General features: G+C 38.3%; 4 protein-coding genes across 15 annotated transcripts; all 4 read right to left on the reverse strand.

Annotated features, from left to right (window-relative positions):
* Positions 1 to 5,396: 5,396 nt before the first annotated feature.
* On the reverse strand, positions 5,397 to 8,492 carry LOC141551664 (protein ZNF767-like). The gene is made up of 5 exons (XM_074283556.1): positions 8,016 to 8,492; positions 7,481 to 7,601; positions 7,024 to 7,273; positions 6,458 to 6,799; positions 5,397 to 5,679 (listed from the first exon to the last, which is right to left on the reverse strand). Exons 3-5 carry the CDS (start codon positions 7,045 to 7,047, stop codon positions 5,653 to 5,655), a joined length of 393 nt encoding a protein of 130 aa, XP_074139657.1. The 5' UTR covers positions 7,048 to 7,273; positions 7,481 to 7,601; positions 8,016 to 8,492; the 3' UTR covers positions 5,397 to 5,652.
* Positions 8,493 to 14,400: 5,908 nt separating this feature from the next.
* On the reverse strand, positions 14,401 to 36,434 carry LOC141551665 (uncharacterized). Of its 12 annotated transcripts, none has more exons than XM_074283565.1 (8): positions 35,185 to 36,434; positions 32,868 to 33,070; positions 30,684 to 30,810; positions 28,665 to 28,823; positions 23,173 to 26,513; positions 21,570 to 21,696; positions 18,092 to 18,250; positions 14,401 to 16,546 (listed from the first exon to the last, which is right to left on the reverse strand). In XM_074283565.1, exons 2-5 carry the CDS (start codon positions 32,970 to 32,972, stop codon positions 25,813 to 25,815), a joined length of 1,092 nt encoding a protein of 363 aa, XP_074139666.1. In that variant the 5' UTR covers positions 32,973 to 33,070; positions 35,185 to 36,434; the 3' UTR covers positions 14,401 to 16,546; positions 18,092 to 18,250; positions 21,570 to 21,696; positions 23,173 to 25,812. The 12 variants fall into 12 exon arrangements, with proteins under 12 accessions (XP_074139666.1, XP_074139665.1, XP_074139664.1 ...); XM_074283564.1 differs by lacking the exon at positions 35,185 to 36,434 and adding an exon at positions 34,716 to 35,173; XM_074283563.1 differs by lacking the exon at positions 35,185 to 36,434 and adding an exon at positions 33,763 to 35,173.
* Positions 36,435 to 43,603: 7,169 nt separating this feature from the next.
* Positions 43,604 to 63,374, reverse strand: LOC141551258 (uncharacterized). The gene is made up of 11 exons (XM_074282704.1): positions 63,277 to 63,374; positions 62,040 to 62,093; positions 61,606 to 61,969; positions 59,361 to 59,487; positions 57,478 to 57,636; positions 55,262 to 55,420; positions 51,393 to 51,745; positions 50,408 to 50,534; positions 47,914 to 48,072; positions 45,399 to 45,557; positions 43,604 to 44,617 (listed from the first exon to the last, which is right to left on the reverse strand). The coding sequence occupies exons 1-11, from the start codon at positions 63,372 to 63,374 to the stop codon at positions 43,908 to 43,910; spliced, it is 2,469 nt and encodes an 822-aa protein (XP_074138805.1). The 3' UTR covers positions 43,604 to 43,907.
* A 404-nt stretch (positions 63,375 to 63,778) lies between these two features.
* Positions 63,779 to 74,240, reverse strand: LOC141551666 (uncharacterized). Its single transcript, XM_074283569.1, has 4 exons — positions 74,111 to 74,240; positions 73,450 to 73,576; positions 68,495 to 68,653; positions 63,779 to 65,963 (listed from the first exon to the last, which is right to left on the reverse strand). Exons 1-4 carry the CDS (start codon positions 74,132 to 74,134, stop codon positions 65,263 to 65,265), a joined length of 1,011 nt encoding a protein of 336 aa, XP_074139670.1. The 5' UTR covers positions 74,135 to 74,240; the 3' UTR covers positions 63,779 to 65,262.
* Positions 74,241 to 144,179: the final 69,939 nt, after the last annotated feature.

Below are 144,179 nucleotides of genomic sequence, written 5' to 3' on the forward strand. Positions count from 1 at the left end.
GTCTTCTGCTGCTTCTCAAACATGACACCTTCTCTCCTTAGGGGCTTTTAATAGGTACCTCCCCTGCTTGGGACTCTTGAAGGAAGCTCTCCCTCCTTCCCTTTCCCTAGGGCTGCCTTCAAAATTGAGATCACATCCTACCTTCTGCAGGACTTTCCAGGTTCTTACCTCCCCACCAACTATCCATTCTCCGGGCTATAATTTATCACCTATGTGCCTAATTGTTTGCTGTTGTCTCCTCCATTAGAGGATGGTATCTTGAGGCAGGGAGCATCTTTAGCTTTTCTTTGTTTCCTTAGTGCTAAGCTCAGAGCATGACACATAGTAAGCACTAAAAGTTTGGAATCAAACTTGTTCTATTCTCTATACACCATCCAATCAATTCATCCCCTTATGGGGCAGCCTGGTTTAATGCAAAGCCTAAAGTTGCTTCCTGGACCTGGTTAATTACCTTGTCATAAACTGCATCAGAGCTAAGATTCAAAAACTCTCAGAACTTTAGTCCATAATAGGTCACTTGCTGTATGATGAATGCATTTAGTAAAGCTTTTTTAGAAACATTTATTAATTGCTTATATGTGCTAGGCTCTGCTAAATGCTAGAGATATAATAAGAATGGGAGAGTCCCTGATTTAGGAGCTCACACTGGAAGAGGACATATACAGCAGTTCCCTTGTAGGGATGGAAGGGTCTCCTGGGAGTCCCTAGGGAAGAGATGAAAATTCAATCTCAAAAAAACAATCTAGTACTGTTTCTCAATCCTGAGATGTCAGAGCACTGTTAACAGAAGCCATCCCCGCTTTCCCCTTCAGAACAAAAGAGGCTCAGATTGTGTTACTTACCTCTGTTCAGGTCCGCACTAGGGACCTTTCCCCTTATGCTTTTCTGATCCCTGGGCCCTTGATCTTCTTGCTTAGCGCATGGTTGTACGATATTAGTAGAAAATGGAGGTCCTGTCCCTGGGAAGGGAGATCATATTCCATGTTTCTGGCAGGTAGTGACCACTCCATTACAGATCTCTCAATGGAGAGCAGGAGATTGGAAAGAAAAAAATCTGAAACCTGGCTCAGCTGAGAAGATAGTAGGGATTATTAAGGGAGCACATCAGTGATAAGGAGCTCCCAGAGAGAATGGAAAAATCAGCCCCCAAACCTAGAGAATCCAGTTCATTAAGTGAAGCTTTGGCCTTGAAAGTTCAGTAAGACTCACCAAGGTCAAGGTTTGCTGCTATTTCTGTCTTTTTGGAGTCCAAATGATTCTGGATACATGGTTCTTCCTCTTGTTCAATTTGGGTCAAAAATTCAGGTTTGGAAAGAGCATAGTCTGTTTGATGTAGGAAGAGAGAGGAGAGGCTCCGTTACATTCTTGTCACAAGGAAGGGCTTCAGCTTCTGCCATGTTGTCAGGGACACCATCCAACATGAAATGCCCAAGGGGCGGGCAGCACCCATGGCTCCTGCAGTTCACCGACTCTGCAGACAGCCTGACCGAGATGTCATCTCCAAAGGCTGGGGCTGCTGCTAAGCGCCACTACCTCCCCTCTCGAGGTGGGGCTCCTACAGTTCTGACTGTCATAGAGCTCGTGCCTCTGGTTCCTCTTCTGTCAAAGGGGATAATAGTGCCTAAGTCATAGGGTTGCTGTGAGGATCAGATGCATTTAAGATATGTAAAGTGCTTTGTAAACCTTACTTATAAATGCTATGATCATTGTGATCCTCACCATTCTAGTGTAAGCCTGGATAAACTGAATTAAACTCAATAGGTCATTTTTTGGACAAGTCTCAGCCTGGAAAGCTCCCACTGGGCAAGAAGGGCCTGCCAGACCAGTGTCCCCTCCCCTGACTCTGCCCTGGAAGCTCAGGGGGGCTTCTAGAAGGAAGGTTTTTTTTTTTTTGAGGGAGAATCACTGAAACTTTATTTTATTTTATTTTTTCAATTTTTTTTTTATTAATTTTTATAATTATAACATTTTTTGACAGTACATATGCATAGGTATTTTTTTTACAACATTATTCCTTATACTCCTAGAAGGAAGGTATTAATGTAGAACTGAGAGATGAGGGGAAGAGGGAGTTCATCCAGATGACTTTTCAGTTTTGAGAGGTCTCTTCTGGCTGTAGGTACTATTTCACTCTCCTGCATCTACCTCTTGCTCTTTCCCCCCACTCCCACTCCCTTTCACTTAGGGAATGCCCAGTTTCAGTTCTTGGCCCTTTTCCCTTTTCTCATTCAGTCCTCCAAGAATCCCATCTCCCTCGATGAAGATTCCCCCCCCCCCATTCATTTTTCCAATGCTGTCCACGGGACAGGGATGGGAAATGATGAGTTGTTGCATTGATTAGGGAGCTCCCTAGACAGAAGTTGTAGAACTGGCTGGACCACACATGACACTCAAGTGGCAAACCACATTAAATACAACTGGGAAATTATAAGCAAAATAAGTAAAAATACAACAAAGACTCCAGGATCAAACCACCAAGCATGTTTCAGAGTCAGAACATAAAGCTCCATCTTCTTGGCTTTGAGGCCCCCTCCCTAGCCATCACCCCACACTGCCTCTTTATTTATATTGTTGCATTTTGGAGATTTGGTAAATTTTTGTGACTTTTTTGTAAATAACTTTATTTTTGACCAGTCAAAATGTAATGGACACCAAGCCCATGTAAAGTCCCTGAGTAAATTGTGTCAGACTTGGAGGCTCTTGGTTTACAAGTTCTCACCAGCTTCCCCATCCTTGCCTCTACCCCCACCAGTAGCAAGTTCTGTCAATCCCTAAACTCTTGACATGATTATCTGATGAAGGGATCGATTCATTCAGTTTGTCCTGAACTTTCGAGATTTGCTTGCAACACAAAATTTTCCATTGTCTCCCTGCCCACCAGGTCTGTGGCCACTCCTGTGTCAGAATTAATAAGAAGTCTTTCTTTTGCTGTGACTTGTGAAGTGACCAACGACTGCCTCTTATTAAACTGTTGGTGACAAAATAGCACGATGCCACAAGATAAACCTGCCTGAAAAGGATATATGAGCTCACAGGTCCAGCTGAATAAGTATAAAACATAAGGTAATCCTGTTAGGGAAGAAACTAGACTTCTATCTGAACCATAATTTACTCAAATTTTAGTGATAACACTGCAAGTCTAAAGCCTAATGTAAGAGACAGTTTATGAAATCAAGCTTTTTTAATTAAGACAAACTTTTTGGAACTTAGTTTGGTTTCCCCAGTGGACCTCCTGTTGAGCTGCCTATGAGGACTAAGAGGATGGAAGAAACCTGCTCCATCTCCCCTGCACAGATTGCAGATTTGAGAGTCCCTGATCTACAGAGGAAAAGAGGGGAAAAGGAGCACCTGGCTCTAAGGTTTTCCTCTCCTACATTTTGAATTCAATGTGATCTAAACTCTACCATGGAAAAGCCTGAGCTGCAAACACTCCAAGAGTCCATATTTCCATATTGCAGGAATGCCTGGCACTGGCACCCACCCCAACCAATGCAGCCTAGGATTCATCTATGAGGCGTGAGACATAAATCCTAAGGAGTATCCAGCTTGAGCTATACCAGTTTAAAACTCTTGAGTCACACTAGTAATTGCTGGGGACAGTTCCAGGTCTTCCTGAAGTTGGCACTCTACATCTAACCCCCAGCACACTGCTTCTCCAATTTTCTAACAAAAGATTAAAAAGGAAACCCATACCCAAGGAGACAAGCAACTCATAGTTGCCTGTCATCACGTGCTTGTAAAGCTCTTTCTGCCACTTGTCCAGGTTCCCCCACTCTTCTCTGAGAAATACACAGCCATGCCATCAAACGTCACAGGCACCTGAAACCAAATACCCCACGTATTATCTATCTCTTCTGCCCCGTCCATGCTTTTCCTACCTCCTTCCATCTAAAATTCTCACCTTCTACATCTTCTGTCCACCAGCTTCTCCCTACTTAAGGAGTTCTTAACCTGGGTTAATGGACCTCTGGATAGAATCAAGAGGTCTGTGAATTTGCTTTATTAATTATTTTGAAACTATTTCAGTTTAACCAGCTCTCTTTGTAATCCTATAGATTTTATTTTATGCATTTAAAAATATCAATTGGAGAAGGGTCTATGATGCCAAAAAGATAAAAACCCCCTCTACACTCACCTCTTCTGCCATGCCATTCCATCCGGATCCAATCACTTCATTCTCTTCAGTTAAGATCGCTAATAACCAAGTTAATTTCCAGTAGCTCTCTTATCATTCTGTATTATGCCCTTGTCAAGGACATACAGCCTTCTCTATCAAAACCTAAGTTCCTCACAAAAGGAACTATACTCCCTAAATTCATTTGTTTAATGAACATTCATTAAGCACTAGTGCTTGTGGTAAGTGCTCTACCTTCTGGCTATCCCTTTTAATCTCATCCACAGCAGCAGTGCTCAATGTGTTTTCCTCCTGCTACCTGGGCTATTCCAACCAGTGATTTTATTAAGGAATAAAATTGTTGCATCTCCTGTCAAGAAACACTCTTTTGAAAATACTTATCTCCATCACTTATTTCTCCTAAAAGCTTGTTATCTATTCTCCAAATCCCTAGTAAGAAAAATGTGAATTTACAAAGCTCTATCATGTTTAACATATATTGGACTCCTTGCCAACTGGGGGAGGACGTGGGGAAAAGGAGGGAAAATTGGAACACAAGGTTTTGCAAGGGCTAATGTTAAAGAATTGTTCATGGATATGTTTTGAAAAACAAAAACTTTTGGCTGTGTGACTCTGGGCAAATCACTTAACCTCAATTGCTTCAGCCAAAAAAAAAAAAAAAAAAAAAAAAAAAAAAAAAAAAAAAAAAAAAAAGCTTTAATAAAAAAAGTAACAGCTTTAAAACAGCTATTACTATCATATATCAAATAACAAATTTCACAGTAAGGAGCATATTTTTTTCCCTCTCTCTCACCTTTCTATCCATGTATTCCAGCTGCAGTCAAGGAAGAAGAAAGAGATTGTCTTTCCACGATGCACTATCCTCCTCCTCCTTCTGGGGAGCCCAGGTGTGGTAATCTTTATTTAGTTAAATTTGCTTCCAAATTACTTTATAAGCACTCATACAAATCATTTATCTCCACACTGGTGTTATATGTTCGTCACATCTAAAAACCCATGATCAACTATGAAGTAATTATAGCCAATAAAAGTTAGCATTCACGTAACATTTGATTTAAAAAACAAACAAAAAAAAGCTCTGAAGGTTCACTTCACACTGACCAAATTAGCAGAGAGATTAATAAGGAGGTGGAAATCACCAACACTAGAGGATCTCTGGGAAGGCGAAGCACCAATACATTATTGGAGGAGTTCTGAATTGGTCCAGCCATTCTGGAAAACAATGTGTAATTACATGAAAGAAGTTACTCAACTCTTTCTATCCTTTAAAAAAATTATTGCTTTATTATTTTTTTGGTTATACATGTACATTCATTTTTAAGAACACATTTCTTCATGAATCATGTTGGGAGAGAAAAATCAGAATAAAAGGGAAAAACCACAAGAGGGAAAAAAAAAAAAAAAACAGAAAAAGAAAAAGTGAACGTAGCTTGTAGCTTGCGTTGCTTTACATTCAGCCTCCATATTTCTCTCTCGATGCAGATGGCGTTTTCCATCCAGAGTTTACTGGGATCTTCCTAGCCTTTGATTCTTGGATCACAAATCTAGGGTTGGAAAGGATCTCAGATTACTTTTTCAAACCCCCTCATTGTACAGATAAAACGAAGACATTGAGAAACGCCACATATATAACAAAATATAGCAGCACTTGTGGGAGCAAAATACTGTAACAAAGTGTGTGATGGGTGCCTGTTGACTGGGGAATAGCTACACATACACAAACAAATGGAATAAAATTGTAAGGAATGGGGGAAGCAGGAAATTTTATATAAAGCCTGCATTTCTCTGATTCTTTGAAGTTTCCAAAGTTCTTTATAAAGAATTTATTTTATCTTCACAATAGCCCTGAGAGGTAGGTGCTAATATCATTCCCATTTGCCAGTGAGGGCAGACTGAAGGGGACCTGAATTCAGGTCTTCCAAGCTCCAGATTCAGGGCTCCATTCCCAGAGTTTCCCTAGCTGCTCACCTAGGACACAGTGAAGAAAGGGGCCCCAGAATAGATGTATACAAAACTCCACGTGTGTGTGTGTGTGTGCGCGCGCGCGCGCGCGCATTTCTGTCTCTCTGGCTAAGGCTCTCTCTGGATGTTTGTCTCTATTTCCTATTTCTCTCTTTCCATCTCTCCTTCCTTCCTCTCTCTGCTTCTCACCGTCCTTCCCTTTCCTTCTTCCCTCCCTCCTCCTCTCCCTCCCCTCCCTCCTCCTCTCCCTTCCCTCCCTCCTCCTCTCCCCCCCCCTCTCCTTGACTCCCTTCATCTCTCCCTGCCCCCCTCCCTCTGGCTGGGGCAGCGGGTGCTGAGGGGGCCCCCCGGACTGCTTACCCGGGGGGCTTCCCCCCGGCGGCCGGGTGGCAGGCGCAGGAGCCAGAAGTTGCGGTTGCGCAGCAGGTTCTCCATGTTCTCCAGCCGCCTCTGGAGCTGCCCGTACTCTTGGACCACGGACTCGAGCGCGGCCCGCTTGCTGTCCAGCCGGCTCCCGAACTCCGCGGCGGACCTCTCGCAGTCGCTCAGCTTCTTCTCCACGGCCCCGGCCCGCCCCTCCAGGGACTTCAGGCGGCTGGCTTGGCTGCAGAGGGTCTTCTCCATGGCCTTCATGGCCGTCGCCAGGGGCCACGGGGAGCGCTTCGAGGCCTGCAAGGGGGCGTCCGCCTTCCGCTCCGGAGCCTGGAGGGGAGAGAGGGGCTGGCAGCGGGCTCCCACAGAACCGCTCGTCCCTCAGCGCTCCCTCAGGCACTTCCCCGGCCCGGAGGCGCAGGCTTATATCTGAGGCGGGCGGGACTTGCCGGGCCACCAGCCTTTACGGAGGGAGAGGCGGGGCCCGGGGGCGGAGATAACGGATGCAGCACGTGCTCCTTCCACGCCCCCCGTCGGGACCGGGAGGCGCTTACCTGAGAGGGACCGGTCTCGGCCATGGTCCGCCCGCTTCCTTCCCCGGCAGCTCCGCCGGTCTCGGTTCGGTTCGGCTCGGCGGCGGCCCCCAGGCAGGGAGGGGGCAAGGGCTGGGGAGCTCGGGCCGCGCTCCGCTATGAAGGAAGCCGAGCGGGTCCGAGTGCGCTTCAGGCTGCCGGCTCGGAGGTGGGGCTGCCTCGGTGCAGCCGCAGTGTTTGTTTCCTGTAACTTCCCGGAAGACAGCCGCTCCTGCTGATTGGTGGAACAAAGATGGCGGGGGCGTTTTCCTCCGAGACCGCCTCGCCCCCGGACCCTGCCCCGCCCCCCACCTCTGGAGAGTGGTCCCCCGCTCCCCAATGCGGGCCTTTCCCCTCCTTCTTGGACCCTGTGGGCAGCGTGTGAGGCGGCCGGGCCGGACCCCGGGGACTTGGCCGGGAAGTTGAGAGCAAACTTTGCCTAAGTCATCCCAGCGCTCGCTGTGTCTCGTGCGTGCTTTCCCTCCACTCTTCCTCATGTTCTACAATTCCGCTTCTGGTACTTTCTGGAAGCCCTCCTCTGCAAGGTGATTACGGATCTCCTAGTGGTAAAATAAAACGCGTCTCACTGCAGTGCTTCCCGACCTCCGCAGTCCTGGACACTGTTCGCGCCTCTTCTTGAGGCTCTTTCCCTTCGAGTTTCCACGACCTTGAGGCGGCCTCCGGGGCCTCCTCCCAACTCTCAGAACCGATGCTTTTTCGGGACCTTCCTCCTCCGCACCCCAGCCACCTCTACTGCCCCTCGGGCGCTTCCTCTCTTCCCTCTGTCTTTAATCTTGCTGATCTCCTCTGCTTCCGCGGAGTCACTTATTTTCTCTCAAACCGGCTTCTGCAGCCCAGATCTCCCCGCTCCTCTCCAGGCTCCCCTCTTCTGCCACCGTTAGTCCTCTGGAGGCATACAGTCGGCGCACCCAAACCGAACCCATCTTTCCTCCCAGCCCCCTCCTCTTCCTAGCTTCCATCACTCAGGCTCCCCAGCTGCGCGCCATCTTTGAAATCCCATTTGTCGCCAGGGATATCCCTCACAGATCTTCCCTTCTCCCGGGTGATATTCCCACTGTCCCGGTAGTCACCTCACACTAGACCATCGCCACAGTTGCCGTTGGGGCTACCACTAGTCTCTCCCCCTCCGGTCCATCTACTCCAGCTGCCAGCGAGTTTCCCAAAGTGAAGGTCTGACCGTGACGTCACTTACAGAATAAACTCCAGTGGCGTCTTTAGGATCAAATATCAAACCTCTGTTTGGGGCCCTCACTTTTCCAGTCTTTTTACACTTTCCATAACTATCCCCCATCCCCAATGTACTTTGCAATCCAGAAACACAGACGTTATTCTATTCCCTGGCCAAGAAATAGGGATTTTCACTGACTCTCTTCATGCTGGGGATGCTCTTTTTCACTTCTGCTTCCTTCAAGTTCCAACTGAAATCCTGCCTTCTAAGGGAGCCTTTTTTAGTCTTGCCTCGTTCTCTCGCCTTCTCTCTGTCGACACTGCCCAATTTATTACGCAGATTGCTTGTGTGCACACAGCGATTGGGTATTATCCCAGGGCAGGGGATGTCTTTAATCTTTCTATTCCTAACGCTTATCAGGGTGCCTGTGGAACCGGTAAGTGCTTAATACATGTTTATTGGTTGATTGTGGATGACTGGGTCCTTCTGGACATTTTGTCTTCCCATGTCCCCCATCAAGGACATGGTCCTGATTATACAACTAGATCTGTCTCCTTTACTAACTCCATTCTCTCCTTTACTTGTTAAAAAGGATTTCAGCCCTTTGCTTTCTTCTCACCAGTTCTCTATTCCCTCCCAAAGGTCAAACACACCCACCTTTAAATCTTGCACTATCGGTTCTCTGCAGATGACTCCAGTCTACCGCTCCAGTCCTGCATCCTATCTGCACTTAGGCTCTCCTATTTCTCAATGTCTGATGGGCTCTCTTCTCCTGCATCCCATCAGCTCAAATTAATCAATTCAAATTTTCCTCCAAATTTCCTCCAAATGTGGTAATTTTGCCACATTTTAAAGTAGTATTAGAGGCAGTAGTTGAATGGAATGGAAGTTAGGAGGACCTACAATAGAATTCTGGTTCTAATACTTACTAAGTAACTATAAGCAAGAGTGCCTTTAGGACAGCTAGTTGGTGTAGTGGATAGAGCACCAGCTCTGAAGTCAGGAGGACCTGAGTTCAAATCTGACCTTAGACACTTAGCCTATTCTAGCTGTGTGACCCTGGGCAAGTCACTTAACCCCAGTTGTCTCAACCAAAAAAAAACAAAACCAAAAACCAAAATACTTACCTTCAGTGTTTAGGTAGAAAGAACATTGGACAAAAAGAATATTTGACTTTCAATTCTGATGACTTTACTAGTCATTTGTCTTTGGACAAGTCAGTCTCACTTTCCTTTCCTTATCTATCATAAGTGGGCTGCCCTACCTATTTTATGGGTTGCGTTAATCAAAACAGATATTGTATGTGAAAGTAGATTATATAATACTATACAAATGTAAAGCATCATTCCTTCAACATTTTGCTAATACCTAAAATTTTACTTTTATCACATAATTCTGTCTCTTGCTCAAAAACATTAATGGCTCTCATTACTCAATAAGCCAAAATTTAAATTCAAATCTACAGTCAGAGTATTCATATCTACAATTTGGCCTTGACCCCAATCTTTTCTCTTCAGCTTTATTTTCTCCTTTTCCTCCTCCTGACATGAATTCTTGTTTGCATGTTATGTAACCTCTTGATTTGTTTCCTTCTACAGCTATAAAACAAGCTATCAACCATTTGACTGTACAAAAGATAATTCTAGAGCTTCCATTATATCTTCAAGGACACCATGAATTACTGTATTCAGTCACAGACTGTATGTACCCTGGTAGATCTTGGGCTGTGCAGATTTATCTTGTGTATATATGTTAAAGGAATTTAAGCCTTTGCTATTGTATTCCAGGCTAACTGCTACCAGGCTCTCAGCTTTGTCCTTTCCTCTTCAGCTATTTTTAGTGCTTTCTTGGAGCTATTCAGAACAGTGAGTTCTTGACTCAAAATATATATTTGTGATGTGGATTTGGAGCTTATTCTCTTTCATTACAGGGAAGAAGCCCATCTAGTTATTATCAGGTATAACCCAAGACCTAGACTATTCTATTTATATAGAGTGATTATTAAGATGGAACTCTTTATTAGCTTCCATCATCTATCCCTCCAACATCTGGACATCTTTAAACAACTTTTGAGATATTGATTAGGGATCTTTAGACAGGTCTGGGACATGGTCTGGCAGGTGGAATCCACCTGACTCCTGGTCGATCCCTCCCTCTGTCCTGGTATATTTCCCCCATAAATAATCCTTTTCAAGATTAAACCTGCTAAAAGGTACTCTTTCCCTCCTCATAGTCTTCCCTTTAATGACATCTTTTTTTCCTTACTATATCTAATTCTGGTTAGTCTGCTAACCTACTCTATGCATTTAGCCTGCCAGTTGATGGGCCTCTCACCCCTCATGGCATATTACTTTACTGAATTCTTCCAAATTCCTTTCCTTTGGCAACTCTATTGCTCGCCCAAATCTATTTAATATTTACCACATCTGGTGCATAATTTATCTCTTCACTTTGTCTATAACTTCTTCTCCTAAATAGATGTCTCTTTTGGCAAAGAGAATGGCCATTGTGAATTTGTCACATTAATATGTCAAACTAGGAATTGTTACCATAATTTCATCACTTTAATCACAAAGGGAGCTAATGAAGCCTAGTCATAAAGTGAAGCTGTAAAGCTAGACGTTCCTCCTTCACTGGTACCCATGTGTTCACATCTTGGGGAATGATATCCAACTTTTTAACCACCCAAAATCTATATCCATTTTGGGGAAGGAGAACTCTATATAATCAATACAAGGGAGTACACTTGATTTGAAAAGACTACCTAAATCCCTGGAGAAAATGGGGTTCACTTGATGATTCGGTTGCTTGAATCCCTAGAAACCTTAAATTTTTTTCTCATCTGGTAAGAGTGTAGGACTAAGCTCTAGGGTTGTAGTGTAAGTCAGGTCCCTGGGAAAGTGAAGCCGTCCAGATGACACTTTAAAAAAAATTATATTTGAACTTGATTTGAGTGCTTTTTTGCATTATTTGTGGCATGAAACCCCATATTTCTAGTCGAGGCTGTTGAGAGCTACAAAAAGGGTGTGGACGGTAGACTTATGCCACTGATGGGAGCTGACAGCAAGGGCACTGCAATCCTCATTAACAGAATTTTGGGCAGTTGGTAACCTTATCTGGCTCACATATCTGCTTAAGGACTAATCTATGTGGACAGAACTTGCTGTTTTCTGGCTGTGCTTGTCTGGATGCTAGGAGACTGTCCACTTTCCAATTCCTTCCTCTCCCTCAGCTTCCTTGCTTCAGGGTGAATGTGCATTAGTTCTTATTTTTTGGAACTTCAGACTTTTGTTTCCTATATGTATTTTATAATGGGTTTTATCTCCAGATGAAGGGAGTTTGACTTTCACTGTATTCTGAATAAGCTATGGAAGGGATGCAAAGTATGGAAGCATATTTTAAAAAGCCTCCTTTTTAGTTTTTCTAGAATTATTAAAAAATATTTTTTCTCCAGCCTAAAACCCCTTCTAGACTTTTCCCTTTAGGAAAGAATAACAAAGGCTAGAGCCTTCCTTTGAAATGGAGTAAGGGTAATAACCAAGTTGATCTCATCTAAGTAAAATATTTCCTTCTTACTCCCTGGGAGTGATTAGTGCTCAGACTGACAGATCACTTTTTACTTTAATTTGAAATCAAAATTTAAGATACTAATGACAGAAACTTTTTTTTTTTTTTTTTTTTTTTTTGGCTGAGGCAATTGGGGTTAAGTGACTTACCCAGGGTCACACAGCTAGAAGTGTTAAGTGTCTGAGGTCACATTTGAACTCAGATCCACCTATCTTCAGGGCTGGTGCTTTAACCATTTCACCACCTAGCTACCCCATTAGTAATGCTTTTCAATCAATCAATCTTATCTATCTATGAATAATCCAGGAAGGAACTCAGTTCTGGAATATTAACTTTAGTATTTAAATAACTTTCATGTTTGCAAACAGCATCTTGGTTTATCCTCACTACAATTTAGAGAAGTAAATGCAATTATTCCCATTTTATAGATGAGAAAACTGAGGTTAGGTGACTTGCTCTACGTTACATAGCTATTGTATCTTGAGGCTTGATTTGAACTCAGGTCTTCCTGACTCCACATCCAAGAATGTTAACCCCAAACTGTATTTTAATATATTATGATTATTTCTTATTCAAGATTCCTATAAATATTACCTGAAATTATCTTGGGGCAGGCATGACCACAACAGTTTGAACATCTCTCTCGCCAATGTAGTAATTATTTGAATATTTATTCAATTGTTTCTAGCATACATGTGCCCAAATCACAGACTACATTAATGTAATTTTTTAGTGGGACACTTTAGTAGTGCTCTTTTTTCTGGAGGAGGCAATTGGGTTAAGGGTCACATAAATAGTGTCAAATGTCTAAGGCCACATTTGAATTCGTGCTCTCGATTCCAGCTGTTCTATCCACTGTCATCTAGCTGTCCTTAACAGGGCTCTTTTGCTCAGATTATTGATACCTGATAGAAAGGCAACATTGGACACAGGGCCACTTCTCTCTGAAAGACTTCTTTGGCCAACTAAATAAAGGTGAGCGACCTTTTAAATCCCATAGGAAGCTTTTCCTGAAGAGGACAATTCTAGCCTGGCTGACTTCCAAGGAGGAATGCAGGTTCCGACCATTTGAGAAAGAACCCAAGTCCTCAGACGGTCTGAGGGATGTCTGCGTATCTCTTCCCATCTGTGTTGGCTATCTTCCCTTGTACAGTGGGTTCTAAGTGAAAAGCCTTCCTTGAGCAGCTTAAAATCACCTCCTGCTCTGGGCCTAAACCAGTTTCAGACAGCAGAGACTGGGCCTAAGCTGGCAAGCAGGGAGGTTGTCTACTCTTTTCTTTGTTGGGGCAAGCCAGTGAGTTCACATAACTCTCCACTGCACTTAGCTGCTGTCACATGGTGGCAGTGACTGGTTAAGTTCTTTTTTAGTACTCTCATCTATGAAATTACTAATAATTCGGTCTCTTTTCCAGGCTGTTGGCATGATCAAGTGCTTGATCAAACACTTGGCAAAGTAGCAAATCAGACTAACTATTAAGACAAGGAATAGAAGGCACAGGTCGGATTTTTGTTTGTTTTTACTATCCAAATGACTAACTGCTGTAGTGACAGACATAATATTGTAAAGATTTTTTTAAATGATAAAAAACATTCTTAAAGTATATTCCAAAGTGGGAAGGGAAATTGCTGAAAGCCACATTCTTCTCTACTGGTTTCCATAATTCACCATCAATGAGTCTCCACTTCTCTAGAGCTGGAGACAAAGGCTAGGTTGACTGGGTTTGTGACAACTCCTCTGGCCCAAGAGGAAAAGCTGTGTCACTACAGAGCAAGGAGAGTCTATGTAGTGAGAGAATGTACAGATCTTCAGGAATAAACATGGTATAATTAACTCCTGATGAATGTCTTTCTGGAAAGAGCTATCAAAGATTTAATTTGGTAATTCAGGACATCATATTCCTCTGACTAAAGTAGGAATGGTCTCTTTTTTATTGCTGTTTGCTTGCATTTTATTTCCTTCATTTTCTTTTCTGGTTTGATCTGATTTTTCTTGTATAGCAAGATAATTATATAAATATGTATGCATATATTGGATTTAACATTTGCCATTTAGGGGAGAGAGGTGGGAGAAGGGGGGAAACAGGAACTCAAGGTTTTGAAAGGGTTAATATTGCAGAAATATATATGCATATGTTTTGAAAAATAAAAAGTTTTAATTTAAAAAAGATCCCCCCCCAAAAATAAAAGTAGGAATGGTAGATGCAGCATACATTGTCATCTCTGCCCAGAGGAAGCACTCAGGAAATATGGGTCATACTGAATGAAAAAGACCAGCTTGCCCATGAGAAGTCTGATCAGCTTCAGTTCCAAGCAGTAGTGTCTTCTGGTCCTGGCCCTGAATATTTCTTATAAAAGGCTGCTGATGGGTCTACTAAGAATTTATACTAACTGCAACAGGGTCCTGACTATAGGGAAACAACCTTTTGTTAATTTCTTATTGACAGTTGTTACTAAGGCTCTAATCCCCTTCCCCATTCCCTTACCCAACCAGGAACAATCAAGGATTTACAGGTTTTATGAACTATTGAAATCATTAGAGGCTTAGTATATTTGGGATCCAGCCAATGGCAGCGTTGCTGTCTGGTGAAACTACACAGTGAACATTGGGTCAGTTGAGTCTTTATTATTCACTATGCACATCAGCCTAGTTTCCAGAGTCACTCCATTTATTATTGCTATTGTTGACAAAATACTAAAGAAACAGACTTGCCAATTGTGCTCATGCCTGCAAAGACTTTCAAAAGGATTAAGAAATAAAATTGGGACCACATTCTGTTGGGCCAACAGAAGAGGTAAACAGCTGCTCACTCCATCCTTTTAAACTTGGGATTAGCAGGGGAAAATCTCCGATCCCATATCCATGGACCCTGTTCTTCATTCAGGCTCGGATTGGTCCTTAGTATCTGAGGGTCAACATCTCAAATCTTTAAACAATATAATAGGAAGAAAGAAGCAGGAAAGAGAAGGGGGTCAGCATTTAGATAATGCCAAAAATATAGAAGTTTGGGAAGTCCTGTGCTAAACACTATAGAACTGTTATCTCACTTGATTTTCACAATGACCCTTTGAGGAAGGAGGTTGTTGTCCTCATTTTTACATCTGAGGAAACTGAAGCAATCAAAGTTAAATGATTTGTCCAGGGATTCACAGTAAGGGTCTGAGGCCAAATTTGAACTCAGATCTTGCTGATTCCAAGTGCAGGACTCTTATCAGTGCTGTACCTGGCTGCCTTTTTGGCACAAACTTCTAGAGCTGAAGCATGACTGACCCTTCTAACAGAACTGGTCTGTCTGCTATGAGAGCAGCTCAGCTGGTCATGGCAGGAGCTAAGATTCTAATTCCATCTCTGTTTCTTACTAGATGTGTGATGCTTGGGCAGCATCCCATCTCAGTTGATGGCTACATGATTTCTAAGGTCCTCACATCCTAGGAGCTATGAGCTCCAGTCTTCCTCTATTAGCCTAAAGAGCTGGCCTGGCTTGACTTTGCCAGGGTCACTCAGGTTGCCATTGGGCTTTCCCCTGGTGTGCACTCTGATGTGGGTAGAGAGCCTCGACTGGTGAATAAAGCCCTTGCCACACTCACTGCAGGAGAATGGCCTCTCCTTATGGTGTAAGCGCTGGTGGTAATTCAGGCCACTCTTCAGGCGGAAGCTCTTACCACACTCAGGGCACTGAAAGGGCTTCTCACCACTGTGGACTCGGAAGTGCTCAGTCAGTTTATACTGGTGAGTGAAGCCTTTGCCACATTCCCCACAAGAGAAGGGCCGATCCAGGCTGTGCACACGTTGATGGATCTTGAGGGTGCCCTTTAGGCGGAAGCTCTTGTCACAGTGGGAGCACTGGAAGGGCTTCTCCCCCGTGTGCATTCTGAGGTGCTGTGTGAGGTGGAATTGCCTTGTGAAGCCTTTGCCACATTCATTGCAAGAGAAAGGCCACTCCCCGCTGTGTGTGTGCTGGTGGGCTTTTAGAACAGCTTTCAGACAGAAGCTCCCATCACACTCCGGGCACCGGAAGGGCCTCTCCCCGCTGTGCACTCTCCTGTGTTCACTGAGCTTAGATTTCTGAGTGAAGGCCTTGCCACACTCAAGGCAGAAGAAGGGCCTTTCCCTGCCATGCAGACGCTGGTGTGCCTTTAGGAAGGCTTTCCTGGGGAAGCTCCTGCTGCATTTGGGGCAATAGAAGAACATCTTGCCTTTGTACAATCTAGTGTGTTCCATGAAGTGGGTGAGGACCTGGACAAATGCCCCCTCTGTTTTGTATGAGCCCTCTTCTGCCTTTGTGTGACTCTTTAAGCAGCAGTCCTTTTCATTGTTCTCCATCTGTAGCAAGTGCCTTGGCTGTCCATGGATGCTCTGGTGTCGCTGGAGAGCAGATTGCTGCCTAAACAGCTTCTTGCCCATCAGGCACTGGCCCTGTTGGTCTCTGGAGTAGCTTTGGTGTTTGCTTAGATGGCCCTTTAGGCAGAAGGCTTTCCTGCATTCAGGACAGGGGCAGATCCTCTGCCTTGTGGGAATTTTCTGGAAGGAAGGGGCTCCCCCAGTTTTATGGTTCAAGTGGACGCTATGAATGTTTGGAGCTAAAGATTGTGAATTTTGCTTACATGGGTTCCTTAAGGAAGAGCCTCGTTGACCATACATAGAGGAATCTTCTCTTTTTTCTCTTGATAATAGTAAATCAGATAAGTCCTGGTTTTGAAGATCACAAAAATATTGCTTTTCCTTTTGTAAACTCAAAGATTTCTGGTCCTCTGGAATGAAAAAAAAACAAAAATATAATCATTATACATTCTAGGTGATTTATTATACATTCTAGACACTTTCATTTTAGACTCTGATCAGGCTAATTGAAGAATCCAGTTCTCCTTGATCTCATTTTTAGGGCAGCTATCACTCTCAAAAAGTCTGATTTTACTGATGATTTTACATATTTCTTTCTCTCTCAATACAAAGTAACTCCTTCACTATCTAATGGACAGTGTCATTAGTTGCTGAAAACTACATTATCATCTAGCAGTCGACCTCTGGAGCAAAGTCTTGAAATTAGCTAGGTGGCTCTCAAGTCAATTGTATGTCACTAAATCAGTATAACACTCAAGGCCTTTCTAGGTTGGTAGAATATGTGCTCAGCTAACCTAACCTTTGTAAGGTCAACCATATACTACAATGAGGTATTTTTCAAAGTGGGACTTTAGTGTTCATTAGCATAATCAAAAATTACTAGACTGCAGAGACTCAGGGAAATGATAGAGAACAATAAGGTCATAAAAGTATATATATCTATATCTATATATAGATATAGATATATGCTGTTAAGAGAACAATAAGGTCATAAAAGTATATATATATATGTATATGCTGTTAAGAAAACCTGACTCTGAATAGAGGTTCTCCCAGAGGACTCAAGGAAGAGCAGGAATTAGACTGCATGGTAGGCAGAGTATTTACTGTCTAATGCAGGGGACAGATAAATCACTTAATAAATACTTGTAGAATTGAAGTGTTGAATCCCTATTACATTTTTTTAGTCTAATAAGTCTGAGGAGAGACAAAGGATTTTGAGAACTATGTTCATCTACTATTTCCAAACATCAAAATGGGTATGAATCTTCAAAGGGGAAATATTAGCTTAAGAAATAAATTCAAGGACTCCCCAAGGAATAACACAGTTGAACTTTTTAAGGTATACTTATAACTTAAGGAAAGTGCTGTTCCTAAATTAAGGACATGGAGAGAAGGAAAAATATATAGAAGCAGGGAATGAATAGTCATATCTTCCCTACCTTTTCAAATTCTGAGCTCTCTTAATTTAATCATACCCTAGGGTACTTGCTGTTTCCCTCAATTTCTAACCAGAACACAAGGTTCTGTGTCTAGCTTAATCTTGGAAAAAAATATGAACTGCTAGGTTTCCACCTCATCTGTAAAGTGACCATGTCTGTTCTAACATTTAGGACTGTTATGAGAATCAAATAATTCTTGTAATAATCACTAGCATAACATAGGCAAAAGTGTTCTGGAAACTATAGAGTTCTTATATTGAGAACTATTATGATAAGGTAAAATATGAGGTTCCAATCTTGGATGAGAGCTCATCTATGGGTTCAGTGGGAGAAGACATTCCCCAGTATGACAGTGAAGTTGTTTGAGGTATGCGTCCTCTTGAAGTCCATTTAGTGTCTCTCAAGATTCCAAACCACAACTCAGCCCAACATGAGGGGAACAGTTAAGTCTCAGAATTATGAGGATAACAAAATACATATTCAGTTTCATTGTCTTCATTATTTCTCACTCACCCCAAAACAGTTGCCCTTCTGTGTTCTTCAAATCAAGATGCTCACCAGCTCTGGTGCTGACTGCCAGGTCTCTTCTCTCCAACTTTTCCAGATCTCTGATGAATGGCTCTTGTCCCTGTTCAATCCAGGTGATCAAGTCTGGCTTGGGAATAGCACAGCCTGCACAAAGCCCACAAAAAAGGAATTACATTTACTTAAATTGAATGTCCTTAAACTGAAAAGCATGTTGATGGTGATTCAATTGCACCTGATTTCCTAGGAGAATAAGAGAAGTATGAAACAATATAGGGAAGATTTTTAAAACTAGGTTGCCGAGGTATCTCATCCCAATGCTCTATTGAACCTATTTGAATATCCTACTTGACTTCTCATGCTCTTAACTTCTTGAAATGTGCTACATGGTATATTTTCTTTTGATCCCAGATAAAGGATTTCATTGAAATGAGGGAATTACTAGTGTGGAAACTCGCTTCACTGATGCAAATCAACATCCCTTCTGTAACTTAGTCTTAGAGGGTTTCCTAGGGCCCAGGAGAAAGCCACTTGTTTACAGTCACAGCTAATATATGGAAAATTCAGGATGATTTAAGTTTTTTGACACTAAACATGATCTTTCATTCCATAGACCATGCTGCCCTCTATTGGTATATGGTAGTTTTAAAAGAAAATTAAAATTGCTTTTGTAATTCTGGCATCTACATTTTCTCAGTTTCCTGGATTAAAGAGGCATGTGTTATTTAATTTCTCTTCCTTTATCCCTGGAATCCAACCAGTCAGAGTCTTCTTTAAAAAAAAAACAAACAAAAAAACTTAAACACCAAACAAAATTATTATTTCCATATACAAAATAGTACAGAAAAAGACAATTATATATGAAACTGTCAATCTATTATATATAGATTGCTCTTCCATTTAAGTAAGTGATAAATTTAATACATAACTTTTTGTTTGCTTTTTCTTCTGACCACTAAAACAATCTTTTATTGATTTTCTTAATTTCTTTTGGGGGGGGGGAAAGGGAATTCTATTGCTACCTGAACTTTTCAAACCTTCCAACTCTTCCTCAAAGCTGGGAATGGGGGAAAGAAGAAAAAACATAATCTTTGTAATAAATAAGCATAGTTGAAAAAAGAAACTCCCATATTGGCCCTAACCAAAAACATATCCTTTTAAGTCCATCATTTCTTTGTCAGAAGCATTCTTTATTATTGGTCATCTGGAATTGTGACTAGGCCTTGCATTGACCAAAAATCTAATGCCTTTCAAAGTTGTCTGTCTTTATAAAAAGAAATCACAAAAATTGTTCTCCTGGTCCTTCTCACTTCAATCTGGATCAGTTCATGTAAATTTTCCGAAGTTCTTAGAAACAGTCCCAGGTGGTATTCATGATTATTCTTTCAGAATGTTTCTTTGGTTTCTTTTTCTCTGTATTCTTTTATCATTTCATGCTTCAAGTATAAATTGACTTTGCTTCCTTCAAAGCCCCCTTGAAATCCATTTCTTCTCTCTGAACTCTCCCTGATCAGTTCAGCTCACATTATTATAGATTATGCTTCCTTTTTTGAATTCTTGTAAGACTTTTAATATCTACCACCAAAATTTAACATTGCATAATTTACTATCTAGTACTGTAAGTCTTTTTGTAAATTACTCTGGACAGACTCATTCAATGATCATATATGGTAAAGAAAACAACCATGAAAAAGAAGAGCTATGGTCAATGCAATGATCAATCATGACTTTAGAAGACTGATGATGTATCATGCCTCCCCTCCTTTGGCAAGATCAGTGATAGAATAACAGGTGCAGAATAAAAAAAAAGATTTTCAGATACTGCTAAACAGAAACTAAAAATGAAGAAAACAAGGAAGTCAATGGCTCATCAAAAGAAAATAAACAGAAGAAAGCAGAAGGAAATTCAGAATAGGTCATAGCCAAGAAAGGCAATATTGAAACTATCATGTTAAATTTTAAGTAAGCAATAAAAAAGCCTCAAGTTGAATGATGAAGTAGAAAAAATCAAAACTAACAGTTAACAGTTCTTACATGATCCTCTTTTTGTTTTTTCTTTGTATACGGAAGTGTTCGGATATTGATGTTTATTAAGATGCTAGTATGAAAGAAAATGAAAAAAATTACAAAGATGATAAATTACTTAATGGCAGAGACTTATAATTCTCTATCTCCTAGCTAGACAGTAGGGTAGTGAATAAGTATCTATTGACTTGGCTAAAAGTTCCTCATTTTTGTATTTTCATTCATTATTGTTCTTTTTTATTAAATTTGTTCTTTTTTATTTTATTTACATCTACTTTATTTTTGTTTATTGTATCTTGTTTATTCATTTTTCCTTTCATTTCAAATATCTGTGTGCTGAAGAGACCAAGATGGGAGAAGAGAGAAAGGGAATGTTACTATATCAAATGGCAACAACAACAACATGTTTTTAGTTCCCTAGCACTTCTCAGCAAATCTCTCTTTGGTTCCATTTACACTCTCAAAGTGATATAATGTTATGTATACTATGAACTACTTATTATAGATATTATGAATGATATACAAGTAACGCCTACCTGGGGCAACTAGGAAATGAAGTGGATAGAGTGCCAGGCCTAGAGTCAGAAGACATCTTCCTGAGTTCAAATTCAACCCTGGACACGTTATGTGATCCTGAGCAAGTTACTTAACCCAGTTTGCCTCAGTTTCCTCATCTGTAAAATGAGCTGGAGAAGCAAATGGTAAACCACTCTAGTATTTCTGCAAAGAAAGCCCCAAATGGGACCAGATAGTATTGAAAAGTAACCAAATAACAAAAAAAGTATGTATCCACTAAAATAAAATATACACATAATGTGTATAAGGGGATATACACATTATATGAATATTATATGTAATGTGTGTATGCATACCCAATGGTAATAGAATTTTATATAACATTTAACATATATAACATGTGTATGTATACATGAGTGGAAAGAAAAATGTTAAACATGTATGATGCATTTATGCACACACAAGTGAATAGACACCATGTATAATAAGCAAGTACTATGTCTCTCCATTTATATGTTACACATACATTTGGGATAGGATGCACACTTCACACACACACAGTTTCTTCCCTGAGAGCAGGAATTGTTTTATTTTGTCTTTGTATCCTATCCCTTAGCCCAGTGCCCTGGCACTTAAAGCTGAATAGATGCTTGGTGCATGATGGAACCCTTGTGAAATGGACATGCCTTCCTTTACATTAGACCAGATGATAACCCTGAGGGTGTTTGGTGAACACCCAGATACCACATTACATATCGGAAAATCAGTTTCAGTCTCTCACTAATGGAGACCCAAGCAAAGGTGCAAATATTAAAAACCGTCTTCCCAATTTTCTTACTGAAAAAGCCAAGCATCGAATGAGTGTATAAAAGCTCGTTTCTGCATCCATGAGACACCCAGAAAGTTCCTCCCTGAAGCCCCTTACCCAGGAAGATCAAAGTCTCATAATTGGATTGCATCATGTTCTTATAAAGGTCCTTCTGCCAGTCCTCCAGGTTCCTCCACTCTTGCTCTGAGAAATACATGGCGATGTCATCGAATGTCACAGGCATCTGGAACCACAAACAGGAAACACGTCACTACTACTTCAGTTCAACGCTTCCAACCCCGTTCAGTTCACTTGATGTGCTACCAATTGGTTCCCACGAGGACTATTTGCAGCATTTTTAGGTGACCTAATAGCTACGCAAGAGAAAGCCACATGCGTCTTGTCAGGAAGGGGCCTGTTTTCCCATTCAGACACGACATCTGGTGGCCAATGCTCAGCAAAGCAGATTTTCGTTAGGTAAAAACTCGCGGGAAGCTCCAGGTCATTCAGGATCTTGTCCTTTTACTAGATACTGGGACTTTGGGGTGCCAAGGCTCCGCCCAGAGAAAGGAAGAGCAGGCTGGTAACAGGGGAAATTTCGTTGGGAGATGCTCGGGCACCTGGGGATCAGAGAACCGAGCTTGTCTACCTGCAGGGTCCCGGGCCAGGAACTTTGACAACATTCATGTGTTACCGAGTATCTGGCATAGGGCTCCCTCTCCTGGCGCCCCAGTCCCAAGGCCTCAGTCTGCTGTTCCTACGAGCCCCTGGGGGGCCCCCTACCCGCAGCAGCAGCGGTAGCACAAGGCCCCCTCCGGAGACCGATGGCACCAGCGCAGAACGAGCTTGCTGGGGGCCGCGGGAGACAAGCCCGACACCGAGGACGGGGTAATCCCGCACAGGGGCTTAACCCTCATCCATGACACGGGAGCATTAGTCACTGGGACCCCTATAACGCAGTTAGGGATGACGGGTAGAGGACAAATTGGACAAACTTTAAATCTCGGGGTAAATGATTTACTGTGGACACGACTCTCGCCCCAACCCCTTGTCCCCGGCCACCGGCCCAGCTTTCGGGAAGCCTGGGTCCCGGGTGGGGGCCGCTCTTACCCGAGCAGGCGCCCCCGGGGCCATGACCTCCCAGTCTCCTCAGGCGGGTAGCACCTAGTACTGAGTCGGATATCGTGGCTTGGGGCCTCGGAGGTAAGGGCCGCGACCTGCATCCGGGGCCCCCGCCCTAACGGAGGGTACGCCCCATCTCCCGCGCTCCGCCCCCACAGCGCCGCCTGCGGGCGGGAGGGGGAACGCCTTTCTGCTCCGCCCCTCCGACCCGGCTTTCTCTCGGTCCCGTCCACTTCTGCCGGCTTATGTTTCTTTAGGCCCCGCCTCGCCCCTCTTGCCCTCCTCTTCTATGCCCCTCCTATCCAGGGGTTGCTCTTCGCCCCGCCCACCCCCTCCTGCTTCTCTAGGCCCTGTCCCATCCCCTTCTGTACGGTCCCTCCCTTCCCCTCTAGCCACTCCCTCACTTCCTCCTGCCCGGGCGGAGCGGCTCTCGCTCAGAGACAGGCTGGCCGCTGTCAGTCAGACATGTTTATTTGCACACGCTCCAAGATCGCGACCCTTCTGGTTTTCTTCCAGCCTCCAAGGGGCGCCCCTCTCCCCAGTTTGCTATACTGCCTTTGAATTCTTGTGCCACAGCTGGCCCGAACCCAATACTTACATCTTTTACTTCCTTTCACTCCACGCATTCCTTTGTACCTTAAATTCCATCCAGCTTTATTATTCCGAACTCTTGCAGAACGCCCCACCTTTGCCTCCCCAAGGGCAGGCCGCGTTCCTTTCCTCTGTTAACACTAAGTCGCTGAGCTCTGGTCGCACTCAAGTACTGTGTACTGACAACGGACTGACCCAGGGCGGCAGACCCCGAACTTGCGGGGCTAAGACAGACCTTAAAGAAGAGGAACACTGGACTAGAGGTGGAAGAGATTGATTGCTTCTAGTACTCAGTGGATGTCAGTGAGGGGTAAACTTAAGATGTGTTATCAGTGTAGAGAACAAATGAGGCTGCTTGAATGGGTCACAACGATCGTAGATTCTTAAACTGTGCTTTGTGAACCCATATGGGGTCTCATAACTGAATATGGGGGTCGTTTCATTTATGCATATTTTATGAACGTATATAATCAGGTTCAAGTAAAAATTTCTTGGGTGAAATGGGAAAAAAATTAAGAAGCCCTGATAAATCATTCTGGACATAAATTAGGAGAAAACATAACTATTTTGAAGTAAGGCCTCATACTAGATGGTATGAATTTGTACAGTATAAAACCAGTTCAGCTGCCTTGGATGGTTTGAGACCAGACAGCTTCATCCCCTATAACTACCCACCAGGACCCAGCTATCCCGGGAATCTTGCTCTGTGCCCTACCATTACACAAATACTTTTCTGCTTTCACTTACTGCTGAGGACACAAAAATCCAAGGATTGCTCCTTGGAATGGTGTGACATACAAGCTTTCTGAGGGTGAGCACTATCTCGGGCTTTTGTCTCCCCTCTGCTGAGCAGACACATATGAAAATAAATGTTTGCTGATGGATGAACATAATATAGGGAATTGAAGAACATCCGGAAGTTTGAAACAAGTGCTCTGAGAAATAAAACATAATTTTTTCTAAAAACTTATTGTCCCAGAAGCAGGGAGAACAAAATGGACCATTAAGACTTGGGATGGTGGAAGAAGACAGGACGTGGCAAATTGGCCATGAGGACAGCAGGGAACCACTGATGTATCCAGAAGAGGGGAAAGATGTGATAAAAATGCCTGAGAAAAATTAATCCTGCAACTTTATTCCAAAGGGCTAGTACAAGAAGAGATTTAAGGCAGAGATGAGATCAGAGCTTGTGGACAGCTATCATTCTGAGCCTGTGCCTGTAGTAAGTTCATCAAAGGCCCAGGCTCACAAGGGGTACTTCATAAATATGAAAAGAATGAATTATAAATGAAATATTTATTTTCACAGTTGCTTGATCAATCATGTCTACAAACTGGTAAGGTAGGTATGCAGGTGTTATTTGCCTTGTAGGTGAGGCAATTGAAGTTCTGCAGTTCAATGCCTTTCCTTTAGTTGCAGAGCTAACAAAGTAAAATAAATGATTCACTCATGCCTCTCACACTTCAAATCCAGTGTCTTCTGCTAGTCTTCCTAACTTGTTCTTCCAATCTCCCTGTAAAAACCTAGTATTCTCAACAGTACCCTTGTGGAAATTTTTGTATTTTTTTCTCCAGACACATTGGTGAACTTTGATAAATTTTCCCAGCCAGTATTTCTGCCCGAAATGTCTCCTATCTTCCTTTTCAATGTAGCTCAAGAGTACTCCAGTACTTACCCCACACTTACCTCTCACCTTATTGGGTGTCTTCTGGGCTATTTATGTCCATGATTAACAGCTGAAGGGGAGTAAGCTATGTTCATTTGTGATTGTTTTTTAATCTTGATCCTGTTGGGAAATGAGAGACTAGCTCCTATTTCCATTATTTCCTTGCTTATTGTAGTAGTTTTTCTTCAGTTGAGGAGACTATGGAAACTTCCCCAACTCTTCATATATATCAATTTAAATTCAGAGATGTTTTACTGTTGTGTCTAATAAATTACAGCCCCAAATCCAATAAAATAAAAAAACCAAAACAACTTCAGCAACCAAGATTATATATTATACGAGCTCTAAATTCCCATGTGACTCAGTCTTCACTGTTCAGGTCTGAGGAGGGCAGGAGGATGATCCTTATCCCTGTCTAACTATTCTATGTTCAGGGTTCTCTCTCACTCTTTCAAAGGGAAACTCTGGTTTTTAGGGAGCAGACAGTGAAAAGGGATTTGCCAATGGCTGGGTACTGTGTCATTTGAAAAGGTGACAACCTTTTCAGAGCTAGCTTATGAGGCACATGAGAACACCAATCTCATTCTTAGTTATATCTTGTTTTTGAACAAAAAATAGCATCATAGTGTGATCACAATTTTACTGGCCAGGCTTTACTTAACAGCTGAAGAGTTGCCTTATGAATAAGGTACTTATTTAACTTCTGCTTGGCTCTAGAAAGAACTGTGAAAAGTGGGTGGAAGTTATGGGGAGCCTGGCTATAGTGCAATCTAAATAAGAACTTCCCAACAATCAAAGCTATTCCAGAATGGAATATGACCTGCCTCATGAGGTACTAGGTTTCCTATTACTAGAGATGTTCCAGCAGAGGTCTAAAGACTACTGGTCCAAAATTGGATTAGATAATATCTGAAATCCTTTCTCACTGAATTGCTCTGGTGTACACTTGACATCTATCCCTTGTGTGCTTGAGGTCTGCTTTTAATTCCAGTCCAGGTCCATCAGTCCATGGAGCAGGCCCTTGTATTGCTGTTTCTTGGTATGTACCTTAACATGGGCTGTGAGTTTGGACTGCTTGGAGAAGGACTTATCGCACTCGCTGCAGCAGAATGATGTGGCCTTGTGAGTACGCAAGTGACCCTTCATGTCTGCTTTCAGGCGAAAACTCTTGTCACACTCAGGGCAATGGAAGGGCTTCTCCCCGGTGTGCAGTCTGATGTGCTCGGTAAGATGGCAGTGTTTGGTGAAGCCCTTACCACATTCCGGACACAAGAACGGCCTTTCCCCGCTGTGCCGGCGCTGGTGGGCCTTCATGTCGGCTTTTACTCGGAAGCTCTTGTCACACTCGGGGCATTGAAAGGGTCTCTCCCCTGTGTGCAGGGACAGGTGCCTGAGCAGATGGCCCTTCTGATGGAAGCTCTTGTCACACTCAGGGCATTGGAAGGGCCTCTCCCCCGTGTGCAGGCGCTGATGCCGGAGCAGTCGGTCCTTCCTGCCATAGTTCTTATTGCACTTGGTGCAGAAGAAGGGGTTCTTCTCTCTGTGTATCCTGATGTGATTGGCTAGTTGAGATTTGTGGGCGAAAACCTTATTACACTCATTACAGCGGAATGGTAAAAGCCAAGAAGAATTCTGGTTTTGAAGGTTTTCTGGCTCTTTTGAACTTGAAAATGTAGAATTCCCTGGAATTAAAAACAAAAAATACTGTTAATTTTCATGGCTGTGCCATGTCAAAGCTATGAAACTTTCATTATAAACACATGTTTTGTATGTGTATATACACACACACACACTCCTGATTTCAAGGGGCTACTATGTGAATCAAAAAGTAGACCACACAATTCTTTATAACCTATAAAGCACTATATAAGTATATGGCATTAATATTTTTTGAACCAAATTAACTTCTTTTTGTCTTCAGCAAAGTTTGATACTGACTCTGAGCTGTTCTAAAATTCCAAATTCTTTTGGCCACAAAACAAAATGTCACTACCAAAGATGCTCTTGCTTTGCCCCTAAATTCATCTTTTTTGGGGCAGCTAGGTGGTGCAGTGGGTAGAGCACCAGCCCTGAAGATGGGAGGACCTGAGTTCAAATCTGGTATCAGACACTTAACACTTCTTAGCTATGTGACCCCAAATGCCTCAACAACACAATTTATCTTTTTTATTTCATTATCATGACCAAATACAGATAGATTATGGAGACCCCTTTTTCTACTTCCTATCCCTCATTACACATGACAAAGTCAAGAAATCTACCAAATTCATAACATTAAGCTCTAAATCTGAGTCCAAAGATTCTCCTCTTTAAGATAGTCAGACATAGGAATTAAAATATTCTGCAAGGATACATCTTCCCCCATAATGTCCAGGCTAGGTCTCTGGAGGGCCTCAGGATCAGTCAGGATCAGTCAAAGTCCTTGGTCTTTAGAAGAAGTGAAGGAGGTAGCCACAGGACTGATGAATCCTGATTCTGGAGTCTGAAGCCCAAAGTCTTCTCTCCTCATCGTGCTGTGTCCGAGAGAGTCTGATCTCTCTCCCTCAGCCCTCCCATCTTTGCCTACAATTATCTTTCCACCACACATTCAGCAAGCATCAATCATGAGGAGAGCCATAACATCACCATCTCATCTAAATATATGCTTATAAAACCAATATCTCACATTGAGTAGGTAATTAACTTAAGTGCTCTGCTGTCTTAGATTCAGGTACCTTTTCAGAGTTCCAGCCCTCTACATTCACCTTTTTCAGGGTTCCAGACATTCCAGTCTCTGATGTGACTCATGGAGATTAGACAGGGAAACTCCAGGACAATGTTAATTTCAAAAACGCTCTCACAAAGTTTGCTGGAAGAATGGTGAGTCTTTGGGACTTTACATATACTACTACATGCTATTCTTATAGTAGTTCTGTGAAATACCTTGCATGTTGTGCAAACATTGCTATCCCCATTTCACCTATGAGGAAATTACAGCTCAAAAAGATTAAATGGATTGTAGTAGTTGGTACAGGTGGGAGTGTAACAAGTTCTACTGAGCACAGTAAGCTCCTTCCATAACACTGTGTTGCTTCTCTTAGGGACATTAAAGGGAAAAAAAGGGATCAGGAAGAACCACCTAGTTATATTCTCCTTCCTTTGCAGATTCATAGCTGAAAATTCAATTATCTGTTGAGAATGAATTTTTCCCAAATTCTTACTGATCTGGAACAAATGTTTCTTGTAGAACACTATGGCTACTAAAGGAAGTGGAACTACTCTTTGGGAAAGGAAATTGGATGCTTAAGAATTTTTTTTCTCTTGTATCTTGTCTTTTGTCTCAGTCATATCATAGGCCTTTCTAATTTTGTTACAGGAATTCAGTTATCTTAGTCAACTAAAAGCAGAGCATCAAAATTCCACTGACAGGTTATGTGTACGTGCTGTTTTCCTTGCCTTGTGGAGCTAACTAGGAACTCAATGCTTTCTCATTCTGGAGCAGTCTTCTGTTCTAGTATTCTAGTTCCTGATTTACTTAGCCACTGGAAAGCAACAGCCAAAAAAAAAAAAAGCAAGATATTTTCCATCATATTACAAATTTGACTCCCCAACTTACAACAGATTTCTTTTTCAGAAGCTAAAATTTCAGGTTTTTGAAATAAGAATGAGACAGAGTTCCTATCTGTTCATGACACACATAACAGTATGGTGGTCTAGGGCCTGGAACTCTGGGTACTGATCTACCTGCTCTCGTGAAGCCCAGGCCAGCCCTGACATCAAACCCCAGCTCAGGTAGACAGGAAAATTTGAACATGGCCTCTTAAGTTTCACTCCTTTCACTTCTTCTCACTCACCAGAAGACAGTTGATCCCATGTGCTCTTCAAGTCAAGAGGTTCATCAGTCCTGGAACCAACAGTCAGTTCCCTTGTGCCCAAGTGTCCCTGATCTCTGATGAATGGCTTTTCTCCTTGTTCAGTCTGGGTTATCAAGTCTGGTTTGGGAATGTCATAGCCTGGACAAGAAGCCACAAGACAGCAAATAAGCTTATTTGCCTTAAGATACCTAGAAGCACAAGTTTTGGGAACACCTGTAACAAATGGAGATGTCCATATCCTAATACTGGGATCCTGGAGTGATACCCTATATCTCTCTGGCTCTAAGTTGTGTGTAAACTAATTTCTTCTCTCTTAAAGTTCAGTACTATGTATGGTGATTAAATTATAATTATTTTTGGTTTTTGAGTTCCTTGATAGCTATTTGAGTTGACTCAAGATGTGGAAACTGTCATAAAATCAATCTTTGAATGAATGTGCCTTGAAAAAAATTGGCTCTACGTAAAGTGTTCCCCAGTGTTCTTGGTAATAAGTTTTCATTACCATCTGGCTCAAATGGATGGACTGTCCTCCTTAGAGTTAAGGAGTTGCCTCACATCAAGTGACATTTATATAGTGCTTTAAAGTCTACAAAAACCTTATGAGATAGATCAAGTATTACTATTGCCATTTTAAACATAATTTAGAAAAAAGTGTGGCAGATTGGTCAGTGCTAGGTACGAAAGTCCCAAGAGTCAGAGCATACCACCGACATTATCTGAGGAGCTAATCTGAGTTTTACATATTACTCCCAGACTAGAGGTTCAGGTATCAGAGGGAATGGAATGAGCAGAAGGCTGGATTTGGAAGTGTAAGTGACAGTAGGGAACATGGTCAATTCTCTAAAGTGTATCTACTAGAACACAACCATGTGTAGGGAATTCTCTTGCCATGCATTTCCCCATCTTCAAAAAAACTCAACTCTTTACTATTATTTGCACATGTATGTTTATATCCAATGCTGTTTGCAAAAAGACAACTAGTTCCTGGAGAGAGCTTGTTTGTTTTATACTGATAAGAAAAGCAGAGTGACTGAGAGTAGGGGTGTTGAAACTCAAATAGAAACAGATCCCAGCTGGCAGAATACTACCATAGAAAACCATAAATCAACATCTATGTTGCAACCTATTTTTATTTTGTCAAACATTTCACAATTCCATTTTAACCTGCTCCCTAGTGGCAGTGGGTTTGAGGCCTATTGACAGTAGAGATAGCTAGGTCTAGAGTCAGGAAGTCCTGGGTTACATTTCTCCCTTCCTCCCTCCCTATCACATACACAAATGCACTTATGTGTACATACACCGATTTCTATATTTCCCACAAAACTGAATTTAGCATTCTTCACACAATAGGGACATATTTTTCAGCTATACAAAGCAGAACAGGAAGCCTGTATAAAATTTTAGTTCTGTTTTTGACAAAAAGGGTTCTAAAATTTAGAATAAAGCTGTTAAAAGGAAAGAATGAGGAGATGCATTTCAGGACAGAAAACTTCCAAGTTGTCAATTTGTTCTTGTGGATATTCATGAGATATTTGTAGAACTGAAAAGAGATGATGACTCCAAACGAGAGAAAGGAGACAACTAAGACTGGCCTGAGATGATATCTTGAGGGTCAATGCTATCAACCAACAAAAACCCCAGACACCAGCAAAAATCCAGAAAAATGCTGTAGAGCAGCTATATTCCTTGAGATGTTAGAACTGGCATTGAGACAAGTAGAATCAGTGTGATAGTCTGAATATTCACAGTAGCCAAATCCTCCAATTTTGAGGTGATCGTTGTCAATATTGATGGCAATTGTCACCAGTTATGGTTTCATGGTTGTCTTTGTTCTCCTAGTCCCTACTATCTCAGTAAATGCAATGAATTGAACAGAACAATTACCCATTTGAAGCTACACTGTAAGGTCTAAGCATTCAAGCTAGATGACTTTTGGAGGTCTCTTTCAGTATCTGATTCTGTAAGACATCCTCAATATTCCTCACGAAAACATCTTACCAAGTGAGACTAAGGTTCTATAATTGGTCTTCATCACATCTTTGTAAAGTTCTTTCTGCCACTCCTCTAAGATATTCCACTCTTGCTCTGTGAAATATATGGTCACATCCTCAAATGTCACAGGCACCTGGAACCACAAATGTGAAACATTACCTTCACTCTTCACTGCACTTCAGAAACTTTTAAAATTCCATTTCTGGTGTGACCCTGGGCAAGTCACTTAACCCCAGCCTCAGGGGAAAAAAAAATTCCATTTCTGTCTTTCATTTTTCTACTACTGTTTCTGAATCTTCCTTTCCCTTACTCAGAAAACCATACAGTAACAAAGAATATTTTTAAAAAATCATTTAAAATTTGACTTTGCAGCCCACAAGAAGGCAGGAAGGTAAATATATCTTCCAAGACACAAGGACTCTTTTTTTCAAATGCAATAACAACACTGATGGCAGATGCATAGTGTTTTACATTGTGAAAAACCGGAGAACTATTATTCTAAAACTAATCTGAGAGTCTTGGGAAAATCTCTTCATAACTATTTGTTCATCTATAAAATGAGGCAGTTGTTTTATACAATCGTTAAAGCTTTTTTTTTGGCTCTAAATTAAAAAATCCTGCTCTGACTTCTTCATCTGCTCCTCTACCAAGCCCAACCCAGGTCCAGGGCCCAGACGCTAATCCTCTGGTCATCTGACCTCTAGCTTGAAACCACTGAGATCATTTATCCCTATTTCAGTCTACATCCTACATATTAAAGTCTCCATAATATGGCACCTGCCCCATCCTCCAACTTTCTAGTCCTAGCCTGCTAAGTAAGAATGTTTATATCCCATTCAGATTTTAAGAACCTTCCTTTGACCCTACCATCTCCTCAGGCTAAGTCCTTCCTCTCTCTTATCTTATACAACCAATTCTTAGAATCTTCTGATACTCATGGCCTGGCCTTTACCACCTTAACTCTCACCTATTTCTCCATCTTAACACTAGACTCATTCAGTTTTCAATTCCCATCCTCTTGGCTTATCTGCAGTCAGAACCTGATAACATGCCCCCCTCCTTTGGGGTACTTGCCCTTTTCAGGTTGTCATGACCCTGCTTTTCTGGTTAGCTTCCTCTATGCCTAATCACTTGTCTTTTTGTAGGATTGTTATCCGAGTCCTTCCACATAAGTGCAAGAGTATTCTAAATTTTAGTTCTGAGTATTTCTTGTTCTATACTCTTACTGATCTTATCACCTTGCATGTCAGCTCTTTTTTTATAGGTAATTTCCCAATTTACATATACAATCCTTTTGTATTTACTGACCTCTCATTCCATATCATCTGCTTGCAGGAGAGCTCCACTTGAACAGTTCATAGTTATCTCAAACTCAGCATGCTTAAAACAGAATTAGTTATCCCCTCCATTCCTCAAATCTATTCTATTTCTTTCAAGGATATGACCTTTCTTCCAGAAAACCTAGGTCTGCAATGTTGTAGTCAATCCTGATTCTTCAAACTTTCTTATTCCCCAAATATCTAATGTTCTCTGGTGAGAACAGAATAGTCCTCTTCCCTTATTCAGCATCAATCAAATCTAACATGCTGATGACAGATACTAAAATAAAAACCATTTACAATTTTAGAATAGTCCATTAGGAAGCCAGCTATAATTTAAATATTCTGAAAAACTGATCTATACAAGTAAGAAAATTGGATAAATAAATTTTTTGGCAAGGAAATGAAATCCTGAGCAAATTCAGTATGAAAAACAATACCACAAATTTAAAAAGTGGATTTATAATTTTCAACCACAAAAATTGTAGGAGACAATTCATATTTTTTTTTCTAAAGGGGGGGGAAGGTTTCTGAAAAAAGATCTGAGTACTTTCCAATAGCCTTTGGCAAGTAATTTATTTAGATTGCTTCTCCTAAAATCCCAAATCACGATTCATTAAAGCCTAAAATGTGGTTCTGCTCTAATAGGAAATCTATTTTCTTTGCTGTGTATACACTGATTCACTGTTCAGAGCCCAGTAATATTTATCTAAGGAACGAATGATTTTTGTGTTCAATGTTTAATAAATTATTAAATTTGCGCCCACTACCTAAAAAAACTCCGGTGGTGCCCTCTTATCTTCAAAAGGAAGCATTTAGTTATCTCTGCTCTTCACTAGAACCCTTCCTATTATCTTAATGATACACTTACCTCCGGGCACCCAGAAAGGCTGTTCTTCACAAAGGAGGCTCCAGGGCTTATCTCCTTGTCTTTGTACATGGCTGTGCGCTTGCCTGGAACGCCCTTCTTCCTCATTTCTGCCTCTGAATCCCTGGCTTCCTTTGAATCCCTGGCTTCCTTTAAGATTCGGCTGGAGCATGTATCTTCTGGGAGAGCCCTTTTCTATTTCTACCCTGAAACCCAAAATCCCAGTTGCGAATGATTCTCCTTAAAGTTACCGAGTATTTTATCTATCTCGTCTATATGTCTCTTCCATTAGAAGACAAGCTCTTTGAGGTCTGGGGCTGTTTCACTTTGTAACCCTGGTGCTTAGCAGAGTGCCTGGCACTTGAAAAGCAAAAAATAAAATACCTGATTCATTTGAAAGTCAGTCTGTATAGGGAGCACAAGATAGGGACAGACAGGGAGAGACCATAGCGTGCCCGGCCAGGCTTCCTGAAGAGCTGGATCTGGAGCTGGAGCCCTGCAGAGGGGTGTGTGTACACTGGAGGATGCTCAACTGGAGAATAGCCTTGTGAGTGCCTGGTGCCAGAACTCTGGGATTGACAAGCATCAATCACACTCTGGTGTGAACCACTTGCATAAGGTTTGGGCCACCCGTCTCAGAACCTCCCACTGCCCGAGGCACCTGGATGTGATCTGGAATGCTCCTTTGGTTTTTTTTTTTTTTTTGGGGGGGGGGGTAGCATGAGTTTAGGGACCTGGATTCCTGCCCTGAGTAGCCAAGGAGTTTAATCTAGAAGTAGTACTCCAACTCCCACCTCAACCAAGCTCCCCTCAGACTGGCCGGCTCTTGTTCCCTGCATGTGTTCTTTTACCACTGGCCTCCACATTAGGCCAGTTCCATGCGTGGAACATCCCTTACCCTTCAACTCATCCACATCTTTGCTATACCGGGTCTTGTTTTTATCAAGAATGCCAGAACCCATAGAGCCTAGTTCCTCCAAGCAGCTTGCTGGTGTGTAGAAAAGAATCTCCTCATAAAAGTACCAGCTCCGTTAACTCGTAATTCACAAAGACGGAGATTTTTAGCTCCTTCCGCCCCTGTGGTATTTTGGGCTGGATAAAATCAGGAGAGCATCTGCCCCGCCCCCTGGGCCGGCTCTTCCTTAACAGAGGGCAGCGCCCCGGCTAAGACCGGCTAGTTTCTCTCAGTTGAGGGCAGCCTGGGGAAGGTTTTTGCCCCCGCTGATACCTGAGGAGCTTCCCTAAACACACCCTCCCCGGGCTGACCCGAGTGTGAACGTGAGACGGACACACGGGCCGGCACTGCTGGAGGGAGCTTTCTGGGGGATACACTCCTTGTATAGTCCACAGCTGGAGGAGCCCGGGCCAGCTTCTGCGCCCCCTGAAGGTAGACTGGGTGCTCCACAGAGCCACTCACAAGCCCTGCGGCTCTAGGGCGGATTGCACCCCTCCCCCCGGGCTACAGGCCGCAGGCCATTTAATTTTGTTTCATTCCTCGCTTCAGCCTCGTGCCCGTGGCCGCCAGGCCCGGCCCTCCCCAGGCCCTCGTGACCGCTGCGTGTCTCGCTTCTCCCCGTCCTCCCCCGCTTCCGCCAGTCCACTCCCAAGCACTGGGGCAGGGCACGGGCCACGGGTCCCGAAGACCTGGGCTCCGATGCCAGGTCACTTTCGCGACGTCAGCTCGGACTCTGGGGGATGGAGCCTCGACGGGTTCTCCAGGAGCCTCCCAGCTCTGCACCTGGGGCCTCGGGGGCGGGGCCCGGAGGCGGGGAGGAGTCCCTCCCGCAGAGCGCGGCACCTCCCCGAGAGCTTCGTCTCCTTCCCGTATCTGGTCCCGGGGCTCCTGCCCACCTCCGGCTTCTGCAGCCCAGCCGGGGAGGCGGGCTCCGCTTTTACCGGAGCAGGAGACCCGGGGCTATGGCCCGTTCGTCTCCTCCGCTGGGTATCCGGCGGGTCCAGAGCCGCCCCGCGGTCTGTCCACGCCGCCAGCCCGAGCGCCAAGCCCCGCGCAAGCAAGGGCCACGAGCCTCGCAACCCGAGGGGAGGGGCCGTCCTTCCTCTCCCAGGCCCTTCACCCTCCGCTGAAACAGCGCCCCCTGCGGCTGGAGGGGACACGCCGCTGGGAAGGATCCTGCCCCGCCCCTCCTGCCCGGGCTCCTCGCGGCCCCGCCCCTCCTGCCCGGGCTCCTCGCGGCCCCGCCCCTCCAGCTTCGGCTTCTCTCGGGGGCACGGACCTTTCTTTTCCTTTCACTTCTGACTCGCGGCTGAGCTGCGTACGCTACTTTTTCTATCGAAAAAATTAAGTTTGTAAAATACCTACTATATGCAAAATACACAGTGCTGTGCACAGAAGAAAAAACTGACTGCGCCTGCTCGTCCTTTGTCTGGAAGGGGGCCATGACGTCAGGGAGGTGGTGCCGGGCGTGCCTCGTTAGATGGAAGGAGTCCTGCTGTGCAAGGGCACCTGCCTCACTCTCTCCTCCGGAGCCGCCGGGGTCCAGTGGCCAACATGCATCTGGAGATGGCCCGGATGTAGTGGGAGACCTCGGCCTTTTAAAGCCAGCCTTCAACAGGTCTCAGTTTGGCCCAAGTAAGCACCCGTTCCGTGATTGAGGCTGGGCAGCAATTGGGGCAAATAATCTTTTTTATCAAGTCCCCCCCCAAAAAAATACCCAAACTCTAAATCCGGGAGGGAAGACCCTTAATAAGAATTCAGGCCAGTAACCTCAAATCTCTCGGGAGGGTTCAGAGGAGGTAAGGCTGTGAGGTCCTGTGTGGGCAGGAGGAGGAAAAGGGGGCGGGAAGGAAGCCACCGTTTGAGGAGCTGACGTTCTACTGGGGAGGGACAATGAAATATGTATCCGATTGTGCAGCATATATAAAGACAAACATACCGTTATGCGTTATTTTACACATCAACTTGAAGAGCCTCCTGTGTGCCAGGAACTGTGCCAAGGGCTTGGGGCACAAATAAAAGTACAAAACAAAACAGGCAGTTCTCTGCCCTCAAGGAGCTTTACAATCTAGTGAGCGGAGAGAAAGGGACAGAAAAGGTGCGAGTTAAACACCACCGTCTGGCAACGAATTGGACGCGAGCGAGGTCAAGAAGGAAAAGAATCTGCTAAGTTTCCAAGGTCGGGAGCCTGGGAGAGGGATCGGCCGGTGGCTCTTTTAACAGACATAGGGACGCGTGACGGAAGGAGAGTCAGAAGGGTAATGGTTTTCACTGTGAGCGTGCTGAATTTGAGATACATCCAGATGAAGATTTGGAGTCAAAGCCCAAGTCCACGTGACCTTTTTTGGCCGCCGTGTCACAATCACATAAGTTCCCATTTCTCTTTTGGGTAAATGTCCATCCCGTCAGGCTTTCCTTACCCTGTTTTTATGAAGCTAATTTTTCAAATCCAAGTGCAAGACTTTACATGTATCTTTATTACAGTTTATATTACTTTCTCCAGATCTTTGGGATCCTGATGCCATTCAGTCTATCTGTATTTGTATATAGAACTATTTATCTATCTTATCTATCTCTTCCCGCTTTACATCATCTGTAACTATAAATGTAAGAGGTATGCAGTGTTTTGTCCATGTGGGTTATTTACCTGGGTCTCTCTGGATGTCATTCATAGAGAGGCAAGAGTAGACTAGAGTCTCCTTCTCTGATTCTTTCTTTTTTCTTTTTTTTTTTTTTAATTTTTTTTTATTATATATATATATATATTTTATAATATTATCCCTTGTATTCATTTTTCCAAATTACCCCCCCTCCTTTATTCCCTCCCCCCGACGACAGGCAATACCATACATTTTACATGTGTTACAATATAGTCTAAGTACAATACATGTGTGTGAATATCATTTTCTTGTTGCACAATAAACATTAGAATCCGAAGGTACATGCAACCTGGGCAGACAGATATTAGTGCTAACAATTTACATTCCCCTCCCAGTGTTTCTTCTCTGGGTGTAGCTACCTCTGTCCATCATTGATCAACTGGAAGTGAGTTGGATCTTCTTTATGTTGAAGATTTCCACTTCCATCAGAATACATCCTCATACAGTATTGTTGTTGAAGTGTACAGTGATCTTCTGGTTCTGCTCATTTCACTCAGCATCAGTTGATTTAAGTCTCTCCAACCCTCTCTGTATTCCTCCTGCTGGTCATTTCTTACAGAACAATAATATTCCATAACTTTCATATACCACAATTTACCCAACCATTCTCCAACTGATGGACATCCATTCATCTTCCAGTTTCTAGCTACAACAAAAAGAGCTGCCACAAACATTTTGGCACATATATGTCTCTTTCCGCTCTTTAGTATTTCTTTGGGATATAATCCCAGTAGTAGCGCTGCTGGGTCAAAGGGTATGCACAGTTTGATAACTTTTTGGGCATAATTCCAGATTGCTCTCCAGAATGGCTGGATTCTTTCACAACTCCACCAGCAATGTATTAGTGTCCCAATTTCCCCACATCCCCTCCAACATTTGTCATTATTTGTTCCTGTCATCTTAGCCAATCTGACAGGTGTGTAGTGGTATCTCAGAGTGGTCTTAATTTGCATTTCTCTGATCAATAGTGATTTGGAACACTCTTTCATGTGAGTGGATATAGTTTCAATTTCTTCCTCTGAGAATTGTCTGTTCATATCCTTTGACCATTTATCAATTGGAGAATGGTTTGGTTTCTTATAAATTATGGTCAGTTCTCTATATATTTTGGAAATGAGACCTTTGTCAGAACCTTTGTTTTTAAAAATATTTTCCCAATTTGTTACTTCCCTTCTAATCTTGTTTGCATTAGTATTATTTGTACAGAAACTTTTTAGTTTGATGTAATCAAAATCTTCTATTTTGTGATCAATAATGATCTCTAGTTCTCCTCTGGTCATAAATTCCTTCCTCCTCCACAAGTCTGAGAGGTAGATTATCCTCTGTTCCTCTAATCTATTTATTATCTCCCTCTTTATGCCTAAATCATGGACCCATTTTGATCTTATCTTGGTATATGGTGTTAAGTGTGGATCCATATCTAATTTCTGCCATACTAATTTCCAGTTTTCCCAACAGTTTTTTCCGAATAATGAATTTTTATCCCTAATGTTGGAATCTTTGGGTTTGTCAAAGATTAGATTGCTATAGATGTACCCTTTTTTGTCCTTTGTATCTAATCTGTTCCACTGATCTACCGTTCTATTTCTTAGCCAGTACCAAATGGTTTTGGTGACTGCTGCTATATAATATAGCTTTAGATCAGGTACACTTAGACCACCTTCCTCTGAGTTTTTTTTCATTAGTTCCCTTGCAATTCTTGACCTTTTATTCTTCCATATGAATTTTGTTGTTATTTTTTCTAGGTCATTAAAATAGTTTCTTGGGAGTCTGATTGGTATAGCACTAAATAAATAGATTAGTTTGGGGAGTATTGTCATCTTTATCTCTGATTCTTTCTTAAGGGAGATTTTGATTCTTGCCCGGAAGCGGGGGATTGGGACCAGAGATTGACCACCATGGTCTTCTCAAACAGGGGCTACCAAGATAGGGTTTTAACTATCTGCCTTAAGTATTGTTAGTCTAGGGATAATTTTTTTTTTTTTTTGGTTCAAGTTGTGCTTTGAGCACTATCCTTTAATGGAGAAGGAGTGTCCCAAACTGTGTATACAAGTCACAAATTCCCTTTTGCCACCAAATGAGTTTCACAATGAATATACAAAGCAAATAAACCCCTGTATCCAAATAGAAATAAAATAGAAATCTAGAAAAAGTAACGATTTGAAAATATAGGCCAGATAAGACATGGAGTGAAGGATCCCTCTCACTGAGAGTGAAATGATTCAGCTAAACCAAGAGAGACTTAGATTTCAAGTTTCTAGTGTATCAAGCTGGGATCAGGAACATGATCAAGTCTGGATCCTCTACATCTTGGCTTCTACCCAGAGTTTTTCTGTCCCTCCAGGATCTTGAAGAAAGTCTGGAGAAGCATGTCTTTTCTCTACAAGCTGGAAGCCTGAAGATTTCTCCAACTTCAAGCTTCCTCCCTTCATTAAGGCAAGACCTTGAGTTTTTGTCTTTCAAACTGCTTTTGAGTGATTTCAATTAATGTAATCACGCCTTGCCTTTCTAGCGCCCCATAACAGATAATTTTATTCAACTCTCTTTTCCTTCTCTTCCTAGCATTTTTCTCTTATAATTTTTTTCCTTACTTTTTTTTTTTTTTTCCTTATCAACTCCTCTCTCCTTTGAGTCTTTCTTATGGCTCTGATGGGGTTCTAGTGGCAGGCAGAGAGTTGTGGGAATCCCCTTTTGAAAAATTTGAAAGAATTCACAAACCTGAAGAGTTTTAGGTGGCAAAAAGTTTGTTGTTGGATAAGAAGTCAGCTTTACTAGGAAGACTCTTCAGTGGCAAAATCCTGGCAGAGAAATTTAAAAACAGGTTTTTCGCTGAGAAGAGAATGTCTTCTCAGTGGACAGGAGTGCTGGCAGGCAGCTATGCCCTACTCCAGACTTCTGCAAAGATCAGGAGTTTAGAAATATCCTTTAATAGGAAAATCTGAGGCTCAGGGTTCAGGTTGAAAAGAAAGCCAAAGACCCCAGGCCTAAATGGAAATTACTTCTAAAGCTTCCTGAATGAGGATCCAGCTACCAATGGGAGAGGGAGGGGGATTAGCCTTAGAAAAGACCCAGTTAGACAACCACTTAATTTGTCTGGGAAGATATGCTTCCCAGGAGGACCTGAGATTTGTATCTCCCTTCTTTACAGATCAAAGAGGGGACAGTTTTTTACAGAGTTTACCTGCATCATCTCTTACTCTCAAGTGTACTTTTCCAGAATGTGCTCCTTATGCTCAAATTGTTTTCTAGCTTTAAAGCTTTCTCAAATTTCACCTCCTTAATCCCTAGCCCCCACAATTCCAAAACCCTTCAAGTCACCTTAATCATTATCAAGAAAAACAACTTTGAAAGACTTAAGAATTCTTATTAACTATCCCTGAGAACTGATAATAAGCATGCTACTTAATTCCTAAACGAGGTGATAGATTCAAGGTATAGTGTTAAGCATATATTTTGGACATGATAAATAATTGGATTTGTTTTGCTTTATGATGCTTATTTGTTGCAAGAAATGTGAACGTTTTTATTTAGTAAGGAATTTGGGGGGGCAGAAGGAAAATGTAAGCTACTGATAGTATTATCCTCCAAAAGAAAATCAAGTCATTGAAACATTTTAAGAAATATCAAAAGAGAACAAAGTTAAAAAAGAAACACAAATTAGGACAGTTTTGGAAAAATGTTGAATTTATTATATATATATATATCCTTAAAAAGTAAGTTATACATAATAGCTTCACAATTTTGCATACAACCATCTCTGTTTAACTTGTTCAACATGGTAATATTTCTTTTTCATATTACTTAAACTCATATTTTTAAAAGTTCAAAAAGAATGTAAATATGTTTAATCAATTGATCAATCAACAAATACATATTAATCACCTATTGTGAGTTAGGAATTGTGCTAAGTAAGCACTAGGGATACAAAAGAGGCAGGGAGCTTACAGTGGAATGGAGAAGACAACATGCAAAACAATATAAACAGAATAAACGATATACTGCACAAATAGGAAATAACTAATAGATGGAAGGCACTAGAATTAAGAAGGGATAGGGAAGGCTTCCAGTAAAAGGAACTTGGGACTTATAGGCAGTTAAGGGTGTCAGTAATTGAAGAGGAAATAAAGTTCCAGGCATAGAGGACAGCCACAGAAAATGTCCAAGCTAAAGGATAATGTCTTGTTAATGGAATAGCTAGGAGGGCAGCATCATCAACTGAAGAGTACATGTTGGGGAGTAAGAAGACTGGAAAGATAGGAAGCAGCTAAATTATGAAGGGCTTTAAAGCTAGGGACTTTTCCATTCTTTGTCTTTGGATCCCCAGAATTTAATTAAATGCCTGGCAGAAAGTAAGTGCTTAATAGGTGCTTGTTAATTGAACCAAATCCTAAAAATCCATTAAGAAGGAAAGTTACCTAGAAGTAGGTAACAGAAAAATTATGTAGCTTAAGTGAATGTCATCTAAAAGTTATAAAGGGAATTGGGAATAACAATTGTTGATAAGTGGATGTAATCAGAGTGCAAAAAATAGGGCATTGTCTTCTCCTGGTCCTGTAAGTAGTGGGAATGGAATATATTCATCCTACTGACTCAGAATGTAAGAGAGAAATTGTCCTCATGAGGTTAGATGTCTCTTACATCAAGGATGTAGGAGTGAGGAGCCTTTAAAAGGAAGAGGGTTACTTCTTCTACTGAGGTATTTAGTACACACTTATGAACCAGGGTACAGCTATTTTAGGGTGGAGAGGAAGGTATAGAAATGTTTTGAAATGAGTGTTTCGTTTTGGAACAAATGTTAGAAGCAATATAGTATAATAGGGAACAAAAATAAGTCAGTTTAAATGAATACTGAACATTAGTTAGGATCCAGTTGAAGTTAGCATTAGTTTGTGTTGTCTAGTTAATTTGATTTTGATATTTCCTTCAAATACTTTTACTAGATGCAGGAGTGGGCAAAGTGGGCATAGGAGGTGATGATCCAGAATGAGGGATTAATAAGAGTTTTAGGAGGATGCAAGAATCCAGGTCATGGCAAACTCAGTGGCTTGACTAATGGAGCCCCAAAACTCTAAAATTCCTTGAAGGATAAATCCTCCTTGAATCCTGCTACTGTAAAACCATGCCTGAGGACAAACATTCATTCAGTTATCTAGGTGGGGCTGATTGAGTTCTAAACTGGAGAATTCCAACCCTATTCAGTTCAAGATTTTCTATTCAATTCCAGCTCAAGCTGAAACTCAGCTTGTAGATAAAAAGAGCCAACTTGGAACTCACTCCTTGCAGAGGAGCTAATATGCCATGCCAAGGAAACTCTCTTCCTGACATATTAGAAAACTCTGCCCACTGGAAAGCTATTCTCTCTCAGTGTTACCCTCTTTATCTCCCTCACCTATTTCCCTAATGAGACTTATCTCTGTCAGGATTTCTCTAGTAGAAACTTTACTTTTCTGTCAGACCTTGCTACCAAGGAATTTAGCCTTTCTATTCATGCGTAGCAAAGCCTGACTTCCTAATACCTATAATAAACTTTTTATCAGTCTAGCTTTTGGGGTTCATAAATTCCTTTATAAAGGACCTCTGTGCTGCCAGAAGGGGGTTCCCCAAAACTCCCTACCCATGTGCTGAATTCCAAGGGGGTGTAGGGGAGCCAAACCTCTTCATTTGGTTCCCTGAACCTCAAATCTGCCACTAACCTCATTGTTTAACTCTCTGACTACCAGGAACCCTAATCTCATTTTTCGGTTCCCTGAATCTAATCTCATCAGGCTGAGCCCATATTTTATGAGAAGGGAAATGGGATAACATGAAATTTCTAGCTAAGGGAATAAGGCAATAATAGTACGTAAGAAACCATAATCTTGCAGGTGAATTTTAAGAGGACTGCAGCGTGGAAAGATATCGGGCAGAGATAGCCTTAGAGATCTCGACTGTGTAAAGTCTTGTCCATAACTGTTAATGTGGGAAGTGCACTGACTACACTGTGGTTCCTAATACACAAAGGATGCTTAGTAAACATTTTCTCAATTTATTACAATAGCTTTGAAGGCATTATCTAGTTGAAGCCCAACAATAATTCAGGGAAATAGGTCCATAGGTGTTATCTCCAGAGTTAAATTGAGGAAGTAGAAGTTAAGAGTGGCTAAATGGTATGCTGGAGGGCAGAAAGCTGATAGATTTTCCAGGAGTAATCCAGCTTTATGTCTTTTCTATTTAAAATACTGGTTGTTATTTTTCTCCCCATCACATCCCAATGCCTCTCTCAAACCTAAGCCCCTAAACTTGAGTTTCTGTGTCTTCTTGCCACTGCAACAATCTCACTTCTCAATAATATCCATAGAATTACTTTTTCTCCAGACAAACAAATTTGGTCCTACTCGATTCCCCAGGATACTTTCCTTCCAGAAATATTTCCTAATTTCAAGCTCAGCTCAAATGAAGCTCAGAATGCTTCATGAAGCCTTTCCAGGTATATTTCAACAAGGGGCTACTGTTTTACAGGGTGTTGTCAAAGCCTTTAGGAAAACAGTAATTGCCAAGCTTCTCCTGTGATTTCTTTGTTCCTATGCATATCATACACGAGAAATCTTTCTCAGAATGAATAACACCACTTTTTCTATTTCAATCACATCTTTCCTCATTGTCTGTTTAATACAGACACTGCCTCAAATTGGGGGAGATATTATACATGGTGGCTGAATCTTCACTTTGAAACTTCTTCCTATATTCAGAGATGCTCTTTTTATTGTCAGTAATAAACCACTGCAGAAGAGCCATCCCATTGCGCAGGGCCTTGGATTTTTTCAGGACCACATTGTACAGGGCTTTCAGATCCTCCAGGTGACCACCAGCATCACCTGTTCAGGATTTGGACTAGCAGGAGAAAAATTTCCATTATGTTAGCTTGACAATTTCATATTTAAATTTATTAAGAGATGAGTCTTAGGCTTTCAAAAATAAATTCTTTGGCTTCTGGAAAGTAATGAAAGAATGATAAGGTGTTTCAGCAATGGATAGATAAATATCTGTGATATCTTGGTATCCTCTTTAGAGCTTGCTTATGAGATATATAAGACAAACATCATTACTTTGTTTATGGAAAAAACAAACAAACAAGAAACACAGCATTAGCCAGTTTCATCACTCACTTTATTGGCCAGATTATATTTCAGAATTGTAATGTGAATGGGGTACTAACCTTCTGCTGGGTCAAAGAGGAGATCCATGACCAAGATTATAGGGAGTCTGATTCTGATGCTCCCCAACAATGAGCACTCTGCCAGATTGGAATGGCCTGCCTCAAGAGGTAGTGAGGTCCCTGTTACTAGGGATATTCCAGCACAAGCTGAATGACCAGTGATGTAGTAGAATTGGGACTAGATAATGTTCCTTGACTTTCACAGTCCAACTCTATACAGCATGGGTTCTGCCTCAGCCCCAGTCCAGGTCCATCAGTCCATAGAGCAGGCCCTTGTAGTGCTGTTTCTTGGTGTGCACCTTGCTGTGGTCTGTGAGTTCAGACTGCTTGGGGAAGGCCTTATCGCACTCGCTGCAGCAGAATGACCTGGCCTTGCTGTGTCTGCGCTGATGGACTCTCATGTCCGCTTTCATGCGGAAGCTCTTGCCACACTCGGGGCACTGGAAGGGCTTTTCCCCAGTGTGTATTCTGATGTGATCGGTGAGGTAATGATGCGTGGTGAAGCCCTTCCCACATTCGCTGCAGGAGAACGGCTTTTCCTCCCTGTGCCGGCGCTGGTGGGCCTTCAGGTCCCCCTTTGTTCGGAAGCTCTTGTCACACTCGGGGCACTGGAAGGGCCTCTCTCCCGTGTGCAGGGGTAGGTGCTTGAGCAGATGGCCCTTCTGGTGGAAGCTCTTATCACACTCAGGGCATTGGAAGGGCCTCTCCCCTGTGTGCAGGTGCTGGTGCCGGAGTAGTCGGGACTTTTGGGCAAAGTTCTTTTTGCACTCAGTGCACTGAAAGTGTTTTTTTGGCCTGTGAACTCTAATGTGATTGGCTAGTTGAGACTTGTGGGTGAAGCCCTTGCTGCACACACTGCAGTGGAATGGCAAGGGCCCAGACCAGTTCTGGTTTTGAAGATCATGTTCGTGGCTTTCCTCTTGTCTTGAAGATCCAGAATCCCCTGGAATGAAAAACAAAGACCTGGTCAGCAACTCATGGCTGCCCAATAGAAGGTTCAAGAGACTTTGAGGGCCTTGGGACCAGGGACTATGTCTTGGCTCTGATGATTACTCCCTGTGTGACCATAAGTGCTCATGATAGAACAAATGTTTTCAGGAGAAAACTTTGGTTACTGGAAGTGGTGAACCTACTCTTGGGAAAGAAAATCAGAGAAGCACAATCTTTTTGTCCTGGAATGGATACAACCATCCCTCTCTTAGGGCTTTTATTTTATTTTTTATTTCAAGTATGGTTATTTTTGATAACTAAAAAATTGGTAATTTCATTAGCTCAATAGGTGAAAAAACCTTTATCTTCTTCCTAACTTGCAGATTTAACAGGGAAGCTAACCCTTCTTCATGGGGGGCAATATCTTAAATTTTAACCCCTATAGAGTCCTTGACTTCTTTATCTATTGGCAAGCAACAGCAAAAAATGAGGTAATGTCTTTCCTACCCATGCTGAACACTGGCCTCCTCAATCAATGACAAGTTTCATTTTACCTCTTGGAATTCAGGAGTTCCGATTTCCCAATCATGATAGGAAAAATAAAACAGAACTCATCTCTGAGTGTTTAAGTAAAGATGCCTTGTAGCCTTCCCTGAATGGTTTCTTTATGGGATCTCTTGAAGCTCAGTCTTGCCCTGATATCAATTTCTAGCTCAAGAAAGGAAGACCTATCAGGGAACAAGAATCAGAATGTGCCACCTTCAGTTTCACTCTTTCCCCTCCTCCTAACTCACCCCCAAATGGCTGCACCTCTATGCTCTTCACATCAAGATGCTCATTATCACTGAAGAAGACTGCATAACCTCCTGCTTCTGAGTTCCCCTGATGATTGATGACTGGCTTTTCTCCTTGTTCAATCTGGGTTATTGAGTCTGGCTTGGAGATGGCACAGCCTGGAGAGAGGCCATACAGAAGCAGTTTTGTTTCTTTTAATTCAGATTACAAGTACAATACAGGAACACACACACACATACGCACACATATGTATAGAAATCCAGGATTTGGGTGCTGCTCCCACTGTAGCAGAATGCTGTCTCCTTCATTTGGCTCTTAGCTACCAATGAGTTGTTTGATTTCCCCACATGGCCTGCACTTCTAAAAGGACTGTGAAGTTTGTATTGATTTAATAAAGTTGAGCTAAAATTGCTTTTGTTTTGAAAATTCCTAAAGGTTGGCTCAAGGGGATTCAATATGTGCTGGTCTGTCACAAAACAAATCTGCAAATCGCTATGGTTTGAAAGTAACTGACCTCAACAGAAATGTTCCCAATAATGTTCTTGGTGGCAGTTTCTATTGCTCATTGACTCAGTGGGATGGGGCTATGCTGTTTGGAACTAAACTGCATCAACTTCCTCAAATTCATATTATATGATGCTTTAAGGTTTTTAAAACATTCTGATTAACACAACCTTGTGAAATTGGCAGTCCAAGTATATTATCCCTATTTCATTCATTTATTTTTTTCTGAGGGAATTGGGGTTAAGTAACTTGCCCAGGGTTACACAGACAGCAAGTATTAAGTGTCTGAGGCCAGATTTGAACTCAGGTCCTCCTGACTTCAGGGCTACTGCTCTATCCACTGCACCACTTAGTTGCCCCTCCCCATTTTAAAAATAGGGAAACTGAGGCTCATAGACATGATATAATTATGACTTGTTCACGGTCCATACTATATATAATTTGAGCTATCAGTTAAATCTAGGTTTCTTAATTCTTTCTAGGCTATGTTCTTCCCAGTTTCTACTAAACTAAGTTGTTCCTAGACAGTATATGAGTGTAAATTGTAAAGTATAGACTATAGGTCGAAAAAATTTCTTGGGCCAAGTAATTGGGCCAACTTGGGCCAAACTTGGGCCAACACGGAAGTTGTACTGGAGATGGGGAATCTGATAAGCAGAGATTGCCCTGGTTCAATTTAATCCCTTCCAATCTAGTTTTTATCCTAATCAATAATCAATAAGTTATTAAATGCCTACTATATGTCAGATATATACATACAAATGCAATGAATAAAATAATGTCCTCACACAAAAAACTTATATTTTCTCAAAACTCATGATGAAGATCATCAGAAAATTTCTGGCTGTTATCAGCTATTATTTATTTCACATCCTGTTTGAACTTTTTGCAACTATTAAAGTAAAATCTTGCTTTTAAAAACTTCCTGATTCTTTTGTGAATCCTTTTTGGAATCCACTATGGACAACAGTGTTCCTTTATATCAACTGCACATTTATAGCATTTCTTGCTGGATAGATGTGTTTGGCAAGAAATGATTGCATTGCCTTCTGATTTCTCTTATACTGAGGTAGTGCATTATTATTTGCATTGACAAATATTTATGTCCTGCTTGTTTACATTTTAGGTATACCTAAATAGACAAGTTCTTGGAAAAGTACAATGTAATTTATGGTGATAAATACTTCTGGCGATGTGCACTTCTATATATCTTTAGAATTTAGCTTGTCTTTCACAAAGTAGGAATGATTATCAAATATCAGTCATTTATTATAAGTAGGTAGGAAAGATATATGATATTCCTGTTTGGTATGGTAGATAAAGGTGAAACAGAGAGAGACAGTGTGTGTGTGTGTGTGTGTGTGTGTGTGTGTGTGTGTATGTGTGTGTGTGTGTGTGTGTGTGTGTGTGTGTGTGTACATCAATATTTTTGTGGTAGCAAAAAACTGAAAATAAAGTGGCTACCAATCAATTGGGAAATGGCTAAAAAACTACCCTATGGTAAATGAATGTAGTAGAATTGTACAGAATTTGGGAAAGGCTGATTATGAGGAAGTCAGGAAAAAGAAAAGATTTTTGTCTATTGATGCAGAATTAAATGAGTGGAACTAAAAGAATAAATACAGACAATATAAATGAAAAGATCATTAAAAATAAGTTGAACTCTAAGTATGGAAAATCAATAATGAAGCTAACAGTATATGATAGAACCTACCCTCATGAGGCTAACATTTGACTGTCATATTTAGGTTTGCTTTTCCTTTTCCAACTTCAGAATCTTGGGTTTCTTGATCAGAAGAAGAACAGGATAGAGCTCCTGTTTGTACATGACACATATGATAGTGAAGTTGTTTGGGGTCTGGAGCTCTGGTAGCTGATCTCTTGAAGCTAAGGCCAATCCTAAAATCAAACCCCAAAGCAGTTGGACATGACAAGAAAATTTAAGTCCCAGAAGGAGGAGCACCTGAAGATGGCCTCTTAGTTTCACTCCTTTCACTTTTTCATACTCACCAGAAAACAGCTGCCTCTGTGTCCTCTTTAAGTCACAAAGGTCATCAGACTTGGAACCAATGGCCAGTTCCCTTGTACTCAAGTGTCTCTGATCTCTGATGAATGGTTCTTCACCTTGTTCAATCTGGGTTATCAAGTTTGGTTTGGAAATGGCATAGCCTGGACAATAGGTCACAAAATGGCAAATGAGTTTGTTTATCTTCAGGTCACTAAAAGCACAAGTTTTGGGAACACCTATAATAAATGGAGATTTTATGGAGCTATAAAATGACTCTGCATCTTGGCATTAGGTTCCTAGAGATATGCTTAACCTATTTGGCTTTAAGTTGCCCATTAAATTGTCCACAACTTTTGTGAACAGTGATTAAACAATACCAATTATAATTACTTTTATTTTTTGAGTTCCTTCAAAGCCAGTAACTTAGTTGCCAGGAAATAAATACCTTTTGGTTCAAATTATTGGGCACTATCATTTTATATCCTCTTTGGATTTTTTGCCATTTTTGCTCACCAAATTTATATATATATATATATATATATATATATTTTTTTTTTTTTTTTAAACCTAACTATCCTCCTCTGTGTATTCTTTCTAGCATACTCAAGACAATTATTTTTTTTCTTTCTCTGTACATTTGTTGTGCTTATATATTTGACAATTAATAAGGTACTGCTTCCTCACATGTATTTTATTGTGAAGTGAACTGTTATTGATCTCTTGTATTGTTATGTCTTTATATGTTTATATACTGTTAATGATCTCCCCAAACAGAATACAAGCTCCATGAGGACAAATAGCTTATGCTTCTGTTTTCTCTACAGAATTTAATAAAGTGCCCTTCACAGTAAGAGTGAAACAAGCATTCATCAATCAATTGACTAGTGGAGCTAATGTTCTTCGGTAATGTTCTCTTCTCTAAAATATAATTGTTCTCTGGGAGCAGGTTTCTTGGGGAGCTTATGGAGTCAGCCTTAGTTTCAGTTCAGTTCAATAACCTCAAATACAGCCAGGAATTAAAGTCCAGATCCTTTATTATGTCCTTCAAAGTCTTGTCTCTTTTCCTGGGGCCCAGTTTTAGCAGAGGCCTCTCTCTCTCCTTGGTTCCAAGAACTTCCTCAGAATGTCTCTGAATGCAAAGGTTTGTCCTTTAGCCTCCATCCAGCACAAAAGTGGAAGTTGGAATGAACTTCGCCTCCTAGAGAGTGGGCCTGTGGGCTTCTGACTTGTGAATCTCCTGTAAGTCCAAAAGCAGGCTTTTCCTCTAGTGAGCTTGTCAGCTCCTCCTTATATATGCTCTCTTAAATGTGTGAATCTTGTAGAATTCTAGCAAGTACATTACTGAACTAGAGAACTGTTAAGTACTATGCTAAATTAGGTAATTATTGTCTCTATCAATTCCAGTGACTCAGCACTTTGTAAGAATTCTAACATTCTTACAAGCTGCTGCATAGGAAGACATAATGAAATTGTTGGACATGCTGGGAAAAATTTGTTTCTGAGTTATCATACATTAAAGCTGCTAAAAGGAAAAACTGAAAGATACATGGCAAGCTAAAATTTTGAGTTGCCATGAGATGAGATGCAGTGAGACAGATGATTTTTTGTAATAGCACCTGAGGCCTCATGGCAGAGATTAATATTAGCCGGGCTCAGGAAACACCATTGGAAAAAAATGCTATAGGGATAAATGACACTTTATAGACCTGAAATGGTAAGGGGGCCAAGTTAGACTAGCATGACAGCCTTAGTAGGGACACTAAACAAACTTTTCCAATTCCTGGTGATAATTTCAACTAAATAATGTTGGTTGCTATTAAAATTTACTCTTTCCTTTTTGCATTGTATCTTGTACTTCTGAAATTTATTGAGTTCAATAATATTGCTACTTATCCAGCTAGTCATTAAGGTCCAAAGAATTTCACAAAAGCTATATAAACTATCTGTAGCATCAATTTCTGTGGTAACACAAAACTGTAAACAAGACAGGTAGCTACTGATTGGTGAACAGGTATACTGAAGTAATGAAACATTACTGCTCCATAAAAAAATAGAAGATGAAGGAATTCAGAGAAACAGTGGAAAAGTTGTAGAAATGATGCAGAATGACAATTATATAAATTAACATTAAAAAGATAGAAGTCATATGAATTGCAATGTCCAACTTTGATACAGGAGAATAGATGACACAAGACATTTCCCTCTACTCAGTAAATAGAGAGAAGATCAAGACAAGAATGTTACATACACTATATATGAGGTTAATTTGTTGATTTGCTTTGCTTAACTGGTTTTCTTTGTTACAAGGGATACAGAGAAATTACTGTTGTTAAAAACAAAAGTGATAATAAAACTTTAAAATAAAAGTGAAATTGTGGAAAGGATCAATCAGGATGGGGTTTCTAGAAGAACTTTCAGGTTGTGATACAAGAGCTGGATGATCACTGAATCTGATTCTATAAGACACCATCAAAGTTCCTGATGAAAACATCTTACCCAGTGAGACCAAGGTCTCATAGTTGGTCTTCATAACATGCTTGTAAAGCTCCTTTTGCCACTCCTCCAAGGTCCCCCACTCCTGCTCTGTGAAATACATGGTCACATCATCAAATGTCACAGCCACCTGGAACCACAAGCATGAGTCATCCTTTCATTTTGCATCACTAACTCAGAAAATATCTTTTTCTATTCCATTTCTTTCATACAATGTAGATGCTGAAAACGGATTCCCACCAGGTTTATTTTAAATTCTTTAATCACAGGCAAGTGGAGAAGCTCTGAGTGTTCATTTTCCAAGACTATAAGGCTTCTCTTCTCAAGTGTGTGGCAGCAACAACATGGGCAGAGAATGGTAAAGTTGATGCACTCTGTGAAAGTTTGTTGAGGAAAACTGCAGGGGGATAACCTGGGAACCTGAGGAAAATTACCTGCCTCTCTGGCAAGTGGACCAAGAGACAATGTCCAGCTCCAGCCCTGCTCTAAATCCCTAAACTCTGAGGCTGTCAAGCCTCTGCCCCTGAAGCCTGATCTCTCAACTCTCCCTTTCCCTAAAATTATGGGCCCTGACTTGCAGTCCTACCTCAACATTCCCATGGCTCCTCTTCTCCACATCCTCTCAGCTGAGAAGCTTGCTTCATATTTTGCTGAAAAATATGGGCCATTTGCTGAGAGCTTCTGCTTGTCTCTCCTTGTCTCTCCTCACTTAGATCTCCCCCTTCCTCCACATCCTTCCCCTCCTTCTCACAGGTATGGAGGACTTTTCTCCTTCTGAAGAGGCAGTCCCCTCTTCCTGCACCTTGGACCCCATTCTGTCCTATCTTCTCCAGCAAACCGCCCTTTGTCAGTTGGCTACTGCCCTGGATTTTGCCTCCTGTCAGTGGACAAACTTTCTCCATTTGGTGTCTGACTTCTGTCCTCATCATCCAACTCAAAATGAACTCTCCCAAGTCCTCAAATTTAATGGCTTTTTCTCATTCCTCACCTTTGGTGACCTCCCTGTGCATCTGACACTGTCCATCCTGCTCTTCTTCTTGAGTCCTCTTTCTAGGTTTTCCCCCTTTGCTGGGAAACTCTTGTCACACTGGGGGTACTGGAAGGGCTTCTCTCCCATGTGCAGGTGCTGGTGCTGGAGCAGTTGGGACTTATGGGCAAAGTTCTTTTCACACTCAGTGCACTGAAAGTGTTTTTTTGGCCTGTGAATTCTAATGTGATTGGCTAGTTGAGACTTGTGGGTGAAGCCCTTGCTGCACACACTGCAGTGGAATGGCAAGGGCCCAGACCAGTTCTGGTTTTGAAGATCCTCTTGTTCCTCTTGTTTTGAAGATCCAGAATCCCCTGGAATGAGAAATGACGACCTGGTCAGCAACTCATGGTTGCCCGACAGAAGGTCCAAGAGACTTTGCCAAGGGACTTGGGACCAGTGACCAAGTTTAAGTCTTGTCTCTGATGCTTACTCCCTGTGTGACCATGGGTTCATGGATCAATTGGCATTTACTTCTGAATGAGCTTGCTTTGCCTTATCTGTAACACAACAGGGCTGATTTCATGGTCTGAGGTCTCATTCAACTTGGAATCTATGAACCTACTACCATCAATCACATAAGCAACAAGCACTAAGTAACCACCTATTATGTGCCAGTCTCTGGGGATACAAAGAAAAAATGTTAATCAGTTCCTAATCTAAAGGGCCTTAAAAGGGTGGGGAAAGACAAGTACATATTTAAAAGTATTTAGAATAAACATCTAATAATACAAGGAAACTAAAAACAAAGACAGGGAGGGAGAGCACTAGAGTTAGAGTTTTGAAAGAAATGAGAGATCCTAGAAAGCAGAGGTAAGTCTAGAAATGCTTCAGGGATTGAGGGCAGCTAAGGCAAAGGTCTAGAGGAGGGACATGGAGGAGGTTACTTTGATGAAAGGGAAGAGAAGGAAGGCATAAGGAACCTGGAAGGAGAGGTTTGGGCCAGGCTATGAAGAGCTTTAAACCCAGAGATAGTTTACCTCGGAGCTCCTGGAATGCTCTTTTGGCAGCGGTATATGGGGGCTGGGCTGCAGCTAGCATCTTCCTGAGACAGGGAGACAAGTTATCAATAAATGGGTGAGGGAGACTGAGACTTTGAGGATAACACTGAGGAGACCCAAAAATGGCAGCATCCTAAGCAAAGAAAGGCAAGTCTGTAAGAAGGGAGGTGGGAAGGAAGATAATGCCTTCTGTTTTGGACATTTGGGGTTTGAGATATCCATGGAAATCCAGTCTGAAGTGTTCAGTGTGCAGTCTGGAGAGCTCAGGAGAGACACTGGGGCTGAGGAGGCAGATCTTGGAGACATCTGAAGAAGGATAATTAAATCCATGACAGCTGATAGAGACAAAATGTGGAGAGAAGATGGTCTGGAGTAGTCTTGGGATATATTGTAGAGGATAAGTAGGTAGAAGTAGGAGAGGTAGTATCACAAAAGCCCAAAGAAGAGAGAGAATGGTCAGCAGTGTCAAGGGCTACAGAGTCACAGCAAGATGAGGACTGGAAAAAAAGGGACCTGAATCGGATATTAGATTATTGGTAATTTTAAAAGAGGCAGTTTCCTTAGAAGGGAGTGAGAAGCCTGATTGCAAAGGGATGAGGAATGAGAAAGGGTAAAGAAAGAAGAGGTAACAAGTGGAGACAATTTTTTTCCTAGGCGTTTGGGAGGAAAAGAAGATATCTAGGAGGATTGTGTGAATATTTTTTTTGATGATTGAAGAGACTTGGATATACTTGGAGGAACCTAGGGGAAGAAACAGTAGATAGAGACAAAGTGAAGTTTAGAAAGTGTGAAAACAGATGAGAGCAGGGTTAATTTGATGGAGAAGATAGGAGGGGAAGGAATAAAGGTCACATTGGTTAGAAGGTCACCTCATTATCAAAAAATTAGAATTAAGAAAAAGAGAATAGGGAAATATTATCAAGGGACTAGAGAGAAAAAAAAAGGGGGAAGAGATTGTGGTCTTAATTTTTTCAGTAAAGTAAGAGGTGAGGTATTTGGGTGAGATGGTGGGAATATGGGAGAATTTGAAAAGGAACAGGAAGTTTGGAGTAGAAGCGGGAAAGCTTTTGGATGGATTTCCTTCAGTGAGGGATGAAAGTGAAGTCAAAAAACGAGTAATAGTCTTGAGAATGTAGAGGGGAGTGGAGCTCATGATGAGGGAAAGGAATTGATTTATAGGGGCTAAGGAGAGATGGTCAGAGTTAGATCCAGGACAGTCCTAGGTTCATGGTTTATTGATCTTTTCCTCTCTCATACTGATTCTGGTTTCTGTGTATTACGGAGTATTGAAAAGTGCACTGAAGCTGGTATCTAATGACTGGGTTTGACTTCCAGATCTTCTATATATGAGTGGTGTGACTATCTAAATCTCAACTAGATTAAGATCAGGGTTGTTGTGTGAACCAAATGGTATGCTGCACTGTCTTTTGTAACTATAAAGCTCTATATTAATGTAGGACATTTAAAATGTTTCTTGAATTTATCTTTCCATGTGTTTACCAGAATCAGACCTGACTTGGCAGGTACTGAAATTCCCTGCCCCTCTTTCTCAAATTTCATTCCCATTCTTTCCTTAAATTCACTTCTTCATTAATATAATTAAATATAATCACACTGTTTAGACAAGATTTAAATTGGATGTACATAAACCAGGTGAGCCATGACCCAAAAGACATAAAGCTTTGATACCTCTTGTAATATCAAGCCTCAAACTTGTGAACCCAAAGATTTCTCTCCCTGAAGGAAGACACAAAGACATGGAGAATGTTTATGAGCAATAGGCTTGTTTCATGTTTATGAAGTGATATAAAGTTCCTTCCACATATTTTGTAAAAAGACATGTAATAACATATGTAGTATATGTTACATATATTACCTTATTTGATATTCATAGTGATTAATGAAGTACGGTAATAGAATATTTTGTGTAGAATCTAAATATTATTCTTATTTATAGATGAGAAATTGAAGTTTAGAGAGATATAAGTTGCCCATAATCACATAGCTGATAAAAGGAAAAGGTGGAGAGGCATTCTGGGGAACACGTCTCTTTCCACAAATCTATACAGCCTCTCAAATAGCCATAAATTAACTCTCTGCCTTCTTCCTACTTGCCCAGATTTGAAACTGGGCTCCAGGACAAGGTCAAGATTGTTCTTTCTCCATTCTTACTCATGTTGGAACAAATGTTTTCAGGAGAAAACTTTGGTTACTGGAAGTGGTGAACCTACTCTTGGGAAAGAAAATCAGAGAAGCACAAGCTTTTTGTCCTGGAATGGATATAACCATCCCTCTCTTAGGGCTTTTATTTTATTTTTTATTTCAAGTATGATTATTTTTGATAACTAAAAATTGGTAATTTCATTAGCTCAATAGGTGAAAAAACCTTTATCTTCTTCCTAACTTGCAGATTTAACAGGGAAGCTAACCCTTCTTCATGGGGGGCAAAATCTTAAATTTTAACCCCTATAGAGTCCTTGACTTCTTTATCTATTGGCAAGCAACAGTAAAAAATGAGGTAATGTCTTTCCTACCCATGCTGAACATTGGCCTCCTCAACCAATAACAAATTTCATTTTACTTCTTGGAATTCAGGAGTTCCGATTTCCCAATCATGATAGGAAAAATAAAACAGAACTCATCTCTGAGTGTTTAAGTAAAGATGCCTTGTAGCCTTCCCTGAATGGTTTCTTTATGGGATCTCTTGAAGCTCAGTCTTGCCCTGATATCAGGTTTTAGCTCAGACCATCAAGAAAGGAAGACCTATTAGGGAACAAGAATCAGAATGTGCCACCTTCAGTTTCACTCTTTCCCCTCCTCCTAACTCACCCCCAAATGGCTGCACCTCTATGCTCTTCACATCAAGATGCTCATTATCACTGAAGAAGATTGCATAACCTCCTGCTTCTGAGTTCCCCTGATGATTGATGACTGGCTTTTCTCCTTGTTCAATCTGGGTTATTGAGTCTGGCTTGGAGATGGCACAGCCTGGAGAGAGACCATACAGAAGCAGTTTTGTTTCTTTTAATTCAGATTACAAGTACAATACAGGAACACACACACACACACACACACCATATGTATAGAAATCCAGGATTTGGGTGCTGCTCCCACTGTAGCAGAATGCTGTCTCCTTCATTTGGCTCTTAGCTACCAATGAGTTGTTTGATTTCTCCACATGGCCTGCACTTCTAAAATTGCTTTTGTTTTGAAAATTCCTAAAGGTTGGCTCAAGGGGATTCAAGATGTGCTGTTTGTCACAAAACAAATCTGCAAATCGCTATGGTTTGAAAGTAACTGACCTCAACATAAATGTTCCCAATAATGTTCTTGGTTGCAGTTTCTATTGCTCATTGACTCAGTGGGATGGGGCTATGCTGTTTAGAACTAAACTGTATCAACTCCCTCAAATTCATATTATATAATGCTTTAAGGTTTGAAAACATTGTGATTAATATAACCTTGTGAAATTGGCAATCCCCATTTTAAAGATAAGGAAACTGAAGCTCATAGACATATGATTTTGACTTGTTCATGAACTATACTATATATAATATGAGCTATCATTTGAAGCTGGGTTTCCTAATTCTCCCTATTCTATAGTTTTATATTCTCTATGTTCTTCCCAGTCTCTACCACATCAAGTTGTTCCTAGACAGTATATGAGTGTAAGTTGTAAAATATAGACTACAGGTGGAAAAAATTACTTGGGCCTTGAGTTAAGCTTCCAACACTGGGAGGTGGTAGTGGAGATGGGGAATCTGATAAGCAGAGATAAGCATGGTTCAATTTAATCCTTTCAAAACTAATTTCTATCCTAATCAACAGTCAATAAGTTATTAAATGCCTACTATATGACAGATATATACATACAAATGCAATGAATAAAAAAATGCCTACACACAAAAAACTTATATTTTCTCAAAATTTTTATGATGAAGGTCATAAGAAAATTTCTGGATATTATCAGCTATTATTTATTTCACATCCTATTTGAATTTTTTTGCAACTTTTAAATTCAAATCTTGCTTTTGAAAACTTCCTGATTCTTTTGTGAATTCTTTTTGAAATCCACTATGGACAACGGTGTTCTTTATATCAACTGCACATTTATAGCAGTTATTGCTGGATATATGTGTTTGGCAAGAAATGATTGCATTTATAAATATTTATGTCCTGCTTGTTTACATTTTAGTTATCCCTAAATAGACAAGTTCTTGGAAAAGTACAATGTAATTTATGGTGATAAATACTTCTGGCGATGTGCACTTCTATATATCTTTAGAATTTAGCTTGTCTTTCACAAAGTAGGAATGATTATCAAATATCAGTCATTTATTATAGGTAGGTAGGAAAGATATATGATATTCCTGTTTGGTATGGTAGATAAAGGTGAAACAGAGAGAGACAGTGTGTGTGTGTGTGTGTGTGTGTGTGTGTACATCAATATTTATAGTAGCACTTTTTGTGGTAGCAAAAAACTGAAAATAAAGTGGCTACCAATCAATTGGGAAATGGCTAAAAAACTACCCTATGGTAAATTAATGTAGTAGAATTGTACAGAATTTGGGAAAGGCTGATTATGAGGAAGTCAGGAAAAAGAAAGATTTTTGACTACTGATGCAGAATTAAATGAGTGGAACTAAAAGAATAAATACAGACAAAATAAATGAAAAGATCATTAAAAATAAGTTGAACTCTAAGTATGGAAAAATCAATAATGAAGCTAACAGTATATGATAGAACCTACCCTCATGAGGCTAACATTTGACTGTCATATTTAGGTTTGCTTTTCCTTTTCCAACTTCAGAATCTTGGGTTTCTTGATCAGAAGAAGAACAGGATAGAGCTCCTGTTTGTACATGACACATATGATAGTGAAGTTGTTTGGGGTCTGGAGCTCTGGTAGCTGATCTCTTGAAGCTAAGGCCAGCCCTAAAACAAACCCCAAAGCAGTTGGACATGACAAGAAAATTTAAATCCCAGAAGGAGGAGCACCTGAAGATGGCCTCTTAGTTTCACTCCTTTCACTTTTTCATACTCACCAGAAAACAGCTGCCTCTGTGTCCTCTTTAAGTCACAAAGGTCATCAGACTTGGAACCAATGGCCAGTTCCCTTGTACTCAAGTGTCTCTGATCTCTGATGAATGGTTCTTCACCTTGTTCAATCTGGGTTATCAAGTTTGATTTGGAAATGGCATAGCCTGGACAATAGGTCACAAAATGGCAAATGAGTTTTGGGAACACCTATAATAAAAGGAGATTTTATGGAGCTATAAAATGACTCTGCATCTTGGCATTAGGTTCCTAGAGATATGCTTAACCTATTTGGCTTTAAGTTGCCCATTAAATTGTTCACAACTTTTGTGAACAGTGATTAAACAATACCAATTATAATTACTTTTATTTTTTGAGTTCCTTCAAAGCCAGTAACTTAGTTGCCAGGAAATAAATACCTTTTGGTTCAAATTATTGGGCACTATCATTTTATATCCTCTTTGGATTTTTTGCCATTTTTGCTCACCAAATATTTTAAACCTAACTATCTTACTCTGTGTACTCTTTCTAGCATACTCAAGACAATTATTTTCTTCTTTCTCTGTATATTTGTTGTGCTTATATATTTGACAATTAATAAGGTACTGCCTCCTGACGTATTTTATTGCTGAAATGAACTGTTATTGATCTTTTGTATTGTTATATCTTTATATGTTTATATACTGTTAATGATCTCCCCAAACAGAATACAAGCTCCATGAGGACAAATAGCTTATGCTTCTGTTTTCTCTACAGAATTTAATAAAGTGCCCTTTACAGTAAGAGTGAAACAAGCATTCATCAATCAATTGACTAGTGGAGTTAATGTTCTTCCAAGCTGCTGCATAGGAAGACATAATGAAATTGTTGGATATACTGGGAAAAATTTGTTTCTGAGTTATCATACATTAAAGCTGTTAAAATGGAAAACTGAAAGATACATGGCAAGCTAAAAATTTGAGTTGCCATGAGATGAGATGCAGTGAGACAGATGATTTTTTGTAATAGCACCTGAGGCCTCATGGCAGAGATTAATATTAGCCAGGCTCAGGAAACACCATTGGAAAAAAATGCTATAGGGATAAATGACACTTTATAGACCTGAAATGGTAAGGGGGCCAAGTTAGACTAGCATGATAGCCTTAGTAGGGACACTAAACAAACTTTTCCAATTCCAGGTAATAATTTCAACTAAATAATGTTGGTTGCTATTAAAATTTACTCTTTCCTTTTTGCATTGCATCTTGTACTTCTGAAATTTATTGAATTCAATAATATTGCTACTTATCCAGCTAGTCATTAAGGTCCAAAGAATTTCACAAAAGCTATATAAACTATCTGTAGCATCAATTTCTGTGGTAACACAAAACTGTAAATAAGACAGGTAGCTACTGATTGGTGAACAGGTATACTGAAGTAATGAAACATTACTGCTCCATAAAAAAATAGAAGATGAAGGAATTCAGAGAAACAGTGGAAAAGTTGTAGAAATGATGCAGAATGACAATTATATAAATTAACATTAAAAAGATAGAAGTCATATGAATTGCAATGTCCAACTTTGATACAGGAGAATAGATGACACAAGACATTTCCCTCTACTCAGTAAATAGAGAGAAGATCAAGACAAGAATGTTACATACACTATATATGAGGTTAATTTGTTGATTTGCTTTGCTTAACTGGTTTTCTTTGTTACAAGGGATACAGAGAAATTACTGTTGTTAAAAACAAAAGTGATAATAAAACTTTAAAATAAAAGTGAAATTGTGGAAAGGATCAATCAGGATGGGGTTTCTAGAAGAACTTTCAGGTTGTGATACAAGAGCTGGATGATCACTGAATCTGATTCTATAAGACACCATCAAAGTTCCTGATGAAAACATCTTACCCAGTGAGACCAAGGTCTCATAGTTGGTCTTCATAACATGCTTGTAAAGCTCCTTTTGCCACTCCTCCAAGGTCCCCCACTCCTGCTCTGTGAAATACATGGTCACATCATCAAATGTCACAGCCACCTGGAACCACAAGCATGAGTCATCCTTTCATTTTGCATCACTAACTCAGAAAATATCTTTTTCTATTCCATTTCTTTCATACAATGTAGATGCTGAAAACGGATTCCCACCAGGTTTATTTTAAATTTTTTAATCACAGGCAATTGGAGAAGCTCTGAGTGTTCATTTTCCAAGACTATAAGGCTTCTCTTCCCAAGTGTGTGGCAGCAACAACATGGGCAGAGAATGGTAAAGTTGATGCACTCTGTGAAAGTTTGTTGAGGAAAACTGCAGGGGGATAACTCGGGAACCTGAGGAAAATTACCTGCCTCTCTGGCAAGTGGACCAAGAGACAATGTCCAGCTCCAGCCCTGCTCTAAATCCCTAAACTCTGAGGCTGTCAAGCCTCTGCCCCTGAAGCCTGATCTTTCAACTCTCCCTTTCCCTAAAATTATGGGCCCTGACTTGCAGTCCTACCTCAACATTCCCATGGCTCCTCGTCTCCACATCCTCTCAGCTGAGAAGCTTGCTTCATATTTTGCTGAAAAATATGGGCCATTTGAGAGCTGCTGCTTGTCTCTCCTTGTCTCTCCTCACTTAGATCTCCCCCTTCCTCCACATCCTTCCCCTCCTTCTCACAGGTATGGAGGACTTTTCTCCTTCTGAAGAGGCAGTCCCCTCTTCCTGCACCTTGGACCCCATTCTGTCCTATCTTCTCCAGCAAACCGCCCTTTGTCAGTTGGCTACTGCCCTGGATTTTGCCTCCTGTCAGTGGACAAACTTTCTCCATTTGGTGTCTGACTTCTGTCCTCATCATCCAACTCAAAATGAACTCTCCCAAGTCCTCAAATTTAATGGCTTTTTCTCATTCCTCACCTTTGGTGACCTCCCTGTGCACCTGACACTGTCTGTCCTCCTCCTCTCCCTGAGTCCTCCCTCTGGTTTCTGGCTGCTTCCCTTCCCACCTGACCGGACCAGGCTTTCCCCGGGGCCTGTCACCACCGGCACCCCCCATCTCTTTTCTATTTCACTTGTCTGTTCCATCAGTCCCAAAGGCTTCACTCTCGTCTCTGTGCAGATGCTTTTCAGAGCTACGCACTCCACCCAGACTTCTCAGCCGCTGCCACTGCCCACTGGCCAACCTGCCCCCCAAGGCCGCCCCCTTCCTGGCCGCTGGCACGGGTATCCCCCTTTCTCCTTCTGCCAGGTCTGTGGAAGTGACCCAGAGGTCTCTCTGCCCTCTGCTCCTCATCCCCAAGAGGGGTTCCGAGGGTCACTGGCAACCTGGTAACTCCCACAGCAAGCTCTCCAGTGTAGAGAGCCACTCTGTGTGGGGGGGAGTGGGGGAACTCTGGGGGAGGTAGCAGCGCTTCAGCCCAGCTGTCACCTGCTGACACTGGTTTGGGGGACGGTGGGGGGTGGGGGTGTCTCAGCTATCCTGACAACTGGAGTGGGGGAGGGGTGAGACAACTCCTGTTTCAGGTGAAGCAGGGATCCCACAGTAAAAGAAGCAGTTACATCCGAGCCGCAGGGGCTTGTACTAAGCACATGAGCGGAGCGCTGCGGTGATGTAATGGCACCAGTTGGCACTTGTTGTAGTGATGTAATGGTACTACGGCATTTAGGGCTGGCAGAACTTGAAATGAGCTGACTGCCTGTCTGACCCCTCGGGGACATCTGGCAGCCCCACGTGGGCTCTAGAAAGCCCGCTGTGACCTCGGGGATCCCAAAGTAGGCTCTCCCGGTTCCTCAGAGTCCGAGGCCTCCGTCGCGCAGGGGCGTTCCAGACTATTCTCTATGGCCCGCTGCGGGGCTTCCCTCGGAACTAGGCTCGGCAGCACAGCGCTGGGCGCGCGCCCCGGGCGGCTACGGGAGCACTGCCTCTCCCTCCTCCTCCTCCTCCCTCTCGGAGCCAGGCCTGGGGGGGGCACTCGGGCTCTAGGAGGCACGGGCTCACATTCCGGTTGTTAGCTGAGTGACCTCTGGGACTCGGTTTCCCCCCTGTAAAACAATCCCTCCCAGCTCAGGAGGGGAGTCCTCGAGGCCGGACCCTAGCGCCGGGAGCTGCTCCTCCCCCGGCCCCTCCCGCAGGCCGGGAGCTCCGCCTCCCTTGCACCGGGCCGGTGCGGCCGCTCTTACCGAAACAGGAGCCACTGGGGCCATGCCCTCCTCTCCTCGGCCGGGAGCACCAAGCGTGGTGTCAGGGCAGAGCGCGCTGGGACACGAGATGCATCGGGGGACGCGCCGCCCGCCGCAGGGTGGAGCTGCCACTTCTCCCAAACCCCGCCCCCTCAGAGCCTCGGCCCCGCCCACCCCTTCCCGGGCCTCTCGGCTCCGCCCCTTCCGCTCCGGTTTCTCTCCCCGGAAATCTCTTTCCGTCCCTCCTCCATGCGCTGCAGGAGGTCTGGTCTCCCAGTCTGGCTGGTACTCTGAACCGCGCCGGTCTCGAGGCCAGTTCTTTTCCAGCCGTTCGGTCCCTCGATCCTTCCGGCTTTCTCCCAGCCTTTCGCGGTCCGCTCCCTGTCTTGAACTCTATAGAAACCTCGGCCCCTTTCCGGGCTCTTCGGACCCACCATTGGTCGTTGAGCGCATTTAACTCAATAATATTGAGCGCCTGGTTTTCGGTTCTGGCAAACACATTAAAAAAAAAAAAAAAAAGGCGCTGGCAGATGTGAGACTTGCTGGAAGGGGGGTGGGGCGGCGAGGGCTTATCGCCCACAGCTCGTTTAGAGGGAACTAGAGTCAGGGCAGCTGCGGAGCTTCAGAACTCATTGATGGCTCTGGTCAGCCTGGAGGAGACGGCTGCTGTTCGTTGGAAAGGCTGTCCGACATAAGGAAGCTGGACTTTTCTGCTTGGCGGACAGGAATATGCGGCTCGGTCCGGAAAAGCTTCCTCCCAATTAGCAGCGTCCTCAAGTAGGCTGGGCCGCCTTACCAGGTGGTAGCTCCTCAGGCTAGGACTGCGCAGCCCCGCCGGGAATCAGTGGTGGGGACTAACTTACCGTAAGGGTTGCTTTGCCCGCCTGGCTACCGAAGTCTTCCCAAACCGAGTCTGCTGTCAGTCATTAGCTTCGAATGGCTGTCCCTCGGAAAAGTTAGATTACAGTTTCCCCAGTTAATTCCTCCCCCAATCTGTCCCATTTGTTAAAAGGCACCGTCTTTTCTGTTACAGGAGCTCCCAGCCGTGGAGTCCGGATTCTTCCTTTTAATCATGCTTTTATCCAATCAGTGGCTGAGTTTGGCTCATTAAGAGCTCCACAGCACTCACACCCACCTCGCTTGGGTTTTCCACAGCTCCCCTAATAGGGTGTGGTCAGCCCTTCCCAGATGTTACAAAAGCTTCCTTCCACTCTTCCATCCTCCAAATGGCTACTTTTCCTTAAACACAGACTGACCGCGTGGATCTTCTCAAATTTTTCCTATTCCCGTTGCCTCCAACATAAAGTCAAAACAAAACAATGCTTCGCCCTCCACAATAGGCTCGAGAATCAGAGTTGGGAATGACTCCCAAGTGCCATTTGGTTTTCATCTAAAATAAAATCCCCACCATGCTGTCCCTTGGCCGTCCGGCCTTTGATCAGAGATCTCCTTGAGAGGAAACTATCATTTCTCACACAAGTCCATTCCAGTCCTACGTTAATTCCTAAGAAGCTTTTTCCTCATTTCAAGCCTTTATTTCTCTTTGCAACTTCCACTTGTTTGTAGGCCTGTCCTCTGGAGCCAAGTGGAAAAATAACTGCTTTTACACACTTGCAGGTAGCTGTATCTCCACTGACTTTTTGCCTCAGGGTAACATAAAACCAATGTTACTTTGAGTCCTGACTCAGTTCTGAAACGATGTAATTGTACCATTGCCTCTTCTGAGCTCCTTTGGACAATCCCCCGAAGACTGAAACACTTTCCCTCATTATGCTTTTCCCAGCCCCTCCCTTCATTTTTATCCAACATATAGGTTATTTGTACATGTTTGTTTTCTCCTCAGACTGAGTTTCTTGAGAGCAAGGGACTAGTTTGGGGGATTTAAAAGAAGTCGGCAGAGATGAAGAGGGAGAATATTCTAGATATGGGGGGGGGATACCCAGACAGAATGCCTGAAGTTGAGAAAGTCTCATTAGTAGAATAGAAGGAAGGGAGATTCATTGGATCTAACGATATGTGTCAAGGAAAAAGTTGTAAGAAAGCTGGAAAGGTAGGAGGGGGGCTAAGTTATGAAGGGCTACTAATACTACTAAAATAATTTTTAGAGATATTCATGATAGTGAATAAGAAGTATAAGAAATATCTTAAGAAAGATAATCAGTCAGTTGCCAGATAGGTTTTAAATCATATCAGTTTATAGTAATAACAAACCATTTATTATATAAATGTATAATTACTACAATTTATTATACTGTGCTTACACAAAATACCTCCTGAAACTTTTAGTAAAATACTATCACAGAAAAGTGATTCACTGTTTATTATGGTCATTCATTATTTTTAAAAAAAACATATAAATAAAATGTTATGAAAAATATAGAGTAACTCATGATTTCATGAATCCCCAATAAATTCCCAGGAAACATTATTTCTCATTCTGGAATCTAAAAGATTAACATTTGTTGAGAGTTTGAAAATACTAATTGGGATGATGCCCTAAGATTCGCCGGGCCAAAAATGCACAATAGATTATCTAAATTTCTAAAAGTAATTAGTTGGCTATTGCCAATCATATAGTGCTTTAAGGTTTATAAAGTGCTTTATAGGCATCAGTTTGAGTTCACAAAAACTATGAGGTATTTTATAGCCATTATCCACATTTTATATAAGAGAAAACTGATGTTCTGAATTAAACAACATATTCAATGATGCCAGAACTAATAAAAGTCAGAGGGCAGATTTAAACCTTTAGACTTCAGTACTTTATCTAACATACCACAATGGCCCTGTATCAAATGTAACCTCCTGAGCCCCAGTTTCAATGACATCACAAAAACTTCAATACTACTCCCAGTCATTTTTTTTTTTTTTTTTCAGCTAAAGCTGATCCTGATGGATTTCTGCAGGCTATTTCCCCTGTTTCAGATGCCTTTTACCTACCCTTCCAGATAAATTCTGACAATGTTAGCTGGTGTTTTATGTCCATGGGAACTAGTGAGATATACACCCTCTCTAGCAGAGAGCTCTGCAGGAGGTAGGGAGACTACACAGGTTCACTGCAGTCAGATGAATCTCTACAACTACTGATGGGCTCTCAGACTGAAAGGCTCCATTTATTATTGTGTCAGTACTAACTACAAGGAAACAACCCCACCAAGTTCCTCAATTATAATAGCATGAAATTGGGACCACATTTTGTAGGATCTTCATTCAGGGTGTTCAGTTGAGCTTCACCCATTCATATTTAAGATAGGTAGGGGAACGATTTCCATCCTCATCATACTGACTATTCCTTAAGTTTATTTAGGGTTATTTCTCAATCTTTCATGGCCTAATTTTCTAGATTTTTCCAAAGAGTAAAAATATTTTACCAACAGAGAGATGATCCATACTTTTTCTTTTTGAACAAAGACAACATTACCCAGTTTGGTCACTCACATTATTGGCCAATTGTTATTCAGATCCCCTGAAGGATGCTATATGATCAGAATACCAAACAATTGCTTGTTCCACATAGAATTCTGACAACTTGGAGTTCTTGGGATGCGATTCTCATGTTGTAGGGGGATTGTATTAGGTAACATCTTAGGTCCCTTCTAACTGTAACATGGACTTTGACTCTGTATTTGATAATCACTTGCGTGTCACGATTCTGCTTCAGCCCCAGTCCAGATCCATCAGTCCGAACAGCAGGGCCCGGTAGTGTTGTTTCTTGGTGTGTACTTTAATATGGGCTGTGAGCTTGGACTGCTTGGGGAAGGCCTTATCGCACTCGCTGCAGCAGAATGACCTGGCTTTGCTGTGTCTGCGCTGGTGGACTCTCATGTCCGCTTTCATACGAAAGTTCTTGCCACACTCGGGGCACTGGAAGGGCCTTTCCCCTGTGTGCAGTCTGATGTGCTCGGTGAGATAACAATGTTTGGTGAAGCTCTTACCGCACTCACTGCAGGAGAACGGCTTCTCTCCCCTGTGCCGGCGCTGGTGGGCCTTCATGTCAGCTTTTAGCCGGAAACACTCATCACACTCGGGGCACTGGAAGGGCCTCTCCCCTGTGTGCAGGCGCTGATGCCTGAGCAAATGGCCCTTCTGGCGGAAGCTCCTGTCACACTTGGGGCACTGGAAAGGCCTCTCCCCTGTGTGCAGAAGCCGGTGCCGCAGTAATTCGTATTTTCCAGCAAAGTTCTTATCACACTCGGTGCACCAGAAGTGTTTCTCTCGTCTGTGGATCCTCAAGTGTTTGGTTAATTGAGCCTTGTGAGTGAAGGCCTTGCTGCACTCACTGCAATGGAATGGTAAGGGCTCAGACCAGTTCTGGTTTTGAGGACTTTCCTCTTGTCCTGACCTTGATCCAGAATCCCCTGGAATAAAAAACAGATCTAGTCAGTGCTTGTGCCCTGACCAAGTGGTGACCACAACTACAACCACAACCACAGCATTCTAAGTTCTGCAGTGTGTTTCACATCCTTTATCTTATTTGATTTCTGTGACAATCCTGGGAGATTTTCTGATTGGGGAAACTGAAGTTCAATGTGGTAAGTTTCTTGCGCATGATCATGGAGCTTCTAAATGTTCGTGGCAGGATTTGAACTCAAATCTTTCTCAGGCCAGTCCTCATTTCTTTATGCAATGATAGCTCTAACCATCAGCATTTACCCATTGGAGTTTGCTCAGTCTGGAGCCAGAGACTGAAGTCAGCAGGCTGTACGGGAAGGAACATTGGATTTGGAATCCAATGATCTGGCTTTGGGCCCTTGCTAGCTCTCTTACACGTACCAGTGTGTGACTATGGAGATGACAATCCCTACTCTGTTGTGGGCACCCAATGGCACAATGCACACATAATCCTAAAGGGCACTACAGAAATGTAAACCAGAGATTAATGTCTGTTGAATTGAATCTACCACTCTAGGACTTTCTTTGGTTAAACCCTGACTCTCTGGCCTATTAAAATCCAGTCCCTATCTTGTGCCAGAAAGGCAATCAATCATTCTTCCCTAACATTTCTTAATTAATTCTTAATTAACGCAATGAAATATAACTAGATTGCTGAGTCTGGATTGAAACTAGATAAGATGTAAACCTTAGGGTGACAGGTAACAAGTACTATATATTTCCCCCTGAATGGAGCAGATCAGGTGTGGAAGAGAAATGCTTTAGGAGAACTGAGAACATCTTTCTCCAATCTGTGGAATAACTTACACAGAGGTCTTTGAGAGAGACTCAGGATCTTCATTACTCCCTGAATTTCACCATTTTTTTCAAGAAATTTTCCAGGAAGATGCAATGTGGAGGAATATTAGATCTCAAGGAGGTGGAAGAGGAAACTTATGAAAGGAGCACTGGAGAATTCCTCAGAAACTGTGATTGATTTTTCTACAAACTCTGATGGGCAAACAGGCTTGGCCAATGTTTATGATAATTAAAAAAATAATGGAATGCTATGCTATCATTTTAAAGTTTCATTCAGTTTTCTTTCAACTGATCTGTAATAAGTACCATGTAAATAACATCTTATAGTTAGAAAACACTTAAAACACATGACCTTATTTGACCTTTACAACCCTGTGAAGTAATGAATATAAAATGTTTTGCATGTGATGTAAATGTTTTCACCCTCATTTCCTAAGTAAACAAAGTTAGAGAAAGCTGAACATCCAATATATTGGTGACAATGATAATAGTAATAAAAGCTAACAGTTTTATAGCTCCTACTATATAGTAGGCACTATGCTAAGGGTTTTTACAAATATCTCATCTGGTCTTCACAACAACCCTGTGGAAATAGGTACTATTATTACCTCCATTATTGAGATATACAGGTCAAATAACTTGCCCAGAGTCATAGAGTTAATGAGTGTCTGAGGCAGAATTTGAACTTAAGGCTTCCCAACTCTGGTCCAGTGCTCTATCCATTGTGCTACATTGCTGGTATAGTAGTAATTGCTGCCTCTCTAAAACTCATAGGAAGGTAAAAATAGGAGATGAGGAAGGAGGAGGCATTTGGATATATTATTCCTGACTCTTCATATTCAGAAATGACTACGTTCCTGAGCTCAGGCATATCAGTATTGGATGTTCCTCTCCTTCAAATCCGGATGTTGGACCCATTTCTCTATAAAACTTTTGAGACTGGTAGTGGTAAGATTATTCCAGAAGAAGAAATGAGAAAGATCTCAATCTTGTCTGATCTGAGAGATATAATCTTGACCATAGCCTATTTTATTTCAGGTGTCTCATTTAAGTAAAGGAGATAGCAGGAATCTCATTATAGTCTCTCTTCCTTGATCCAGAGATAACCAGGAACCTCTAAACCAGGGGTTCTCAAACTATGGCCTGAGGGCCAGATGGGGCCTGCTGGGTTATGGCAAATGGGCTGAGGGGTGGAGACAGAGTGTGAGTTTTTGTTTTTACTATAGTCTGGCCTTCTCACAGTCTGAGGGACAGTGAACTGGCCCCCTATTTAAAAAGTTTGAGGACCACTGCTCTAAACCTTCCTTTTCCTCATTCTGGGACAATTCAAAAATTTCAAACCTAAATATTGGCTTATTACTCATTAGAAACCAATAACCAAAAATGAAACAGTAACATCTCCCCTCATGATGCTGCACAAGGAACTTCCTGTCTCATATTTTTAAAAATCCAGAACTTAGGGATCCTGATCACACAGGAAAAATTGAGACTTCTTCTCTGTATGTTCAAATGGAGTTAACCCCCCATATGACAGTAAAGTTTGCTTTGGATCTTGAGTCTTGGGTAATTAGTATCTTTTGAAGCCCATCCTGTCCAGATACCAAACTTCAGCTCAGTTTAGCATTAAGGGAAGATTTAAGTTTCCCAGCTAGGAACATACTTTTTTTTGGTCTCACTGATCTCATCTTTTCTCACTCACCACAAAGCAGTTGCGTTTTGGTGTGCTTCAACTCAAGACAATCATCAACTCCAGAGCCAATTGCCAGGTCTCTTGTCCCTAAGTTTTCCTGACCTCTGATGAACGGTTCTTTCCCCTGTTCAATCCAGGTGATCAAGTCTGGTTTGGGAATGGCACAGCCTATAAAGGTCACACACACAAAAAAGAAATAAAGTTTAAAAAAATTAATTAGATGTCCAAATTATGCAAAAATATGTGGGCCCTGGGATGCTCTAAAACAGAACACAACTGTTCACAATCTACCAGTTAGGATTAACATATTTGGTTCTCAGCCACCTATGATTTGCTTTATATCTCCCCATTTCCCATCCTCAAAATATCATTACAAGATATATAGTCATTTAATAAAATAAGTTCAGATTATTTTTGCTTTGAGAATTCCTTAAGAGCCATTTAAGTGGACTCAAGATATTCTGGGCTAACAAGAAATGAGGCATCAAGATCACAACGTTTTGAAAGCAACTTACTTCAGCTTTCCTGGGAAAGTTTCCATTACCTAGCAGAGGGAATGAATGGACCATTTTTAGAAGAGTTGATTTAAATGAAGGTACTTAAAAACTAAGCTTTTTGAAAATAATAGGGGCAGCTAGGTGACACAGTGGATAGAGCACCAGCCTTGAATTCAGGAGGACACGAGTTCAAATCTGGTCTCAGACACTTAACACTTCCTAGCTGTGTGACCCTGGGCAAGTCATTTAACCTCAGCCTCAGAAAAAGAAAAAAAAAAAAGAAAACAATATCACTTATAAAAACTCTGCTATCCTATATTTAACTTAGTTTTTAATTTTAATTTAATTTTCTTTTTTTGCTGAGGCAATTGGGTTAAGTGACTTGCCCAGGGTCACAACAGCTAGGAAATGTTAAGTGTCTGAGACCAAATTTGAATTCAGGTCCTCCTGATTTCAGGGCTGGTGTTCTATTTACTGTGCCATCTAGCTGCCCTAACTTAGAAACAGAATTTTAAAACCAGTTTAAAAAATCTTCCAGACAAAGAATTTCAGCAGACTTTCAACCCACTATAAAAAACCCCAATACTTTCTGATTAGTTTGCAGGAACAAATAACTGCTATGATGAGCCGGTACAATGCATCATATATGGCCTGTAACATTTGTAAAACATTTTCCTTACAAAAACCCTCTGAGACAGTAATTACAAAACTGTTATTCCCATTTTAAAAATGAGGAAATTGAAGCTCACAGACAGGAAGTCACTTGCCCATTTCAAATAACTAGGTAAGCCCTAGAGCTTGCATTTGAGGGCAGGTCTCCTGGTCTCATTACTTATTTGCACAGCCCTCTGTTCAAAGTTATCAATGACTTTTCCTTTGGCAAATTTAGTGGCCTCTTCTCAAATATTGTCCTCTTAGATCTCTTTGTAGTATTTGGCAATATTGATCATCTCTTCCTTCTTCCCCCCTTTAGGTTTTCTTGACACTGCTCTCTCCTCATTCTATGTGTATGGTTGTTCCTTCTCAGTCTTCTCTGCTGAATCATTATTCTTGTCACTTATGTGGGCATCTATCCTATAACTCTATTCTGGGTCTTCTCTTTTACAATAGCAGTCTCAAAATCTGTTTGATTGTGCACTCCTATTAGCAAAAAATTGAGTATACACTTTGAATGTACGTATATTTATGAATTATATACATATAATTTACATATTATAAAATGCAAAAAAAAAAAGAAAGGATAAGCTAAGGTAAACTATTAGGATACTTATTAACAGTACAAAACCTTTTTTGCTATGACTAAATATTTTTAACATGACTATAATATTTTTAGTAAAAGCAACATAATTGAATTATGCTTTAGTATTTTGGAAAATTTGTTTTTAGCAATTTATGATATAATGATCTATAATGAACTAGCAAAAGTATCATTGTGAGTTTAGTTTATTTCAATATTTTGAATATTTCAATATTCAATATTTCAGCACTGAAAAGGATAACTCATGAATATATACAGCTGTAAGTGAAAGAAGCAAATTTTTGACAGAGCTCACTCATTTTTAAATAATACCAAATACTTATGCAGGAGTTTTTGTTTAAATTTTACTTGTAAATTTCCATCTTTCCTGATGTTAATCAATTATTCTTTCTTTTTTTTTTTTTTTTCCCCCTGAGGCTGGGGTTAAGTGACTTGCCCAGGATCACACAGCCAGGAAGTGTTAAGTGTCTGAGACCAGATTTGAACTCGGGTCCTCCTGAATTCAGGGCTGGTGCTCTATCCACTGCACCATCTAGCTACCCCCCTCCCCCCCCTTAATCAATTATTCTTGCTAATGCTTTCTTATTTTTTACAAGAGGGTTCAAGGCCCTCTGACACTTTGTGTAAGATTTTTAAACATATTAGAAAATAATTTTTCCAAATTAAGTAGGCAGATAGGAATTTTATAGGTGACATGTAATTTTTGGCAACAAAGGCTTAGTTTTTAAATGTCTTGCTAATGCAATGACTTCACTCTATCATTAGTTATTTTCTCAAGGCAAAATGTACACTAAGGTAAGATTCAACATCAATGACAAATGTCAATCTATATTTCAAATAATTTTTTTGGCTCACTTGTCAGATCTCATTAGATTGTCATTTTCTAATCTCAAAATATAATTGATGAAAACCTTCCAGTAGAAATATGAAAATTGTCAGCTCTCCCATTTTCTTGTTCACTTGTATTCATATTAATAGTGTCTTTAATGTGTAGATATCTTTGTAAGCTATTTGTTATGTGAGGGTTGGTTTAATTATAACTAGACAATGTGATGGATCTGCTACCTGTTGCAATACGATAAAAGTGAAGTAATGAGCGAAGGCACCACTTCCATGTGTAGAAATCCTTTTCGTCTTTCAATGACTGTATGCCACATGGACTGAGTGAGGATACCAGCATCAAGTGATATATCAAATATTGGTAAAGCTTAATTTCTTTTTTAAAGGTAAGGACCAAGAGACTGGACTTTTGTTTTCAATGATACTATGGACTCATAAATGAAGAAATTCCCTCTACCATTGCAAGTTGGTATCTTCTCTGCAACTTAAAGAAGTTTGGAGAACTGCCTACTGCTCAAGAGTCAAACACAAAGCCCTGGCTGAAATCCCTACTTCTATATGACTTTGACACCACTGGCCTAGGGCACAAAGTTAAATGGCTTATTTAGAATTACACATTTAGTAGCTCTGAAGGCAGGAACTGAACTTAGGTCCCCCCTTCCTCCTTCTCCCTTGCTCCCTTTTGCATACAATCCTCTCTGATGATACTGACCTCTTTGCTCTTTCTCATATAGTAACACCCTTTCTTCTTACTTTGGTCATTTTCACTGGCTGTCTCTCAGGCATAGAACTCTTTCCCTCATCTCCATCTCATAGAATCCCTGATTTTTCTCAAATCTCTGCTAAAATCCTATTTTGTGCAAGAAGCCTTTACCAGTTCTCCTTAATCTTTGCCCTTTAGCTTTCCTCAGAGTTTATCTCCAACTAGTCCAGTATTTTAACTTGTTTGCATATGGGTGTTGGCATGTTGTCCCATTGGAGCAGGGACTACTCTGCTTTGAGCTTTGCCCAGCGCTGGGCCTATGGTACGTTGCTGACCTGATTTCCTCACTCCATGATCAGCTTTCTATCCACTGTGCCACACTGCTTTTTACTTTTTAAATTAAAAAATGAATAGAAACAGATGTTCTAATACTTTCTTCTTTATCTCAATAGGTTAGGCTAATGTTTTCACTTTGGAGACCAATGTTCTATACCAAAGATGCCAAATACATGGCCTGTAATACTTCAAAATATGGTCCAACCAGATAAAAATACAATAGGAAAATGTTAAATTAAAAAATGCAATAAATATAAGACAACATTACAATATGTGGAGTGCTAGGATCTTTATTTACAGTTTGGCGGCTCCTGTGCCTATTTGAATTTGATGCCACTTTCAGAGTAGACACAGGAAAAAAAAATTCTAATTGATGGATTAGTGAGGTTCATGGCATACAGGCAGGTAGCAAGAATCTCTGGAGTTCTTGCTGTGTGGGCTCAGAAAAGACTTTTTTTTCCTATTATGCAAAACCAGTGATGGCAAGGGTATATAAAACATTTAGCAGACCTGAGGAGCACTGTGTCAGGCTATTCTAATATCAGTCTGAGCACATATACTGAATAAATTCCTCAATTTCTAGGTGATTCACCTCAACTAAATAATTATGGTGGCTATCATGCTACTGTTTTATTTTTCACCTTCCTGGTGCCTAGAACATAGGAGGAGCTTTGTAATGAACTTACAAACATACTTACAGTATGAACTGAATTGAACACTATTGTCTTCTATCCATTCATTAAAATCTAAGTACTACTTTATGGGGAGCCTCCACCAGCACTGAGTTTCTGAGAACTCATCAGTAGTGGATCTAAGCACCTGAGGCTTTAAAAAAAAAAAAAAAAAAAAAAGCTTCTCACAAAAAATCTTTCGAATCAGATTATCAAAATCTATTCATTATTAGACCAAAAATAATTATACCAAAGCAGTCAAAAAGCAAAAAAAACCTCTGTATTCCACATATACCAAAATATGTGGTATTTTGGTAATAAAATTAGAAATTAGGTGCCTGTCCATGATAGCCGCATAAACAGTCCCCAATGAAAATGAAAATAATGGAATGAAGTAAAGACAAATATGATGAATCCAGAGAAAGTGGAAGCATGAAGCATGAAGTACAAGTAGTATAACAGGTAGTATAATCAGGACAATTACTTCCCTCTTCGCAGAGAGGCAGAATGCTAAATGGACCGCAAACCATCAGTTTTTGGGGTCTTATTTTAAGCACAATAGTTTTTTTTGGTAAAAGGCGGCTTTCGGTAGCAGTGAGGGGGCGGCCGGCCGGGTGGGAGACGCGTACAACCCCCAGTTCCCCGGAAGCGCATCTTACCCAGTGAGACCAAGGTGGCGTAGTTGGCCTTCACCACGTGCTTGTAGAGCTCCCTCTGCCACTCCGCCAAGGTCTCCCACTCCTGCTCCGTGAAGTACACGGTCACGTCCTCAAAAGTCACGGGCACCTGGGAACGGGCGCGAGAAACACTCACCCGTTACAAGCTTATTTTACCCACGTAAACCAGCCTTTCTCGACACAGTCTGGCACCTCCCCTCCCCCGGGGTGGAGGCTCTCAGTGGGCTCCCCCCACCGCATTCGGGACGCAGTCCTCGGAGCTGCGAAGGAGGAGCTTCGGCCATGGGGGATGGGGTGGGGACGCCAGCGAAGCCAAGGAGCGGCAGAAATGCCGGCCCGGCTCGCTGCGAGGGGTGGCCTGGAAACCCCGGGAGCTCTGGGGGCTACCCGCTCCCCCCCCTTCCCCGTCGGCCGCTCCCTAACCTGAACCTTGGGTACTTAGAGCCCTGGAGGTCAAACTTGACCTCTCTAGGGCTCAGTTTCCCTCTCTGTAAAACGAGGGGGAGGGGCCCGAAGGCTTCTGGATGTGAATATCTGGGCCCGTCCGGAGATTCCGAGCTGCCCCTCCCGCAGGCCGCAGACCTCCCCGAGAGCTCCGCTTCCCTCGCCCCGGGTCTCTGCGGCCAGACCGGGCCATTCTTACCCGAGCAGGCGCTCCGGGGGCCATGGCCTCCCAGTCTCTTTAGGTGCCGGGTTGGGCTCGGGCATCGGCCACAGTCAGGCCGCGCGCCATCCGTGTCACGCCCTCTTCTCCTGTAGGGAGGGGCCTTCCCTTCCCCTTCGCTGCTCCTTCACTGCGCCCCACTGTGGGCCGGCGGGGGAACTCCAGTAGCCTTGGGCCTGCCCCTACTCCCAGGTGAGCCGCTTCGGCCCTTGCTCTTGGGAGCAGGCGACGTGACTTAAAGCAATGCAACGCCTCCGTGTACAGATCGGGACACTAAGGCCGGGAGCGGAGATGGCTCTCGCCCAGAGAAGGCCTCCCGCCTTGCAGGCCAAGGCTTCGTTCTCGTGGTCCCTGCAGGACTTCGGGGCCTTTACACTCGCTGCTAAATATCTAACAGGGACTCTGGGAAGAAAACTATATACACAGTATGGCTTAACGCCCAGTCTGCGACATTAAGAGTTTCTCCATCAGTTTTTAAAGTGTAGGCAATGATAAACACAATACACTAATAATAATAAATAATAATAGACCAATAATAATAAATAATAACACACTAATAATAATAAATAATAAGTCACTAACAATAAATAATAATACACTAATAATAATAAATAATAATTCACTAATAATAATACATTAATAATTATAAATAACAATAGACCAATAATAATAAATAATAATACACTAATAATGATAAATAATAAAAAAATCGATTAACAAAATACACTAATAATAATAAATAATAATTCACTAATAATAAATAATACATTAATAATTATAAATAATAGACCAAATAATAATAAATAATAATACACTAATAATAATAAATAATAATAAAAATCGATAAACACAATACACTAATAATAAATAATAATAGACCAATAATAATAAATAACAATACACTAATAATAATAAATAATAATACACTAATAATAATAAATAATAATTCACTAATAATAATACATTAATAATTATAAATAATAATAGACCAATAATAATAAATAATAATACACTAATAATGATAAATAATAAAAAAATCGATTAACAAAATACACTAATAATAATAAATAATAATTCACTAATAATAAATAATACATTAATAATTATAAATAATAGACCAATAATAATAAATAATAATACACTAATAATAATAAATAATAATAAAAATCGATAAACACAATACACTAATAATAAATAATAATAGACCAATAATAATAAATAACAATACACTAATAATAATAAATAATAATACACTAATAATAATAAATAATAATACACTAATAATAAATACTAAAATCGATAAAAATACACTAATAATAAAAAATCGATAAAAATCGATAAGCACAATACGCTAAGCCCCGTCGGGGTCCTTTATTTGCGCTCACAGAGCTCGCTCTAGCACACAAGTCTCATGGTGGCAGATACAGGCAAAGGGAAAAACAGCTAATTCTGAGAGGAGGAGGAACGGGAAGAGGTCGGAAAGAGGAAGACACCTCGCTAGTAACGGAGACGAACATGAAGCCCAGCCTCGAACATTCCCTCTTTTTTCCCAGCTTCCTTTCACTGGTTTTGACTTTGGATTCTGTGCGTAAGCGTAGGGGCTTAGGGAGCGCTTTTCCCCATGAGTCAATTATTTGTTTCAGGGAGACCCATATCCTTTCGCTATTCTTTCAACGTCAGTTATCCAAATAATTACAAGTATTCTCTACCCAGCTTTTACTCTGTGGCTCCTGAGCATGATTTGTAAAACAAAGTAAGAACTAAAACGGTACGATTGATTTGAAACGCCGAATAAAACGCCGTCTTTATTTTTCTTTTGTTTGGAGAGCAGTGTGCTGTTAAAAGAAACAGCCTTAAGTTTGCAGTCAGAAGACTTGGGCTTCTTGTGAGAGATCTAGGCTTCTGTTTCGGATGGCCATGTCATTATAATGTTTGGTCTTCCTGTTCAGATTCAGCGTAAGTATCATTCTTCTATAATGGACAGAGTAGGGGCAGTACTGATACCACTGGAGAGAAGAAAAATAACCTAAGATTGAGGGACTGGAGGATCAGCCCAGATCTGGAAGAGTCTTTGAAAGCACTGATCTCAGTGTCTGTAGTCATCGCCACTTTGGACCTCTGCAGACTTCAAAAGATAATTAACATCCCTTTGGCTGATGGAAGTGATGCTGTTCTAGTGGCAATGCAGAGAGTTGTGGGAATCCCCTTGTTTGGTCGGAGGCGCAGGTCCACCGTGAAAGAATTCACGCACCGGAAATATTAGTGGCAAAAAAGGAAGTTTTATTGGCTCTGAGGAGTCAGCTTTGCTAGGCAGGCAGATTTCTGAGTGGTAAAGTCCTGTTGGGGAAATGGAGGTTAGACTGAGAAGAGAGAACGCCTTCACATCCTGCTAGGCAGTTGTGCCCAGAGGAGAGAGAGGTCCTTTGGCAGAAGCATAATTCCTACTTCCGACTTCTGCAAAGATACGGAGTTTAGAATTGTCCTTAATAGAAGTCTGAGGCTAAAGCCCCCAGTTGAAAAGAGAGATAACACCCTTCAGGCCTAAATACTTATCTTGGAGTTTCAGCCACTCAATATCAAGCCCAGATCTCAAACTAAGTGAAAACACTTTGAAGGCTTCCTGAATGGGGCTCCTGCTACCCAAAAGATCAATTTTTTGGGGGGTCATTTGCCTTAGAAAAGGCCCAGTCTGGAAAATATGCCTTCTCCTGGACTCTCTGGAGTCTAGGAGACCCGAATTAAAGGGGACACAATTTCAGAATGATTATTTTACAGATTAAAGGGGACACAGTTTCACCTCCATCAGAATTCCCTTGGTATCTTCTAAATGTCGTCTTCCTTTAGTGACAGACCTGGGGATTGGAGGTAGCAGGGAGTGAAAGGGAGATCAGTAATCTTGTTCTATTTCCCCCTATAGTTCGTGGATCTTAGTCCATCTGATCACAGAGTGGTAGACTTTCCAAGGGAGAGACGGCCAGCCCTGGGTCGGTATTTCAGTGAAACAAGAGTTGGAGGAGTTGATGCTGGGAGCAAGAGATGCTTCCGGACCAGGTGGTTGCAATACCTAATGCTGCCACAAGGTGGTAGGCCAAGATCAGCTTTTTTATTATGCATTTTATTATGCAGTTAGAATGTAGTTTCTCCTTCCTTTTCTAATAGGACCGTGGCATTGGGGGCGATGCCAGGACATGCAAGTGAATTGGATTTAAATGAGACAGGAGTCAAGGTCACCCTCCTCACTTCCCCCTCTGGACCCATCTAGATCCAGTGTCAACGTCTACATCAGGATGACTGGAGATGGCACTGGATGCAGTGAGAGGCCTTGATCTTTTTAGGTTAAGATGTTTAAAAGTTTGATTGAGGTAATGCCCAATCAGTGATTAAGACTAGAGCAGAAAAGAGACAGAAAATGGTTTCATTTCCTTAGTCAAGGCAAAAAAAAAATCAATCTGGGAGGAAAAGACCCAAAACAGAAAAAAATGCTATTTACATTCATTCTGACCAGCTAGGGCCCAAACAGTGACTAACCGGGTCATAGTATTGTTGCCCAGTCATTGAGAGTCAAAGTAATTTGGATGGAAGGTATGGCCCTTAAGAAAGAAATCTCATCTTTCCTTTTCTTTCCCTCTGTCTAAATAAGGTCTCACACCCTTACCTGCAGTTTTTCTGCCCAAAGAAATGTACATTTTAATAGATGAAGTCTCATAACATATCTTGGAGTTATAGGTTAGATTTCTTTGGATCTTGCATTGGGAGACCTGGGCCTTTTTAAGCTAAGGTCTTTAACAGGTCCCAAGTAGTAATAATCTCAAGAATGGAAAAGATATGTATTGTGTCTTGTCTTTTAGTTGTAGTTTTCTAAGGGAAGGAAAACTGAAAGGTATAGAATTGAAGGTTCTAAGTTGTGGTGCTGACAAAACTTCTGAGAGTCCCTCAGACAGCAAGAAGGTCCCGCCAATTAATATTTAAAGAAATTAATTCAGGCTGTTAACCGGAAGGTGAAATACTGAGTTGAAGCTGAAATAGTTTGGCCACACAATGAGAAGATGAGACTCACTGGATAAAACCATTTCTGGGAAAGATCAAAAGCAAAAGTTAAAGGGGATGGCAAAGGATGAGATGAATAGATGGTATCATGGAAGCAACATAAAGACTTTGGGAGATAGTGTGTGAGAGAAGGGTTTGCTATGCTATGGTCTATAGGGTCATGAAGAGCCAGACACAACTGAATAATTGAAAACAATATGTCAACATGGAATGGGTGGCTGCCTCCTAAGGGAAAAAGCTTCCTAGGTTTTAGAGCTGGAAGAGTTGTTAGAATTTGCCTAAACTAAAAACTCATTTTACATATGAGGAAACAGAGATCCAGAGAAATTAAATCACTTGTCCAAAGCCACACGGCCTTTGTAGCAAAGTTCCCTATCACCATAACCCACATCCTCTTTTGCAAGTACATTGTTAATTTCTCTCATATAACTCTGGGAATATCAATGCTGATAACGTCATCTGTTAGAGGTTGGTCTGAGAGGGACCTTTTGGGGTCTAAGAAAACTTGCTAAATTCATCATTCTCAGATGTTCAAGGGCTCTTCAGAACCTTTCCATCACTCTCATCCAGGTCACTTGTGGTGCAGAAGGTGGGAGAATACTGTTGATACTACATTAGGAAAGCCCTGACTAATGGTTGTGAATTACACAAGGACTATTTAGATCAATAGATACTTCATTATGTCCTTGGGGAAGATAAAGTCTGGTAGGAAGTACTGCTGATGGATAAAACTAAAATCTTGGCTGCTGACCTGGAGCCCATGATAGGTAAAGGTGAAGTGTTTATGTCCAGTGCAGTCCTAGTCAGGACCCACTTATGAGTCATTGTTCTATAAAAGGGACAAAGCTGAGCATTTGGACATGTGTTACTGGTGTCCTGTGATGTCACCTTGTAACTGAGAAATCTCTTTTAAGGTAGGAGAAGTTGGGGTGGGAGAGTGGGGTAATGGTGATTTTTGCACAGAGGGAAATATAGTATTTTGTTCCCAGACTAAATTAACCTCCTCCATGAATCCTTTTCTGACCTCTTCATCCCATATGAATTGGCCCTGCAGCTTGAATAGTGAGGGAACCCCCCCCCCCAACAGACTCAATTTCTTTCTTTCTTTTTTTTTTTTTTTCCAGACTCAATTTCTTACTGTTCAATATGTGGGTGGCCCTTTTTCCCAGTGATACTCTAAATCTCCCAGAGCAGAGAAACTGTTTTGTTTTCCTTTTTCTCCCCTTCAGCTTCTAGCTCTGTATGGGAGACACATAACAGCTGCTCAGATGATGATTATAGAATTGCTTAGTCTTAATGCTTAGCTATGGGCTGTGGAGGAAGGCAACATCTGGGATGTATTTACAGGAAAGCAAGAAAGGGCAATGTTGGGAGAAGATGCATTTTGATCATTAGGAGAAAGGGAAAGCAGCTGTAACAATACTTCAATCCACCAAAAGAGTTTTCATTGTCCCCTTGATTCAGACTACAACTCCCTTTACTATTTAGGAAACAGTTTTATGGCCAAAAGAAAATTCCTAAAGTTAAGTAATGAAATTTATGCAGAAAAATACAGAGGAGAACAGAAAGAAATTCAGAAAGGGACAAGACAAGCTTTTTGTTCTTTAATTTTACACAGTTTACTGTAACTTGTTTAAATTCACTACCTTTTAACTTTATTTTAATAACTATATTTTAAAACTATATTTAGTATATTTTAAAAGTAAACCAACTGTAACAAAAATTCTCAGTTTCATATATAATCCTCTTTTCTGCTCTTTGTTTCTTGAAATTGTTAAGTTTATGATAAAAGAAGAAAATAAAAAAAAGTAGAATGTTGTGCTCTCTTAGCTATATTCTTTCAGGGTATTGCCAGGAAAATCAGGATCCTGGAGCTGAATGCATGTTGGTAGGGTGGAAATTTCTCCAGATTCCCCTCCTTCCCAAAAGGGGAGTTTTGCCTTGTTCTTGGGACTTGTAGAGGGGAGCTAATGTGAATCATAGATCCACCTTGATTTGGGAAGAAAAGCTGAGAAGTCACAAGAGCTGGAAGAGAGGAGGGACAGTAGGATCAGTAGTGGCAGCAAGTATGTGTGGGACTTGGAAAGTGGAAGGAAGCCTTAGGGGGAGGATAATGGAAGAGAGTAACTTCCATGAATTTAGCACTCCTGTGTCAGAGAAACATGCTTTTCTGACACTATTTATGATTCCTAGGTTTTAATTCAAAACTTCTTTCTCTCTCTTTTTTTTTTTTTTTCTTTTTCTTCCCTTAGAAAACACGGGAAGACCTATTGATTTCAACTTTGCAACAGCTCTCCAACATGATCCCTAATCTCCTCTGACACTGACACTTTGGAGCAGACCCTCATTGCCTCATGTGGGAATTGTGCAATAGCCTGCTGACGGGTCGGCCTGCCTCAAGTCTTTTCCTATCCAATCCATGTTACATCAAAGTGATGTAACTAGAATGCCAGGCTGACTATGTCACTCTCTTATTCAACAAACTTTAATGGCTCCCTGAATCTATTTCCCAAGTTTATTGTTCAGATCAAATTAGATAATATTTATAGAATAATTAGCATATTATCTGGCACATTTATATAATATGTATAAATGCAAATTGTTATTATTATTGTTACAACTTCAGGATCAAATACAAAATGCTATTTGGAATTCAAAGCCCTTCATAACTTAACTCCCTTCTATCTTTCTAGTTTCTTATGCCCTACTCCCTGCCAAGTATTCTCTGGTCAGTAACACTGGCTCCCTGGCTGTTGTCCCAATAAAACACTCTATCTTTCAGCTTCAGGCATTTTTTTCCTTCCTGTCTCCCATACCTGAAAAGCTCTCCTTCCTCAGCTTTACTTGCTGACTGTCCTGGCTTCCCAACTAAAACTGTCTCATCTTCTATAGAAAGCCTTCCCTAATTTCTCTTACTTCTACTACCTTCCCTCTCTTAATTATTTCCTATTTATTCTGTATATAACTTGTTAGTATACATTTGTTTGCTTGTTTTCTTCATTAGGTTGTGAACTTCTAGAGGGCAGGGCGTGTCTTTTGCTTCTTTTTATATTTTCAGTGTTTAGCACTTAGTAGATGGACAACTTGTCACATGTGGGCATATATTCATCTGTTGCATAGAAACAGATATAACCAAATAAGAAGAGATGATTTTTTTGCTCTTGGCATAGGGCAGTATATTTATTTATATAATATTTATATAATTTATATATGTATATATATATATATATACATATATATATATATATATATATATATATATATATATATATATATATATATATATATACATATATATATATATTTAAGTCAAGTCCCAAGGTCCACTTGCATAGGACTTTCTCTTCATTGATGGAGATGAATATTCTGCTCTGCTTGAGGTTTGGGGCAGGGTTGTTGAGGGAAAATATAGGGGAAATAGGGAAAAGCTGAATAAGTTATGGTATTGAATGTGATGGAATGTTAATAAAAATGGTGAAGGGAATAGTTTTTGAGAAACTGGGGAAGACTTATATGAACTGAGGTAGAGTGAATTGAGTGACCAGAAGAATAATTTGTATAATAGTAATGATTACATTGTAAAAACATACAAATTTGAAAGAGATAAGAATGATAATCAGTCTAATGATTAACCATGATTACAAGATGCTTAGAAGTTAAAACATACTGCTCATCCTGATAGAGAGATGATAGACTTAGAGGACAGACTAAGGCATGAATTTTTTTTGGATATGGTCAAAGAAGAAGTTTGCTTTGCTTGATAAAGCATAATTGTTAAAGTCTTTTCTTTTTTCTTTTTTTCTCTATTTTTCCAGTGAAGAAAGGGAAGACAGATTTTTTTCTAATTTAAAAAAATAGAAAATAGAATGTAAAAAAGAATGATGACAGGATAAAGAATCAGATTATAATACTTCAGAAGCTAGACTTAAATTTGACTTTCATTTGGCAGACTTTAAAACCAGCATTAGAGAATGTTGTTCTCTTTTCTTTGCAAATGGAGCATGTAACCACAAATTTAAATTTGATAATTTGGGGTGTCTAATATTACAAAGTTCAAGGAAGTGATTTTTTAACTAAAGCCCTGTCAACATGAAATGTAAAAGGATAACTTCAAAGTAATTTTTCTTGGGAATCAAATTCTTTTCATTTAGTGATAAAAGAAAAGAACTAGAAGGAAGCAAGAATAAAAAGTTATTATTGTGGTTAATTGGGGATGAAACCTGGAGAACCAAATATGATTCAGCCTTCATATTATGATTCACTTGTCCAAAGAATTGTTCTCAAGTAAATTTTGTAAAGTACATCTTTATAATTTTTAGCTCATTTTTAAGAATTGTAATTGTGCTCTGCAAGCTGGATTTTCAGAGCTGTAATTAAGAATTCTTGTATACGGGGAGAATCAGTTAATTGTGGTAGTGTACATGCACAGAAAACAGTTCTTCTGGGGGGTAGTCTTATTGAGAGAAAGGGTATCCTGTCCCCAGAGAGTTTAATTCCAACTCCTGTGGTATCATTGATAGGCATCTGGTAGCTCTGGGCTTCAGGAGAAGATGGGGAAAATTGGGACAAAGGCAGAAATTGGGAAATGAGTAACTCAGTAATGGATCCTAAGAGTGGGCAGTTTGAGGCTGGAGGAGAGAGTAGAAAGGGATTTTTGTTGACTAACTCAGGCCTGTGGAGCACAAAAAATCTGTACTGAGAAAGCATGCCCCCTTGAATGTTGGCACCCTGAGGCAAAGTGCAAGCTAGTTCCTTAGTTTTTATTCTGTTTAATCTCACTTCTCTACTAACATAAGTAAGATATGATCATACAAGAACCTTTGCCATTATGCATGATTACAGAAGTGGCCACCATCTTTGTTCCTTCCCATTTATTATTTCCTCTCCTGCAAAAAGACTCACTAGACGATGTTGTTATGGGGTCAAGGTTTGGTACATAGACTTTGAAACAGGAAAAGGGTGAAGGGAATTTATTTCCTTCTCTTGACAAAGACAGTGAGCCTGGAATTGTCCATTACTACCAGTTTCAGCAAGGCTTGCTTTGTGGTGATATGCTAAATCCTGGGAATAGCCTCGGAGAAGATCATCATAGATGCTCTCCCCTTGCTATGATTTGACCACTATTATGGAGGTAGTGTGGTATGGTTTATAAAATGCAAGATTTAGAGTCAGGAAAACCTAGTTTTAGTACTGGTTCAATCACTTTCTAGATGTTGGACCCTGGACAAATCACTTAATCTTTTAGTTTCAATTTCCTCATTAATGAAATGGATATAAAGTAGTATTTCCCTCACAGGATTATGGGGAGGCTCAGATTAAATTTTATAGATGTGTCTATGTAGAAATATATACATGGTCTGAATTTTTTTGTAGTTCTTTATTTATGACTCTCATTGTCCTTGCCTCTCCCTTTATACTTCCTTGGGTGGATTCAGTTAAGCCATATAATCTTTCCTTAAATATTTCTAATAAAAAGGGCCATTCCTTTAATCACCGATTGGCTCATTTGATCCTCCTGTGGAACATTTTTAATTCATTTTTTTGGTAATAAGTAGAGCTTTTATATAAGTGAGTCAAATGGATTTTGTTTCATTTTGTTTTGTGTATTGATGGATCAAAATGTAATATGAGTCATTTGAATTTTCATCATGGCATCACATTTATATTCATGAAAAAGGATATTTAAACCAAATGCCTCTTAGCTAGCCAGATGTTACACTTTACTAGAGTAGCACTCCCTCTGAGCTTATTCTCCCAATCCTTACTGACACTGGCAAGTTAGTTCTTAATGTGAGTTTTGTTCTGAGCCATAGTGGATTGCTTCCAGACACAGCCACCACAGGCCTGCTGGAGAGTTCTGCTGGTTTAGAGTAACAGACCTGCACATTCCCCTTTGGTCTGGGAATTATATTCCCTGGGCTTCAGATTAGATTTAAAGTCAAAATGGTGTCCCTGCTCTGCTACCAGGGTCTGAGATGCACTGCCATTTTTTTGTTAGCTTTATAGTCCAGGTCCCTTTCCCAAAACACCATTCTTGAGCAAAATTACTCTTTTTGTTCTGCCCTACTATGATTTGAGACTGAGTAGTGGACAATAAGTTTCCAGTTGGTATCTGTTTTTCATCATGGTGCCCTGTGTGGGAAAAGTGATTTATTTTATATTATTAGGAAATATCTTTATACTGTTTAAATCTAAACTCAAAAAAACAAATTACCAAGGTCACTTAACCTCAGGAACGCTTTAAGAATGCTAGAATACAAAATATTTTTTCTTTTTGTTGTTGTTTAATTGTTTTAGTCAAGTGTGACTTTTTGTGACCCCCTGTGGTATTTGATAAAAATACTGGAGTGATTTGCCATTTTCTTCTTTAACTCATTTTACAAATGAGGAAACTAAGATAAATAGGGTCAAGTGACTTGCTAAGGGTCACAAAGTAAGTAAGTGTTTGAGGTTCTGGATCCATCCAAATCATTCTTTTTTGGTTTACCACCACCAGAATTTGTGATACATCCACCCAAGTGTTTTGATTTACTGTGATTTTTGGGAGGGGACAGTTGAATAAATTCTATATAATGTAAATCTTCAGTGCCTGAACAAGAGGGAGCCACATCTCTTTTCTCTCACTTTCTTTTGGGACTTGTTCTCCTCTACCAAATGATCTAAAATTTATTTCTAAAACTATTTCAGATTTTGGCATTTGTTCTTGTGAACAATACCTTATCTAGGTCTGGCTATGTTGCAAAGTATCTTTGACTCTATCTCCAGTATCTGCAGACCTTTTTCTTCATGTTGACCAAGGCTGGAAAAATGACTCATGGTGATTTTATCTTGTATTTCTCAATAAGAATTTGGTTTGATGTATTTTCTGTATCTGTTAGAGAAGTTTCCGGGAAGGGCATAATGGCTGTAGAGCTCAATGTACTCTTTCCTATTATTCTGCCATCTTGGCTTTACCTCCTATGTAGTTCCCTTCAATGGCTTTTCATCCCATATTTTGCATTGCACTTATTGGTAGAATTACCCCAGGACTGACAGCTAAGAGCACTTCCTAGACCACTGATACTTCTATAAGCCCAGTTCATGTTCATCAAAAGAAGCAACTTTTGGGGAGAAGAGGTCCACCCCATGCTCCCCTCAACCCACCATCACTATCAATATCAACACCAACTGCCAAAGCCCTAGGAATAACAATGCTCCCCAGATCTGTTTCCACCCTGATTCCTATAGCCATCATCTAAAGGGAGCTATCTTTGTGAAAATGTGACTTGGAAACTTCCTACACAAGTGCTATAAATTACCTTCAGTAGCTACAGCTACTGAATATGGAGAAAAGAAAGTTCTTAACATGGAAGCCTTTGACACTGTGAAATAGGTCAACATGATAAATGGATATGGTCTTATCAATGAAAATGACATTAAACTTTTTTTTAAAATTTGACTTTCCATTTGACTTTTGTATTAATTTAATTTTTTTCTCTCTTTTTTCCCCCATTTAACTTTCAATTGAAACCTCTCATGCTTATTATCTCTTCCCATTAAATGGGAAATACTTGAGAGCCAGCATTGCCTTATTTCTGTATTTGCTTTCCTAGCACTTAGCACAGTTCTTTGCCCATAGAAAAAACTTAATAAATGCTTTTTGATTCATTCACAAAAATGGTCCTGTTCTCTAGGAATTTACAGAAAAAGCTCCCACACAAACAATAAGATAACAGAAGGTGAGAGAAGTATAAGATGTCTTATAAAGTACGAGAATTCTCATGTGCTTTTTTCCCCCTGGTCTTAAAGTTTCTATCCTGGAGAGAATCTCTTTGTTCAAAACCTTCAGTGGCTCTTTAATATGTACCATATAAAGTCTAAACTCCTCTAACATTTGAGGGTCTCTATGATTGTCGGTTTTACAAGTTTTTTGTTTTCCTGGTGAGAATTTGCTTATTATTTTCTATTTCTGGGACACATCATGTCTAACATTGAAACTGCTTCAATTAAAAAAAAATTCCAGAAGTTCCTTGTCCACTCTTTTTATAATTTCATTGCACATATTTTAACATTCTTATCCCTTTGACCCTATCTAAATATTTCCTTTTATTGATAGCAGCTGGTGCTAGCTTTGACTTTAAAGGGAAGACATTCAGTATAGGACCTGTCAAATTAATATTCAACATGACTCTCATTAAAGCACTTTATGAACTATTTCTTTGTTCTGAAGGTTGCCTAATTACTTTTTCTTTTTTTCCTCCTTAGCTATTTTAGTTATTTATTCATTTTTTCCTTTTCCATACTCTCAATAAGAATCGTAGTCTTCTACTCATAGTCTCATTCTCTTTATCCAGTTCACCTCTTTTCCTCCAGCTTCTCTATTCTTCCTTCTGCCACTGAGACCTGATATATACATCACCAGCATTTTTGAGGAATTGACAGCAATGGGAAAATTTTCAGGAAGACCCATAGCAGTAGGAGTTTCTGTTTGCTAGGTTTAAATAGTTTCTGATTTAATATATTTCAAATATATTTTCATGTGTTTAGGGTGAAGTGATTGGGGTAGTAGTATGCTATTTATGTAGTCCTTAAAGGTTATAAAATGATTTTCAATCTATTATTTCAGGGTTATCTTTTATTATTGTTATTGATCCACTCTCAATCTATAAATAAGGTATTTCATTGTGCTTATATCTTATGACTTTTAAAGCACAGGGCTATATCTTATTTGACAGTGTCTTGCACCTAATAAATACTAAGTATTTACTGAATAAATCATTGAAAAATATTAGACTGTGAAGGGACTTCAGAGATGATTGACTTTAATCCTCTTAACTAAGAAAAAAGTGAGAGCCATAAAATTTAGGATGAAGCATAATTATTCACTGAAAACTCTGATTTATAGAAATATATTGTGCTGTTATTTCAAGCTAGTTGGTGCATCAATATCAATGTGACCAATGATCAATATTGTTAGGTTCTTACTAAGTGCTAATGAGATAATGAGATATTAGGTTCTTACTAAGTGCTAAGTCGGTACTTGACAATTCTCTAGTTCTGGCCTTTATTGGGAGTTTTGCTTGTGAATTCCTGGGAAGAGCTTGCATGCTTAGGAGGAGCAAGTTCATTGGTTGAAATAATTCTTCCCAGAAGCCCTTGCATTATCCCACGCCCATTCTCTGGGAGTATAAAAGAGGGTAGCTCTGGAGGAAAAGAGAGTTTTGTCTGGATGAGACTTGAGGCTGCTCTCTGCGGGAAGGGAAGTCGGCTCTCTACAGGAAGAAGAATCTGTCCGAGAGATTTGAGTTGACACAGCAGATCTCCTCCCAGAGAGCAATTGGCAGCTTCTGGAGACAACAGCACGTTACACAATATGATCATCAATATTATTCATTATTGCAGAGTATAAAAATGTACACATAAAGATATATTTGCATATATCACACACAATTCAATAAATGGGAAATGTATACAATTAGTTCTAACAACAATGGTCACAACAACAGCAACAATAATAATAATATGCTATGCACCAAGTATATACTTTTTGGTTTGCAGGATTAGTATACCTTTTTACTTTAAGAGAAAGATAATATTTTATAAAATAATTTCCATTAGACTTTATTTTGGAAAACATGTTTTAAAAATTTCTTTTCCTCACTAGCTTCATTTTCCATAACTTTTGTCATAATCATATTTTTTCTTTAGCTAAAACTAGAGTGTTGTAATCAATTTTTTGCTGAATTCCCTGCCTTCCAGTGCCCTTTCTCACTGAGGTCCCTTTCAAGCTGCTCTCTTTGTACTTCTAGGGTAATAGTCTGAACCAATTTAATCTTAAATCAATTGCCCACAAACTCAATGTTTCATATACTAAGCCAAAGTCAATCTGTCGATGAGCATTTATTAAGCACTTACTATGACAGCTGAGCACTAGGGATAAAAAGAAAGGCAAAAACATGATTCTTTTGTTAAGGACCTTACATTCTAATAGATTCCAAAGACAAAGATTTTCTTCGAACAAAGGAATTTAGTGAACCAGATTAAAAGTCAATAATCTGAAATTATGGAACCTCTCTCAATTTATACCTAATGTATGTGAGTGTGTGTGTTTATGTATGTGTATATATGCATGCATATTTAGAAAGATAGGGTGTCCCCAAAGTCTTAGTGTATTTTAAAGCTAATCCCAACTATTTAAAAGTACACTAAGATTTTTAGATCATTTCACCTCTCTTTCTCTCTCTGGGTATGTATGTATGATAGGCTTTGGAAATTGTTATATTTATTAGGTCCAGGAAAACACTGATACATATGGATATAGATATCTCTGTTAGATCTAGGGAAATATAGATATGGATAGATATGATATATCTTTATTTCCCTAGGCCTAACAGAGATCTGTTACCTCTTCCTTTTCCTCTCCTATCTTCTCCTTCTGTCTCTCGCTTACCTAGCGGTCTGGCCCATTTTACTTGGACAGGGGCTTGGAAATGAAAATCTTGGGAGAAACTCCAGTTAGGGCAGCATAGGCTGACTCTCTGATCGTAATCTTTCTCACTGAGGTGATGAAAACTTAACAGGAAAGCTTATTAATATTGCCTTTCTTGGGGAAAAAAAAGAGCACAGTCTGTGGAGCTGTGATATCTCCCTATTGCTGCTTCATATGTGTAGGAAGGCTAAGGTAACTGAAAAGGAACTCTGGAAGAATGGAGTGGATCCCTTGATACAAGAACTGGGCTCACTCTGGACTTCAGGGGCCTGGATTCCCTCTCTGGGTATGTGCACACCACTCTTCCACTGGCGCCAGTAGGCCTGGGACTTTCCCTCTAACAATAAACTCCATCACCATTACTGAGAAAAACATTTCTTTCCAAGCTGGCTTCTTTTATTCACCCAGAGGACCTTCCCAAAGGAGCCTTTCTAGAAACAAAGGGTGAGAATGAATGGGACTACGTATTAGGAATGATTATGACTGGTGTTTGTATCCTTGTACAATGGAGTTAATAATAGCACAAGTCTCAAAAGGCTGTTGTATGGGGGGGGGGACAGAGATACAGAGAGAGAGACAGAGAGACATAGATACAGAGAAACAGAGAGAAAGAGATAGAGACACAGAGACAGAGAAAGAAAGAGACACACACACACACACACACACACACACACACACACACACACACACAGAGCCGGAGCCAGAGTCAGAAACACAGAAAAATATAAAGCTAGAGAAACAGAGATAAAGAGAGAGAGACATAGAGAGACAGAGATAGAGAAATATAGACAGAGGTAGGCACAGAGATACACAGAAATACACACAGAGATTCAGACAGTGACAGAGACAGAGACGGTATGAAGCTCTTTGCAAACTCTAAAGTGTCTTGTAAATACTAGCTATTATTATCACAATGAGTGTGCTGTGTACGTTCTGTTACTTTAAACACCTGGTTTTTTGCCTTCACGGAAGTCGTGGCCTCCCAGATAAATGAGCAAATAAGATATGGCAAGTAGAGGGAGGCATCCTGGAATGCAGCCAGCTGCTCTGTAGAAATGCTGTTAACTGTGTGACCCCAATGAAGTCATATCACCTCTGGTTTTCATTTTCCTCACCCATAAAGAGTTGAAATAGACTTTTCTGAAGTTCTTCTGGCTTTAAAGTCTTATGATTCTTCCTGTGGATGGCTATATGAATTTCTTCTGAGGTCCCTAACAGTTTGATGAGGCTTTGAGAAAATTTCAAGAAACCTAAGTAGATCTATGCTATGTTGTAGAAGAGTAGTCAAATTTGTTTACTGAGGATATAGGTTTGTTAGACACCTCATTGTGACCTGAAGTGTCTACTTGGGACAACTTTCAAGAACCTAGGGTTGTTTTGATGTTGGGATGAAGTAATTGAATAGGACTTTCATAGAGGAAATAAAAGGAAAAACAAAGCTAAAAACTTATGGCTTTATCATATTTATTATATTATATTATTATATATTTTAAGATATATGATATTTATTGTATTTATCATATATAATTATCTGTATTCTTTTTTTCTTTGTCTGTTTCTGTTTCTCCATCTCTTCTGTCTTTTTCTTTTTCTTTCTGTGCATATTATGTTGAAAGCAGAAAGAAAACATCCACACAACATGTTTGCTTTTAATAAAGACCTCAATCCAGGAAAATGATCAGGATGACTTGGATTATTAAAATGCCTTTTAGAAAAAGTCAGTTTTATTTGTGGATAATAAGCTTACTTTCCAAACAACTGACTGCTTTGTTACTCAGAAATATTTTCTTCTTATCTCTTGGAACTATTTAGCCCCAGGTTGGATTGAGTTGAGATGCATCTTTTATAATATGGAAGATTGCAACATTTTGCTTTCCCTTTAATGACAGTATAGGATCCCTATATGTATGGTATTATTACTTGAAAGATAATAATAATGATAATAGTAATAATAATAAGGCTAGTCATCAAATGAGGCATAAAAATGTCATTGTGTGACTCAAAAGGAGGCAGATTAGCTAACTCTATCCTATTCCCTGTCAGCCTTCTCCAAGGGAAACTTCAATTCCCATCAGGAAATAGGAGATTAGGGTCAAAGCTTGGCCACTCATCTCATCTCGGAGAGAATGGGCACTAGAATGTTGTCTATTTACTTCCTAAAAAATTGTTAGCCAGTAGATGTAGTATTCAGGTTCAAGCTAAACTTCTGATCATTGTTTCTTAAAGGGGAAAGGAAGATTCTAAGCTTTCTAAGGCTTCACTTCCTACTAAATATCGTTCTACAAAGAACATATTAGAAGTGGCAAAGAAACCCTTTCCCCCAGGTTAATAACAAACAGAAATTGGATTAGGAATACATGGGAGAATACAAGCCAGATAATACAGAGTGAAGGTGTTCTCCTATTAGGATGGAGCCAGCAGCTCACCTGAAAGAGAGAATTCCAGATCTCATCTATGGGGAAATCTCCCAGTCTCTAGTAGAGCAAACTGGGGCTAGAGATGTGATGGAGCTGCTAATTTCTCTCATGTCATCTTCTTCCCAGTCTTTTTTTTCCAGTAATCTAAACTGGGGTTAGCATTATCCATTGTTTCTCTTGAATCTGGAAGCCAGAAGAGATTGAAGTGACTGTTGAGTTCTAAGTAGACTATTTGAAGAGTGGAATTCTCCTCATTCTGGTGCATTTGTCTCCACCAATGAGGAGAGAGGTCCATACCAATGAACCTTGGGACTTGAGTTACATAACAATAATGATTAAAATTTATACGATGCTTTAAGGTTTGAAAGTACTTTACATTTTACAATATATATATATTCTAATATACAATATACATTTGATCGTTATAATATTCCTGGAAGGTTGATATTATTATTACTCCCATTTTACAGATAAAAAAACCTGAATCTGGGAGAAGTTAAATGACTTATTTAGGATTACACAGATCATAAGTATCAGAGGCAGGATTTGAATTCAGATCTATCCTGAATCCATATCCAGAACTGGATACATTATGCCATCAAGCTGCCCCTCTAAGGTAGAATTCATTTGGCTTATCAAAGACAATGGAGTAATATTATAAGTGGAGGAAGAAAAAGTAGTTGGTGTCACATCATTCAAATATGGCTTGATATCTTTCTAAATAGCTTTATAGGAGATCATTCAAAAAATAATAAATCATTAATTTCATTTATAGGAGTGATGAGAAGGGAGATTGACAAGCATTTTTTCTATGCTCATGTTTCCTTTGGGTATTTGTACTTTGCCTTCATGAAGTAACAAGTATTTATGAGGTAATTGCTATATGGTGAGCACTAAGATAGATACATGGGATATAGAGGCAGAAATAAAACCATCCTTGCTCTTAAGGTGTATACATTCTTTTGGAGCCATGCCCATATAGAACAAAAATGGGGAGATCAACCAATGAAGGCCCAGTTCTGGAAGCATGGAAGTATGTGATATCCAGTTTAGAGATCATACAGGTGTCTTTGAAAAATTAATATATTTTATTCCCCCTCCATTACATGTTAAAATAATTTTAAATATTTAAAAAGAATTTTGAGTTCCAAATTTTATCCCTTTCTCCCTTTCCCTCATCTTTGACAATAAACAGATACAGATTATACGTGTACAATCATGTGAAACATTTCCATATTAGTTATTTTGTATTCAAGAAGACTTGAATAAAAGAAAAAACAAAAGTAAAACATAGTATGCTTCAGTTTGTATCCAAACAATATCAGTTCTTTCTCTGGAAGCAGATAGTATGTTTCATCATTAGTCCTTTGGGATTGTTTCGGATTATTATATTGCTGAGAATAACTAATATATTCAGTTCTTCATCGAATAATACTGCTGTTACTGTATACAATGTTCTCCTAGTTCTGTTCACTTCACTTTGCATTTGTTCATGTGAGTCTTTCAGGTTTTTTCTGAAATTATTCTGCTTGTCATTTCTTATAACACAGACACATATGTCTTCTTACTACTAGGTAAGAATATTTTCTGAATTGTCTGATGAGGCAAAAGTGTATAGAAGGCACTAACAAGACAAATCAATTTCCTTCTTCATCACTAGTGAGTGAGACAAGAACTGCCATGGGTTCCCTGGTTGAAGAGGGACCTCAGGCTGTCCCTGCTGGGGCTCCTAAAATGTTGTCTGTGAATATATGCCCTATTCCCAACTAGGAGGCCCACGGCATTTCTTTACTCACTCCCACCAGTAAAGAAGGAGATTGATTTGCCCTATTAATGCCTAACACATGCACTTTTTACATAGAAGGAAAGAAGCCTAGAGAAGAGCAGTTGTCTTACTTACGGTCACATAAGTGCTAAGTGTCAAAGGCAGGAATTGAATTCAAGCTTTCTGAAAAAAAAAAAAAAAAGCCCTAAAGGACTTTATTAAATGTTACTACTATACTATAAATGAATAACAATTGATATTTATGTAGAGTTTTAAGGTATATAAAATATTTCACATATACAAAACATAAGTTATTAATGACCTTAAAGCTTAAAACTGCCCTAAGCTTTTTGGAACTTTCTGTATGATTTCATTTGATCTTTGCAAAAATTCTGCAGAGCAGATATTGCAGTAGTAGTATACTAATTTTAAAACTGAGAAAGCTGAGATTTAGAAAGTTACATGATTTTCCTGAGGTCACATAGCTAGAAAACTGGAAAAGGAGTATTTAAATCTAGGTCTTTCCTCATGTCTGGGTCACTATATCTTCTATATCTTGCTGCCTCTCTCTGTTCTTCCTCTGTAAAATGGAAATGATAAAACTATTCTGTTTACAGGCTTATTTTCCTTTTATTCTTACACGGGGTTACTTTATCCTTAAAAGTAGCAAGGTGGTGCATTGAATAGAGTTCTGGGTCTGGAATCAGGAAAAACTGAGTATAAATGTGGCCTCAGATATTAGCCATGTGCCCTTACTAGCAGATTCTCTGTCTGCCTCAGTTTCTTTAAATATAAAAAAGGGATAATAATAATAGCATCTACCCTCCAGAGTTGTTGTAAGGATCAGATGAAATAATGTTTCAAAAAATAAAAACAAAAACAAAAACATTGGTTTAGTGCCTGGAAGATTCAATAAATACTTATTCTTCCCTGAAAGGTCTTTTAAAAATGATTAACTTGTTGTTTCATCATTCTGACTTGTAATATTTCATGGTTTGTTGATTATTTTCTTACTATATTAGTGTCAAATTAATCTATTCAATTTAAGAAAAATGTATCTGTAGCTGCAAGGTCTCTCAGGATATATACAAAACTGTATATTAAAATGACATCAAATTCAGTACTTAAAAAATATTCCCTAATGATTTAATGGTAGATTAAATAAGACATTTAGATGTAATAATAAATTTAGTAGTGAAATATAACCACCTTTCTTAAACTTGTTGGAATCATTAATTATGTCCATGAAAGACCTTTTTCTTCACAGTGGGGATAGTGCTGATTAATTGCTTTTCAGATAATCTCAGCTTCTCTGCATCAGGAAAACTAAGAAACTGAGCCCAAGATCAGATCCAACAGAATCTTAATGCTTCTTGCTTATATTCCCTTAGGTTTTTATATATATGCAGTCCCTAAATTATGAAAAACTTGTGTTCAAAAGTTTTAGATGTTGCTCATCTGGATCTGAAGAACACATTTCCTTACTTATATTAAAAACAATAGCTCGTCAGAACTGGGAAATAGTTTTGTTGTTAAGTCATTTTTCAATTGTGTCTGATTTTTGTCACCCCATTTGAGGTTTTCTTGGCAAATGTATTAGAGTGGCTTACTATTTCCTTTTCTAGCTCATTTTATAGATGAGGAACTGAGGCAAACAGGGTTAAATAATGTGCACACAGCTAGCAAGTGCCTGAGGGCAGATTTGAACTCAGGAAGAGGAATCAGTCTTCTGGACTCTAAGCTGGGCATTCTGTGCACTATGCTGCTTTACTGCTCTTGAGAGATAGTTTAGGAATAATTAATCCAGGCCTGGTACTCTACCTACTGAGCCACCTAGCTGCCCCTTAATCTAGTACTCTTAATTTACAAAGGAAGAAATTATAGCTCAGAAGGAAGAAATGTCTAATCTAAGGCCACACATTATTAATAGGAGATCAGAAATTAGAACTAGTATGTCAGTGACGTCTGATTGCCAGGGTTCTGCAATCTCTGACATTCCCTAATTAACCTGGCCCTTTCAGCACATTCTGTGCATTACCAGAAACAATTTCTAGTCCTGCTCACTAACCTCATGCTGATCTAACCTTGGACAAACCAATGCATCTGAATGTATTTTAATTTCCCCTGTAAAAGAGAAATGGATTGAACTTGAGGGTTTTCTTCACCTTAAATCTATGAATTTAAAAACTTGATTACTGTATTTCAATGTAATTGCTTTCCTTTTTAATATTATGCATTTTATTTTGTTTTTAAAAACACTATTCTTAGAACAATAACATTCCATCACAATCACAAAATACAGCCATTTTCCCAATAGATGGGCATCCCCTCATTTTCCATTTTTTTTTTTTGTCTTGAGAAGAGAGCTGCTATAAATATTTTTTGTACATATAGTCCTTTCTTTTGGGATTCATACCTAGCAGTGGTATTGTAAGGTTAAAGAATATGCATGAATTTATAGCCCTTTGGGCAGAGGTCATATTTTTAAATTGTTTATCAATTGGGGAATGGCTCTCTCTGTCTCTCTGTATCTGTCTCTGTCTCTGTCTCTCTGTCTCTCTTTCTGTCTGTCTTTAAATAAATTTGACTCAGTTCTCTCTATGTTTGAGAAATGAGAACTTATCTGAGAAACTTCCTTCAAAATTCTTTTTACAATTGCTGTGCTAACTGTATTTCCCCCATTTATTCTATTCTCTAAAAACCCTATTATCAAAAAGGGTCCATAGACTTCCCTAAACTACTAAAGATATCCTTGAAACAAAAAGGTTCCGATCCCTTGAACTAGATGACCTCAGTGATTCCTGGAAGTTCTAATGTTTTATAAAATGCTTTTACTGTAATACTGTTTCTTGGGTTCCCAAGGCTAAGACCAATAGCCTGCTCAGCTTTTTATCTCTAAATACAGGATGATGATATGCAGATTATAATAACAATGTAGGTGAATTCTGTTATGTCAGAATTCTGTGTACTGGAAACAATAGCAGAAGGGAGTAGGAAGGTAATGTCCCTCTCCTTTCTTTGTGGAAACCAAGCCATTTTCTTAAAGTCAACTAAGCAGCATTTCAGATTAGATAAAATTTGTGGAACTTTCTTACCTTCCCTTCTGCAATCTCTATCTATATTATGATATTTCTGCTCACTGTTGTCCTCTTTTCCCACCTAATTTTCTCACCCTATGATGCTCTAAGATCCCTAGTATATCTTTTTGACTTTATGGATGGGGTGGTGATGGTAGTGACAGAATAGCCTACGCTGGTGTAAAAAGCACAGAATTTATCATTGGAATATCTATATTTGAGTATTTACTACCTGTGTAACCGTGGGGGAATTCAATAAAATTTAATTCAATAAGCATGTGTAAGTACTATATTAGGTGCCTGGTATATAAACTCCCAAATTAAAATATCTTTCTCCTCAAAGAACTCATCTTCTATTAGGAAAGTCTTAGTTTTTTTTTTTAATTTTAATAGTTTTTATTTACCAGATATATGCATGGGTAATTTTACAATATTGACAATTGCCAAACCTTTTGTTCTAATTTTTCCTCCTCTCCCCCTTCCTCCCCACAGATGGCAGGTTGACCAATACATGTTAAATATGTTAAAGTATAAATTAAATACAATATATGTATACATATCCAAACAGTTGTTTTGATGTACAAAAAGAATCGGACTTTGAAATAGTGTACAATTAGCCTGTGAAGGAAATCCAAAATGCAGGTAGATAAAATTAGAGGGATTGGGAATTCTATAATCATCTCCTAGAGTTCTTTTGCTGGGTGTAGCTGGTTCAGTTCATTACTGCTCTATTGGAACTGATTTGGTTCATCTCATTGTTGAAAATGACCACGTTCATCAGAATTGATGATCATACAGTATTGTTGTTGAAGTATACAATGATCTCCTGGTCCTGCTCATTTCACTCAGCATCAGTTCATGTAAGTCTCTCCCGGCCTTTCTGAAATCCTCTGGTTGGCCCTTTCTTATAGAACAATAATATTCCATAACATTCATATACCACAATTTATTCAGCCATTCTCCAATTGATGGGCATCCACCTAGTTTTCAGTTTCTGGCCACCACAAAGAGGACTGCCACAAACATTCTTGCACCTACAGGTCCCTTTTCCTTCTTTAAGATCTCTTTGGGATATAAGCCCAGTAGTAACACTGCTGGATCAAAGGGTATGCACAGTTTGATAACTTTTTGAGCATAGTTCCAAATTGCTCTCCAGAATGGCTGGATGTATTCACAGTTCCACCAACAATGTATCAGTGTTCCTGTTTTCCCACATCCCCTCCAACATTCTGCATTTTCTTTCCCTGTCATTCTAGCTAATCTGACAGGTGTGTAGTGGTATCTCAGAGTTGTCTTAATTTGCATTTCTCTAATAATGATTTGGAAAGTCTTACTTTTTCTGGGTCTTATTTTCAACTCTTAAATGGGGATTGGGATGACAAAATTATCTCTAGGGTCACTTTCAAGTCTAAATCTTATGATTTCATCTCACAATAGTTATCTACTATATTTATAGTTATCTACTATAGTATTATCCACGTGATACATTGCTCTTCTTCCCAATCACATCTCACATTTCTTCATATGTAGGTAGGACAGTGTTGACAAACATATATATATGTGCTAATTCTTTATCATAAAATGCACTGTTCATTTACTGAAAATGTCAGTACAAGCTAAAGAAAGGAGGTTTGATTTGGAATTAGAAGACATAGGTCAGTATAAGCTAAAGAAAGGAGATTTGATTTTGAGTTAGAAGATGGGTTTTAATTCTACATAATAGTTATTTTATCTTGTTTGTGTCATAAAATGCCTGTGTGTGTGGGTCTCATTCTTCCTTATGTGTGAAATAGGAATAATAACATTTGCAATAGCTACTTCATGGGATTTGAGAAGGAAACACTTCTAAAAACTTTAAATTATATGGAAATGACTTGTCCTGTATTTGAGGGTAGTTGATTTTTTTGAGCATAAAGGCAGGATTTTGCATTTACTCCTTATGAGTTATATCATGGATCATTCCCAATTTAATAAGCATGCCTTTCATGATATCATCTATGGCTTGGACGCATAGTTTGAATATATTAAGATCAAGAACTCTTGATAATTCTGAACTATAAAGACAAGACTATATTATGTTCAGTATACTCTCTGTAAGAAGGTGAAGAAATAACACTTTCCTCTCAAAAGAAATACAGAAGCAAAAAAACTTTATTTGCTAGTCCCACCAAGAAATAAAAATGGAAAAAATAATAAAATAAGGAGAAAAATCAGCAGACAATTTCAAAACTAAAACTTGAAATTAAGATACAAAATGTGTTCCTTTATATGATGATTACTTCTATGATATTGTTTAAAAGTGAAAATGAGTCAGTTTGCAAAATTCATTATATATCAAATTGTTGAATCATTGAGGAGAGAAGGAAATGAGCATTTATTAAGTACTTACTAAGTGCCTGGAATAAGGTGCTATGAACTTTACAAATACTATCTCTTTGAATCCTGTTATGATACCCATTTTACTGATAAAAATATGGAAGCAGACAGAGGTTACATGACTTGCTCAGAGTCACATAACTAATGATTATATGAGGCCAGATTTGAATGTAAATCTTGCTGATTTCAGGCCTAGCACTTCACCCAGTGAACTATTTAGCTGCCTCTTAAATTGATTATTGCTTTGTTCTTGGATTGATGAAGGGAATGGGTAGTGTGGAATACTTTATAGGAAATTCAAGGAAAGATGATGTTTGTTTGAATTTGTTGAGATAGATATGCTTGGCTTTTGTTTTAATGTACAAATAGTATTCTGGTAGATGTATGACCTCTTGACAAGTTTGCAGAGTCACATTAATTGTTTTGTAACATACTGACCACTGCTTCCCGTGGTCAGAAAAAATACAGTGAAGCAAATAATACGTTAAAAATTACTATTAAAAATTGATGTTGAAAAAGCTAAGCTTTATTTATCTGGAAAATTCATGACCCATGAAGTAGTGACTAGAACATTCCAGTCATGTTGAATAATGAATGATGATTGATTGTCTTTTTTTGGGTTTCTATTTACCCAAGATACTTCTAAGAGTCTCTGTGTGGAAACAAAAGAAGGATATGATTTAGTCCTTCCCTGAAAGAGTCAATTTTACTAGTCAGATGAAACGATAGGTACTTGGAAATATATAAATTGTGGAATAGAATCTAACAGAATATTTCAAAGGGTAGTAAATGTGGGTGGTAAAGGAAGGAAAAAAGGGTTCTTTGATGATGGAAATGTCTAAGAAATTGGAATTTAAGAGAATCTGACAGGTTATGAGTAGGAAAAGGAATAGCAGAGGACTTTCCAGAAAGTGGAGGTGGTGGTTGTGGAGGGTGAACATGGTCTTTTTCTGAGAAAGCAAGGAGGTCAGATTTTTAAGTAGATGGTTCATGCTCAGGAGTAGTAAGAGTTAAGTTTGACTAGGATAGTGGAGGCAGTTTATGTGAAGCCCTGAATACTAGACAGAGGAGTTTGGGCTTGATCCTATAGAAAATAGGGTGACATTGGAGGATCTTGAACAGGGTATATAATATAATGGTAGAGATATTTTGTAAGGACTAGTTTAGAAATACCAAATTGTTTATCTTTTGTATTAAATGGCATTGTTTGAGGGGAACAAAGCATGGAAGTAGAAATGCAGGAGGAAACTTTGGAGTTGACATGATAAGGAATAAAGAGTTAGTTGAGTTGGTAAATTATAGAATCATAAGAGTATAGATTTTGATCAATAAAGGAGGTTGATCAACCCCACTATCATTTTATAGATGAGGAAATGAAATCAAGGGAGGTTAAATGATTTGCTCAGTGTTACTAAGGTTATAATCAGCAGAGGTGAAATTCAAATTCAGGTCCTTTGACATCAAATCCAAGGTTCCACTTCACTGACTCAGGCTGTGATGAGAAGAGATCAAGATCAGACATATTAAAGGAAAAGAATGGAAAGACTAGAAGAATCTAGAGGAGTATGTCAAATTTGGATTTTCATAGCAGTATAGAATCATGGATTTAGAACTAAAAGAGACATTTTAAGAGTTTTTTTTTTTTTTTTTTTTTTTTTTTTTTTTTTGTATAATCTTAATTTGTGGCATGTTAGCCAGACTACTTGTGAGGTTTGACTAACCCAGAATTGCCTAACTTATGAGGAATGGGTTTGTACCCAACGTTAGTCCCTAGCTAACTATGCATTTTTGGGCAAAAGATGGGACTTCTCTTTCCTTTCATGGACATTTATCATGGCTCTGTCTTATCTTAGGATACTTCTTTGATTCAGTAGTCCTGCCACCAATCTCCCATAATCACTTCCTTCCTGGTATTAAGAAAATTCTTCATTCCTACTTGCAATTTATGACACGGAATAAGGTGGGCTTCACTTAGATTACCTCTCTGTGTTAAAAATACAGAATATAAATATAGGAAGAAAGGACCTCAGAGATCATGTAGGACAGGTTTCTCATATCATATTGTACAAAAATCGAGTGCTCCACAAAACATGAAAAAGGATTCCATGAGAAAATGTGATGCTAGTAAAATTGTCCCCTATAAATGTTAAATATAAAATGATATATGTATCATGAGTACTTTTTGGATCTGGGTTCATTATTCCAGAGTTAAGCTACTAGGTTCCAGTGCTACTTCCAAAGGATTTGGGATCTTTTTTCTCTACTACCTATCATCAGTTTTGAGTCCCCATTTTGAGTATATTAGCCATCAGTGACTAGTATTTTAATTCCATGGGACTGATTGACATAATTATAAAAAAGTTTTTACAAAAGGATATTTACTATGAAGGTATAGCAAGAAGAGGAGTACAAATGTTTTCTCTAATACCCAGGGACACAGTTTCCTTGATGCCATCTTGTTTTCTGGGGAGAATGGGAGCAGACTTAATCCAGTTTTTTTTTTTTTTTGCATAGTCCTGGTCCCACTAAATTTACACACAAATGCAGTATTCCTGTCAGAAGAATTCTCATCTCAGCTACCACTGGCAAGGGGTCTGAGGGCATTAATGTTTGGGGCATCAGTGTGGCTTGGTGGCAAAACTCAATATGGCTTCAATTCCCAGATTCCTGGATTTCTCTCTTTATTTGTTAAAGCTTACAAGACCAGATCCTCTAGATTGAGTTTCTTAACTGAAAGTAAAAGAACAAAAGCTTGGTTAAGCAAAGAACCAAAGACATATTTACAGAGCCAATTTTTTGTGGAATAGTTATTTGTTGCATTCTTAAAAGTATTTTAAATTCTTTATTTAAAAATGGTAATTTGTTGTCTGTTAGTTTATAGAAGATAGAATTCTGGTCTATAATTCTTATCAAAATCTCGCTAGATAATCCATAGGTGATAGAATTTTGCAACAGAGCATGATGTGTTGCATAGTTTCCACTGTTACCTTGTACAATCTGCAGCATTAATTAGTTCTTGTTTCTTAAGGATAATATCTCTTTTGTAATTTCTGGTGGTAATGAGCCAATCTTGATCCTTCTCTTTTTATAAACAGATTCCTGTCACCCACTTAACTTGTTCAATATTTCTTTCTCATTTCATTGTTTGTTGAGTTTATACAGCTGTTCCTTGTAGAGGGCCTTTTGATTCCACTCTTGTATCTTAGATATTTCATAGACTCCATCTGGAGGTGATTCACTTTATGTCATATTCATAAAATTCAAAGGCGTGTTATAATTATTATGATTGTTGTTGCTGCTAATAGAAGGAACTAGAGGTATTTAGCCTGGGGAAGAAAAGTCATAGACAAGACATGATAACTGTCTTTAGGTATTTAAAGTGTGGTCTTATGAAAGAAGGACTAGATTCATTCTTCTCTGTGCCAGAGGACAGAACTAATAATAATGGATGGAAGTTTCAGAGAGACAGATTTCTTTTTCTTTTTTTTTAGTTAAAAGTTTTTAATTTTCAAAATATATTGCATGGCTAATTTTCAGCATTCATTTTTGCAAAACCTCATGCTCCAATTTTTCCCCCTCCTTTCCACCTATCCCTTCTCCTAAAAGGCAAGTAATCCTATATATATATGAAACATGTGCAATTCTTCTGTACATATTTCTATAATTATCTTGCTGCACAAGAAAAATCAGATGAAAAAGGAAAATAAAATGAAAAAAAAACACCCAAAATGCAAGCAAACAACAACAAAAAGAATGAAAATACTATGTTGTCATCCACACTCAGTTCCCACAGCTCTCTTTTTGGATACAGAAGACTCTCTTCATCACAAGAATCAACTCATTGTTGAAGAGAGCCATGTCCATCAGAATTAATCATCATATAATCTTTTTGTTTCTGTGTACAATGATGTCCTGGTTCTACTCATTTCACTTATCATCAGCTCATATAAATCTCTCCAGACCTCTCTGAAATCATCTTGCTGATCACTTCTTATAGAACAATAATATTCAATAACATTTATATGCCATAACTCAGTCAGTTTCCAGTTTTTTGCCACTACAAAAAGGGCTGCCACAAACATTTTTGTACATGTGGGCTCCTTTCTATCCTTTATGATCTTTTTGATTTACTCACCTTCCAAGACTGGGATTTGGACTAAATCAGTACTTCCCAGATTACCTGGACCATGGTACACTTTGAGAACTTGAAATTCCAAAATAAGAGAGCCTTATAAAAGCTACCTAGTTGTAGTAAGTTTGTTTATTTTTAATACACATTGCTTTATGAATCATGTTGGGAGAGAGAAATAAGAGCAAAAGAAAAAAAAACATGGGAGAAATTAAAAAAAAAGAAAAAAGAAGTGAACATAGCATATGTTGATTTACATTCTGTCTCTTAGTTGTTTTTCTGGATGCAATTGTCATTTTCTGTCCAAAGTCTATTGGGATTGCTTTGGATCACTGAACTACTGAGAAGAACCAAGCCTTTCATAGTTGATCATCACACATTCCTGCTACTATTGTGTACAATGTATTTCTGTTCTGCTTGTTTTATTCAGCATCAGTTCATGTAACTCTTTCCAGGCCTTTCAATCACCAGCATCAAAAATGAAAATGGTGATTATTTCTGTGATTTGTTATTTGACCCACTCATTCTTTAGAATTAGATTATTTAATTTCCAATTGGTTTTTTAGTCTATCTTTTCCTGGTCCTATAATTTTTATTGCATTGTGGTCTGAAAAGGAAGAATTTACTATTTCTGCCTTTCTGCATTTGATTATGAAGTTTTTGTGTCCTAATACATGGTCAATTTTTGTGTAAGTGCCATGTACTGCTGAGAAAAACATGTATTCCTTTCTCTCCCTATTCAATTTTCTCCAGAGGTCTATCATATCTAGGTTTTCTAGGACCCTATTAGCCTCTCTAGTTTCTTTCTTGTTTATTTTGTAGTTAAATTTGTCTGATTTTGAGAGAGAAGAAGGTTGAGGTCCCCCACCAGATTAGTTTTGTTGTATTATTTCTTCCTTTAATTGGCTTATCATCTTCTCTAGTGAATTTGCCTACTCTATCACTTTGTGCATACACATTTAGTATTTTTACTACATTATATATGGTACCCTTTATCAAGATGTACTTTCCCTCCTTATTTCTTTTAATAAGATCTATTTTTATTTTTGCTTTATCTGAGATCAGAATTGCCATCCCTGCTTTTTTTTTTTTTTTTTACTTCAACTGAAGCCTAATTCTGTTTCAACTTTTTGCCTTTTCTCTGTATGCGTCTCTCTTGTCTCAAATATGTTTCTTGTAAACAATATATTGTAAGATTCTGTTTTTTATTCCACTCTGCTATTTGCTTCCATTTTATGGGAGAGCTCATCCCATTCACATTAACAGTTATGATTATCACTTTGAATTACTTTCCATCCTATTTTCTCCCCTATATATACTTTTGTTCTCTCTTTCCACCCTGTCCTTAGTAGTGTTCTTTTTTACTCACACCACTCTATCCCTTATCTCCTATTACTCTCCCCTTCTCTTACTAGTATTTTTTTTTTTTTTACTATCCCACCCACTGCCTTATCTCTTACTACCCATCCCTTCTTCTCTTAGTGGTTTTTAAAACCCATTCCACTCACTACCTTATCTTCTATCAGCCCTTTCTCCTTCTCTTACCTTTTCCCCTAATATTTCTGCCCTCCCTTCTATTCTGTCCCTCCCTTTTATTTTCTTCTTTCTCTTCCTGCTTCTTTATAGGATTAGATACATTTCTATATCCAACCGAATGATTAAATTATTCCATCTTGGAAGCAAAACTGATGAGATCAAACTTCAGACAGTGTTCATCCCCCTACTTTCTTTTTCTGGATTGTAATAAGTCTTTTGCACCTCTTCATGTGAATTTATTTTTCCATTATACCTCCTCTTTTTTCTTTTCTTTTTTTTTTTTTTTTAGAACACAGCTTTTACTACTCTTTAATGTCTTCTTCTTTGATGTCACCACATAAGGGGTCATTCACAACCACATCATCAGTCCATGTGATTATCCCCCTCTGTCTGTCCTAGTGTCAGATACAGTTTGCAGGAGTTACAGATGATTGTTTTTCTATCTAGGGATATAAACAGTTTAACCTTTAACTATAAATGTTTTCTCTGTTCACTTTTTTATGGTTCTCTTGCATCCTGTGTTTGTATATTACAATTTCTGTTTAGTTCTGGGTTTTTCAATAAAAATGTGTAAGTTCTGGGCTAACTCCCTGGAGGCCTCAGAATCAGCCAGAGTCAGGATAAGCAAAAGTCCTTAGTTTTTACGGGGAGAAGTGAAGGGGATGGACAAAACTGCCACAACTTCTCCACAACCTCCCTTCTCCTTATCCACCTCCAAATTGACTCTGGCTTATCTCACTCCACCCCCTAATCCCTCCTTACAATTCTCCTAACCCTAAGCATTGAGCTGGCATTAACTGTGAGAAGATAAATTCCAAACATGCTAATAGAGTTATTGTCCTTGAGTACTTGGTTGTCTGATTCAAGTGTACATATTTAGAGTTTCAGCCCATTACAGAAATGATTGAAAGTCTCTTACTTCATTGAAGTTACCCTCTCCAGAAAGATGATGCAGAATCTCCATGGAAGGTTAATTCTTGTTTGTATCCCAGGTCCTTTGCCTTCAGAATATGATATTCCAGATCTTCTGATCCTTTATTGTAGAAGCAGACAGATCCTGGGTAATTCTAATGATTATTCTTTGATATTTGAATTGTTTTTATCTGGCAGCTTGTGGTATTTTTTCCTTGAGATTATAGTTTGGGAATTTTGCAACAATGTTCTTTGGGGTTTTCCTTGTGAAATCTCTTTCCAAAAGTGATTGATGGATTCTTTCAATCATTATTTTCCCCTCTGTTTCTAGACTATTGGGGCAGTTTTCTTTAATTACCTCTTGTAGAATACTATTCATTTCCATTTGGTTTTTTCTATTGTTTAAGGAGTTGTTTTCTTCAGACAATTTTTTTCCTTTCCTTTTCCAAGCGGTTGACCCTCTCATTTCCTTTCTCATTTTTTTTCTTCTACCTCTCTTATTCTCCTTTTAAAGTCTTTTATGAGCATGACCAAGAAGACTCTTTGGGCTTGAGACCAATTCATATCAGTCTTTGAGATTCCTTCTGTGGACATTCTGTCCTCATCTGAGTTTGTGTTTTGGTCTGTGCTGTCACCATAGTAGCTTCCTATGGTCAAAGTTTTTTCTGTTCCTTGCTTATTTGCTTTCCTTTTCTTTTGGCAATTATTTTATTTTTAAGGTGAAGTTCTGTTCCTTGGGTACAAATGGCTCTGTCCTAAGCTTCTTGTGCAAATCTGAGCTTTGACTTTAAGCACAGGGTTCCCTTGTGTTTGCAGGGATAGCTTTACCTGCTCTATTCAGGAAATAGCCTAGTTTCCCAGAGTTTTGAGCTGGCACTGGAAGCTGCCCCCATGCTGTGCTTCTCTGCTGAGCAGGACTGAGGGTCTTAGTTGCTGATTTGCTGTGATTAAGATCTTGTCACTGATTTTCCCAGAGTCTATCTAAGTAGGACTGAACACCTTTTTCACCTCAGTGAGACTGATCTACCTTGAAGTTTTTTCAGTCTATCTGGAGCTGGAGAATAGTTTCATTCCATTAAATGCTGTTCAGAAGTTTGGCTTCATGTGGTTTCCAAGGGAAAATGGGAGAGCTCAAGCAGCTTCCTAACTTTACTCTGCCATCTTGGCTCCAAAAAGTAACATTTCCAATGTCATAACCACTTATTGGTCTTGGATCAAAGGGAAAGGGCAGGATATGTCAAGTGTTGAGAAATAACTATCAGACTGGTTTCACTTAAATGAGTGAACATATCTGCAAATATAGGCTCAAAGAAAGTACTTTATAAGTGTTTTTTAAATCAATTTTGTTTATTTAAAATTTAAATACAAAATAGAAAAAGAAAAAAAAAATTTCCTGTGCGTAGCAGAACAAAAGAGAGGTTATGAAATAATAAATTTCCATATCAAGAATGCCTATATAATAAATACTATACATTGTGTTCATCTTTTTTTTTGCTTCCTTATGGGTTTTCTTTTGTTCTCTGATGTGCACTTTTTACTTTATTTTTTTCTCCTTTTCCCCAAGAAAGCTCCAATTAAGCATGAATACATTATACACATGCACATATACATTGATATCTATAATCACACATATTCATATACATCTACTAGTTTGTCCTTCTTTCTCTGAAAGTGGATAACATCATTCTTCATACATCCAAATCTTGCCATATTTTTCTGAATCCACCAACTTATCCTTTCCTACATCACAGCAACATTCCAATCTTATACTTTCTAGTTATTTTTACATATTCTAAAAGAATATTGATTTATGTGGCTGACATACAACATAGTTCCCCAATTTTTCTCTTTTAATTAAATCTATTTTAGCTTTAACTTTGTCTGAGCTCAATGATTTTTTTTCCTAATAAATTCTACTCCTGATCATTATTATGTTTGTGTGTTTCTCTTGTTTTCTATCTCTGCTGATTCCTCTGCTGTATTTTTATTTGCTATCTTGCTGTTTATTTGCTGTTACTTCACCTACTCCTCCTCCCAGCCCCCTATTCAAGTATCCCTTTTTTATTCTCTCCTGACATTCTTCCCCTCCCTCTTTATCCCATTCTCTTTACTGTACACAAGCTTCTAGTTAAGAGTAGGATTCTAAAACTACTAGCCCTTCTTCCCCATAATTCCTCTGTGTCAGTTCTTCCCCTCACGCCTCATCTATATAACATAATCTTTTTACCTTTTTCTTTCTAAAACCACATCATCCTCAGTTCCAATCTTTCTTTTGAACTAACCAATTACTATAACAAACTTAAACATATGGTTTACATTTTTACATATAAAACATAAACAGTTTGTTCTTATTGAGTCCTTTGTACAAATGTTGATAAGTTCAGGATTATCCTTGCAGAAACAATAAACCACCCCTCACAGGTTAAGGTCATAGTAGAGAATTATTGGTTTCTAGTCTTGACTTTGCCATGCTATAACATGTTACTTATCTTGGCCATCTGTATTTTTTTTTCATATCTAATAGTTTTTATTTACCAGATATTTGCATGGGTAATTTTACAACAATGACAATTGCCAAACCATTTGTTCCAATTTTTCCCTTCTTTCCCTCCCCCCAGATGGCAGGTTGACCAATACATGTTAAATATGTTAGAGTATAAATTAAATAAATACATGTATACATGACCAAACAGTTTTTTTGCTGAACAAAAAGAATCGGATTTTGAAATAGTGTACATTTAGCCTGTGAAGGAAATCCAAAATGCAGGCGGACAAAATTAGAGGGATTGGGAATTCTGTGTAGCGGTTCATATTCGTTTCCCAGAGTTCTTTCGCTGGGTGTAGCTGATTCAGTTCATTACTGCTCTATTGGAACTGATTTGGTTCATCTCATTGTTGGAGAGGGCCACGTTCATCAGAATTGATCATCATACAGTATTGTTGTTGAAATTGTATTGTTTTTTTAAAATCAGCTTCTGGTCTGTTTATTTATCATTTCAATAGGTTCATTTTTTTGGCTGAAGCAATTAGGGTTAAGTGATTTGTCCACTTACACACAAAACCAGAAAGTGTCTGAGGTTGGATTTGAACTCAAGTCCTCCTGACTTCAGGGGTGGTGTTCTATTCACTGCACCATCTAGCTGCCCTGCCATCTGTATTTAGAATGAATAACAACATTGGTATCAGTAGGAAAACAGGACAAAGATTACATCCCCAACTTCTCTAATTTTGCTAAGTGAAGTTTCAAGATAATTTGTTTGGAGTCAATATTAGTGGTAAAGGGAGTGATGGGAGTTGGAAGAAATTTTCTCCTTCTAACTCAAATAACAAGCAGGTCCAAGAAAGTTGCAGAGGGAAGCAACAAACAAAATTCAAAGTACAGATTTGATTTAAAGCTCTGCTGAGTGACTGAGTACAGCTATGGGTTTGTCTGACCCCAAGCTGAAATAGTCCTGTCTTTGTGGGTTCTAAGCACATTCAAGAGTTATGATCATTTTTCTATAAAGAGTCCATAGCAATTGAACCAATAGATGGCAGCAGATAAACAAAAAAAAAACCCTAGATATGTAGATAAATGATAGCTGTTTATAGCTTTTAGCTCAGAAGATCAAGAAGCACTTGGAGGTCTGGTGAAGAAAGCACCCAGGCGGCATCAACAATCAGCAGATGGCATTCAGCAACTCTACGAGAAAATAGAAAATGCTGGCTTTGGAGGCAGAGAGGTTCCAGTCAGGATCCAGTTCTAGGAGCATGGGTTGCCTTGGTTATGTGCATTCTTTGTGGTTCTTTCACTTGTATTTTCTGGTTATATGTGTTCACAAAGTGTGTTCCGATGCACACATTGCACATGGCAATATAACAGAGAGAGCACGCTATGATAACGGAGAAAATCTCTTTGTTGTTTATCTTGTTTATCAATTACATAAATGTTTCTTCCTTTGAAGTAATACATCTTTTTGGTTCAGTCTGGCAAAATGGGGCTGATAAGATATGATTTTAATGTAATTTATATGCTAAGTGTGTCTTGAACTCAGGCGTAACTATAAGGGACCCATATTTGAACATCCCATAAAATATGGAGGTTGGATTAGATAATCTTTAAGGTCCTTTCCAGAATTTTATTTTCTGCTTAATTAGCATCCTGAAGACCATTACCTTTCAATATGGCAAGAGTGAGAGTCTAAATCTCCTTGGCACCCAAGGAAGGAGTTATTTAGCTGCAATCAAGAGAGTCTTTGACAGGAGCTTTACCTCATTTTATTTGTTTTGGGACTGAAACTGATGATCACTTAGCAAATGGTACATAGACTTTCAAAATCAGTCCGTTTGTCAAGACATTTTTAAAATTCTTGGTCCTCATTCTGGGAGCATAAAAGAAAGTGACTTGTAATAGCCAATTTTTTAAGCATGTGCAACTCAATGTTAATAGAACTATGGATAGGATACAGAATATTTTTTTACTTTCCAGGGAAATGAGTAGCATAATAATAACAATAACTCATCCTACTAGAATGATTTACAGTTTATAAAGAGCTTTCCACATGATAATATTATGGAAGAGGTAGAGTATGATTATTACCATGTTATAGGTAAGAAATCTTCACAAATGTTCTTTCTAATGCCTAACTATGATATGGAGATGACTCTGAGAGCTGTGTTATTGGAGTCTAAGTTGTGACCTGAAAATATATAAAAATTTTCTTAGTTGATTGGTTTAGGGAAACAATTCTATTCTTATTTTAAAGATGTTGGTATTTCTAATTGTGACTAGATTAGGAACCCGTTTATCATGGATAAACATGAGGCACATAGGTTGTTTTTTTTTTAACATTATAACAAGTATAGTTAATAGATTTGTTTTGTGATAATATGTTGAATAGATCATTTGAACCTGAAAATCTTATTTTGAATAAGTGAACAAAGAATTATTTGGTTTATCCATGATGTAAATTTTTCTCCTGCTTATGATACCTTCTTTGCGTGAAACTGGATTTGCTGTAGCTAATACAAAAATAAAAATATTTTTCTTGGTTAGTGGTTCAAATGGAATTATGAGTAGCATTATCATCAATGAAACATGCCAACCTTTCATATCATTACTCATAAGGATCTATGATTTTATCAATTTTGGAATTTCCTCCATTCATATGGTAGTTTGTTGGCTAAATGCTCATAACTAAAATGTGACTTTTCATTTCCCTCTGTGTGACATTCATTTCCAGAAGCAATGGTGTTCTAGGGCTTGGTGCTATTTTAAAATACCAGCAAAATTGTTTGTATTAAAACAATGAGTCTTTACTATTTTGTACAGTAAAACAGCACTCCTCCTCCTTTGCAAGTCTGGTCCAGTATATTGTTCATTGGTATTGTATTTCTATATATACATACTGTTAGATAAGCTTAATAGGGTGTCCATTCAGATACATGTTGAAATCTGGGCAATACATATTCTTTATTCTTTTGGTCTTTTGGATACATAAGTTACATTCCTTTGAGTGATTACAGGTTTTTTCAAGGAATCTCTGCAATATCTTGGGTCTTATTGCAATCAACACAATGTCATCTACAAATGGGAGCATCTGAAGGACCTTACCATTCATAAGGAATCTCTCTTCAACTTGGATTCTAACCTGGATTGTTTCCGTTGCAATGACAAATACTTTTTTAAAAAAAGCTTTTTATTTTCAAAATATGTACATAGTATTCAACATTACTCTTGCAAAATCTTGTGTTCTGCATTTTTTCTCCCTCTCTTCCCCTCAATCCTCCCTTAGACAAGAAGTAATCCAATATATGCTAAACATGTACAATTCTCCTATTTCCACAATTGTCATGTTGACAAATTAGATCAAAATAGAAAAAAAATGAGAAAGAAAACAAAAAAGCAAGCAAACAACAATAAAAAGGTGAAAATACTTTGTAATGATCTCCATTATTCTCTTTCTGGATGCAGATGGCTCTTTCCATCTTTTGGAATTGTCCTGAATCATCTCACCATGAAAAGAGCCATGTCCATCAGAACTGATCATCACCTAATCTTGTTGGTGCCATGTATAATGTCCTCTTAGTTCTACTCACTTCACTTAGCATCAGTTCATAGAAGTCTTTCCAGGTCTTTTTGAAATCATCCAGCTGATCATTTCTTATAGTATAATATAATAATGTTCTAAGCAAATACTTTCAGTAAGCATACACCTATCACTCTATTTAATTCCTTGTCTGATGTTTATAAATAAGTTATTGAGTAGAATTATTTTTGCTATTACATCTTCTAGGATATATTGAATGCTCTTAATATGTGGGAGAGAGATACATTTATTGTGAAAGATTTTATAAGGTGACATTCTGTTTCATGCTTTTGGCAACCAACAAATGATTAGCACAATGTAATCTTATATTCTCTTCCTCCATCAGCCAATTGTTAGTTGGTAGAGATGTAGCTCATGTTGAATACCATTTGCAAAAGCTTGCCTGTATCTGACTAAGATCCTTATTGAGGGTTCCCCAATTCATATATAGATGTCTATATAGAAGTGATATGTAGGCTGCAATTTTCTAGGTTACCTTATTTTGAAATCAATAAGGTCAGAGAAATTTTCCATGCCTTTGCTATCTTATCTTTTACATACATTATAAACCAGGTGTTCATGTCCCCCAATAGTATCACCTCTAATATGGATCTCTCCTCTATAGAGATGATCTGAGACAGATGCTTTTTGTTTTATTTAGTGTTTCTGTAAATACCTTAAGCTCCAAGTGTGTTGGTTCCACTTGTACCTTGCCTGTGAAAATAGTGTGTGGTAATAATTTTTGCAAATCATTTCCTTTTTCCCTTTCTTTATAGCTCTTCTCTTTTCTTCCTCGAATGCTATTGGAATGATTTTACTTTATTGAATATCCTCCCAAGCTTTATTTAGACTGGTTTTACCTTTCACCTCTTCTCTGTTTTATGAGACAACATGACTTTTTGTCTATTATTATTCTTTTTAACATTTTACAGATGGGCCTGCATTTTAATCTAGTATGTCTTTGGAAGGTATGTCTCTGTTTTCTAAGTAATTAAAATGCTTGCTAAATAAACAGCTTTCTGGACTCTTTGGGTCTTCTTGTATCTATTTATATAAACAACTTATGGATGAAATTATTAGTCATTATTGCTGTTAGTTATGCTTGTTGTCATTTTTCCATTTTTGATTTGTAACAGCTTGTTTAAATAATTCAGGGTTAAATCTTCATAACTGTATACCATATCTTTTCCTCATTGTTATTCTTTTTTCTTGTCTATTATAAATTCAGATCTTAACTCAAGAAAGTCGATAGTCTGATTACACAGATGGTTGATTTTGAGATGACTCCTATGTCCATAAATAAATCTTTTTCCCTGTTAAAATATGGTCAATTTTATTCTCCATGATGTAGTTTGGTACTTGGCATGTACAGTGCCTACTGATTCTTTCTTTGAAGAAAATATTCATGATACAGTAGAATGAAGCTTTTGTATGAACTACTTTGGAAGCATCATTTTCCATGTATTTCTTTCCATCTTTATATTTTCCTACATTTGCATTGAGATCTTAAAGTATTGAAGTATGAATTGATTTGATTTGGAGGTTCTTATCTTATCAAATTCTTCATAGAATTTCTCTACTACATTCATTGTTTCAGGAGCAGTAAATCCCTCATGGTAGCCTTTTTGCAGATACTTATTATTAGATACTGGAATCTGTGATGATCAAATATTACCCAGCTGTTATGGCTTTCTTCTTTAAGACTACCTTTCATATATTTTATAGGTATTTTATATGTACCTATTCACCTACATGTTGGGTTTTCCATTAAAATATTACTCCTTTAGTGTAGAAATTGATTCCTTTTCTTTGTATCTCCAGTATTTATCTCAGTGTCTAACACTTGGTGGGAACTTAATAAATGCATATTTATTAATTGATAGTTACTATTCATTATGGTTTTGTTATAAATATGAAAATTATAAACTATTGTTATATCTACACATAATGTGTTTTAAATTTTTGTGTTTAAGATTGATTTGTTTATTATTAAAATTATAACAGATTCTAAATTTTATTTGAATAAAATAAAATATAAGGAAATTGCTTGTATATATTGTTTTATGAAAACATTTGTAATTTGAACATCATTTGAATGAACATTTGAAAATCATTTGTAAAAATGAGGGAGCATTTCTTTGATATAAATATGTTAATAATAATTATTATTAATAATAAACAATATTACATATTATTTAAATATAAATATAAACATGTTTGAATGCCAAATGTACACTTGTCAAAAAGATTATCTTATGGAGAACTCACACAGGGCAAGCACTCACAAGGTTGTCAGAAAAAGTGATACAAGGACATCTTCAAGGTCTCTAAAGTTCTTAAGAGAGAGAGTTTTTATCTGTATTAGTGCAATTGGGAGATTTAGTGGATAGGGAACTAGGTCTGGAGTCAAGAAGATGAGTTCAAATTCAGCCTGAGATACTTACTAGTTGTGTGATTTTTGGACATGTCACTTTTCTACTGTTTCCCTCAGTTTCTTAATCTATAAAAAGGGGATAATAATAGCTTTTCATTCCCAGGGCTGTTGTGAGGATCAAATGAGATAATAATTGCAAAACATGTAGAGCAGTACCTGGCACATAGTAGGCTATTATTATTAGCTAATGATTATCAGTGGAGGGTGTACTCAAACCAATGAAATAATTATTTCTTGAAGTAATAAAGTGACATATCATTAGAACTTGAAGAGTCTTTATAAGTCATCTAGTATATTCCCCTCATTTAAGAAAAAAATCATACTGAAGTCTGGTGTTTGAATTTTCCTTTATAACAAAGGAAAACAATTAATGCAGGATTCTCCTTTGACAAAATGTATAACATTATGATGTGGTCTAGTGGTAGAGAATTGAGGTGTGAGAAGCCCCTCTGGTCAGCACACAGGTCCAATGTGAAAGAATTAAGAACTTGAAAAGTCTGAATGGCAAAAGGGCTTTTTATTGACACTGATAAGCCAGTTTTGTTAGGAAGATAGACTTCTTAGTGGCAAGTGCTGTTAGGGAAATAAAGATTATCACTGAGAAGAGAATGGCTTCACAGCAGGCAAGAGTCCTGGTAAGCAGCTGTGTCAAGAGGAGAGGGTTCTTTGGCAAAGCATAATCCTACTTCGGACTTCTGCAGAGGTTTGGAGTTCAAAATTGTCTTTTTATTGGTGGTCTGGGGCTAGATTCCAGACGGAAAAAAAGAATCAATGCCCCCAGGCCTAGATATTTAGCTTGGAGTTTCAAGCCACTCAATAGGAATATCAGGCCCAGATCTCCAAATGAATAAAATAATTTTGAAGGCTTTTCTCTAGAGTCTTGGGAATTTGAAGGGCATCCGAGCTACCCCCAAAAGATCAATGGAGGGTGCTTTGACCAAGATCTCCAGTTGAATGAAGCACTTAACTTGTCTGAGAAGATGTAGTTTCCCAGAGGAGGGCCTAAGATTCTGAATCTCTCTTCATATATATATATATATATATATATATAATATATATATACATATATATATAATATATATATGTATATATATAATATATATATATATATATATATATATATATATATATATATATATATATATATATATATATATAAAATATATATATATATATAAATATATATATAATATATATATATTTAAATACACCTACAAGAATACAGATCCATAAGAATGTATGGTGTAAGGATGCGGTTCCCGCAAAACAAGAGAAGGGAATTGTAAGGGTCCTTTAAATGGGCAGACACAGATTTGAGTGGCCCAGAAGTATTCTCTGTGGATATAGGACTTCCCTGTGGGTGGGATCCTGGCCATATTGAGATAGCTTCGTAATGGGTGACGGCTCTCTCGCTGGTTGGCTGAGTGTGTGACCTCACAGGCCCTTTATAAGCCCACTGCAGACAGCAATCCCTCTCTTTAACCTGACTCCCTAACCTGGGGTAGCCAAGCCAAGCTGATGGATAGCCGTGAGAGGTAAGGAGTTTGGTAGTGAACACATGGGTCTTCAGACCAGGTGTTCACTAGGGAGCTAACAAGTCAGGGCATCAGTCAGGGCATTATGTGAGTGGGTATAATAAAGTCTTTTAAGTTTACACGTGGCTTTTCTTGAGTGCGCTACTGGTTATTAAACTATAGATTCAAGAGATCATGGCCAGAGACCTTTGAAGGCCTCAGAGGAGGCAAGCCAGGTAGAATTGACACTGCAAAGGTCAGTGGTCAAAGGTACTCTGTTGGGCCTTGGACAGACTGGTAATAGTAACTGCCAGGAGGGCATGTTACAGTATGGTGCTGATTTCCAAATTACAAAAAAATATACTTTAGCTATTATTTTCATGTACTAGAAATTTTATTTTACTTGGCTACAAACTTTACTCATTTGGGGAGAAAAAGCATGATAAAAAGTAGTTTTTTTCTTTTCTACCAGTCTCTGAATGGTAAATGAATGATTCTGGCATTTGTCACATTGACAGCTATTTTAACTGTTAGCACTTGCAAACTCTTTTCCCATGCCTTTGCTCAAATGAATAAGTATCATATCCTGTCTTTGTTTTACAGTTTAAAGGATCCTTAAGCTCTGTTTTCTTTCTGTAGTTTGAAGTGATTTGGTTTAAATTGGTGACAGCTTCCTGAGTGGTTCTTCTGATAGAAAATTTTGTCTTTTCTCAATCCTGTTGGAGTTTGGGTTAATCATATAATATTTTTTTACATATTTGAAGCAGTTGCTTTTATAGTTTCTTAATGTTTTCCCATTATGTGGCTAGATGCCATGCCTGCTAGGATTCAAGATGTTTATGAATCTATAACTGTGTCCTATTCACTCTAGCCTTTGCTCATGTATTCCTTGTGGTGACTAGAATGGATTATCATCATCATCATCATCATCTCAACACCTTCATATAATACTATAAGGAGCTTTTATTATATCAAAAAGGCTATATGCCTCCATTCTTCTCCCTCTCCAATACATCTCTTGGACAGTTAAAAGATAACCTTTCTAAAATTTTTCATAAAATATAATTGATAAATGCCTGATAGCTGTAATATGTAGGAAATTAATCCAAAGATATCAGACCAAGGATCGTTCCTCAATAGATAAGTGCCCAAAGATTGTGAACACATATTTTTGAAAAGATGAAATATAAAATACCAATGGTCATCTGAACAAAATGTTACAAATCACTAATAAGGGAAATACAAATTAAAGATTTCACTTGAAGTTTTACCACATATTTAGCAAATTAGCAAAGATGACAAAATCAGAAAATAGTGTTTACGGGATGCTATGGAAAGAAAAATATTAATATACTATTAGTGAAGCTGTAAATTGGTCCAACTACTCTGAAAAACCATTTAGAATTATGTAAAAAAATAACTAAGTTGTTTATAGTCTCTAACCCAATGATCCTGTTATTGAGTATATATCCTATGGAGGTCAAAGACAGAAAGAAATGTCCCAATACATGCCCTAATATTGACAGCAGCATTTTTGAGGTAGCAAAAAACAGGAACTATGTGGATGTCTATGGATTGGGAATGGCTGAAAAACAGTTGTAAAAATAGAAAAATAATTGTGGTAAGGAATGACAAATATGAGGAATTCATGGAAACATGAATTCATTCTAAGTGAAAATGAGTAGAGCCAAAATAATGACAATGGCCACAAAAATATAATTAAAAGTATCACTAAAAGGAAGATGAATTCTGAATAGTTGAAGAATCATTGATGAATACCTCTTAGTAGAGGACCATGAGGGCAGATTACTGCATACATTTTCAATAATTACTGTTTCAGCTATTAGGAAACAATATTGACCAGAAAAGATGTGTAATGAAAAGTAGAGATATGTGGAGAGATTACTGGCTTTGTCATTAAAGAAACTGGGTTTGAATTTCAGAATATTATCCATTGAACACTGGTCTGCAAGTCTCCTTCTCTGAACTTCAATTTCCTCTTCTATGAAATGAAGGGAACTGGCCCAGATAACCTAGAAGGTCCCTTCCAGTGATTTTATCAAGCAAGTTTGGGGAAATAAGGAATGTCAGAATATGGAAGATAACACAAATCAGTCAAGAAATTTATATTTGACATAAATAGAAACAGAAAGGCAGGGTGATATTGCAGAAAGAACATCTGGCCTGGAATTTCTGAGTTTGAATTTTACACCTGGCTGCAGTTTTGCAATGCCATACCAGTAGGTACCATGTTGGTTACTGCCAGCTAGACTGGTTGCTGCTGCCCTTCTCCCGACTTCCAAGTCCCCCTGCCTGAGGTTTTGTGATTGCCTTGGGGCTATCTGAGTACCCTGAGACTCTCATGAAGAGGTGGGAGGGATAGTATTCTCCTCTCTTAGTATACCTGCAAAAGGCTTCAAAGGCTGTACTTGGCCCTGGAAGGTTCTAGTAGTGCTAGAATGTTATGCAGGTCTGATATTGGCTTTGTAGGGGTCTATTCCTATTATTTTATGTCTTCTGGTTGCCATACTGTACAACAATTTCATATTATGTTTCTTGATCATTATTCAATCTAGTAAGAACTCGAGTGTTTTGTTGGATTAGGTATACAGAAGCTAGGTGGTCTCCTGCCCATTTAGACAATCAATTTGGTAGATGTCTCTTGAAACTACCCTATGAGAGAAACATTAAAGGCTTTTGAATACGGGAGTTGACCTGAAGAAAGAAGCATTTATGGAAACAAGTGGTTCCAATAGCAAAATGTAGAAATGGAATAGTGAAAACTGGCAGATTCTTTGAGAGGGTCCAGATCTTGTGCAATTATAAAGACTTTTGAGGTGAAGTACACTCATTGGAAAGTGAGATAGGAAGTGCAGTCAATACTATTTAGCATGGTCAAATGTATTCTGGATTATTGCTTTTGTCCAGTCATAAGCCTCTTTGACAAGTAGTTTGGATTAACTTCTCTATCACTTTCTGTCTCTTTCTGTTTCTGTCTCTCCTTTTTCTCCTTCCTTCTCTCCTTTTCCTACCCCCTTTGTCCTCTTCCTCATCCTCTCTTTTCTCCACCTTCTTTTCCTCCTCTTCCTTTTTCTCTTTCCTATTCCTTCTCTCTCTTCCCCTCCCCAACTGTTTGACCATGGTCAAGTCATTTTACTTCCTCTGGTCTCCCATTTCCTCATCCTATAAAATGAGGGAATTAGATTAAGTGACCTCTGAGATCTCTTCCAGGTTTTATTCTGTGATTCTAAACTTAGTGCTGCTGTTTCAAGAACACAATTATTGTGTAGTGGAAAGAACCATGGAATTGGAGTTAGGACATTGGCAACCTCAATTTTGCTTCCTGGGCTTTACAGAAAAAAGCCCACTTTACAATAATCGTAAGTAATAATTGTAGTGACTTAAATGACTTCTAGGATATTTTTTAGTTCTGACATTTACTTATCCTTTGTCTTGACTTTGAAATTTCTGTTTAGAGGTAGGAGGAGTGACTGATCATCTCATTCCATCCTATGAGATTATCTTGTTTCAACAGCTAATAGCCCAGGAAAGCATTTGCCTAGTTTTACAAACAAATAAACTTATACACAGTTTAATAAAAGAGAGTGTTCAAACCTAGATTTCTTCAATCCATTCTCTTTGAAATCATGTGTATTGGTTGGGCTGATATAAAGAGTCTAGAGAAATCTAAAGGAAGGTACCTGGAAATTTGGGATGGTTTTAATGAAAAGGGGGAAGGCAATGAGGACATTGGAGCACATTAATATTTAGGGGAAAGGGACCTGCTGCTTCCAGCAGTGACCACCAACCACCAATCACCTCCACCTATGGACAGATAAGTCCAGGAGCTCTGAGAATAGCAGTGTCCCTGCTCCAGACCACAGCTTATCTCTTCAAGAGAGTTTATAAAAAAACAACCAAGTGGAGATAATGGTCTATCAACTTTCTTTTCAAGTGCTGTGGCCCCTGCCTCCTAAATTTTTACAGCTACTAAAGAGTGGGAAAATAAATTTCTTGCCAGCTAAATATTGATAGTTGCTAAGGGATTCAATATAAAAAATAAATAAATTTTTAGTAATGGATATGTCATTTAAAAGATACATCACTTAATCTAATGCCCACAGGGACCTTTCTATCTGTCTCAAAGTTGAAACCTCCTTTATATATTTTTCTCCCCATATTAGAATGTAATCTCCTTATAAGAGCAAGGTCTATCTTCTATTTGCACCCCCTCCAGTGCTTAGCAAATTTTCCTGTGCACAGTGAATGCTTAATAAATGCTTTTAAAATCCATTTATCTATCCATTTATCTTAATCTATTCATAGGAAGCTTATCTCAAGGACCCTTGAAACTCTGGAGTGTTTCCTCATAATTTGGTTATTTTCCTTTCATTAAAACACACACACACACACACACACACACACACACACACACACACACACACACACACACAAACCCACACCAAAAAAAACCACAATCTCTTCAACTTACCAGGTCTCTTGTGATTTATATAGACACAACACAACACACATAGTTATTGGACCTTTTTACCCAGTGTCCAGCAAGGAAGCATTTCCTGACCTCTCTTTCCTATGCTTATCCCAAGTTCCTGAATGTGAGAATCATAGTGCCTTTTTACATAAGATCTATCATCAAAAATAGCTTTTAAAGTTTGTTCAATATTTTTGGCTCTCTTTTCTTCTTATTTTCCAGCTTTATATTTTCTTCTAGCATTTTCTCGTACAAGGCTATAAATGGTCTCTTTGACAGAAACCTTGTTCTACTTTTTTTCCTTTTGCACTTCCTCTGTGATTTTGCTCACTGAGCCTTTCTCTAAAGAATGTTTGTACCAAAGATAGAACTTTTCAGGGTGGCCTAAAGTTGAGGGTCAAAAAGAGTTCAGTAATAGTTAAAGCATTTTGCTTCTGGCCAGTTTTGCTCTTGGGGGCTAATAGGAGACAAGAGACTGTAACTTCTGCTTTTGGATATTTTGGTACTTCTGCATGGGTGAAGATGGAGGAAGTAAGAACTGAAAGCTGAATATTTCTTTACAGCAAAGAATCTTGGAGGGAGAAAGGGTCAAAATGAATTTTACCTGAATTTCTTTGGTCTCTTACCAAATAGATTTAGTGACCCACCCTTTCCTCACACCTCACCTCCTATCTTTTGTTGTTTTGTTTTGGATATTCTGAGTTTGGGTTTTTTTGTGCATTTCTTTGGTGGAGCAGAGCAACAATATACACCAATAAAGGAAATTCTCAGCTGGTCTAAAAGAATAAAAGCAGGAAAAATCTGGTGATTCATGACTTCCAGGTTATTTTTTTACCCTAAAGGGTTTGAGGTGGGGTTTAACTGAAACCTCAATGGGTCCATGATCTCATCAATGTGGGTACTTCTCCACTAGGGCACTTTGCAATCTTTCCAAGTCTTCTCATCCTGTTATTCTTGGCAAAATTTTCCTATAAATCCTACAGAAATTACTTTATTCAACATTGAGTATTAGGAAGTCTGTGATTTTGCCACTATTTTGTTAGATGTGAGTAACTTCAGGCAGGTCACTTTCTCTTTAGGGGCCTCAGTTTCTCCTTTGTAAACTTAAGAAGGTCAAGTAGATGCAGAATTTCAGTTTTTGTTCCCACCATGTGCCTTTCCATTGCCCTCTGGATGATTGCAGATTTCTATTCTCTGAATATTGTAGTGTTTCATTATTTTACAGCCATAAGCATCATCAGGACAAAAAAAAATTCTTTTGATGAAGGCATCATTTCATTGATCTTGGGTACACCCAGTGGGGAAACTTGTACCAATGTCAGGAAGCATCTATTCAGCAATTTATAGTCTCAGAGGTCATGTGACTCAGACTTGATATCTCTGTTATGTTTTGGAGGCAAATCTTGACCTCAGGTAGCCTTAACTCTGAGGATGGTTCTCTATCCATTGTACCTCATCACTTCTCACTAGAATAATATGGTTCTTATGTAAAGATGAGTTTTTGTTTCTAAATGAAATTTAAAATTATTAAAGAGTTTCCTAATTCTCCAAAGGCAATCTAGCCTGTGCCAAGTCCTGCTCAATTATGGGTCTAAATTGTTATCTTTTTGTAACAATTATCCAAGATAAAGAAATATAAACCCACACACTCACATGAGTGTGAACAAGTCCACAGGTCTAGACAATTATTTTCATTTTGTAGATGAAGAAACTGGACTTCAGTTTCCTAAGTGAGCTGCCTGAAGTCATTCAGCTAGAAAATGGCAGAGCTGTGTGACTACATCCCAATTTTAAATCAAGTTTACTTTCCACTCTAACATGTAGTTGATGAAAAGTAATTTATAATGAAGGGATGTAGAATTAGAAGAAGACTTTAAGATTATTTATTTCATTTCTCCACAGTATGAAAGTGAGACACATAGAGGTTAAGTGATTATCCCAAATCCCATAGAAAGGAGAAGAACTAGATTCTGAACTTAGGTTTTCCAATTTCAAAACCAGTGTGCATTCTTAGCGGCAACAAGGTAATGCAGTAGCTACAGCCCTGGGCCTCCATTTATTAACTGTTTCACTGGGCAAGTCATCTAGCCTCCATTTGCCTCAGTTTCCTCAACTGTAAAATGGGAAATTGTGAAAATAGAACGGGATAATATTTGTAAAGTGCTTAGCACTGTGCCTGGCACATAATAAACACTTAAATACTTAGTTCCTTTCTTCTTTTTCTCTGCACCATGCTTAAGCTCATCCTGAGCCAGAGATTATAATGAATGTTATAAATGATAAAAGCAAACCTGGCCAGGAGCTGACAAATTATTCTTGACATTTGTTTACATTCTGAAATGCTTGACTTTCCTGTGACTGAATGTTCACAGAGGATATTTTAACCAAGAATTTTAACTATGCTTAAATGCCTCCTGGCTCAGTACAGGTCTTAGATTAGAACAACTCATTATTTTCCTCTTGACTTTAAGGAAACTTGTGCAACATTACCTTTAATATTGTTATCCTTGTTTTCTTTAGGAAAGAAATAAGCATTTATTAAATGTCTACTATGTTCTAGACACTATGCTTTTTAAAAAAAAAATACATCATTTGATCCTCACACAACTCTGGGAATTAGATACTATCCCTCTTCCCCATCACTAGTTTTGCTCCCCAGGTTCAACCAGAATTATTTATTCCCTTTTCTACTATAAATACTTAAAGGCTGCTGTCATATTTGTCCCTGAATTGTCCTTCTCTAAGCTAAACATCCCTAGTTCTTTCAACTACATGGCATGGTCTCCAGCTCTCTCAACACTCTACTTATCCCCTTCTGTGTAGGCTTCAGTTTTGCCACAAAGTATTCTTTGTTTCATGTAGTTCCAGAACTGACACAAGACTCTGGTTATGGATTGTCCAGGACAGATTATAGAAAGATCATCATATATAATATCCTACAATTACTGGAATGATTACTGTTTTGTTCAAGTAGTCTGATCACATGGACATTAGTCACAGGTATTCATAATTTATCCTGTTGAGACAGAAATCTATAAGTAATACAAAATATTGGCAATTTCTAACTTTTTAACATGTTGTGCTTCAAAATTTATTTTTTAAAATAATAGCTTTTTATTTTTAAAATATATACAAAGATAGTTTTTAATATTCATCTTTGCAAAACCTTGTGTTCCAAATTTTTTCTCCCTCTCTTCCCCTATCTTTTCCTCTACATAGCAAGTAATCTACTATATATTAAACATATGCAACAAAATTTAAAACAAATAGAGAAATTGTATTCTCTCTATATTCTTGTAATCATCTTCTATAATTAAAAGGGGGAAAGGATATATTAAATATACAACCTTCATCACTAATCATACTACTCTATTATGATGCATATTAATAATGCTTATAGTTTCAAATCATGATATATAGACTGACATTAATGTGGTTTTGTTACTGTTTGTCGCATATGGGCATTCTGTAAAATCTTTTTATAAAGACCTTTTCTCTTCTTGTACAAAGATTTAGATCAGGTAATCTCAGTCATCAATCAATCTGCCCATTTCAGTGAAATCTCCAGCTCATTTTAGAGAAGAAATTGTCAATCACAACTTGTCACTCATTGACTCAGCCCCTACTTACCAGCTATTCTTCTCTCCAAATCCAATATATAGTTTCAGTCATTGAAATCTCAAGGTTGTGGTTAAGTGAATAGCTTAAACAGTTTATCAAAATAATAATAATAGAAACAATAGTTAGTTTTTATATTATGCTTTTAAATTTGCAAAACACTTCATCAATCTAATTTCATTTTATCCTCAGAACAATCTTTGGAAGATGGGTGTTATGATTATTGCTATTTTATCGGTGAGGAAATTGTGATTAAATGACTTTCTCAGAGACACATGGTTTAATAAGTATCTTAGACTAGATTTGAACTCAGATCATCCTGATTTTAAGTTCAGTACTCTATTCCACTGTGTCACCTAACTGCCTCCAAAATTATGCCAAAATTAAGACAGCATTAGTTATATGTATTCTGAGAGTTCTTTATATCTATGGAACCCCAAGTCTCATCGCTATCCTATTTTAAAAATGACCTTTCAGACTCTTTTCAGCTCCATTCCTCATGGCTAATCTTGCCTCTCAGATTGGAGTCTCTTTCCACTCTACTCATTCTTCCAAGTTGTAAGAGAAAAGAAAGCAGGAAGTCTATCTGCTTAGTGAGAAAAACATCCATCACAGAATTATACTAGTCATTCATGCCAGTTAACTCACAAACAGGTGCTATAGTTTGGAGTCTCTTTTATTCTCATTGCTGCAAGTCATGTTTTCCCAATTATTTATTCCCCCCCCCCCAGTTCACTGACAACTTCTTATGCTTTGTTGAAACTTAACTGCTAACATATTACTCCAATTCCATACTGTGATAAAATCTCAAGCAATTTATTTAGAAAAAGCATGACAATATTAAGGAAATCTATCAGTAGCCATCATATCCAACATCCACAACCCAAGTTAGCCAACTCATTTCCTCCCTGTTCCCACCAACTTCTATTGTGATTTCAACATGTCTTGGCTCTAGTCAAGAGAAACTGGAGCCTTTGGAAAAACAATTTTCCCATCATTGTAGGCAATAGGGAGTTTTTAAGATTATGAAGTCATGGCTGTTTGACCAAGAATTTGGCTTGATTCAGGAACTTTGCTTTTGGGAGATGTGTAATCCATTCAGGTAAGGAAGAATATAGGCCATATTGGATCTTGAGGCAACAGTAGGAGCAATGAAATTTTCTGGAGCTTCAATAAGATGGTTAAATCAATACCCAATTCCTAGTCTTGTTAGAAGGAAAGAGAACTAGCAGTCTCCAAATCTCGTGGCCTGATGCAATGCATGTGGCAATGGCTATGTTAACCCCTTGACTTAAAAAAAAAAAGGTCTCACCATTGAGTGCATACTTATTTAGAGTCCATTGCACTGGAAAAAAAAGTATTTTGAGAGTAAAGGGCAAACAAAATTATATGTTAGAATATCAGAAGATTGGCAAAGTGCTAGAAAAACCCTTTTCTAGATGATAAGATAAAGGACACAATGAAGATGTATAACAGTGATATAAACAAACGAATAAATTCAGGTTCATATTGTGATATTCCACAGTATAAGTGTGATCCAATCTGGAGATGGTTAGTTCTTCCAGAATTGCCAACCAACACAAGAAATTGCTTTTTCATACTCAGGAGTGAGTTCAGGGAGCTGATATATAGTTCTTAAACCATCTCTAAGGTAAAGGAGTGGAGAGGGAAGAAAAAATTACAGGATAATGTATATTCTTTATATATTTAAAAGGAATAGCAAGTTGTACATAATAGATTTGTAGTTTCATATGCACTAATCATTTGTTTTATACTATGTTATAGAAATGCTTGTTTTATTCCATAAATAAAAATAAAATAAATAAATTTGAGAAAATACAAATGAGAAAAGTTAAAAAAAATTTTTTTTGACTGACAGACTGTCTTCCTTTACAAATGAATCAATTTAGAGGAAGCAAATGTTAGGAATAAAGGAATTATAGCCAGTGTAGGATTGAATGCCTGGGAAAGGGGTAGAGGAAATGGAGGTCATGATTGAGGATAAAAAACAGGGTTGAGGGATTTTAAAATAGGAAAGGATAGAATAATAAAAATTATGATCAGAGAAAGAAATTTCAGATTTTGTAGGTAAGGAAGCAGAACACTTGTGGCTGATGGCAAAATATTTAGCTCAAGTGGCATGGAAGCATAGGTTATGAGAATGTAATAGAGTGAGGAATTGGAAAATCATGATATTTTAAAGAATATCCAATATGTCTGTTAAAATCCCATAGTGTGAAGGTAAGAGTCATGCTGGAGAGGGAGGTTTGGTGGTAGCAGTCTGGGATCCTAGTCAGGATGCAGGTTGTACTGTGTTTCAAGGCTCTATTTGCACAAGCAGGGCCTATTGCTGTTTATATGTGTAAGTAAAATGTGAGACTATTGTACCCAAAAACATGCATTTAAATATTAGATAAATTATTCTTAGATATCAAAGTATTTTGTGAGACAAATCCATATTTTCAGACTGTCTTTTTCCTAGTTGAATTTATACAAATTATCCCTTTTCAATACAATCTTATTGGACTGTGTCAATCTTTTTTTTTTTTTTTTTTAAGACTTTTGGAATGACTTTATAATTACCCATAAAAATGCAAAGTCCTTTGAAAAGGTAGGAGATATGATGAAAGATCCTAGTTTTAAGAGGATGGCATTTTCTTTTTTGATAAATTTATTAATTTTTAATATACATTGCTTTATGAATCACATTGGGAGAGAAAATCAGAGCAAAAAGGGAAAACCATGGGAGAGATTAAAAAAACCCAGAAAAAAATAAGCATGTGTTGATTTGCATCATCTCCTTAGGACTTTTTTTTGGATGCAGATGGCATTTTCTGCCAAAGTCTAATGAGATTGCTTTGAATCACTGAACCACTGAAAAGAACCATGACTTTTATTGTTGATCATTGCATATTTTTGCTGTCATTGTCCATAATGTATTCCTGGTTTTGCTTGTTTCACTCAGTATCAGCTCATGTAAATCTATCTAGGCCTTTCTAAAATCAGATTTGAATTGGGTCAACCTTAATGTCATCATTAACCCATTTCTGAAGATTACTAATTATATTCATCTCACTATCATCTGGACAAGTATGATTTCTTCTTATTTTGCTTGGTGAGAAAATTAAGAACAAGAATGAATGAATGGAAGCTATAATGGGAGTAAAGGAGAGATTTTATTTCAGTGTAAGTCTATCAGAGATTGAATTGATCCATGGAGATTATCTCAAGGGAGCATGTATTCCATACTCTTCTGGAAACTTGTGGGGATTCCAGTGACAATATTTATTCAGCATTTGGTTATCATCAACCCTGAGAACTGCTTTATGTTTTGATATGATTTAAGTATCTGTTTCCCTGCAAATTGAAGTAATTTTAAATTGTTATCCCATTTTTTTGGTAGTTCTGTTAATGTGAGCTATGAGACTTTTATGCTTAACATTTCTTTTGTGTGTAGAAATAAAATACTGATTCCATGTTTGATTTATATTGATTATCTTTCTATTCCTTTTTTTGGAGGAAACCTTGGATTGTAAGCCTAAACAAAATGGTTAAAAATCTCTGATACATTTATATTGAATTGAAATCTTCCCTTTACCCACATTATAACTTTCACTCATTCATCCAAGTTCCCTATTGTAGAGCCAAGTACACAATTAGAAGAAATTGCATTTGCTCAGATGATAGTGAGAAGTTTTAAATAAACATAAGTTTTAAATAAAAATTTCCCTGAGGCATCAGAATAGGAGTTCAATGAATCAGAATATGAAAAAAAGGAACCTAATAATTCTCATTAGGAGAATCCTCATGAGGAGGTTTCAGTCTAACCACATGCCTGCTTCCAAGAGCAAAAGACCTTCTACTTAGAAAATGGAGCAGAACATAATATGCTATTAGTACCCTTGGGGCTCAGCAGAAATGCCTTAGTTAGATGAAGAACTTTATAATGATTGGAGCTGCCAGACAATTAAATGGAATTTTGAAAGGCTTTAGTGACAATGCTATGAAAGATGGGAATATTATAACAATGCCATTTAACCCTGCCTGCTCTCTACTACATCATAAGAATTTCCCCTCTTCATTTCCTTTCTCTCCTTCCATTCTCTCTTATTCTTAATTTTCAATAAAACCGAATGCTTTAAAAATTATTTGTTGTATTTATTGTGTAGAATTTTTATGATGCCTGTTTTAATTTAAAAACAGATGAATGGAACACCTTACATTTTTCACATTTAAAAGCAAATCAAAACAAAATAACAATTCAATTAAAATTCCCCTTCCTCTTAATAGGTCACCAGTTGATTCCACCCCTCCCCAGATTAGGAAAAAGATTCTCACCCTTTAAATATAAATGTGTCAAATAGATGTCTATAGAATGATCATTGAGAAATCCCTATTCTACATCCCACCCTAACTTTCACTGAGTTCTAGAGATTAGTTAATGATGCTGTGCACTCCTGGAGAAAGGCTAGATTTTCCTCTTGCAAACAAGGAACTTGAACGAAGATTTGGAATGCTTCCTCAGCAGTCTGAGCCAGCAAATACATGACAAAGATGAGAGCTGGCCAGACAAAATATAGCAAGTGTGTGGCTATTAGAGCAAGGTACAGATGCAACAGCTGTCCAGTGGTATTTTTAGGTTCCAAATTCCTGAAGAGCAGAGATAAGACACTTAAAGCATTCTGTGCAGTGCTAGAACTCATTGGAGTGAACAGGCTGTGATGCTGGTGCTAGTTAAAAAATAAGAAAGCTGATTAACAGAAAAGATAAAGTAAATTAGATTCAGATGTAATTGAAAATTGCAACATGTTATTTGATAAAGTAAAAAGTACAACTACTGGGGCGAAGATTCACTATTTGATAAAAACTGTTTCTTTTGCTTGTATTTGCACCCTGACACTTAATATACTGCCTGGCAAATAAATGCTTAACAAATGCATTTTTTGACTTGACTTGAAAAACTATGGGAAAACTTGAAAACAATCTGGCAGAAATTAAGTTTAGATTAACATCTCATACTATAGACCATAATAAGCTCCAAATGAATATATGATATAAATAGTATTAATATAACAATATTTATATATTTAACAAATAAATGTTATATTTGTATTATATATATATTAACATAATAAACAAATTGGAATAGTGAGTTTCTAGACCTTTAAAAGGTCTTCAAACAGAGTCTGGATGACCACTTACTTGATGCCATTGTAGAATCAATTTGTTCTTTTGTTTAAAAACTGGAGCTGACATTCTTTGAAGACCCATCTAACTGATTTATTATTATTATTATTCTAATGATGGAACTTATTGAACTTTCAATAAAGAATCTGACCCTGGAGATAAGATTTCTTGTCATTAAAAAAAATTAACCTCCTCATTAAAAAAAAATAAAAAGGGGAGGAAAGCAACAGATACTTTTTTGTTATTGTTGCTTATTTGAAGGGATGGAAACTGCTAGTCCCTTAATTTGCTTTCCTTTTAACCTTCTAAGCAAGAAGAAAGGAAGGGGATACCTTTCATAACTATGGATAAGGGGAAGATATTACCAAACGAGGTATCATCTCTATACCTTGTATTAGCACCCCAGCATTGCCTGGCAATATTAGCCATTGCATTAGACAAAATTCTTAATTGATCAAACTGTTCTGGAAATACACAGAACTATGTCCCCAAACCATATAGGTATTTAATAAATACTTGATTGTTTGATACAACAACTAGGAAACTACTTTAACTCTAGAGAGGTCAAAGACAGAGAGAAAAGACACATATGTACAAAATATTTATAGAGTTTTTAGTTATTATAGCAAAAAATTGGAAACAAAATAGATGAGATTCAAATGGGGAATAGTTGAATATATTATATGTAACAGAATATTATTGCATCATAAGAGATGATGAGTTAGACTCAAAAAAACCTGAAGACTTAATGTTAATTGATGTAGAGCTAAGTGAACAGATCTAGAATTGATATAGTTAATACAATAATATAAAGGAAAAAAACTGAAAGAATTAAGAATTTTTTCTAATGCAATGGTTAATCATGACTCTATAGAAGGCTGATGACAAAGCATGCTTTCTACCTTCTGACAGAAAGGTGATAAATTAGAGATACAACAGAATGGGACATGTATTTTTTCAGAAATGGGTCATTTATAGATTTGTTTTTACTTGACTATTTCTTACAACAGTGGAATTTTATTTTAGGGGGAGAATTGGGAAGGAGAATAGATGAGTAAATAGATGAGTAATGATAGCATTGCAAATTTTTTTTAAAAGAGAAAACATTAACAAATGAAATATTAAAAAACCCGTAGACAGAAACTGAAAGAGATTTAGAAGGAGACACAGACAACAAGCATGTCAGTTTTGTCATCATCAAAGTATATTTAAGTTATAGATCCCAATTAGTGAGGATAATGAATCCTTTGATCTGGCTGTATGAATAAAAATAATACAATCACTTCAAGAGATTCTTCATTTGTCCTAATTGGAACCTATATTTGAGCTGTACTTAAATTCTACATAATAGAAATTCATTTTCATGTAGAATTCTCTTTTCCTCCTCTTTGTATGTTGGTTTGCTCATTTATTGAAATTTTAAAGTTTGCAATAAAAATTAATTAAATATAAGAAAGTTTAATTCTTCGGGAGTCGGTAAGGTTCTTCAATATACTCCTACTAGCTTGATTTGTCTACTATTTGCTTATGAGACCTGTAGTGAGACATGATGATAGTTTGTGGCCCATAAGCTGGACAATATTATTGTTTGTCTCCTTCTGTGTATTTTTGCACATATACCTGTTTAGTATCCTGTATTCCTATGTTCTGTGTTTGTCTTCACATCTCTCTCCAAGGTGTTAATGGTAAAATGGAGATAACACTAAATGGGAAACAAGAGATTCTCATTCTGGCCTTGTCACTTCCAGCTATGTAATCTTGAATAAGTCACTAAGAAATTCAGTTTCTCGAATAACTTCCCTGAAAACCTTATAGAGTTATTGTGAGAAATAGATGAAATAATATGTGTGAAAGAACTTTACAAACTGTTAAATAGCATAAAAATACTGTCATGTTTTCAAGTTGTCAGCACTATTCAGGGAGTCAGTGAGGAAATAGAGTTGTAGGGGAAGAGAAATGGTAGCTGTGGCTAAAGTCATAATTATGGCATCAGTCTGTTCTGGGGAGAAATGAAATTCTGCATCCACTCTGGGTAAACATACACTTGTCCATACCTGAAAATCATGGAGGGACCAAGCTGTGAATAGTGGTAAAAATTTGCATACTCAATCAGTTGTCCAGTGGAACCATTTTTACTCCTACAATATCTTTTTCATTCATCTCCTTCTTGTCTCTCATACTACCCTGTGACTATTCATAAGGATTATAATAGTTGACTCCTCATCAGTTAAGTCTTCAATATATTTTTTACACAGCTGCCAAAACCACTTCCTAACACACTGTTCTGACCAAATTGTTCTCTTTATCACAAAAGAGTTGCCTGTAGGGCCAAGAAATTCCTTAGCCTGATATTCAAGACCTTTCACAATCTAGCTGAAACTTACCTTTCTGACATATCACTCTCCTTAAAATACATTGCTTTTGGAGCAAATTAGATATGTAATTGTACTTCAAACTTCAAGCTACTTTCCGTTCTTGTGAATCTATACAAACCATCTCCCTTGGAAGACATGTCCCTTTTTCTATCTCTTCCATGAAGCTTTCTTGCTTCTCTCTAGCTATGGTAAACTCTCCTTAAATATTCCCAAAGCATTGATCTCTCCTTTTCCTCCCTTCACTTGCCATGTTGTATTATATTGATCTGTGTTCAAATCTTATTCTTTATCTTAATAGAATGTAACCAGTCTGAATAAAGGATCTTTTGGTTTTTTTGTTTGGCCATTAGTATCTCATAGATGCTTAATAAAAATGTGTGGAATTGGATTAAAAGGAAAAGACCTTGGGGAGACTTGATAGAATCAACAGGCTCTCCTAGAGTTCCTTTTTACAGAAGGCATTCCAGTAGATGTAAGCTCTTTGAATGCAGGGCCTACTTTCTATTTTTGTCTTTTTATCTCTTAATAGCTATTCCAGACCTTTGTACAAAGTAGGTGCTTAATATGTTTCTTTTTTTTTTAGTTTTCTTATTTTTTTATTGAAGCCTTTTATTTTAAAAATGTATGCAAGGATACTTTTTCAACATTGACCCTTGCAAAACCTTGTGTTCCAATTTTCCCCCTTTTCCCCCACCTCCTCCCCTAGATGACAAGTAATCCAATATATGTTAAACATAGTAAAAATATATATTTCTTGAGTGGGAATGGTGAACTAGGAATAATGGATGAGAACTGAATTAGTTTGATGCTGGGAAAAACTTTGGAGTGCCAATCAAAAGTGCTTTGGCAGGGAATGAGTACCCCTTTACTAGAAGTCATTAAGTTGAGGGTAGGTAACTACTTTTCAAAAATTCTTTAGAGAGGATTCTTTTTACTGAAAAAAGCTTTGAGGTTTCTTTCAATTCTTAGATTCTATGATTCAGAGGACATGACAAACACATTATAAAGATGGGAATCCAAAGAGTAGTTACGTGACAAGTACTGAAAACCCCCAAAGATGCAAATACAACAGTGGGACTATAGGTGGAAGGTCACTGTTATAGATCATCTAGTTATGTAGTCATTATCAGATCCAGCTTCTAACACAGTTATCTGTTAAACAAGAAGGGAATGTGAGGTGAAGAGAGGAGGGTCCCTAATTGGCAATCTCTCAAAATAAATAGACATTCTTACCTAACAGACAAATTTTCATCTTTGGCAACTGTGACTCATGGTCTCCTCTATCTTATCTTTAGGATTCTTGGAACTTGGTCATAGTATCAAAAGGTTTTAGAGATGGGAGAGACATTAGGATAATATGCACAAGATAATAGATTTGGATGGGATCTCAGAACCTAGATTTTAAAGAGATAGTACATTCTATTTTTAATGTGATTTTTCTTCTTTCTTCTACAATCCATCTGTCTAGTTCCTATAGTCAACTCTCTTTTCCAAATGAAGAAATTGAAACTCAGCAAGGTTAGTGGACTTGTCCACAGGTTAAATGGCATTGGAGCATGAATTTGTTTGTATTTATGGTTGTCTCTAGCTTCTCCCTTAAGTACTTTTACCTCCATTTCTTTTCAGCTTTAGAGTAAGAGTTGGGTAAGAGAAGGATTATCTATGTGTCTATGTTGAGGCTTTGCTTTTGTGTATTCTGATCCTCTGTTCAAACTTTTCATTCAACAAAATGTTATTTTGAACCTATGCTAAGTGGGAGGAAGAGTTTATATGAGACAGTGGTACATGTACCTCTAGGCAATACAGTTTAAGAGATAATACCTATGCACAGATCATTACAACATACAACAATACATGATAGGTAGTTCTCTGAACCACTTGAAGGGGGAATCCACTACTTCCCAAGACAACTCATTCTATTTTGGAATAACTAATTATTAAAGAAGTTTAAAAATTATATTGAACAGAAGCCTGCTTCTCCATAGCCCTTGCCCTTCTTCCCTTCCTAGTTTTATCTTCTGGAGCTTTTGTCTTATAATTCTTTAAATCTTTTCTAGACTAAATGTTCCAAGTTCTCACTAGAAAGACTGAATTTTAAGAATACTTTGAAGGACCAAAATGTATTAATTGATGTAGTACATATTTCTTCATCTATAAGTTCAAGAAAATGGAGGTAGCAGAAATTTTTTACTTTTAAAGTGAAATTATAATATTCTTACATCAATTAACTCCTCACCCTTTTAATGTTACCTAATCTTTTTATGACAATCTCAAGGACCTTCCCTACCCTAGCTGTCTTTCTCTGGAGTAGAGCTTCTTTACCTTTTTGGTGGCCTGGATCTCATTGACAATCTCTTGATATCTATAGATGCCTTCTCAGAAAAACATTTTTAAGAAATTAAAATGAAATACAAGGAATACAAAGAAGACCAATCATATTTAAATCTATTATTTAAATCTTTTCAAAACAAGTTTATGGACTCCAGCTCTTAGAATATTTGGTAATGTCCAGGACTGAACACAATACACTATGTGTAGCCTGAACAGGGAAGAATATGGCAAGACTAGAATCTCCCTCAACTGGTAATGCAGCTAAGAATGAATTAATTTTTTGTTTGTTTGTTTGCCATTTTTCTCCAGGTATCCATTACTCTACAGGATACACTCCTGATTCTTACTCTCTCTACAATTCAGTCTTTCTCTATAATACCTGAGAAATCTCTTCACACTGGAAGTTTACTTCACCTTTGGATTTCACACATTGAAAGTACCCTTTCCCTTTTGAGTTCTGCTGGCTGGCTCCTCCCAGAGCTACTGTTTTGAGGAGAAGGCCCAGGCTAGTAATGTCTTCCTTCTTAGCTAGCTTCCATCTTTATTCTCTTGGATTTTTTCTATAATACTCCTGAACCGGGTACCAATTTGTTTTTCTCTTTTCTGATTACCCCCATCTCTTTTACATGTTGTTTCCCCCTGTTAGAATGTAAGCTGCTTGATAGCAAGAATTATTTTTCTTTCTCCTTGTATTTGTATTCCTAATGCTTAATATAGTACTTGTACTAAGTTCATAAATACTTTTTAACTTGGCTACCATATCACATTGTTGACTCACAAGAAGCTTGCAATCCATTAATCCCAGAAGATGGTTTTTAGACAAATTGTTGTATATCCATGTCTTCCCCTTTTTGCACTTGTGAAGTTGGTTACACTAATTTGTAAGATCCTACATTTATCCCTATTTAATTTGATCTGATTGGATTTGCTCCAATGCATGAACCTTTTTATGCCTTTTTGGATCCTATCATCTCTCCATTTGCTATTTCTCCTACCTTTTGTCCTTTTCAGATTGTATAAACATCTCTTTTGTGCCTTTAGCCAAGTCATTGATAAAACTGTTAAATAGCACAAAAGCAAGAATAGACTCTTAGAACATTCCACTAGAGACTTCCTTCCAAATTGACTTTGGTTAATTAATAACAGCTCTATGGATCTAGTCAATCAACAAGTCTAAAACTACTTAACTGAACTGTCATCTAGCTCCTGTCTTTCCATTTTGTCCACAAGAATAGTATGAGAAATTTTGCCTAATGTTTTTAGTAGAATCTAGGTTAATTATATTAGTAGTATTCATCTTGGTTCCTACATTGCTTTTATTTTCTATACATGTCTTTCCTTTCCTTTCCCCTCACAATTGGACTTGTTTGTGGACTCCTTGAATTTCATTATTGAGTGATTCCCATCTTCTTGGGATAACTGTTTTTTAAAAATTTTAGGCTGTGAGGTACAATGGATCCTTTCTTTGAGACTCAGAAATATGTTCTTCACAAATCTAGGGTTATTATTCTTTTCCATTCTAAAATAGGGTACTCACTCTCCAACCCACCTTCAAGACTTCCATCATTTCTACTTCAGCAACCTATTCCTCCTTCCTGTTGAGAATCATATTCAGATTAATAGTTCTTCTCAGATTCTCCATCTTTTGAAGGATGAAATGATTATTATGGCAAACTAAGAAATTATCAGAGTCCAATTTTGGACAATAGCAGATCAATGCTTAATTTATATTTTCCTTGATGTGCCTTTATTCTAGATTTATTATCTTCCCTTTCCTCAGAAGCTCCTCATCTATTCCCTCTTTTTGTTCAGGTGGTTTATAGTAGACTTTTAATGACAATATTTCTTCTATTTCTGCCACTGTTTATTTCCACACATATGCTTGCTTCTATGCTTTTTCCCTCTGGGTTCTAATTTTTCTTAATTAGTATATTTTCTTAACATAGTATACAATGATACTTTTTTTCCTCCCTCTGCCTTACCTTACCTATTCTATTTCTTTGAAATAAGGTATACCCTCTTGATATAAACTGGCACAGTCTACAAGAAAGACCTGGAAACATTTCTATACCATAGGAGGGTGTTGGAGAAGACTTCAGAAACTTGAGTCAGTTAATGTATCAAGCTTTTGAATGTGAACTTTGGGACAAAATTATCTTATTTCAAAATCTTAGTGCAAATGAATGTACAACAAGGTACAACCACTGCTAATTTATCTGACTTATGACATTATCTGAAATATATATTCCAACATAATGTAAGCAAGAGTCAGAATCATTACTTAAAAATATTGAAAAATGATTCAAGTTTACTTCTTATCACATTCACCTAAAATATGGTACATTAAAGTTTTTATTATTTAAATTGTATTTCTCTTCAGAGCTACTTTAAGTACACAGACTGTTTTCTATTTTTCTTTTCATTTTTTCTTTTAAAGCTCTTTGTCTTTGCAAAAGTGCCAGATGAATTCCTTAAATTGAGGCCTGCCAAATCCATGATTTTCTTATACCTCTTATATGGCTTTTCATAGTTTCAAAAGGAAGATTTAGCCAAGGAAATGATGCAATTTGATGGACTTCACAGATACAAAACTATTCACTGAATGGGGAGAAAGCTGCATTGGAAATTCTTTTTTCTTTTCTTTTTGGAACAAAAATATTAACCACAAATAAAAAAGACAGAAATAGTCCCAGTATCCCATAATTGGATTTTCCAAATATTCCCTGTTTCTTTCAGGACATAAATAATGTACTTCCTCAATAGGAATGGATTAGTATTTTCTATGAGTTTTTCGTGTCATACTAATAGCCTCAGAAAGCAATTCAGAATTCTCATTCCCCTTCTAATTCCTGTAAATCTTTCTCCTATCACTGGTGTCAGAAGGGTAGTATAATTAAAACCAATCTCTATTTATTAATGATTTGTGCTTGTGGTGCCTATGGAAAGCCACAATCTTCTAGAATTTCTCTGAGCCATATAGTAGCATAATGGAAAGTGCTGATCATGCAATTGGAAGACCTTGGTTCTTAGAATCAGCTTTGTCAGAGGGACCTGACAGGTTCCTTCGCCCATACCTAAAAAGAATTCTCTGTCCAATATTACTCAAGAAGTGAACATTTAATTTTTGTTTGGGGACCTCCAATGAGACTGAATCTGCTACTTCTTGAAATAGCCCATTCTATGATTAATTAGCTCTGACTTATCAGAAGCCTTTTCTAACATCCATTTTAAATTTGCCTCTTTTTGGCTTCTCATTACTTTTAGTTCTGCCTTTTGGAATAAAAAATGAACAGATTTAATATGTCCTTAATGCAATCTTTTTCCCCCAAAATTTATTTTATTTAAAGAAATAGAATAAGCAAAAAGAAAACCAGAAAAGCAATACAAATCAAAATGAAACAAAAGAGAACATTATCATGTACCCAGCAGGACATCAGAGAGGATTCAAAGTATTTAATAACAAATACCAATTTAAGAAAGTATATATATATATATATATATATATATATATATATATATATGTAGAAGAAATTATATTCATGAGTGTCTATTTTTTCTTTTCTTCCTTGTAAATTGTTCTTTTGTTCTCTGCTGTATATCTTATTTACTTTATTCTTTCCCCCTCTTTTATACCTCTCACTGTCCCCAAGCAAGCTATAGTAAAGAAAAGATATATTAAAATATACTTATGTAGCTATATACATACATACACACACATGTATTTCCTATCCTTGCTGACTCTTTCACTAAATTCTGCTCCATAACTTGGTTTACTATTACATAATTTATACCTCCACCAGGATCCCTCATTTGTCTTCTTTCTTTATCTTTTGTTTCCCCATTCGCCTATCTCTCCTTCCTAATATCTTTATAGATTTTGGAAGGTGTTATATCTTTCATGGCAAATATGTAGTGTTGCCTATTGAACCTATTCCCTATGAGTGGGTTTTCAGAACTATGAGCCCTCCTCTCTCTTTTAATGCTTCTGTGTCTATTCTTCCTCTACACCTCATTTATATAACCTGATTATTATTTTTTACATTTATTCTACCAGTCTTTCTTTTGAGCTTACCCTATTGTTGATGTAAATCTTAAATAAAGGTGTATGTTTCCCATGTAAATAACATAAACAAATTTATCCATTTGTCTATGTTGAGTTCCTAAAATTGCTCTCTGATATTGGCTCTTATATGTAAGATTTTCTGTTAAGTTTAGGTTTGGTAGATAGAAAATCCTGAAAATCTGCAAGTTCATTCAATGTCCATTTTTTTTCTCATTGAAAATTATAGATCATTTTTGTTGGATATGATAATTTTGGCCACAGACCTAGTTCTTCGCTTGTCTGTAGATTTGATTCCAAGACCTGCAGTCATGCAACCTTTTTATTAGACTCTGGGGATGTTTGAGTTGAAAGGCAGAAAGCTGTACTTGGAAGGCAAAAGGAGCTTACAGATGTCTGTAATTGTTAATTGCTCCCTGGGTTGTATTGTTTGATAGTGGAGAAGCAGGTGCTTCAGAAACAGGTGGGAATGCATCCAGCTTCCTCAAACTTTTAGGATCAGGGTTATCTGTTGCATCCTGGGTTATCGGGGTCATTTTCAGAATTTTTACTATTGTCTGCCATCAGACTTTGATGTTTGTGGAAGAGTGAATGAGGCTGATGATTTCATGCAACTTAAATTCCTGATTAAATCCAATTCATTCAAGAGTAATTAGTCCTTAATGAAAATGCAGGGCAAACAATTGCTTCCCCTTAAAGCAAAGGTTCCCCACCTCCCCTCTCACACTCTTTCCTCCCCCTGCCAAAAGGATACAGAAAAATGGTATAACTACATGTAAAAATACAGTATCTTCTTTTGCCTGGGATAACTAAAAGCCATCTCTTCTATCCCTTCATTTTTCCTCTACTTTAATTTTAAATAAAAAGGACACAATATCCCAAATAATCTAACACTTCATAACCAGCAGCTTTACCAGTACAGAAAGAAGAATTTTAATAAGGTTTATTACCTTTTAGTATTCATCCTTTTCCTAACAATAACAACAATAGTAATGATAGCTGGTATTTCTATAGCACCTTCAGTTTTGCAAAGCACTACATATTATCTTATTTGACTATAAAAAATGAAGGTATCTCCAGATTTTGAAATCCATTCCTAGAATTTAAAAGCATTCCTTCTCATAAAGGGCATCTTATTTGAATTATATGGAAAAATTGAACTTTAATATTAAAAATAAACTATTTTTCTGCTTTTAAAACAGTTTCAATGAGCTATGGCTGAAAGTAAGAGAGAAAGTTTGCAATGAATTTTTGGAGAATTCATCAGCATTTGAAAGCACAATAGTCTGAAAATGCAACTCCTGACTTGAGGAAGATGGGGGAGGTCGTTATGAAATCATCAACAGTTTTCATTCTTAAAATGGTTCTGCAATATAAGAGAAAATCAAGTAGAATTTGAATGGTAAGGGGAGGAAAAGGAAGGATATGGAGAGTTGAGTTTTAACTCTTAGACCTTTCTCTCACTTTCAGAAATTATCCTTCTCAATATGCCAGACACATTACTTGACTTTGAGCCTACTAATAGATTATAGTTTGATTAGAGCAGACTCTAGGTCTTGTTTTTCCTTATTTAGATCATCAGATTTATTGGAATATAATTGTACAAAATAGTTCCTAATAATTTCATCTTCATTGGTGGTATATTCAAGCTTCTCATTTTTGATATGAGTAACTTGGTTTTCTTTTTTTTCTTCTTAAAATCAAATTAACCAATGATTTATCAACTTCTGTAGTTTTTCACAAAACCAGCTTCTAGTTTTATTTATTTATTCAATAATTTTTAATTTCACCCTTATTAATTTCCCTTTTGATTTTTCAGAGTCCCTATTTTGCTATTTAATTTGGGATTTTTACTTTGTTGTTTTCCTAGTTTTTTTGGTTGCTTGTCAAATTCTTTATATATATATATTCCTCTTAAGTACTCTTATGGCTGTATCTCATAAATTTTGGTATGTTGTTTCATTATTATCATCATTTTTAGTAAAATTATTGTTTTTCTGACTCTGCAAGTAGAAATAAATATTATATAATCCTTATTTTAGTTTCACAGTATTTGAATGGTCTCTTTCTGTTTGCAGAATTCTTTTTTTGGGGTAACTAAGAGCTCTGGAATATGACCAAAATATTCCTGAAAGTCTTCATTTTGAGATTTCTTCAGGAGGTAATTGGTAGATTCTTTCAATTTTTATTTTATTCTCTGATTCTAAGATATTGGGAACAATATTGGGAATTTTTTTGGAATATGATATCTAGGCTCTTTTTTGATCATGACTTTCAGGTAGTTTAATAATTCTTAAATCATATTTCTCAATCTATTTTCTAGGTTAGTTTTCTTTTTTTTGAAGTGATATTTAGGATCTTAGTTTGAATGTTTAGTTTTAACTTTCATTTGAAATCCAGCTTTACCATTTACTGGCTGTGTGACCTTGAACAAATTATTTAAATTTCTCTGGGCTACAGTTTTCGTGTCTATTTCCAAGAAGATTTCATCTAATAAGGGAATGAGAGAGAAATACAAATAAAGGTATTAAATAAGTGGATTACATAGATGCCTAACACTCTACTATATAAGGTCTAAGGCAGAAGGTCACCAATATCCTGGAATCAGACTTCATGGAATAGGTGGCAAGTTAATTGAGTTTTAAAGGATGGTTAGAAAATGAATGCTAGAGGCCATAGGAGATAAATCACTGGGCATGGAATCAGGGAGATTCATTTTGATGAGTTCATATTTGGCCTTATACATTAGCTGTGTGACTCTGGTCAAGTCATCTAGTCCTGTTTGCCTCAATGGCCTCATCTGTAAAATGAGAAGAAAATGGCAAACCACTTCTATGTCTTTGCCAAACAAAAACAAAAACAAAACCCCAAACCCAAATGGGGTCACAATTAGTCAAACACAACTTACTAAGAAAATTAATAGGTGAATGTAGAGAAGAAAAACATTCTAGACGTGGATCATAGTAGAGGCAAATTCACAGAGGTAGGAGAGTTGGATGGAAGCTTTGGAACTAGAGAGTAGCCCAATATAAGTGGAACATCAAGTGCATAGAAGGAAGTAATATGAGATAAAAGAACTGGTTGAGGCAAATAGGTATGTTTAGTCAAGTGAAGAAAACACTAGGGGAAGCAGAGGTGGAAAAAGGACAAGATAGCAGATGTTCAAGTGTTTGAAGAGGTATTGTAGGGAAGGGGGATTAAACTATTTGACCCAAGAAAATAGACCCAAGAGTACTGAATGAAAGTGGCAAAGAGATAAATTTAAATTTGATGTCATGAAAAAACTTTCTACAAATTAGAGCTATTCAAATGTGGAAAGGGGCTGATTTGAAAGATTGTGCCCTGCCTCCAGTGGTTTCGAAATAGAAACATCACTATTTATCGAACGTGCAATCTTTCACTAGGTTTTGATTGAGGCTGAATTCTAGTTTTTTGTCCCAGTCAACCATCTGATTAGAATCCTCCAAGGTCCATTGATTTTCCCTGCAAAGGAAAAGGAATGTAAAACAATCCTATCCTCACTTTATGACTTAGATCATAATCCAGAGGAGGGATTATTAACACTTTTTTGTGACATGGACTCTGTTGATAATTTGGGGAAATTTGTGGGCCTCTTCTCAGTATCATGTTTTAAATACATAAAATAAGGAGGGCAGATAGGTGGTACAGTGGATAGAGCACCAGCCTTGAATTCAGGAGGACCAGAGTTCAAATCTGGTCTCAGACACTTAATACTTCCTAGCTGTGTGACTTTGGACAAGTCACTTAACCCCAGCCTCAGGAGAAAAAAAATACATAAAATGCCCAGAATTATAATAGAAGCTGATTATACTGAAATATAGTTATCAAAATATTAAACCATGTTAAAAACCCTTAAATGTAGAATGAGAAATGAACTTTGGTAAATCATTTACTCTAGTGATTCTGAAAGCATGGGGACCCTGAGGGACCTTGAAACCTTTTTGCCAGTTCCTCAAGATCAGTTATTTTCATAATAATATTAAGGTATTTTGATTTCCAATATATGAATACTGATTATATGAATACTATAAGATATATATATATATATATATATATATATATATATATATATATATATATATATCTTGAGGAACTGGCAAAAAGGTTTCAAGATCCCTCTGGGTCAACTCTTTGAGGGGAAGTGCTTAATAATTTTCAAGAGTTTAAAGGGGTCTTGAGACCAAAATAATTTGAGAACTACTGAGTTTCTCAAAGAGTTGTCCAAAGGTGCTGCTTCTAATAAGCTATAGATTTGAATTTGCCACTTCCTAATTCCAAATCTAAGGTTCTCCTCTACAAAAGGAAGAGGAATACTTCTAGAAGAATTGACTAGAGTACAAGAAATTGAACAGGGAAATTTTCCTGTTTTGCTAATGAATTTTTCCTCTTATATTTATGTTTGTCCATTTGGTTTTCTTCACTTCAAAATGACAAGAGGAAGTTCTAAACATAATTCTAATACAACAGAATCTGACTAGCACTGAGAAAGAAAATGAAGGAAAATTTAAAAGTAAATAACATGGAAGGCTTGAGCCTTTTCCAAGTGATGATGGATGATCTACTTACTGGAAATGGTATCTAAGTCTTCTATGCATTTTTTTTTTGCAAGATGACCACTTTCCATTTCTAGTTTGATTGTTGTCTTGGGGAGTAGCTGGGATCAAGTTTGGGACACTCTTAGCATCTTTCCAGTCTGTCTGTTTTCTTTTTTTCATTTAGATTTCTGCTGTTTTAAAGTATCACTATAAAGCTGATTAAGTATCCTTTATAAAGACACTCAGTATAAATTTATCCAGCATCAAAAACTTTGTAAAGGCTTTAATCTATGCTTGGAGTGCTCAATTTCACTTCTTGTAATTTTACTGTTTTCCTTCACAAGTCAGCTCAGGTTCCATCTCCCATACAAAACACATTCTGATTCTTCTTCCTCCCATCATCTGTTTTGTATTTACTTGCTATACATTTTGAGTTTACCCTCTGTTCTCTCCCAATAGAATATGGCTTCCTTAAGAGCAGGAACTATTTAGTTTTTGTCTTCATATCTCCAGTACCTTGTATAATGTCTGGCACATGGATGTTTCTAAATAAACGTCTGTTGAATAAATGAAAGATTTAAATTAACTTGGGGAGAATTTTCTCAGGCTGATAGCTTCAAAGCAGGAACCTCAAGAAAATGTGTATATATATGTGATCAATTGATGCATCAATAAGTCAAAAAAGAATTAATTAAATGATTATTATGCCCCAGGTAGACATTCTTGTGGAGATGGGACTTGATATCTTATCTATCACCAACACCAGCTGCTGTTTTGTGAACCTCAGAGTCATTTAATATACTACTGATAATATTCCTTACATTTTTTACTGCTTAAGGAGCCTTTAAAGAATTTTTAGCATGAATCTTTTGGACCATTGTTATGAACTCCTTGGGGATCTGCAAACAACTAAATAGGACCCATTGCTCCTAGACATATTCTGGCCAAGGAATTATATAGTAGGGCTATTATTTCCCTCTTTCTGTACATTATAGACTGCTTAGAGATGATTTACTTCTGAGGTTCTTAAGCTTCTTGTTTCATTGAACATCTTTGCAGTCTGGTGAAACCTATGGACTCCTCAAAATAATGTTTTTAGATGTACAAAATGAAATTTTATTTTCAAAGAATTGTAAAACAATTATACTGAAATCCAGTGATCAGAATGTTGTTTAAAAAACAAAACCATGGACTCCAGGTTAAGAATTCTTGTTTGAGTCCAGTTTTCCAGTCTAGTGTGATAACTTTTTCAAATCCCTAAGTTACTGAACTGGGATTCAAACCTGGGTTGTCTGATTACAAAAATCTAGCTCACATTTTGTAACACCAGATGGGGTGATTGAAGATACGTTGAGATGGGAAGAATGGAAAATCTAGATTCAAGTGGCATATTTTTTTAATTTTAGGGAGTCCACAATAAATTTGCTGAATTGATAGGGTAAGGGATAGTAAAATGAAGAGATTGAATAATGTTTTAAGGATTAGAAGAGCTGTTGTGATGTCTGATAATAAGTTCAGATTTTCTAAGTAGGAATTACACCTCATTTCCCCTTTTTATTCTTTCTAGAGTATAATCAAAGTTTAGATATTCTCCAGGGGTAGGGAAAAAGTTTTGAAACCTAATTATGAATTCTGGGACTTGTATTGAACATCTGGTTACATTAGGGTGAACAGAGTGACATCTTTGTACAATGATCTTTCTCTTTATACTTCAGACAGTGTGATTGAATTAGTCTAATTTGGTTCTAGCATACGAAGGCAATAAAATGAGTAAAGAGCCCTGGTATAAGAGTCAGAAGAACTGGTCTGTGCTATTGATTACCTGTAGGGTAAGTCTTGGCCCATCTTTTTGCCTCAGTTTACTGCTTTATGAAATGAGAAGTCTAGATGATTTGCAATATCCCTCCCAGCTTTACTTTCTTGTAATTTTTTATTTTATTTTTTAAAAATTCTGAAGTTAATAAGTTCCAAAGAAAATAAGCATTTCTATATGCATGTAGAACAGGACAGGATGTTCCTGAAACCATGAATCTCTATTAAAAAGAACTGGCTTTTCTTTTTATTAAATAAATAACAATCCAATATATAACTTTTGAAGATTTCTGTTTGCCTTTGATTTCTTTCTCAAGGGAGGCTGCAGTTTGGCTATATCAGTCTTTCATCCCAATCAAGTTTGTGCTAATTGGTTTTAAACTTTTTTGGTAAAGGACTCTGACATTTTTGGAAAACATTTCTGTAAAATTATGCAAATAGATTTCAGAGAAGTAACATGAGCTCTTTTTGAAGGAAACATTTGCAGTTCACTGCAGGTGCTCTCTGTTCCAATTTCTCAAAGCAGTGAAGATGCATGCTGAAAAGCTTTAAGTGGGAACCGAAGGATTAATGAGTTGTGTCAACTGATGTGAGTTGAAATTGGAAATGAGTTCTTTTGAAAGTCTGAACTTGCCTATGAACAAAGAAGTGGAACATTTGAAAGTCTGGTGGATGAAATTCATTTTGGGAATTTCCAGCTGAAGTGTGACTATAAGCTAACCAATACTTGGAATGTGATAATTTGGCTTTTCTTCTGTTATTGTTAGAAGTGGAAGAAAAATGCCATAGCCTGGGGAGGATTACTTCATGCTTTGAATTTCTGATGGATGTTAGAGGAAGACTGAAATCATTGCTTTCAAAGAAATGAAGGAAT

The sequence above is a fragment of the Sminthopsis crassicaudata genome, chromosome 1, assembly GCF_048593235.1.
Source record: "Sminthopsis crassicaudata isolate SCR6 chromosome 1, ASM4859323v1, whole genome shotgun sequence".
Classification (NCBI taxonomy): domain Eukaryota; kingdom Metazoa; phylum Chordata; class Mammalia; order Dasyuromorphia; family Dasyuridae; genus Sminthopsis; species Sminthopsis crassicaudata.

Coding starts and splice junctions, on each gene's coding strand:
- LOC141551664 (XM_074283556.1), bottom strand. CDS start 7,047: ATGGCCGAGACCGGTCCCTCTCAG. Junction 6,800..7,023: donor CCGAGACCGGTCCCTCTCAG/GTAAGCGCCTCC, acceptor TCTCCCCTCCAG/GCTCCGGAGCGGAAGGCGGA. Junction 5,680..6,457: donor GCCGGGGGGAAGCCCCCCGG/GTAAGCAGTCCG, acceptor TTCCAACCCTAG/ATTTGTGATCCAAGAATCAA.
- LOC141551665 (XM_074283557.1), bottom strand. CDS start 22,586: ATGGCCCCGGGGGCGCCTGCTCGG. Junction 18,251..21,569: donor TGAGACTTTGATCTTCCTGG/GTAAGGGGCTTC, acceptor GGCTTTGTGCAG/GCTGTGCTATTCCCAAGCCA. Junction 16,547..18,091: donor AGAAGGGCAACTGTTTTGGG/GTGAGTGAGAAA, acceptor TTTTCATTCCAG/AGGACCAGAAATCTTTGAGT.
- LOC141551258 (XM_074282704.1), bottom strand. CDS start 63,374: ATGAGGGAAAGTGTTTCAGTCTTCGGGGGATTGTCCAAAGGAGCTCAG. Junction 55,421..57,477: donor ACAGAGGCAGCTGTTTTCTG/GTGAGTATGAAA, acceptor GTCTCTCTCCAG/GCTGTGCCATCTCCAAGCCA. Junction 50,535..51,392: donor GCACAGGGAGGTCACCAAAG/GTGAGGAATGAG, acceptor TTGTGGTTCCAG/GTGGCTGTGACATTTGATGA.
- LOC141551666 (XM_074283569.1), bottom strand. CDS start 74,134: ATGGCCCCCGGAGCGCCTGCTCGG. Junction 68,654..73,449: donor CGCCACCTTGGTCTCACTGG/GTAAGATGCGCT, acceptor TGACCTTTATAG/GCTGTGCCATTCCCAAACCA. Junction 65,964..68,494: donor CAAAACGCAACTGCTTTGTG/GTGAGTGAGAAA, acceptor TTTTTATTCCAG/GGGATTCTGGATCAAGGTCA.